Source organism: Brassica rapa, chromosome A04 (genome assembly GCF_000309985.2).
Source record: "Brassica rapa cultivar Chiifu-401-42 chromosome A04, CAAS_Brap_v3.01, whole genome shotgun sequence".
NCBI classification, from domain to species: Eukaryota; Viridiplantae; Streptophyta; class Magnoliopsida; order Brassicales; family Brassicaceae; genus Brassica; species Brassica rapa.
In genome coordinates, this window is record NC_024798.2 from 11521833 (window position 1) to 11664072 (window position 142240).

The following is a 142240-nucleotide window of genomic DNA, read 5'->3' on the forward strand; positions in this document are numbered from 1 at the left end:
TACAAAAATTTTCCCTTGGACGTTGTGGTATCTATGGAAAAATAGAAATTCTTTGCTGTTTGAAGGATTTCTCTTTGAGGGACAACAAATGTATCAAACAGCTTGTGAGGAAGCCAACCTATGGCTTCTAGCGCAAAACATGGAGGTGAGTGATACAACTGAAAATGATATCCATATCCGTCAGTATGAAGATAGGTGGAAACCTCAGGATGAGGGAGAATTTAAATGCAACATTGGAATGAGGTGGAAAACAAAGGAAAGGATTGCAAGGGCCGCTTGGGTTCTTAAAAATGCGAGAGGAGAAGTCCTGCTTCATAGTCGTCGGTCTTTTGGAGCAGTGGGATCAAAGGATGAGGCATACTTCTTAAGCTTAGCTTGGGCGATTGAAAGTATGCTCTCTCACAAGTGTTGGAAAGTCTACTTTGTTCTTGAAGGGGGAAATTTGGTTAATGCTATCAATAGGCCAAAAGCTTGGCCCTCCTTCATGTTCAAAGTGACTGAAATCAGAAGGTTACTTGGGGTTTTTTTGAGCTGGAGAATTGGTCTCGAATCTTATGAAGCAAATAGGGGAGCTAGACTTATAGCTGATAGTGCTGTTCACAAGAGTAGGTTCCAGTCTTATGTTGCCAGGGGTTTTCCTAGATGGCTATTTCATGTTTTTGATAATGGCCCTGTTCCTTAGAGTCTGATCTCTGGACTTCAGGACTATGTATATTTGTAGTTTGTGTATGTCATCCTACTTATCAATGAAATCCTTTCAGATGAAAAAAAAAAAAAACTCATTCCTGGGAATACAATAAGGTTATCATCGTAGTACGACAATTATTTGCCGAACACACGACTATCATGTGAGTGGTCAAGGATTACGAGGTGGTCCAATTTTCAGTTTACTGTTAAAATAGTTTTTTTCCACTAAAAGTTTCCTCTTGTTTACACAAAATTGAATTTCGCTACCTTATCTCTCCTATATATGATAAATGATAGTATCATCACCAATATCTCTCATCACAGAGGATTACATAAGAAATGGCTTCTTCGTTTAACGTCATCGACATGTCACGAATCACCCCTGCTGACTCGTCCGTGTCACTCACTCTCCCGCTCACTTTCTTCGATCTTCTCTGGTACAAATTTCACCCCGTCGAACGAGTCATCTTCTACCGATCCACCGATGCAACTCGTCCTTTCTTTGACTCATCCATAGTCCCCAATCTCAAGTCCTCTCTCTCCTCATCCCTCTCTCACTACCTCCCACTCGCCGGAAAACTAGTCTGGGACTCACTCGGCAAGAAACCAAGCCTCGTCTACTCCCCAAATGACGCCGTTTTATTCACCGTCGCCGAGTCCAGCGCTGATTTCTCACTATTAACCGGACAGAAACGTTTCCCCGCCGCTGAGTTGTACCCGTTGGTGCCCGAGTTACAAAACTCCGACGACTCGGCCTCAGCCGTGTCGTTTCAAGTCACGCTGTTTCCAAACCGAGGGTTCAGCATCGGCGTAAGCGCACACCATGCCGTTCTTGATGGGAAAACGACAACCATGTTTCTCAAATTCTGGGCCGACACATGCAAACGCCGACAAGACCAGACTGTAAACACTTCCTTACCGCAGGATCTAATCCCCCTTTACGATCGTACGGTCATAAAAGATCCAAAGGATATCGAAACAGAGGTGATGAACCTTTGGAGCTCTTTACTCAAAGCTTTCTCCGGCGGCAAAGAACCAGACAACCCCAAGAGCTTAAAGATTCTTCCGTCGCCGAAGCTTAGTCCAGACGTCGTCCGGTTCACTCTCGATCTCACTCGTGAAGATATCCAAACGCTTCGTGAGAGACTCAAGAGGGAGTCCTCTGCTTCCTCATCACCTAAAGAGCTAAGATTGTCGACGTTTGTAGTTACGTATTCGTACGCGTTAACGTGTATAATCAGAGCTCGCGGCGGTGACCCGAGCAGACCGGTCGGGTACGGATTCGCCGTGGATTGTCGGAGCCTTCTTGATCCGCCGGTCCCGCCGAATTATTTTGGAAACTGCGTTTCCGCAATGTTTAAAATACCGTTAAAGGCGGAGAGGTTTATGGGTGAAGAAGGGTTTTTAATCGCTGCGAGATACGTTAGCGATTCGGTTGAGGAGTTGGATGAGACGGTTGCGTTGAAGGTCCCGGAGGTTTTGGCAGCGATTCAGACTATTACACAAGAATTGCAGGTTGTGTCTGTTGCCGGGTCGACCCGGTTTGGAGTCTACGGGTTGGATTTTGGGTGGGGCAAACCGGAGAGAGTTGTGATTGTGTCGATCGATCAAGGGGAAGCGATTTCTATGGCAGAGGGTAGAGATGGGAACGGTGGAGTGGAGATTGGCTTCTCGCTCAAGAAACACGAAATGGAGGCTTTGATTGATTTGCTTCGTGGCGGATTAAGACATTAAAGTGCTTTTCCTTTTTCTTTGAAAAAATTGAATAATAAAATAATCCAATTGAGCTCGTCTTCGATGCACTCTGCATTAGAGCAGTTAACCTTATTTTTATCTAAAAATGATGCAAATTCAAAGTGAATTTGAATTTTTGTTTTGATAGTTCCCAACATTTTTTCCCTCCAGAAAAGAATATTGTAAGTGTGTTCTTTTATTAATATTATAAATATTAATTGATGATCATTTAAAAAGTTGTAATATTAAGTTTGTACTAATTAAAAAGAAACTATGTTTAGGTGTCATTGACAATTTAGCTTACGTGGTAGTTTAAGAATCAATTGAAAAAATATTGGTTCAAATCCAATTACTAGAGAAAATTATAGGGCAATTCTTTCAAATAGCTATTTTAAAGTTTTTGTCACAAAAAAAAAAAAAAAAAAGTTTTTGTCACAAAAATAGCACTCAAGAAATAAAATAACCAAAATAGCCTTTTTTAATTTTGAAATTTTTAATTTTAATTTTTTATTTAAAAAAAAATTGAAACCCTATTCCCAAAACCTCACCCCTTCACTTTAAACCCTAAGTATAGATTAGTTAATCTTAGGGTAAAAATACATTTTCACCTTTTAATAAAACTTATTTTGGTCATTTTCTTTATTGAAAGCTATTTCTGTGGCAAAAACTTAAAAATGACTATACTGGAGAATTTCTCATCATATATTAACCCAAAATATAAAAAACGTGTATTTTTTCCTTAAATAAAAGTTACAAAATTACTTAATATGATTAACATATATATGAAATTAATGATTATGAATATAAAGATTTGATAACAATTTTTGATTCTTTTTTTATTTTTGTTTAATTTTATATTATACTGGAGAGAGTTGTGATTGTCTCGATCGATCAAGGGGAAGCGATTTCTATGGCAGAGGGTAGAGATGGGAACGGTGGAGTGGAGATTGGCTTCTCGCTCAAGAAACACGAAATGGAGGCTTTGATTGATTTGCTTCGTGACGGATTAAGACATTAAAGTGCTTTTCCTTTTTCTTTGAAAAAATTGAATAATAAAATAATCCAATTGAGCTCGTCTTCACTACACTCTCCATCTAAGCATCTTCAATGGTTAACCTCATTTATCTCTAAAAAAATGATGCAAATTGAAAATGAATTTGAATATTTGTTTTGATAGTTCCCAACATTTTTTCCTCCAGAAAAGAATATCGTAAGTGTATTCTTTTATTAACTAGGATAAGACATGCGTCTTACGCAGTGTAAATTTATATGAAAATTATTTAAGAAATATCGTATAGAAAAAGATTTATATTATTGATCGAATTAATATATTTTGTTCTTTAACAATTTTTTTAAATTTTTTTTGTTAATTACATAATTTGTTTACTAATGAACTGATCTCATTTCTAAAAATATTTTAGGTCAAAAAATTATTTATCTCATAAAAACCTAACGTTTAAGCCGAAAAATCTCATGCCTACTATTTGGTTACAATGAAACTATGCCAGCTCGGTTTTATATCATGATTTAGCAATTTAAAAGGTAATGCTCGATATAAATATTGATTTTTGAGCTTATTCTCATTTCTTTCTGTTATTTTGGCCTGAGATTTAGAAAATGTTTAAGATTCAAAATTATTAAAGAGATACATACTTAGGTTAAGATCTGCACCTTGTGCAAAATAAATACTTATTTTATATTTTTCTGCATATTATGAAATAATAAAATAATAATTATATATTAAATAACTAAGAAATCAGTTACTATTATGTAATAAATTGGCTTGCACATATAAATCAAATGACCACTCTTGTTTATTCGTAATTATTTTAGAATAAATAAATCAAAACAATCAATCTTATCTATCGTATATGATGTATAATTAAATTTAAACGATGAAGTATATATATATATATATATTAACATAAACACCTATTAAAATAAAATTATTTATTTATATAATTTTATTATCATTGTATCTTATTATAGAAAAAAAAATTTAACATTGATCACAAAAGTTTATGTGAAACTTTTAACAGTTTTAGTAAGTTATACTAGTTTTGAAAAATTCAAAAATACAACATATACAAAAAAATCTAAATTTTTAATATATGATTAATGTAATTGTGTAATTTATTTTAACATCAAAGAATTCACAAAAATGATAGAAAGCATACAAATTATTAGCAAATCTTTATTATTTAAAATCATTAATTACTATATATATCTCATAATCACATTAGGTAATTCTGTAGGTTTTATTTAACGAAATAATATATACTAAATAGCCATCTTGCTTTAGTTAACATCATATGATATCATATAGTTGATATTAAATGTTTCTAGTGAGATATACAAATCGAATTGGACCAACATGTTTTTTAATTTCAATATGAGGCTGACACGTAGGACTAATTAACTACCTAATTGATTGAGATATAAACAAGGGGTATTTTTTAATTATTACAAAATTGAGGTTACACCTTTTCAAATGTTCCTCAATTAATATATAGGGTAAACCATAAATATTAATTGACGATCTATAACCTTAAGTTTATACTAATTAAAAAGAGACCATGTTTATTTAATTATAATGACAATTTAGCTTACGTGGTAGCTTAAAAATCAATTGAAAAAAATGTTGGTCCAAATCCAATTACTAAGAAACATTATAGGACAATTCTCTCAAATAGTTATTTTTAAGTTTTTGTCACAAAATATCACTCAAGAAAGAAAATGACCAAAATAGCCCCTTTTTATTTTGAAATTTTTAATATTTATTTTTTATTTTTAAAAAATTTGAAACTATATCCCCAAAACCTCACCCCTTAACACTAAACCCTAAGTCTAGATTAGTTAACCATAGGATAAAAATACATTTCTACCCTTTAATAAAACTTATTTTGGTCATTTTCTTTATTAAAAGCTATTTTTGTGACAAAAACATAAAAATGACTATCCTACAAAATTTCTCAACATTATATTAACCCAAAATATAAGAAGTGTGTATTTTTTTCCTTAAATAAAAGCTAAAGAATTACCAAATAAGAGTAACATATATATGGAAATTAATGACTATGAATAATAAATATTTGATAACAATTTTTGCATCCTTCTTCAATTTTTCTAATTTTATATTATGAAAAAATAAGCAATCACATTAACCATATAATAAAAAAATAGATTTATTCTTATATGTTATATTTTGAATTTTTTAAAATGACTTTAGATTACAAAAATGAGGAAACCTTATATGTTATATTTAAAAAAAATTAAATGACTTTAAATTACAAAAATAAAGAAACCTTATATGTTATTGTTTTTCTTATATGTTACATTTTTTCTTATATGTTATATTTTAAATTTTTTAAAACGACTTTAAATTACAAAAATGTAAGTTTTCCTTAAGCATACGACTAAAAACATTAAAATAACATGTATCAATTTGATGGTTGATACATGTTAAAACCATATGAAAGATAAATGTCAAAATAATTCAACTAAGGAAACAGTACTGTTCACTTTTTTTCAAGAATGTGTTTGGTGGAAAAAAAATAATTTTTTTGTGTATAATTTGTTTAATGTCCAATATGATCATCCCATGATATATTTATTATATTTTAGTTCCACAATTTTTAAAAAAAATATAATCTGGTCCATCGGAAAGAAATTATATAATAACAACAAAAAACATTGTATATACATAAATAAAATGATAAAATATATAAATTATTGATAATATATATAAATAAATTCAATTTGCGCAAGACGCATATCTTATCCTAATACTTATTCTTTCTAATAATGTTTTTTATATTCAAAACTGACAAATTTTACCCAACAAATTATTCTATTTTAAATAAAATCTTTAGTATATACATAACTTTAGTCTTTTTTTAATGTCTGATTAATTATGTTATTACAACGTTAATAAATATTACATAGATGATTTTATAGCCGACAATTCTACCACCATATGAGAATACGCATGATTGCGTCACTCCGAGCCACCCAATGAGATCCATGTTCGATAATATATCATGCACCATATATACAGCAAATAAATCTACAGATTAAATTCTACAGCAAAACTATAAGGCTACAACCCTTACCAATCATCGCCGTTGTTATTCATTATTTGTTTTTTAACTTTTGAAAGATGGTGAGACATATAATGGACTGGTTAAGTCGGAAACGGTTCATCCTATTCAGCAATTTTTCATACTACTACGAAGTCTATGATACACAAATCCGCTATATATTAACTGATATCTTGCATATTTGCATTGTTTTACCCATTCATTCATAAACATTTTCATCATATAGATTAGGATTTAGACATGTTTAGGTTGCATTTTGCATACATGAGTCTCTATTAGGTACTGGAGTACCACATGAGGTTATTTAGAGCTCGAAAGAGGTAAAAAGGTGACCATTGGACGAACCGAGCATGGGAGCGACCTCCCGGAGCGACACCACGAAGTCGCTGTGTCCCACTTCTCAGAGCGACCTAGCTAGAGCGACCCCGTGAAGTCGCTCGCCATATTCATCCCGTAGGAAGCCCAGAGCGACTTGCCCAGAGCGACGCACCGAGGTCGCTCGCATCTCACACCCCTCTCGGAGCGACCTCCCAAAGCGACACCCGAGGTCGCTCGCGTCTCTATGGCGAGACGACACGAAGCGAAGCCCGGAGCGACCTCTCAGAGCGACCCACTGAGGTCGCTCCCGAAGGCCGGAGCGACTTGTCGGAGCGACATGCCGAGGTCGCTCCGCGTCTATTGTTGGGTCGATTTCTATTTTACTTAAGGGCCTTTTGGTCATTTCATTATGCACGTTTTACATTTCTAAAACCTATGTTTTAAATATCTTTTGTAGCCACCAGAGGCAGAGGATCTTTTATCTTTTGATCTATTGAGAAATACACAAGAACTCTCTTGAGAAGTTCATCTCTTGGGTTTTGATTTGTTATGTTCTTGTGTTGATTTCTTATCTATTTCTTTACATGATTAATCTGAAATCCAATATGGGTTTAAGAGGAATCATGGAGATTAGTGAGTAATCACCTTTGGAATTCATGGGTTAGGGAGATTAAGGGTGATTAGGTTAGAGCTAGGATGTTTTAGTGTAGATCATTCATATTTCCTTGCTAGTAGAGTAATCATAATGCATCTTCTGAGTTGGCCACTCAGTTGTTGATCCTTAGGCATTTCTCACCCGAAAGGTGTTCGATGAAATGCCCGAGACAACTCTCCTAGGCTTTTAGTATACTTTGCCAAAGACATTTGTTGTTAAAGGTGCTAAGATAGCTAATAGACTTGTTAGTAATGATTGCTTTCATATTATTTAACCAAAGACATTTGATGTTTGAGATGTGTTAGCAAATGAGCATTCATCTAGACATAGAGCTTGCTTAGAATTGTGTCTAGGCTTAAGGTTGATAGTTTGATTGATCATTTGCCATCCTTAGTTCGATACTTGATCACCCAAGGTCTAATCCCTATGCCCATGAATTCTCTTTTCCCTTAGTCAAGAAAGTATCATTCTGTTATTGCTTTTTAGTTTTAGTCATAGCTTAAAACCCATCTAAATCATTGGTTGCACTTAGATTAAGTGAGTACTTGCATTCTCAGTGCTTTGATATCCCTCAGAACTGGTTCGACAATCATTTATACTACAGCATTTGTCTTAGGAGCCTTGAAAACTCCTAACATCATTAACTAAAAACATTGATTTTATTTAGCAATTTTATTGATTTCTGATGACTTGTCGCTCATAGGTGAAGTTTCAAGAAATTTTTATAATTTAATTGGTTGATGACTTTTATTAAATATTTATTTTAATAAAATCTAAAAATAAAAGAAAACTCTATGACCAATTAATACAAGTTACCAAAAAAAGTAATATTACAAATGATAATTTATGGTAACTAGTTACATAATTATAGAAATAGTATATAATGTTTTATCAGTTTTTTTTATAAATTATTTATTTATAATTATTTAAAATATTTTTATATATTTTGTAGAAATAAATATAATGGTTGTATATTAAATATAAAGAATTAGATTTGTATATAAGGCATTATTAGAAATTTAAAGTTTTTTTTAAACCCCCACGAGATTTATAAATCATTTATACAGATTTTGATATTATTTAAAACATTTTTTAATTATGGCATACAAAATCATTAATTAGAGTTTCATAATCATTTATGAGACTTTTATCAAATCTATTTATATAAATCTTGAGGACATCTTCTATAGATGAAAACTGGTATATGCTTCTAAATCTAATTATAATAGTATAACTGTATATTTTTAGTTGACAAAAAAATGTATATTTCTAATGATTTATAAATAATATAGAATCATTTCACACTTTTTATCTTATCTATTAAAATAGAAGTAATTTAAGTGACTTGTGGTTATCATGCTTAAAAATAAATCATTTAAATTATATAAAATTATAACACACTATTTATTTATATATTAAAATATAAATTATTTAAGTAAATTTTTTGTTACATATACCTTCATAGGTGAAATATTACAATTTCAATAGTTGATATTTTAGTTTTTTTATTTATTTTTTCAGTGCTAAAATAAAAATAAATTTTGCAATCAATTATGTACAAATTTTAGATTTAAATACTGTTTAATACCTAAGTCATATATAAAAATAAAATTGAGTTTTTAGTCGTATCCGGAACCCTTTTTTTGCCAATTTTTTTGAAAGAAACACATAAAACAATTAATTTTTTAAAAATTTAAAATAAATTGAATACAATCAGACAAATGAAAATAAAATAAATAAAATAAATCATTAACGAAGATGCTAGAGCTATAGAAGCCTCTAACCATCTTCTTGGAACTACAAAAAAATACATTTTTTATGGCTAAAGTATTTTTCGTTTTTCACCTGTTAAAATAAATTAAAAGGTAATTTATTACCAAATACTTGAAGCAGTTGTAATAATACTTGCATTTAAGAAAAATATTTTTAGTGACTTATATTTATGTTGTTGAACTATCTTAAATTTCACAGCTCTTTTAAAAATAGATACTGAAATTTTTGATTATCAAACTATTAAATGCTAAAATTTTAATATTTCTAATTATTATTCAACAATTATGACATTATAAAACACAATATCTACTTTTCGTATAATATTATCATCCACGAAATTGCGGGCAAACACCTTGTAAAAACATTAAATAACTAGATGTAAAAAAAAAAATCATGGGAGCTTGACAGAAACTATTAATATGCATCAGGCTTTTGGTTTTATAGATCTTGTGTATCAAGTATTTATTGGAAAATTTGCATAGCCATCTATGGGCTTTAAGAAAACACTAAGGTTTGGTAAATAAAATTTAACGATGGTTAATTATGTTACTACAAACTATGAAAATTATATATAGATGATTCTACCAATAATAATTTTATATGTTTATGGAGATTTATGTATGACTGCACCATCTTATGATATATATGCATGACAACATCTCACGTAAACCTTTTTCTATCTAAATAGAATCTCTGCTCCAAATTCACATAAAAGAGAAGCAACAAAAAAAGCTGTAAAAAAGACAGCAGCAATTTTACTAGGACTTTTCAACAATTTTTGCTCGTGCTAGTGCCCCTAGAAATTCTTGGGTTTGAGATAGAGCGCATTGAAGAGAACTGAAAAATCTGCAAATCAGTTCATTACAATAGCTTGAGTATGAGTTCATATTTGCAACGTTTGAATTCGTGTTTGAGAACCCTACTAATAATAACATAGATTGAAACTGATTTTGTGTTTGAGTACCTGTACTTCAGTTGAAAAGTGAGATAGAAAGTGATACTAAAAATGTATGATATTGCTATTCACTATTTGCTTCTAACTTCTGAAAGAGGGTGAGACATATAAAGGAGTGGTTAAGTCAGAAGCAGTTCATCCTATTCAGAAATTTTTCATATACTACAACGAGATCTACAAGAGCTAAAACCGATATGAAACTATACAAGGTTAGAACAACAAAAGAGACCAAAAAAAATAAAAAAAAAAGATGACGGTAGTTGACGACCATGATAGTCCCAGACCACCAAAACACTACAATATTTGGTCAATTTCAGAAAAAGTTAGATCAAAATTTTAGAGAGAAAGAAAACTTTCATTTGTTGAACAAAGTTTCATTTAATAGCTAAAATATATATATATTTAATTTTCAAAATTAGGATATGAGGAAGATAAAATAGTCTTTAGAAAAAATTAGTACTAGTTTCAAAAATGATTGACTACAGTGACCAGCCTGATTTCAATATTTTTTTTTGTTTTTTAGATTTGAAATTTATATACTTCTTATCCATTTTAGTTTTTTTGTTCTCTTTGACCAAAAAAAAGTTATTTGTTTCTTGTCCACACAAAAAATTATATCTCTACCTAAATCTCCCCATATATACGGTAGCAAGTTAGCCACCATATACCTGAGTTCAACTCTCCTTCACCACAAGATTTCATAAAAAAATGAATTCTTCACGTAATGTAATTGACGTGTCACGAGTCACCCCTTCTGCCTCGTCCGAGTCACTCACTCTCCCCCTCACCTATTTCGATATTTTCTGGTACAAATTCCACCCCGTCGAACGAGTCATCTTCTACCAACTCACTGACGCAACCCGCCCTTTCTTTGACTCAGTCATCGTCCCAAACCTCAAATCCTCTCTCTCCTCCTCTCTCTCTCACTATCTCCCACTCGCCGGAAACCTCGTCTGGGACTCACTCGATCAGAAACCGAGCATCGTTTACTCCCCAAACGACGCCGTTTCACTTACAGTCGCCGAGTCGAATTCTGACCTCTCCCGCTTAGCCGGAAACAAACCGTTCCCCACCGCCGAGTTGCACCCTTTGGTGCCCGAGTTACAAGTCACCGACGACTCGGCCTCCGCTGTGTCGTTTCAAGTCACGCTATTTCCAAACCAAGGGTTTTGCATCGGCGTAACTGCACACCATGCCGTTCTGGATGGGAAAACGGCAACCATGTTTCTTAAATTCTGGGCAGACACATGCAAACACCAACAAGACCAAACGGCAAACGCTTCCCCACCACAGGATCTACTTCCTATTTATGATCGTACGGTCATTAAAAATCCGAACAATATCGAAGAAAATATTTTGAACGAGTGGTACTCTCTACTCAAAATGTTCTCCGGTGGTAAAGAACCAGACAACCCCAAGAGCTTGAAACTTATTCCGTCGCCGGAGATTAGTCCCGACGTCGTCCGTTTCACTCTCGACCTCACTCGTGAAGACATCCAAACGCTTCGAGAACGACTCAAGAGAGAATCATCTGCCTCCCCGTCACCAAAAGAGCTTCGACTGTCGACGTTTGTGGTTACGTATTCGTATGCGTTAACATGTTTAATCAGAGCTCGAGGAGGTGACCCGAGTAGACCAATCGGGTACGGCTTCGCGGTGGATTGTCGAGGCCTTCTTGATCCGCCGGTCCCGTCGAGTTATTTCGGGAACTGCGTTTCGGCTACGTTTAAAATGCCGTTAACGGCAGAGACGTTTATGGGTGAAGAAGGGTTCTTGGCTGCTGCTAGCAGTGTTAGCGATTTGGTTGAGGAGTTGGATGAGACTGTTGCGTTGAAGCTTCCGGATATTTTGGCCTCGTTTCCCATTCTTCCACCAGGGTCGCAGCTTGTGTCTGTTGCCGGGTCGACCCGGTTTGGAGTGTACGGGTTAGATTTCGGGTGGGGTAGACCCGAGAGAGTTTTAGTTGTGTCGATAGATCAAGGTGAAGCGATATCGATGGCGGAGGGTAGAGATGGGAATGGTGGAGTGGAGATTGGCTTCTCGCTCAAGAAACACGAAATGGAGGCTTTGATTGATTTGCTTAAAATAGACCACTTTTCGTTTTGAAAAATCAGTTCAGTAATAACACATGTTGAAACTGTGTTCGTGTTCGAGTGCTAATGATAACACATGTTGAATAAGTACTATTTTTTCCTGAATCCTTAAGACTTAAGACTAGTTAGATTCGTATAGAGTTTGTTGATTTTTAAAATTTGATACATATATTAAATTTGAAAAAAGTTATAGAGAATTTTGTATATTGTGAAAATATAAGAAAACAAAATAGTATAATGATTTTAAGAAACTAACGAATATATGTAGTATTCTTCAAATTTTGTTTTATTGGTTAAATTGTTAGGAATATGATTCTAAATAACATTGACCTTAATATATTTATAGATTATTAAAATCTAATTTTTTTGAATATTAAATTTTTTTGCATAAAATTAAAAAATTATTATATCAATAACGATAGATTTTAGTGAGAATGTGAAAATCTATAAACCAATAACATTAAACTCTAGAAATCCTAAGCATCATTAAAATCTAATTCCCACTAACCCTCCTTTATTCTAAAGACTTCAGCAGTCGTCTAGTAACATTGCAAGGCAAAATTGAAAAAAATATAGCAATTTACAGCAGGAGAGGGATACGACAATTTTAAGTATGGTTGGATTAAGTTTAAATTGTTAAATATATAGTTTTATTATTAATTTATTATCATTGATTAGGAATATTTGGATTGAAGCTCAATTAATAAAAGAACTAATCCGATTTCGGATTTTCTAACGATGTCTAAGACTTTTTCATTGGTATAGTAAGTTATGTGATATTGTAGAATTATCTAATACATATTTGTGCCTCATCTACAAAGTAAACTTTCATTGCTGTACTGCATACGTCTTAGCTTTGGTCCCTATACTACATTTTGAAGCAAAAGGTATCGTGTTGACACGTGAAAAATATCAATAGTTTCATTTGAGTCAACTCGTAAAACATTTAAAATTTTCGTTTTTATGCTGAATCGTTTGGATACAAATGCTTATATGTTGTTCCTTTGAACATTATTGCATTTGAATATAAATGCTTCATCTTAATGTATAACTTATAAAAAATCTAAACATTTAAGATACAAAAAAATATAAAATTTTGGATGCAAAATTATCATTTCAAAATTCAAAAGACTTAAGTATTTTTCAATAGAAATATAAAAGTAAATAGTTTTACATTAATTGTTGTTGTTTTTAGCCAAAACCATAAATTCAAGTTTATCTGCCAAACCTGTAAAACTGAGTTTTTCCTCCAAAACTATAACATAACATCTTCTCACCAAAACCGTAAACTCAAGTTTTCCAAAAAAAAACCACAAATTTGAGTTTTTTTTTTCTGATAAAACCATAAAATTAAGTTTCTCATCATAACCTTAAATTAATGTTTCCTGCCAAAACATGAAAATCATGTTTTCGCAAAAATTGAAAATCAGGGTTTACCTCCAAAACTGTAAAATCAAAATGTTCTGCTAAAACCGTAAAATAGAGTTTTTTACAAAAAAATAAAAATTGAGTTTTTCCAACATAACCGCAACCGCAAAACAATGTTTTCCAACCAAAACCAAAAATATTGTTTTATCGTAAAATCCAAAATCATGGTTTCCCCTCAAAAATCAAAATTTGCCATCAAAATCGCAAAATCATGGTTTCCCCTCAAAATCTCAAAACCATATTTCTTGTCAAAATCGTAAAAATTATATTTTATGCCAAACCACAAAATCAGATTTTGCCACTAAACTGAAAAACTAGATTTTTTCTTCAAGACTTCAAAATAATGTTGTTCCGTCAAAACTGTAAAACTAAATTTGTAATTTTAGTGGAAAAATCATGTTTACTCACCAAATTCGGATTTTTCGCCAAAACTACAAAATCTGACTTCCTTTTACAACCAAAATTAGGTTTATAAAGAATTCTAATTAGTTTTTCATATTTAAAAAGTCTATGAAACCATTATACGACATTGATTTCAAGAATCTTGTGGATATATGCAATATTTTGAAAGTTTTGTTTTCGTAAGTCGAAATGTTAAGAATGTAAATCCCAATAGAATTATAGAATATTTAAAACCCAATTTTTTTGAATAACAATGAATTATATATGTCATTAAAAAATCATCAAACCAATAACACTTGATTTAAAAAGAATGTTAAAATCCATCAACCAATATCTATAGAATTTTTAAATTCTTACAATCATTATAAGTATAGTTCCCACTAACACCCCCTTACTTCTGTCCGACACAAATCTGAAAACTTTGCAATCAATTTGACACCAATATCCTCATGTTTCTAACATGACTAGTAGGGGCGTTCGGAAACCCGTTCGGATGAGATATTTCGGGTTTTCAGGTATTTCGATATAGGGATATATAACCTGTTCGGGTATTTTTTCATTTCAGGTCGGGTTCCGGAATTTCACTTCGGGCTCGGATAATTTCAGATATATCCAAAATCCAAACTTAAAAAAAAATTGAAACGCATTTTCTGTTTTGTCTTCAAATCATTCATGGTAATGTTATTAGTCCAAAAACACATGCAATGTGAACAACAACAACAACAACATAATCTGTCCAAAAACAAAGTGAAAACATCAACAGAGTTTATAGATTAAGAAAACAAACTGAAACAAACTAAAAGAGTTTCTACTTCCAAACATAGATGATGATACAAACCATAAACCTCATATTTTATAAAGCTAAATTGATTCTCATATGCACGGCATATGTATTATGATAACAAGACAAGTCGTTCAATAATATAATTCATATTCTTTCTCCATTCATATTTTGTAAAGCTAAACAAGTCGTGCAATAACATTCAGACATAAGCAATTATTCAGTTATGTTTTGTTCTCACTTCCTCAATCAACAAAAAAACAGTCTCTTTAAAGTTTAAACCGTGGACAAACCAAACAAATCGACTAACTTCAAAAGGTTGCAAACAAAATCGACTAACTTCTGAGAATCATACAATCTGAATCAAACTTATAATCATCACACAAACAAAATCAAAATGGAGAATGAGAAATAAATAGAGATTGCATAGTCGGTTAAACTAAATGGAGAATGATAAATATAGATTTGGGTTATTTATATGTATGTTCGGGTATTTTGGATAACCTTTCGGGTATCGGATATAACCGATCAGGTTCGATTATCCGAACATCCTCATATCAAAACTCGTTCGGGTATTTTTTCTATTTCGGTTCGGATTTCGGTTCAGATGTTTCATGTTGGTTCAGATTCGGATTTAAGTATCGAGTAAAATGCGAAGCCCTAGTAACCAGCTTTGAATTCGTCCTTAACATCTACAGAAAGTATTTCGAGTTACAATAAATAAGAGTAATTAAAGTAGAATGATGTAGAGTAATAATAGAATAGTAACTAGCCTAACTGAATTTCTCTTTAAAAACTATGAGGAAAAATAAAGACATTTTACCGTCATTTAAATAGTAATCAGCATAAACAAATAAATTATTTATTATTATTTTTTCACCTAATTGGTGAATTCATGAGCTAAAACGAGAGTAATAGACTTGTAGCAAAAATATTTACGATATTTAGGTATTACAGTCACACCCTCCATTCTTCAACTTGACACCAATCCCACCCAGTCACACACCTGCATGTTTAAATTCTGTTTATCTTTTTTTATTATTGTTGTATGTGAAGGATTATGGTAGCTTGTAGGCCTTCACAAGTTTTAATGGAGAAATTTTTTGTTTACCATTTTCATGTTACCATTTTTTATCTTTACTATCAGTAAATGAACATTTTCAAAAATACATTCTTCATTAAGTAGTAAAAGAGTTTTATACCATTGTTATATATATATATCTAATCATTATTAAAAAAAAATAAAAATAATTTTTATGTTTTCGAATTATACTTTTTTAAATTCGAACTTTTTATTAAAAAAAATTTAGAATTTTTTTTTGAATCTTTTTTTCAAAATGTTTTTTTTAAAATCAAAAATTATTTTTGAAACTATTTTTAATTTTTTTATATATTTTTGAAGTATTTATTTATGTATTTATTAGGATCCTAAATTTCACATTCCAAAAACTCTACCCCACCGCTTAACTATAAAACCCAATGTTTTTAAACCCGATCCGGACACTGAACCGGATGACTTACCGGTTGCTGGGTCACTGGATCGACCGCGGGTGAACCATGGGTGAACCGCAAGTTAATAAATGAATTAATTTTATTATATAATAATATATCAGCTATGTAAATAAAAATATAGAAACTAAATTTTAATATTTTCTAATTTTTTTTTAAAACATAAAATAATAGTTTTGATATGTATATATTTTATGTTTATAAACATTTAGAAAACACTTAACTTTAGTTTTTATATTTTTATTTTCATTTGACATACAAAATATCAAAAAATAGTTTAAACTATTTAAAATTTTCTCTAACAAAGTAAGAGTTATGACATCTAAAAAAAATCAAGTCATAAATTTTTAAATGTCTAATGTGAATAATAAATTAAACTTCAAATACAAAATAAACCAAAAGTAAAAGATCATTGTAATAAATTGTTAATAATGAAAATAAACTAACACCAAATCACATTAACTAATTTTGGTTTTCTCTACTATCGTTCATTTCATTTTCTTCATGTGGCATAGTGAAATCTTCATCAAAATCTAACAATCACAGATATAAAACAGAAAAAGGAAAACCTAACCTTGTTTTTTTTGTCAGCACCTAACTTCATAATTGGAAACTTAGAATATAAAACATAATTAAAAACTAAAAAAAAAAAGTAAAAATTATTTATTGGTTGAACCCGTGGTTCAACCGGTATCGGGTTCCGGGTTTTACTGGGGTTTTGCGGGTTTTTGCAGGTTTCTAAATATTGGGTTTCTCACAAAACCCAAACCGAATTTTTTCTGAGTCACCAGGTTTACCGTTCAACCGCAGGTCCGGATCGGGTTTCAAAACACTGATAAAACCTAAGTCTAAATTAGTTAACCCTAGGGGCAATATTTTTAAACCCGACCCGGACACTGAACCGGATGACTTACTGGGTTGCTGGGTCGACCGCGGATGAACCACATGTTAATAAATGAATTAATTTTATTATATAATAATATATCAGCTATGTAAATAAAAATATAGAAACTAAAGTTTAATATTTTGTAAATGTTTTTAAAACATAAAATAATAGTTTGGATATGTATATATTTTATGTTTAAAAAACATTTACAAAATTCTTAACTTTAGTTTTTATATTTTTATTTTCATTTGAAATAAAAAAATATAAAAAAATAGTTTAGACTATTTAAAATTTTATAATAACAAGGTAAGAGTTATGACATCTAAAAAAAATCAAGACATAAAATTTATAAATATTTAAATATCTCATGTGAATAATAAATTAAACTTCAAATACAAAATAAACCAAAAGTATAATATCATTGTAATAAATTATCAATAATGAAAATAAACTAACACCAAATCACATCAACTAATTTTGGTTCTCTCTACTACCGTTCACTTCATTTTCTTTAGGTGGCATAGTGAAATCTTTATCAAAATATAAAAATCACAAATATAAAACTGAAGAAAAAACCTACCTTTTTCTTTTGTCAGCACGTAACTTTTCAATTGGAAACTTAGAATCTAAAACATAATTAAAAAAGAAGTAAAAACAAAAAATGGACCAAAATGGTTTTATACCATAGGGACAACCATGCTAGTTTTGTGTTCCGTTTTGGTAATTTTTTCTTTAATATTGGTTCGACCTGTGGTTCAACCGGTATCAGATTCCGGGTTTTTGCGGGTTTCTAAATATTGGTTTTTTCACAAAATCCAAACCGGATTTTTTCTGGGTCACCGGGTTTACCGGTTCAACTGCGGGTTCGGGTCGGATTTCAAAACACTGCCTAAGGGTATAAGTTTCTTTTACTCTTCATTAAAAGTGATAGTAAAAGTGGTTATAGTAAACATGAAAAGTGGTATTTGTGGCAATATCTCAGTTTTAATCTCGTTTTTATAGGTTTGGTGTTTGCCTAATTCTAATGATTTCGGTGGTTGTTTAGCTCTTGGCTCCAGTGTCTATTGTCAAGCTGACTTTAGTTTTTCTTTCTAATTTTGATAATATGTTAATATTACATTATATGTTTATTTTTTGATACAAATATAATTCGAAATCTATTTATTAAAATATAATAACCAATTCATTATTAAGAATGTAAATCGTTTATAATTGTCAGCTGGCTTTAGTTAATATTAGATTATGTGTTTATTTTTAAATAATAGCAATAACAATATTTTTGAATTTGAGTTTTTTTATTAATGATAATTTCCAATTTAAATTAGAGAAAATATGTCTTATCACATATAAAATAGTTAGTTTTTAAAAATAAAATTGGAGGTGTATTTGTCCACTTAAAAAACACAAATAGGAAATTTTAAAAATAGTCCCTATGTTGTATGCGATTGATTTTGTATACATATTCATCTAATTCAAACCAATTTCTATAAATTTGTAGAGAAATATTTGTAATATTCATTTCTCAAAATTTTATTTATTATTTATATAATTCTATTGTTTGTTGTTAGCAATCGAGTCCTTAGTTCATTTATATATAATAATTTATTCTTCTATTTTGTAATTTAATTACACATTTATGTTTTTCTATAATCCATATATATGTACATTCTTTTGCATAATATATATATTGATTTTTGTTATATGGATCATAATTTTATTTTTGAACAACGCTTCTGGTTGTATTTATAATATTTTCTTTGTTGGACTAATTGGTTATTGTTTATTTGTGTTAAGAATTTTTTTTTTTTGAACTCCACATCTAACTTTCGTATCATTTATTATTTATAAGACTTTTTATTGTCATTTATTTTTATTTACATATTCATATTTTCATATGATTGTTCTTCTTCGATCCAATATAAAAGTTCATCTATCTTATTAAAGTAGAAATATTTTTAGAAAGTGTTTAGAAACATAGATAGTGGTAAGAAACTAAAATATTGTTTGGAAACATGGATAAGAAGTATATTAAGCAAAAAGAGTAATGGGTTTATGTTATTAAAAAAAAAAGTAAAAATCCATTATACTATGAGAAACTATATATTTGGACCAGCTTTAAAATATACGAAAAATGGCCCAAGCTAATTACTTAAAAATATCTTTTGTCAAAAATAATCATAAAAAACATTAGAATTTTATATACATATTTCAAATCAAACTATTAATTTAAAACTAAGTTATATCAAAATTGATTAAAAAATATACATATATTCAAAAATTGATTTTTACTAAAATATTTTCTAATAACCATTATAAAAAAAGTTTTAATTATATATATATAAGAAAAATACAATACAAAGTACAACTTCAAACACCAACTTAAATTATGGTTTTTATATTTCCCATTAAGTTTTAAAAAATATAATATATATGATTATTTATATGATGGTACGTATAAAATATAATTAATTATATGAGTACTTATATGATGGCACGTTAAAATACATTAATTATATGATGATACATATATGATATATAATAGTGACATGAAAAATAAATAGCAACATATTTTTGAAAAAAAAATGGATTATTATATTATACTTATAAGAAAACAAACTAACATTTAATAAAAAATATATAACACTGTCTACGTATAATAAATATAAATTTATATAAAAGATAAAGTACACATGTGTGGATGCACAAATCAAAATCTAGTATAGTTTTATACTTCATATGGTCCAAGGATTTTGCATCCGCGTAAACGCACACAATGGCGTTTCAGATGGAAAAACGACAAGCATGTTTCTCAATTCATGGGCCCATATATGTAGCCAAGCAAATCATTTTCTACCGGAGGATCTAAGTCCATCTTACGATCGTACAGTCATAAATATCCCACCAGAGATTGAAACATATCTTTATTATTATTTGAAAAGTCAATTTGCTGATTTATCATGTTTTCCATAATTTTAGATAATTTTATTTAATTATCTTATTTTTACTAGATTTTAGCTAAGTCATTGATTGATTATTAGTTTTTAGAGGGGTTACTAATTTATTAACTAAAAAACACTCTTAATGATTTTACATATAATTAAAAAGAATTTATTATAATAATACTAAATTTATATGTTATGTTAAATATTTAGTTATTTTTTCTTATTTGTCATATTTTACTAGGTTTTAATCTTTTAAATAGATCATTGATTTATTATTAGTTTTTAACTGAGACACTAATTTTGGTTATTGCTCGATATAAATATTAATTTTGGATTTTATTCTCATTTCGTTTGTTTGTTTTGGTCTGAGATTCAGAAAATGTTTAAGATTTAAAATTATCAAAGTGATACAAACTTAGGTTAAGATCCGCATCTTTTACAGAATAAATATTTTATATTTATTACTTATTTTATGTTTTCTGCATATTTTGAAATAATAGTATAATAATTATATATACTAAATAACTAAGAAATCAGTTACTATTATTTAATAAATTAGCATGTGCATATAAATCAAAAATCATTTTTGTTTATTCGCAATTATTTTAGGGTAAATAAATCAAAACAATCAATCTTAACTATTGTATATGATATATAATTAAATTTAAATGATATTAATATATATAGTATACTTTTAATATGGATGTTTATTAAATGAGGTTTCTACTTATATGATTTTATGATTATTTGCATATTTGTGTAACAAAATTTTACACCAACAATTTTTTAATGTGGGATATTTAGTAGTTTCAATAATTTATAATCATTTAAAAAAATAATGAAGATTTCAAAACTAAAATATTAACTTTTCAATATATGTTTAATGCAAATATCAAAATATAAGTATGTATTTTCATATGATGTATAGTTTAATTTAAATGATATGAAATATATATATATATATATATATAAACCTATTAAAATAAAATCATTTTATTCATATGGTCTTATAATCATTATATCTTAATATATAAAAAAAATCAAAACTTGATCACAAAAGTTTATGTGAGACTTTTAACATTTTTAGTAATTTATACTCGTTTTGAAAAATTCAAAATACAACATATACAAAAATATCTAGTTTTCTTATTTGATTAATGTAATTGTGTTATTTCTTTTATAATAAAGAAATAAATAAAAATGATAAAAAGTATACAGATTGTTATCAAATCTTTATTATTTAAATTATGATTAATTGTCATATATATTTTAGTCACATTAGGTAATTCCCTAGGCTTTATTTAAAGAAAGAATAGATAATAAATTTCAATTTGATAAATGAATGGTCCATAATGGACATACTATAATATAATATTCTCTAGCAAATTAATTTTGGACCAACAAAATTTTCATTTGATTATAAATTCACCACATAAACAAAATTTCATTCCAATTATGTGACAATTCAACATTACAATTTTTACTTAGCACAAATTACAGATTATAATTTTTTAAATGTTTCTCTATTAATATATATGAGATTGAGATTTCTTGGTACGGTGCTTTGGTATTGTTAGTGTTGAAGTTAATAACTAATCTAAAAATAAAATATAATTTGGAAAAAAGTTAACCATTCAATTGAAACTTATACACATTAATACTATACCTTATTAGGATTTAAGAATCTGCTTTGTTTGAAATCGTGTCTTGTAAATAAATATATTGCTTTCATTTAGTAAATAAGTTACACTTGCTCAAAATACAATTATGTAAATATATAGTGGTTAAACTCCGGCTCGAACTCGATAGAACCCGAACCTGTCTCAAACCAAACTTCTATATAACCCAAATTACGCTAATTTTGATAAACCCGAAAAATCAAAATTCGATTGGACAAAATCGAAACCCGATTGAGACTCGAATACTCAGGTCTAGTTTATATAAGATGATAATTAGGTTTACGTGATATACATTCATTATCATTAACTTTTACGAAAGCACATTATTAGCGTTTTCCTTAACTACCAAAAAAGATTTAGGCAATTCATACCTTAGTTTTGAAGTCATATTTAGTCTTCAATATAAATTTCCATATTTACCTAATGAAGAATTGTGTACCAAGCATAAATATTTCATATATACAATCGTTTGGTGACCTAGTTAGATATATATATATATACTAGGTTAAGATCCGCGCCTTGCGCGGAATGAACATTATATATAAAAATTATTTAATATATTATATGTTTATAACATATTACGAAATAATAAATATATATTTAATAATTAAAAAGTCATTATACTACTTATATAATTAAATTGGTGCGAACATATAAATAAAAATCAAAAAAATATTTTTTCTATTTGATATGATATATAATTAAATTTAAATGATAGTAACATATATATGGTATATTTTAATATTAATATTTATTAGATGATGCTTTTTGTTCATATTTTTTTTTATCATTTGTATCTGTTATAACAAAAAGTCTAAATTAGTAATAACAAAACTTTCACTGTGGAATTAATGGTTTAAGTAATTTATAATATTTTAAAAAATTAAGTTGTCAATATTTTTTAAATTTTTTATCAAAAAAATGTTCAAAGTAAATTTCAAAAGTAAGATATTTATGTATTTTTATATGTCATATAGTTAAATTTAAAATGATACATATATTTATATATCTTTTATTTTTTGATATTTATTAAATGAGACTTTCAACTTATATTATTTTTAATTATTTGTATCATGTCATAACAAAAGTTTTAAATCATAGATAACAAAATTTGAATGTGAAACTTTTAACAGTTTTAGTAATTTATACTCATTTTTAAAAATTTAAAATAGAATATATAAATAATTTTTTAAATTTTTATTATATGGTTACTATGATTGTTTAATTTATTTTAATAGCTTAAAATTAAACAAATATAATTATAATACACACTTATTTTTATCAAATCTTTCTTATTCAAAATCATTAATTGTCATATATACTTTAGCCACATTAGGCAATTCTGTAATCTTTTTTAAGGAAATAATGAAGCACATTAATAATGTATTTATTATGGTTTAATAAAAAGCTTATTATATATTTAGATGAACCAACCTATTTCTCTAAGGATTCTAAGAATCATTCTAGTGATGACACGTGGCTACAAAAAAATGTTGTAATGTTTCTCAAATAATATATAGGGGATATATTCTGTATTTATTTGTTTCTTTTAATAGCGAAAATAGAAATTATACTTACCAAAATTCTATTATTCTATATAGTGCGTATATCACTGACATAAATTTTTTTTGTACATTCTAACCGAAACCACCAAAAGTATTTGATTGATTATGGTTTGGTTTAGTTTGAATTAAAATGGCTTAACAAACATTAATAATAGACAAACCGTATATTAATTATGTTTTATACTGATATGGTTTTGAAATATTTTTTGTATACAATATAAAAGGTTTTTTTGATTAGTTAAATACGTACTTGGTCTTACTATTGGTATACTGTATAGGAGATTGAATGTCCACTCGAGTATATTTTATAGAGTTCCAATTATATTGTTGTTTTCAACATAGAATAACAAAAATTCAACTTATGTAGAGACTCCAGTTTACTCAACTTATATGTGATTAACCTAATAAAAATGAACAGTTTGTACGATTCTTTTTTTGTTTACTACTCGGTTTTTAATGGATTTAGACTGATTGTACATAATGTATATTTTTATCCAAAAAGAGTCACATTCGCAACAGTCTTCTTTGATTTGTTTAATAATCATGTGATTTGTTCTTCATTTATCTTTGGTGTAGGTTCAGCGTTTGGAAGAAACGTTTAACAGGCAAGAACCTTACTCATAATATACAAAGAACTGATATATAAGGCACTCATTGGTCTTAATACCGGTGTGCCAAAAAAAATTAAAAGCGACTTTTGATATGATATATAGTTATGGAAATATGTGACAACGTTATATTAAACTATGGTTTATATTAGGTGCTCTAGAATTTTTAGAAATAGGATTTAGAAGACATTTAGAAGTGCCATATATGATGAAGTTTTTTTTAATTAATACAAAATTAAGGTTCTAATTTTTTAAAAGATCCTCAATTGATATATAGGGGATTTCAGCCTTTTTTAGTAATAACAAAATTCTTACGTACGTTTTCCTTCATAAGACAAAGAAATAATATAGGTATTTTTACATGGAAATAATATAGTATATGAGTTTAGATAAATTAAATACTATCTTATGATGTTAGTTCTGGGACTGAGAGTGCCAAGCTGCGTAGATGTGATTTAGTAGCCATTGGCGCATTATTTGTAATACTCTATTTATATGTGGCTTTATTTTTCACTAACCCTATCGGAATGAGTACATTGTAAATTGTAACAACTCTTAAAGACCTGATTAGGTATCCATGAAAATTTAACTATGCCTATATTACTTATTAGACACTAGGGTCGGCCCGCCCTACGGGCGGGATATACTTTACTTGTGTGTAGATATTCTAAACCTTCATCTTATGAAAATAGTTTTGTATCCCTAAGATTTAGTGTGCCTTAATGTCGCTCGTTAAATATTTTAAAATTAAATTGTAGTATCTGTTGAACAATGTTAAAAAAGATCGTGAAAGGATTTAAGTTGAAACTCATGTACATTGTTGGTTTGGCACTGCCTTATTGATCTTTTTATTATTTATTATCTTTTCACTTTAAAAAGTTTTATCGACATGACTCTAACAGTTTTTGTGTTCCTTAATTTCTTCTACCCGATATCTTTTTAACTATCTCTATTTCTTGTGATTTTGATTCCCCAGTTGATCCATTAAGCTTACCACATCCTCCCCATCCTCCACTTTTAGAAGTTCCACGTTTTGCATGAATGTCTTATTTTCCTATTTCACAAAAGAAATTAACCGACTTATCTTCGTGCAAGTATCTTGAAGCTAAGATTTGGAGTGAGCTGCTGTAAAACAAAGTTAAAATTGAGGCCCATTAATAATATCCACTGGCCCAACTTTAACATTCTCTTATTTTCTCCGTCACCAAGAATCAAACAGAAGTCCCCTTTATCTTCTTCTCCACACCGACAAACTCCATCTTCGTTAACCTCCAAGTTTATCCTTGCACCGAATCTCCTTGCCGCTGCTTTGTCTGAACAGAACCCCAAAGCTTCTCGACTCCAATAAACTCTTGTATGTTTCCATTGCGATGACAATCTCATCGACTCTGCCGAGATTCCGTTGTCGTGTCTTTAGAGCATCAGCATTGGAGGTTCATTAGGGGGATTCACACGTTTTTCAAGAAAAAGAATATTATAATATGTAACAGTGATGATCCTGTCTCTCCAAACTCCTTCTGTATGAACCTGGGTCGTTACTGTTCAGCGGCCCCACGCCACGTGGCGGCCCGCTATTGGTCAATTTTTTTTTTTTTAAAAAAAATAACAAACAAAAAATGAAAAAAAAAATAATAAAAATTTTAAATTATGAACCCCAACCAGGGGTTCATTAATGCTGGTGCTCTTAGAGCCCCGATTTACTGGATGGTCAAAAATAACTCGATTCCATACGCCTCCAGTGGCCATATTGTATTCCTCCGATGAATTTATCTCCGCGGAATGCATCTCCATCTTCGATTCAGTCAGCTTGAGAGATATTCACGACTCGCACTCATACCTCCCTCCTTACCCGAGTAAAGCTTATCCTTTCTAGTTTTGACTCACATGTTAATCCCGACATGTAACTCCCATTGACTTTTCTTGAGGGAAACAGTCTCACGAACCAAACATGGATCGATAACTCAGCTTCCTATTTGTCTCGAGCTTGGACAGCAAGCTCAGTCTCTTCCAAAGAAACTCAGGTACGTCTCTCTTTCTTCGCCCTTCTGAGCTCTATATGTTCTATTATTCTTTTTGATTCTTCTTGATCGTGAGAACTGAATTCCATTTTTGGGTAAGAAATTGTAACCTCTGGTCATTTTCTCCGACCAGACTCATTGCTGCCTCCACCGTGAAGTTTATGGCTTCTCAGCTTCTCCGATGCCTGTATAAGGTTATCACAATCTTAATTACATGGAATTATGTTGATACGAAGAGTTACAATGGTGGTTTGTGGACGTGGTGATTGATATTCAATGTTTGGTTTACGGTGGCGAAGATGAAGGTGGAGAGAGCTAAGATGAGAATAAGAAGATATTATGTTTCCAGTTAGGAACTAATACGTCAATTTTTAATGGACCAAAATAAATGGACCCAAATACGGAAACAATATGATAGCCCACGTGGACCTAAAGTCAAATTTTTATCATTCAACAAATTTTTATAATGTGTTAATATATATTTGGTGTGTTTTGATTGCGAATGGAATGTATATTGGTGATAATGATTGTTGTCACTTTGGTTGTTAGTCTTGAAAAGTATAGTCGTTATGTACATGCATTTTTGTGTCTGGTAAAGCGTGAGTTCTTCCTCTTCCATAACTTTTAAATGTTTGAGTTTTAGCTGAGGAAGTAAAAGAATTTTGGTGAGTTATGGGCAGTGAGAATACTTTCAGAAGAATTAGTAGCTGGCCGGAGCATCCGGGTTTGTCGAGCTAATCAAGCTGCAATTACTGTATGAGATAGGTCATGTCAGATAGGATACAATAGATGGAAGTTTCATATAAACTTGAAAATCGTAAATGTGGATGCGGTAAATAGCAATGTTCTAATTAGACTCTTTCATCATTTGGTGGAGAGTTCTATATATTCTCGATTCTGTTTGTTCATTTTACAGAAAGAAAAAAGCATGACAGACAACAAAATACATGTAGTTGTACTTGTTGGTGAATGAATAGCTGAACTTTTCAAGTGTCTCCCTAGAGAGATATTTAGAATCTAACCATGGGCGCCTCTGTTTGCCTGTCTTCAATAGAGTGATAAATTCGCATAATTTTCCAAGAAACATCAACCCAAACATTTTGATTTAAAAGCAACTTTAGTTACCTGATATGAATTCATCGTCAACGTCAGTATGCCTTAACCTTAGAGAGTACTGAATTGCCACCAGGCATGTCATCTCCATTATCATCATCATTATTTTATGTCAGTCGTGACAACAACTCTTGGATCACCTCCAAAACCTTCCAGTATATAGTGAAACTCCACTGCTTGACATATACATCACTGGCTCACTGCCAACAGAAAAACCATAATATGAAATAGCCAGCGTATATTTAATCAGTTATGAAAGTGGTGATGAATGGCTTATCACTCACTGTACTCTTCACATCAGTGAGTTCTCCAATAATGTCTGAGTGTCAATGGAGCGCTCAATTATTTATAGGTTTCAATAATTAATCTGGGATGAATCAGATATTAAGCGGATGAACCTGGAATATGTGTGTTTGTATTGGCTAGGCCATGAAGCTAATCGTGATTCCGTAACCTAAACCGTTCTTCAGGTATTGGAGAGACCGGTTTGGTTCTCATCAGAAGTGGTTGAATCACTAATAAACTGAATCATTAGAGGAGAGTAGGTTAGCCAGAAGCTATGATTGCACCGTATCACATCGAACCAGCTAACTGTCAACAGAGAACCGGCATTGACACGGCGTCGGAAGGTGGCGAGACAGTGGCCATCAATGGTGGCTGGCATGAGTGTCGACTGAAACTCATGTATAAAATAAATCAAATAAACAAATGGGTTCAAGATTTATTATTTTAAATAGTTTAGAAAAAAGATATGTATACAGAGTTGAAGATTTATGAATATAAAAGCCTGAAAAATTAACAGAAAATATGTTCATGAGTTTCAAGAACGGAGAACCTTAGGATCATGAAAATCATGTACAAGCCATCAACTGGCCACTGTGTTTAACGTTTTTGGCTTCTCAGAATTTGAATCATGCAAGTAGATTAAACTATTAGCCATTATCATGAGGAAGAGTTATCGAATGATTTTGAAATTGTGAGGATGATTTTCAATGCAGGATGTCCAACCTTTTTATAGATGAGATCCACCGCTTGGAAGAGGATAAAGAGACATTGAATGCATAATTGTGGTTGTAGTGGGTCGTGAGGGAAAAGCGAGACTTAATGATGTTGAATCAATGCTGAATCAATGAACTTGTAACGACATTGGGGTGAGTAAAAAAAAACGAAACGCCTACGCACATCTTACAGCGACGAAGTATCTCTCTCAGAGAAACCAAAATCTCTATAAACGCTAGACGTAAGCAGATTTGCAGATTATGAAGAACCCTAACGCCGATACCGTATTGAAATAGAAGGCGACTCAAAGGACAATATTGGGACATATTAAGTAAATATTCAATCCAACATAATATTTTGAAGCCCAGAGAATACACATGCATTTGAAAGCCCATTAGAAACATAAAGGGCAGCGAGACTTACGTGAGAGTAGGACAGATGTCGGCTTCTGCTGCTTCTAATTGATGACGTGTCCTAATAAGGAGAGAGGCACATTTCTTTATAATAATAGATAATTGTGTTTTATTTTAGAAGTAAAATATAAAATTAAAAAAATAATCAGGTAAACAACACTATTTCTTTATTTTTATTTGACATAACATTTTTAGTTGTACACTATTGTTTAAGTGCATATATCAATGATAAGCACTCATAACGACTTAGAAGTTCATGGACCAAACTTGGCCTGAAGTTCTTTGACAATATTTGCATCCAACTGGAACGCCCTGGCTAGAACTTCTGGATATATAGGAGGATTTGACCCGAACACAGCGTTTGCGATTGTGATTACACCAGCGTTTTGACTACTCAATCCTGCAAAAGCAACGGCAGGGACTTTCCCAATATTTACCTGAAAATGAATCATTCCAATGGGGAACACAAATACGTCGCCAGGATGCAATACTTTGGCGAATAAACGGTTATTGTCTTGATTGGAAGAGACAAACCCGACGTATAATGTTCCTTTGATAAGGACAAGGATCTCTGAGCCACGGGGATGCGTGTGAGGTGGGTTTTGTCCATGTGGAGCGTAGTCTATGCGCACCAATGATATGCCCATGGTGTTTAGCCCTGGGATCTGATCAACATTAACCGTGGTCACATTGGAGCCAACTTGATTACTGGTGTTCCCAGGCACGTTGAGGCCAGAGAAGAAAAAATCTTCTGCATTGACTCGCATCGGGTCTTTACAGAACCTATCATTCACAAAAACTGCATGTAGAAATATATTTCAAAGATCATAAATTATTACAACGTTAGGATCAATTTGAATGGAGAAAATAAGAGAAATAGATGAAACATGGGTTTTTTTTTTTCGTACCACCATTTAGGTCATCAATGGCGACACAGAAATCTTGGAGTGGACTTGGATCATAAGCTTCAGCAAAGGAAATTACCAAAGCCAATATGGCAATAGGGATGAGGATGAGAGCCTGAAAAAACCTCATTTTTCAGATAAAAGGCTATATATGAATGCTCTCTCTAGATTCGTTTACGTCTGTGGTTTGCGAAGCATGGTGCTTTATATTTATAGGACAAGCTCATAAGCAGTGGCGGACCCAAGATAAGTTTTAAGGAGTGTCATAATTGGGCTTGGCCCAGATTAAAACTAAAATAAAGGGGAAAACAATTAATTGAGGGAGTTTGAACCCAGGTGACTCAGTTAAAGGGGGGTCAGAAAGGAAATAAACACACCAATTGAGCTATGTATTTTTCAGTTACTTGGTATAGACTTGCTAATATATAATTTTAACCTGTGGCAGGTGCAACCCCTTTATCCAACGTGGGTCCGCCTCTGCTCATAAGTCATATATATTATATTTGACATGGTTTAAAATTATTATTTTATGTTTTCGTGTTTAACATGTTGTAACTGGTAGTTCAGATTGTTTAATAAAATGCATTAAGTAATTAATGAGATTACGTACAGCGAATCAGGTAGACTCTTAGTTACATAAAAAAAAAGCTAAACAAAAGAGACTGGTAGTTGGAATTCCTTTAGGAAGAATGGAAGATACTGGCCAAATGGGTAGATGGCAAAATAACGTAGGCTATAAGCCTATAATGTTAGGAGAGATCCCACAATGGCTTAACTTATCTAACAAATGTAATCGAATTTGCATTTAATTATGTACAAAACACAACAGAAGTGTCACAGGGAAGATTTAGATTGCAAATAGTGTCAGTATAAGATGCATTAACGGGCTGGACAAAGGAATTACGTAAGATTATTAGGGAATGAAAAAAGAATCAAATGAGAAGTCACTTTAAGTGATTTTTGATTTTTTTTTGGGAAAATTACTAAAAGAGAACAAAAAAACAAGGTTGTTGTCCCTTTGGTATAAAACCAATTTTGTCCATTTTTTTCCTTTTTACTCTTTGTATTTCTGAAAGCTAATGAAATAAATAATTTTGTCAATCAAAAAAATTATTAAAAATATAAACAATTAATAAAACATCAATATACACAAGCTGGTAGTTTTCTTTTGTTCAAAAAATTGGTAAATGAGATTCTTAGAATATGTTCTACTAAAAATAGAATGCGTCTTCTATGAAAATTGGTATAGTAGAAAACGATTTCTAAAATAAACACGTTTATCTACTTTTTTTAGAACGTCTATTTTACTATTTACTAAATTTCTAAAAAAGAGGAACGCGCATTCTACTAATCGTAAAGGTATCCACTTTCCTTCTGAATGCATCTTCTACTTTTATAAAGTATTCTAAATTTCAGAGAATGTGTTTTCTACAATGTACTCTTACGTCTACTCAAAGTAGAAAGTGTATTCAGAATTTTTATCATTCTTCTAAACTTTTAGAAGTCGTTTTCTACGGATAAGAATACCTGATTTTTTGCAAAAATTAATGAAATTTAAGTTAAGGAAATATTCTAAAAATCTCCTAAAAATATTCCAACTTCCTAAAACGTGTTATGGTCGATTTTACTTGAAAAAATTAAAAAAAAAATGATTCTCCCTTCTCTTCTTCATCAATCTATGGTTTTTCCATAGTTTTTCTTTTGATTCTTATCACAAACTCTTGTTCTCTATGATGCATATTTATACCTTTTTTTTTTTCGATTGCCTTTCAAATGTTTTTTTTTCCTTTTTTCCATTAACTTTTTAAAAAAAATTCAAATTAACTTTTAAATTGTGTTTAGTTAGATTAAGTATAGGGTTAGTTTTGGGATTATGAAAAAAATTATACTATTGAGACAACTTCATGTTGGTTTTATACCAAGGGGACAATAACCTTGTTTTTTTGTTCTCTTTTGGTAATTTTCCCTTTTTTTTCCATTGTCAAATGATTTTTTATTATGTATCGCTCATATGTGAAGTTTAAGTAAAATATTATAATTTGATTGGGTGATGATTTTTATTTATTATTTATTTTATGTAGATCTAAAAATAAAATTCTAAAACTAGTTAATACAAGTTACCAAACAACACAATTAATATTAAAAATAATTATTTATGGTAACTAAATGCAGAAGTATATAAATAATATATAATGTTTAATCAATTTGATATTTTTATCAATTTTTTTTAAAATGATATAAAATAATTTAATATAATTTTATAGAAATAAATATAATAGTTGTATATTTTAAACAATTATATGCATAAATGTTTTTAAAATTATTATAAACATTTTTAAAACAATTTTTTTTTATAATTGTGGGAATCTCAAAGGCTCACAAAAGAGAGCAAAATCATATTACTAGAGTTTCTAAATTATTTATAAGACTTTTATTAAATAATTTATAAAGGTTTATAATTTTATTTATCCGACTTATAGAAATTTTATAGACCATATATAAATAATTTAAATCTATTTAAAATTATGTAAATGTATATTTATAAGGATTTATAAATCATACAGAATTATTCCACACTTCTTACTATATATTAAAATGTAAGTCATTTAAGTAACTTTTGGTTAAATACTTAAATGTACACTTATAGGTGAAATCCTAAATTTTTTATAATTTTGATGGGATATTAAATTTTATTTATTTTTATCAGTTCTGAAATCAATTATGTTTGATTTTTAGATTTGAGTTAATAATATCTATCCTAAAAAACAAACTTTTAACGGCAGATTGTATTATTAAATCATGTAATCAAAGAGTTGTAGACAAAGTGAATCACAAAAACTTATACAATTTATAAAAAAAAATGTTTGTTCATAAATATATTTATAATTAATTGTATAAATTTATCTTTATAAGTATTTATAAATCAAACAAAATTATATCACATTTTTATTATATATTAAAAGAGAAGTTAGTTAAGTGATTTTGGTTACATATACATTCACAAGTGAAATCTCAAAAATTGTTCAAATATTAATGGTTGATGATTTTATATTTTTCTTTGCTTTTATCAGTGTTAAACTAAAAATTAATTCTGCAATCGACTTTCTTAATTTTTTTTAGATTTGAATACTTTAATCATATGTAAATATAAAAGGTGATTATTTTCATTATATCCAAAACATTTGTTTTCCCAAATTCAATGAAACACATACATAAAAGAGCATCATAAATTTTGTTAGATTTAAAATAAGTTGAAAACGATAAAAAAAAAAAGTCAACGAAGCATAAGTAAAACAAATCAACAAAGCCAATATCTGCACTATAGAAGCCTCCAACCATTTGGATCTACACAAAAATGCTCTTTTGACAGTTAGGTATTTCCGGTTTTCACTTGTTAAAATAAAGTAAAAGGTATTTCTACAATCAATTACTTAAATCAATTATAATATGGTTTCTGAGTAAGAGAAAAAAAATTTAGCGACCTAGATTCATGTTGTTGAACTGTTCTTAAAACTCACAGATCTTAGCACTGAGACTTTTGATTATTAAACTATTTGAAGTTAAAATTTGATTTTAACAGTTCTAGTTGTTATTAGATACTAACATTTGTGTGGGAAAAAAATGGTGCCATTCTTCATTACCGATAGCACGATCCAAACTACATTGAACCTTACCCGAGCTCCTAAAACCCGCCGACAACATCTTCCTCTATATGGGAATTCAATCATACCACAGTTAGCAATCATCGTTCTAAAAGGAACGAGCTCCTTTAACCTCAGGGCTTCCAGAGATCTTCTTTTTTGACAATCGTTTGTCTGCGACCAGATTATCAGATGGAGGCTCCAACATTTGCTGAGCTGAGACGCCTTGCTTCTTAAGAACATCACTGGAGCCCTGATCCATCTCGACAACAACGTAGTCCTGGTTTGCGATTCTCAAATCCTCAGCTGCCTCATCGTGGTTTACGAGTCTATATCTATATGAATATATCCGCTGATGATATAGTTCACCTATTATGGTCCAATCGATCTTCCGTTGGTTTACTGCTTTTGTTTCGAGGGTTCGGTTTCATATATAATGCTGTCTTTAAAGCTAGACTCCGAGAATCGTGACAACCCTTATGAAGAAAATATAGCAATGACTTTGGATCCCACCCATAACATTCAGTTGACGTTCTTGTCTAGACTTTTTTTTGTCTTTCCACTTTCTTCATGCTTGTTTTTTTTGGTTGCTTTAAGTGCTTCATGTTGCGCTCTTTAGAAAACTATATTTAACTGTATGATCCTCATCATCGAACGTGAGTTTAAGCACATGTGTTGATACTATTGTCCTCCTGGTTTGAAACCCGGTGAAAAGAATACTTTACACCCCATATCATCAAAGTCTGGCTCCGGACCATGGACAAGATTAGGACCCAAGGCCCAAACTCATCATAGTTAAAGCCAATGAAACATAAATATGCTAGCTAAAGATTTATAATATTAATGAGAATGCAGAGTAGAAATTTAAATTAATTATATTTTATATAATTGTTTTTACTGAACAAGCTTAAAATGTGACCTGTGAATTTAATTATATTTCTCTTTTGCAACATATATATATATATATATATATATACACATTTAACATAGATAATACAAAAAATTTAAACAACGTGCAATTAGTTACCTTATTACCAGTAGGAATTTTTGTTCTAAAACTTTGCATATTTTTACCATACCTACTAATTGATGTACTTGAGATGTATTTCCCCTAGCCCCTGAAAAAGACAACATATAGACTGGAATATGGAATCCTGTTTACTCACTTTTAAAATAGTATGATCCACGTATCAAAATAATGTAAGCCAGACTAGGATTAGTTTTGGATCCACATGATGTCAAAAAAGAAGAAGTTATTTTTAAATAGAAGGCCCTCAAAAAAATAAAATTAATCTTATGTCTGGTTTTAATTCTGTACTGGTTTATGTGGCTTTAATTCTTTCCTGGTTTACCTCTAGATTATCTGTGTTAAATTAGTACGGATATGAATTATGTGAATAAATAGGTCTGGTTTTAGACTATGATCGACGAGATTTGGTACATGGGAGGAAGAGTCATATACTCAAAAGTAAAGTGATGACAGTTAAGCTCTAGATAGCTCAATTAAATCGAAGTTATAAAAGTCGATATCGGGTAGCGAAAAATTCCTTCAAAACCAGGTTTGAAGAAAAAGTCTTGTCGGAGGGAAGATGCTCCTTTTCTTGGTTCAGTCTGCAACGTTTCACATAAGTATTCGGACGTGCAGCCGTGTTTGAGAGTGTAATCTAAGATTACCAATTTTACTCTAAGGTTCACAACCAATAGAATTTTATTATTTCAAATTCGTTATCTTTTAGAAAATAATACAAAATATTGTCAAGTTATATTATGTATTTAAAATAAAAAAGTAAAATAAAAAATAAAATAAAATAGTAGTTACAGAAAAAATAATTAAAAAAAAATATTTTTAACGTCGTCAGCAAATCCCTAAACCCTAAATCATAAACTCTAACCCTAGGATAAACTCTAAACCATTAGATAAATCAAAAACTCTAAATCAAAAACTCTAAACACTAAAACCCTAAACCCTTAAATGTTTTAGTGTTTAGTGTTTTTGATTTAGAGTTAGGATTTATCCAAGAGTTTAGGTTTACCCAAGGGTGTAAAGTTTAGGATTTAGGGTTTAAGGATTAGGATTTAAGGTTTACTATTTTTCTCGTTTAAAATATTTTTTTTTGTAATTACTACTAGTTTTTATTTATTTCTTTTTACCTTTTTATTTTAAAAACATAATAGAACTTGACAATATTTTATTTCCTTTTATAAAAGAAATTGCATATGAAATAGAGTAATTATTGGGTTCACTCTATAGGGTGAATCTGTAGGTTCATCCCCAATGGTGAATCTGTAGGTTCACCAACCAATAGGAAGTCATTGTTTTATATTCAGTATCTTTTAAAAAAGAAAACAAAATATTGTCCATTTATATTATAATTTTAAAATAAATAAAAAGTAAAAAAATGGTACTAGATGCAAAAAAATATATTTTTAACGCCGTCAGCAAAACACTAAATCTTAAACCATAAACTCTTGGGTAAACCTTAAACTCTTAGGTAAACCATAAACACTTGGATACATTTTAAACCCTAAATCAAAAACACTAAACACTAAATCTTAAAAACACTAAACCCAAGGGTTTAAGGATTAAGATTAAAGTTTTAGTGTTTTTAAAATTTAGTGTTTAGTATTTTTTATTTAAGTTTAGGATTTATCCAAGGGTTTATGGTTTATCCAAGGGTTTATGATTTATCCAAGGGTTTAGGGTTTAGTGTTTTGCTGACGGCGCTAAAAATTTTTTTTTGCATCTAGTACTATTTTTATTTATTATTTATTTTTTATTTAATTTTAAAATTATGATATAAATTGATAATATTTTGTTTCTTTTTTTAAAAGATATATAAAATAACGACTTCATATTGGTAAACCCAAGAATAACTCTATAAAATAACACAATCCTATTGGTTGGTGAACCTAGACGGTGAACCCAAGAATAAGTATTTTCTTAGAGGTAGATGCTAATTTCCTCTTTTGTAAACTAGTATTGACATTAAATAATGTAAGATTTGTTTATTTACAGAAAATATAAGTTTTGTACTAGTGTGACAGTTCTATTACTGCTACATATTGAGACAAATCTCTAGTAAATATGTCGCAAATCTATAACAAATAAAAGGTGCTAGTAAAAATGTCTATAGCAAAACAAACAACACTTTTTTTTTCGCTTCCATCCAGAGTCCAGACATTACGATTACATAGTACATGTCTAAATTGTGTGACATAAGATAAAATCAGTAATTTATCTTGTCTAGTGTCTCGTGTCTCTTCGACAACTACGACCTAAATAAATAGGCTTGACAAAGAGAACTAATCTCAACTTTTCACTGAGAAACATGAAAAACAAGAAAGCCAGCCACCACCGTCCCCTGGTTTGGGATCATCCGAGTAAGAACTGGGCTTTGGTTCTGGTCTTGATATATCCGTTTCACCACTTTCATCCTTCACCTGAAGTGCCGTTTTTGGATCTTGTTGGGACTCAGGTAATCTACAGAAATATAATAAATTTGGAAACAAAATTAAAACAAATATTAGAGCTTATACTAATAACTAATTCAAAACCGGTTTGGTCCAACCAATCTGGTTCCTACTATGTAGCCTGTTCTGAAGATTGGACAACTACTTACATGGGAAATGCAAAAGAAGCTGCGCTGTTATTGCTGGTGTCGGAGCGATAAGACTTGGTGGGACTTAACTGACGTTGCCGAGGTAGATCCGGTTTAGATACATTGGTTAGGCCATCTCGATTAGCGGCTTCTGGTCCGGTTTCCGCTTCCAGGATGTTGACCTCTTTTGTTCCAGCATCCGTCAAATTAGTCTTGTTATCAATGTTGTTGTTGTCGTTAATATACGTAGCAGTATAGTCGAAATTGGAGAGTTCTCCAGATTTATACATTTTGGTGAAACTTTGATCTCCCATGTGAATACTAAACAAATCGTTAGATTGAGTACTCCATTCTTGTTTAGAAGTCATTGTGGTTGCGAAAACAGATGGTGGAATCCGATCTGGTTCATAGTCTGGTTTCGTTCCCTGATCCATAATTGTGTCTGTCTTGCAAGAAAAAGAAATAGAAGTAACGATTAGAGATCAATATATAATATGTAAACTAGGTTATCTTTTTCAGAAACGGAATATTTGTAACCATAATGATCTAATTTACACATAATAACAAATGTAATTTACCTAACGAATTAATCCTCCGTTAAGGAAATTAATTATAAGGCAGAAAGTTTGGGTTTCGGTTATGTTGTAACTATAACTGTGTCGTCCTTAATAATGACTTTGTTGTTTTCGTTGGATAACAAAAGTAATTAAACAAACAAACGTCATTAGAGAGTTAATTGTAAAGATAAAACGTGTGGACTTCAGTTATAAGTTATAACCAAAATTTTGTTTGTTGAAGAATTGGGACAAATCAAAAAGCTAATTAAGAGCCTTGTTCGAAGGTTTTAATATCATGCAACAGAAAGTGCTTCTAACAACCAAAGCTCAAAGGAGCTAGCAAACGGAGTCAGAATTTGACGGGATTTGGGTAAAATATTAATCTTATACGATTTTGTGATTTACGAAAAAAAAAACAAAAAAAAAAACAAAAACTACAAGTAATAGCAAGAACACGTAAACAAAGAAATAGACAAAAACGACAAGCTACATACACGTCTTTGTTATCCAAAAGATGTCTGACAGAGAAAACACCAATTTTGAATATTTAAACTTGGAGACTTTTGTTGTTTCCACAATTTATAAAAATTTGAGTGTTTTAAAAAATTTGAGTTCTCATCGTGGTTGCCATGAACTGAAGGTAATTACAAGGACAGTTTCAACTCGAAAAATACCTGGAACCAGCTAAGATGACATGCCCCAACCGTAGATTGGGCCCGAGCAATCTGGTTTAAACACTCCACACTAAAGTAGTCTTTCCTAGAGTGAGTCACGATCAAAAACAGGCACTCAACCTGTGATAGAATGAGTCAATGGTACCAAAGCACAAACACATTGTGTTTTATGCAATAGAGTCATGTAAACAAGGAGTCATCTATTTTTCGAGTGTACTTTCTCTGCTGAGATTGGGGAAAATTAATGAAGGTACTGCTCAAGGAGCTTTATGTACAGGACTGGAGTGGTCTGCTGCAGGTTCTAACAGCTGCACACCAGCTGCGAATGCATAAGTTTATCACAAGATATGTGTTTCAGTTGGCTATACACATCATATGGAAGGAAAGGAATGGAAGGCGACATGGAGAAATACCAGAGAGCTCTTCAACTATCGCCAAGATGTTAGACAGGGTAGTGGGAAATAGAGTTTCTTCGATCCGCAACTGATGGGGGATAGGAAGTATGGTGACTGTTACCAAGTGTGGCTAGAAACAATATGAGTATCATAAGGCTATGTTTGTGAAAGAAATGTAAAAACAGTATTTTCTTTTTGAATCAATTTAACATTCATTCAGAAGAAAAAAAAGCTGGCAGCCTTCAAACTTCGCAGATAATATTGGTTTAACATTTCGTTTTAGGCCGTGGTTTTAGAATTTTGGTGGGTGAAATTCTAACTATAATTTTTTTATAATGTTAATTTAAGTATTTGTTAAAATTTGATTGATAGTTAAAATGTAGAAGCTATGAAATCTTATGATTGTTTGATTGACAAGCATTGTAAAAGCATCATCCTCTTTATTATCCAATCAAAAGTTATTGGAATAGAATTTGGATAACATTTACAAAATGCTAATACTCTCTTACTGATCTTTGATCAATGCTATCAATGCTCTCAAGCTTTTGGTAGAAAATTTACATTTAAAATATATATAAATTCAAAAATGATTATATATAAGGGAAATTAGCATGTATAACCATAAGAAAAAAAATCACCAAATAACCATATGAACAATTTGGATAGAATATGCAATACATTATTATGTGATATTACTATATCTGTCCATAAACAATCTCAACCTTTGATTCAATTTTTTTGCTTTTTTTCTTATTCTCTTTTCTTCATTTCCCCTGTCATTTAATATGATCTATAATTTATTTACCAATATAGTTTAGCCAAATAATAATATTAGAATAAATCATACATTTTTTTACATATACTGTATTTTAAAAATTTCAAATGTATATGTATTTCTTTCAAAATATATAAATTGTTATTACTACGAATATCTCATTCTAGCACATATTTAAAATATCTATCTTCCTCTCTCCCTCCTCCTCCTCCTCCCCCTCATATGTTTTAAATATGAATCATTAATTCCCTACCAATCATTTTATTAATTACATTAATGAGAGCATACATCTTACATAGTGATGTCAAAAGAGGGATTGGACCGCGGGCCGGGTCTGTGAAGGCCTGCTGCGGGGCGGGTTTGGGCCGCGGTTTAGTAGGCCCGTTTTTTTGCGGGACGAGCGGGCCGGGAGCTGTGCGGTACGGGCTGAAAGAGGGACGGGCCAAGGATGACCTGCGGGTTTCGCGTAGTCCCGCAACCCTAATGCTTCCATTTCCTTTTCTGCCTCCACCTGAAGAAACGAGAGAGAGAGAGAGAGAGAGAGAGAGAGAGAGAGAGAGAGTGCGACAAGAAGGCGATGGGTGTGAGGAGCTCCGGTGACCGTGTTTCAAGGTCGCTGATGCTTCCGGTCTACCGTTCGCCTTTTATCTCCTCCGGTAAAGATTCTTGTTGTTTGTTGTCGATCTATTTTGTCAGCACTAACCAATTATCTCATCTTCTTTTGCAGGCTGGTCTCTTCTGGAGCTCATCTGCTTCGATCCATGACCGGAGCTTCTTATAGCTCCACCGCCGGAGCTTGTATTCTTCTAAGATCCAACACCGGAGCTTCTCCTCTGCATGCATGTTCGTTTCCTTCTCCATTTCGCCTCTTTATTTAATTGTTTTGTCTCTGATATAGCTGTATTGCATGTGATGTTTGTTGTTTAGCTTAGGTTGATGTCTTTCGAGTGTGTTATGTCTCTGTCTCGGTTGGGTTGTTTTTTTTTTTTTTAAATTGTGAATCTGTCCGTTCAACAGTTCATGTGAATGTTATGTCTCGGTCTCTGTCTCTAGTTGACCTCGTTGGAATATTTAGACCAGATTAAATTCATTTGATTGTTTGTTGTCTCTGATTGTCTTACCGAAGTTTAAATTGTGAATGTGTCCATAAAACTCGTTAGAATATCCAAGAAGCGTTTTATTTGATATGGTTACAGAATATCAACTAAGCAACTTGTGGTCAGTTCTGATATGTTTTCTTGTCGTGTTGTCTTTGTTTTGTCTTATGTTTTGAGGCGATGAAGTGATGAAGAACAAGGAGGCGACTGGTTCATCCTCTTCTCCTCTTATAAGATAAGACATTACTTGTTTGCATTGTAAATTTGTAATGCCGATATGTTCCAAGTGATTTATCTGAATTTTTGTTTGTTTTTGTCATGTGTATGAAGAAGAAGGCGTCAGCACGTCAGCTTCCAGCTTTCATTCCCTAATATCTTCAGTACCTCAGGTTATTCACTCTCTTACGCAAAACTAGTAATCATTGATAGGAGAGCTCAATGTCTTATTGTCTTCAACTATAATCTCTGATATGTATTTTCTTTCTGTCTGTGTCACGCTTTTGGATGTGTTGCCTCAAGCTCTTGGAGTGGTCGTGACCAAGGAGGCGTCAGCACGTCAGCCTACCATTGCTATGAGCAGCTTTAGGACCTCAGGTTAGTCGCACTCTTCCGTAGAACTAATAAGCATTGATAGGAGAACTCACTGGTTAGATAGGACTCCCTGTTTAGATAGTTGAACTCACTGGTTAGATAGGACTCCCTGTTTAGATAGTTGAACTCACTGGTTAGATAGGACTCCATGTTTAGATAAGTTAACTCACTGTCTTGCTTAAGAATAATTGTATTGATATGAGAGCTCATTGTCTTGCTTAGAACTAGCTTTATTGATATGAGATATTTCTGTTTTGCATTGATCTGTTTAGTGATGCTTGTATATGCTGCTTGTCCTCAAGCTAATAAATATTTGTGAATGTTTATGTGAATGTTTATGTGAATGTTTACGTAGCTTACTAGCTTGTCCTCAAGCTAGTATAAAATTTATATTATCAATTTTTAACTTAATTAAAAATTTAAAATATTTTAAAAACCCTAAAACCACTAACACACGTAGTTTAGGTTAAGGGAGCCGTAACTTAGCTTAGAATAGAATTTTCTAAACTTCTAACAAACCAACGGAGACCTGAGAGACGATGGGATCAAGAAGCAACTCAGAAGAGCAGTTCACTTTGGATACTAACTACGTGCCACCAGATACAACGGACTTTGAGACTCAACAAGTCATGGCAAGACTTGCGGCTATTGATGAGAACAATGATCAGCGTGATGGTGGTGATGATGGAAACAAGCAAGGTCGCAAAAGAAAGCTGATCAGTCTGGTCGATTCAGAAGAGGATGATGATGTTGAAATAACTCCAACAACCCAACCGAGGAAGCCTCCTAGAAAGACCAGTTTTGGAACAGCCTCGCAGAAACCCATGTACCAATCCACTCTGGATGGAGGTAGTGGCTCTTCCGCACAGGCGTGTAGTCAGAAGAAGACTGTTCCTCTGAAATCTGTGATTCATGGAGGGAGGAGAAAGGCAGAGCCTCGGGGCTCGTCTACTCTGTCGCGGAAAAACAAAGCACCGAGTACTCAGTCCCGGAAAAACAAAGGACCGAGTACTCAGTCGCTGAAGAAGAAGAGCAAGATCCAAGAGGAGATACCAGATTTTGATGATGAACTACTAGAAGATGAGTTGGACGAGGATGAAGCCGGTGTGGATGAAGCCGGTTTGGATGTAGCTGGTTTGGATGATATGGAGAGTAGGCAACGATCAGATGTGTGGAAGGATTTCACGGTGGTTGAAAAACGTAATGGCACTATGAAAGCTGTGTGCAATCATTGCAGGAATGAGTATGCATGGTATTCTCACTCGCATGGAACAAGTGGGCTGAGAAGGCATCGGTGGAGATGTAAAATGTATCCAAGGAATACTGGAAGGCAGCAACAACTCAATACTGAAGGGAAAGTAGTATCTCGCAAGTATGATCATACTGTGTTCAGACAGATGATAGCAAAGACAATAGTCCAGCATGGTCTACCTTACGCGTACGTTGAGTATCAGAAAGTTAGAGACACATGGGCGTATTTAAATGCTGATGTCCAAACCATTTGTCGAAACACAGCGAGAGCAGATGTGTATCGATTATATGAAAGTGAGAGAGACACACTCAAGAGGGAATTAGGGAGTCTTCCTGGACGAGTGTCCTTCACATCTGACTTGTGGACATCAGTGAAACGAGAAGGATACATGTGTGTGACAGCACATTACATTGATCGGAATTGGAAGTTGAACAGCAAGATCCTGACGTTTTGTGCTCTACCACCACCACATACTGGTATGAATGTTGCTGTTCAGCTCCTTGAATCACTGAAAGAATGGGGAATTGAAAAGAAGGTTTTCTCGGTCACACTAGATAATGCTACGAGTAATGACTCGATGCAGGATATTGTGAAATCGCAGCTGAATTTGAATGATGATTTGTTATGTGGAGGAGAGTTTTTTCATGTGAGATGTGCAGCTCACATACTTAACCTCATTGTGCAAGATGGGTTGAAGGTTATTGGAGACTCTTTGCAGAAAGTAAGAGACAGTGTTAAGTATGTTTTAGGATCGGAAACGCGTGAACAGCTGTTCCACAAATGTGTGGATGCTGCCGGTGTAGTAGAAGGTGGATGGCTTATACTGGACGTGCCGACAAGATGGAACTCAACTTACTATATGCTTGAAAGAGCCATCAAGTACCGTAAAGCATTTGTTAAGTTAGAGGCATTTGATAAGAAGGGTTATAAAACGGCGCCCACAGCTGAGGAATGGACTAGAGCAGCCAATATTTGCGATTTTTTGGGTCCTTTTGCTGTGATCACAAGCTTGATGTCTGGTTCGAATTACCCGACAGCAAACTTGTTTTTCTATCAGGTTTGGTTGATCCATGATTGGCTTCGGAGAAATGAGGAAAGCCAAGACAAGATTGTCAGAAACATGGTGCCACCGATGAAAGAGAAGTTCGACAAATATTGGGACGAAGTCAGTGGTGTTTTTGCAATGGCAGCAGTCTTTGATCCACGGTTTAAGCTTTCTATTGTCGAATGTTGTTTAGGGAAGCTTGACATGAGGACTCGTGATGCAAAGGTGAAGAATCTGCGTGACAAGCTGAGTATTCTGTTTGAGTCATACGACAAAAAATCCAAGAATAACTCGCCTTCCACTGAGCCTCGTGAGACTGCTTCGCAAAAAGCATCTGACTCAGGGTCAATGGGGCTGTTTATGAACTACAATGTGAGTGTTTTTCATTTTTTAATCTTCTGATTTTTTTATTCCTCTATAATATTTTTTTCCTATCTAATATTTTTTCAACTTTCTTAGGATTTCTTTGCATTTCGCCAAACCAGTGGCATTGTGAGTGGAAAGACACCTCTACAAGCTTATCTTGAAGAACCACCTTTGGACTTTACTAATTTCCAAAGCTTGGACATCCTCGATTGGTGGAAAGATAATGCGCATCGGTATGGTGACTTGGCTGCAATGGCATGTGATCTGCTAAGTATTCCAATCACAACAGTGGCTTCGGAGTCTTCTTTCAGTATTGGATCGCGAGTTCTGAATAAATATAGAAGCCGTCTACTCCCAAAAAATGTGCAAGCTCTCATAAGCACTAGGAATTGGATCAAGGGATACGAATCTTATGCACATGGTAAATAACACTCATTTTAATTTTATTAAAAGTTCCATAGTACTAGAGTTCCATTATCCTTTATCTAAGTAAATGAAATTTCAAATATTTTCAGATGAAGAAGTCGATGGTGATGGTGAAGAAGAGAATTTACCATCATTTGAGTCCATTGTTGATGGGGAAGGTGAAGATGAGTAGATCGCGAGTTTGAAATGTTATTTTGATTTGGTGTTTTGCTTCAATTACAATTTAAGATTTTTTTATTTAAAGTGCTTGGTTTTGTTTTGAGTACTGATTTGGATCATTTGGTGTTTCTATGAAATTTACCTTGGTTGAAACTTGGCTTTTCATCTTTAACATGCTGTTGAACTTCATGAACTTCAAAAACCAAAAAAAAATCAAGAACAATAACAATATATGTAAAATTTTGTTTTCAGTTCCAATAATAGATTCATGTCTTCACGTATGATGTATCTTCACATAGGGGAGCAGCAAGCAGTGTCGAGACACATCCTTATGCACTCCTTTTACGTTCAGCCCGCGGGACGGCTTGTAAGGGACTGTGAACATGGGCGGTACGGGATTGGGACGGCCTTTTGGAGACCGCAGCCCGCGCGGGACGGGCCCGCCTGAACCCGCGAGATGACGATCCCGCCGCGGTACGGGACGGGACGACCTGTTTGACATCACTAATCTTACATCATATTTCTTTTATAGAATTCCATTACTGTTTTATCATCAGTTCTACCAATCAACCCCTCAGTTGGATAGTGGTTCTAATATTCACATTCCAATATTCTGTCTTAATTAATGGAATACTGCAAAGAAAATATCACGTCAATGTCTACGTCAACGGGATCCTCTGTCTCCGTATTTGTATAATATTGTGCTGATACGAAAGAAAAAAACAATGGCATTAAAGTATTTTGAGTATTTCTTAGCATGGTGGTTGGTGGATGGTGGATGCGAGAAATGTAAGCAAGATTTCTTAAAAAGTATTTTGAGTATTTCTTAGCATGGTGGTTGGTGGATGCGAGAAATGTTTAGGTTTATCTGAACAATTTAAAAAAGGAAGTAAATGTAACCGTACTTGTAAATCGAGTTAAACAACATACCCATTTGATTTCCAGAATTTTGTGTCAAACATGTCAAGAAATTATGTTGAAAACAGTGGCAATTGAAACTCTAGTTTATTCGATTGCCGTGTTTTAATCTACCAGCCAATACCACGATCAACAACATGGTATTCCATGTGTAACCTGGAAAAAAATCAATATACAAAGAAAGAAGAGGACATTGGTTTCAGAGATTTGGCCCAATTTAATGATGCATTACTTGCAAACCAAGAATAGAGGTTACTCAATAAACCGGACTGTTCATTTGCGAAACTATATAAGACCCAATATTTTTGAGATCGTCTTCTGTTTGAAGCAAAAACAAGACGCAATCAATCATATGGTTGGGAGTCAATATTATCAGGTGTAGAATTATAATTAAGCAAGGGACAAGGTTTATAGTTGGAGATGGGAAAGATATTACTGCCTCTCGAGACGATTGGTTTCCAGTATATCCACCATGGCCAGCAAATATGGCCACTTCCAATACCTTTTGTGTAGACCAGTTATTAACACATCACCATATAAACATTAGAATTTGGAGATAATGCAATCAGCTCTTCTTCCTGATGATCAAACTTTGGTAAAATTGATCCATCTTTCTCAAAAACAAGAACATGACCAATCGATATAGAACGGCACACATGATTGTAACTATTATGTCTCCTCGGGGTATGGGTTTCTATGTCAACACCTGCCTTTCAATCCTGTGAACCATCCATGTAGCTAGGGATCCAGTTCTAAAAAAAAAAGGAATCTCAATATAGTGCCAAAACTGAAACGTCTTCTCTCGTAAATTCTAGCTTTAAGCACAACTACAAGGTTAAATTATAGAGGAATGCATCTAGATCTTATTTTTCAGCAATGTGCCCTTGAACCAGAATCTATTGATCATTGTTTACATGTTTAGAATTGTGGGGATATGGAGACTATCAAAACTCCCTTATCATTATTTGTTAAACACAAATTATAGTGTTGACGAAAAATTTATACTTTGGTCAATTTATACGGACAATCATCAATTACTACTCATCAACAACACTTACCGTTTTGGAATGTTATGGCGGGTATGGAAATCACACAAATTCTTGTTATTCAGGAGCAGAAATTTTATTTTCATGAAACAGTGGATTATGCAATGGCTGACGTTGAAGAATGGATGGCGTATATGAGCTCAAATCACCATAACAATACCCATTGACAAACATCACAAAAGACCTGATTGACCGGTCTGCTCAAATGCAATTATGAAGCTGCCTTCGGTCTCAATACGGGTAACCGTTATTGGTGGCTGAATCGTCAGGGATTGTCAAGGCTTAACAAAAATGTGGGGATCAGGTTGTGCAGGTAAGTGGCTGAATCGTCAGGGATTGTCAAGGCTTAACAAAAATGTGGGGATCAGGTTGTGCAGAGGTAATTAACGCTGGACCGAGTTTTGAAGTAGAAGGTTATAGCAATACAAAATGTTTGGAGTGCAAGATTATCTCAAATCGTTGTTGAAGGAGATTCAAAAGTTTTGATTAATACCTTAAATGGTACACATGAAAATGTTGTTGGGCCTAATATTATAGCCTAATGACTAAATTAATAAAAGGCAAAATGTGAATACAAATGGGCCTACGGGTCACATGGCAAAAACCTGGTTGGCTTTAGTGAATGAAACTTAAGAACATCCACATCGGGGAAGTAGAGAGGAAATGAGAAATATATATATGCTCATGAGTTATGAGTGTTTAAACGGCTCGAGGAAAGAGGAAAATTATCTATGCGCGCGCCGACTGCTCGGCTGGTCGTGGGCTTGGGTCTTAGCACTGAATAATTTTTTTTGGAACCAAATTAGATTCAACGTTTTGTCATTCAAGAGAAAAAACATCATACAATTTTATTTAAAACGACAAGTAGTTTGTCTAAAAAATAAAATGTTATGCATTTTATCCTCTCGAAATTTTTAAACGAGATGAGAGAGAGTCTTGGGGAATATGTTTTCGAAACTCAACTTCCCGTGATCTCCGCAAGATTTCCGCCCACGTGCAGCAACTGTTGCGGGAAGTGGCTCTCGTTCTTCTCTTTAAATATCGCCTCTTCTCTTCATTCATTTCTAAGCTTTTTCACATCAAAACCAACAGCAAAATTCCCTTACCGTAAGTCATAAAATCCGAGAGTATTTCGTAGAGTCGTCTGCCATGGTTGTATCCTGGGACTCGATATTCGTACAGTGCTGTCTCACCAACGGAACGAATATTTAGAATTAAGGAAAGATATTATATCTCGACTCCATGTTCGTTCGCGAATACGATCTCTTATCGTTTTTGTATTTGCTTTTACAATCGTCAATTTCCTTAACATATCGCTTTTATTATATCATTTTTGTCTGTCCGGTTACTTCTACAAATGTGACAATCCATAATCTTCTAAATGATATTAGCATATGGAGTGACAAACAGCACACTCCTACTCATATTTTTGTTAAAAAGATCTGGTAACAAAGCATCGTATATGTTAGTTGGAAAGAGGACAGCCAATGGTCTTTTACACTTTAGCTACTAGATGATATAACTCACTTACCAAGTTATTTTAATAGCCAAAATATATAGTATTATCATTATGTGTATCATAATTATTTTCTTGTAAAATGTATCTGAATCTAAAATAGTATTAAGCAAACCTGAATGAATAACCCGAAAACTCCAATCGATTTAGTATCCTAAATAAGTTGTTAAAATTTAATAATTATTTCAAATACTTAATTATGTATTTATTTTGATGATATATAAAATTTGAATAAATACTTCAAATAATCAATTTCAGGTTTATTTGGTATGCTATATTAAAACTAACTAAACCCAAACTGAAATAACCTAATCAAATCCAAGATAAGTACGAGTATAAATGAGTTTTGGTATGAGTTACAAATTATATCAAAACCCAAAATGTTATTTATCCAACCTGTGCTAAAATGATATTCGAATGGGGCTGAAGAGGCTAAACTCAAACTGTCTGGTCCGAATCCGAGCGGATACACAATCGGCATGAGAATTGATAAAAGTAAAACTAAAATGGTCTAAAAATTGGATAAAAGACTAATTATGGCAAAACAATTATTGGGACAACTATATTTGGGCCAATTAAGGTCATTAACGGCCCATTAACATATAGATTTCACTAGAAATTATAAGAAAAAATCGTTGGTGCATGCTACTCGTCATATCATCTTATCTACAAGAAGCTTATATTGCTCCTACTACAATACAAAAGAGTGTTGAAGTATTTTTGCCAGGAAATCAAAATGGAGATTTCTCTGCAGAAACAGATTTTTAACAGTGGAGATAAGCTCTTCAATTGTAAGCTCTTAATACTTTTCTTCTTCAACTAGACTTTTGTCTTCTCACCCTAACGAATTGATTTTTCAACTTCCTTGTTTCTTTATTTACTCTCAGCTCGACAAAACCAGTGGGCTTGGATTGAAAGATTTCAAGCAACAGAATTTCTTCCTGCAAACTCCACAAACCTTTGTCATGATCCCATAAGTTGTCCAATGTTGGGCATTTTGACTCCAAGAAAGAGCAAAAACCATTTAAGTGTAAGTGTTGATATATAAACTGAATTTTGATAGTAAAACATTGTTAAAATTTTCAGAAATTAATATATTTATAAATATATATATGTATGTATCTTCTCTATTTAAAGAGAAGTACCATTTTTATCAACCACAAAAAAGTCATAATAAGTCAATTTACTTGATTACATATATATATTAATTATTTACATTAATCTATTGAATATATAAGATTTCTAAAATTTTAACAATTATAAAGATATTAAATTAAAAATATGTTGAAAAAATCTGACAAAATCTAATTAATTTTTTAAAATATTGTTTTTAATTAATAAATTAAATACTTTTGTAATAAGTAATAAAATATTATTATACTTAATTTTAAATACAAATTTATTATAAAACAAAGAAAAATAAAATTATATGCTAACCTTTTATAAATTTTATAATTATGTCTATATTATATTAAAATAGACGTAATATATGAATTAAATATTAAAATATCTTCTCTATTAAAAGAGAATTACCATATTTATCTACTACAAAATAGTCATACTAGAAGTCTAGCTCCATATATTAAAATAATTTTTTTTATTGTTTACATTAATTTATTTAATGTATAACATTTCTAAATAAATATAAGGATATTAATAACAAATCCATTTTAACTATAAATTTAAATTTTGGTTTTAGGAATAACAAAATCTGTTGAGGAAAAATCTAATAAAATCTTTTTAAAAATTTAAATATTCTTTTAATTAATGCACTTATTAATTTCTCAATTAGTAGTATAATATTATTATAAATTAATTTTAATTAAATTTTTATATAAACAAAATAATGAAATTATATGCTAATTTTATAAATTTTATAAGTATATTCTACATTATATTAAAATAGAAGTAATTAATGAATTACATATTAAAATTATGTTTTTTGTGCAAACATATTAAAATTATGTTGAATTGGTAAACTAATATATTTTGAAAAATATTTTCATTAAGATAAATAAATAAAATATCATTCACCGTTTAAAGTGACTAAAATATCATTCAACTTTTAAAATGATTATTATTCATAAATTAAGTAATAATTTTTACAAAAAATAAAATTGTTAACATATGTTAAATTTTAATATTTAAAACTATATATCATCTATTAAGTTATTTTTAAAATGACAGCAATATATTATCATAAATTATTATATACAAAATAATATAAAATTTTATATCTATAAATGAAGTGTTACCCGCACGGATGTGTGGGTTAGAATCTAGTAAATTTTATTGGAACCCAGAAAATGCATCTGCTATTAAACAGAACTTTACCATTTATTTTAATTTACCGGATCGTTGATTAATTAAATTCAAAGACATTTTGTGGTTTAGAACAAAAAGACAAAGATTTTTTTGGTTTGTCATTTGAATTTTAAAATAAAATCACTTAATAGGTTTTGTTATTTTATTTGGCATATTTTTGATTTTATAATTTCTATGATTTTATTACTTCTTAACCATACCCTATGTTAGCTAAATTCATTAGTTGCATAGAGAATTTTTTTTGAAAAGATCTTGATGAATATTTGAACTTAAATAAACGGATGTGAATATATAACTTAGGTTTGTGCACAGGTTTCTGCAATAAGGAGGAGAAGAGTGCATTCGAACTCGGATACGTACGTACTGCTAGAGGCAGGACAAGATGAACAGTTTGTGTCAGAAGACGAGCTCAAGGCTAAGCTCAAAGGCTGGCTCGAGAACTGGCCCGTAGAATCTTTGCCACCGGACCTGGCAAGGTTCGATAACCTTGATGAAGCCGTTGATTTCTTGGTTAAAGCTGTATGTGAACTAGAGGTTTATGGAGAAGTAGGTTCTGTTCAATGGTATCAAGTTCGTCTTGAGTAATTAAATGTATTGTGTTTCTCTTATTTAATAAGCACATGGTTCTGTAAGAAAAATGGAGAAATTTGCTTCTTCTTTTTTTTTGTAACTAATGGAGAAATTTGCTAAAATAGAACAAAATTGACTACTATTGTTCTAATGAGATAATCTCAATGTTGTTCCATTAGTATAGTGTCTACTGTAATTCTAACTTCCTTTATATCTGTTGTACTAAAAGGACAATAACCTAAGTGTTCAGTCTGTCCACCTAAGAAAATTTAATTAGCCCATCCAGGGGCTACCAAACTTCATTGTTTTTAACAAAATCTTGGTGTATGTATTAAGATGGAGATAAAGAGTGGAAAACGGAGGACACAAATCATTATGTTTAGATCTCTGTTAGTGATTAGTACGTTAAAGTGTCTGTTGAGACTGTTAAAATTCTTCATGATATTCAAATGTACAACCGAATCTTCGGTGGACGATAAAGGAGTTTAAGTTCAGGTACATGTTATACACGTCCATTGATGTGTGCTTGTGATAAGACACGAACTGAAAGTACATTAGTTTGGTTAAACTGATATATCTTGAGCTGTAATGTCATTTGGATTCATTTTCTCTTGGCAGAGGATGCAAGACCTCCCCTTCTTACTACGGGAATGCTGGATTCACAAAGAACACTTTCAATTGTCATCAGAGCTTGGGTTTACAATTCAGTTAATTTAAACATCATTCTTAAGCTTTGATCTCTCTTCTTACACTTATGAGACACAATTGCAGAAGGTAGCCAGCAAGCAAATCCTTGACTTCTGTAATGATACTGATCCAATGGGAGTCAAGAGACATTGAAGCAAATCAGTGTTCTTTGATGCAAGCAGCCTAGCTAAAAACTTGAGGCAGCTAGAAGCAAAGTATGGCAAAGACAAATGAGAGATACTCAACAAAGTGTGGGTGGAACTTCTCTGTTATACAGTGTGTCATTGCGATTCTACAGCTCCTATGGAGTTACCAACTCAGTAGAGGGTGAGCTAATCAACTTCTTTTGGCTTCTATTGGCAAGTGATCAAAACACATTTTGCAGTGTATTATTCAATCTTGCACAGAAATGTTTGTTTGTTTTATGATGGAACCTTGTGAGGTCTATGATGTGATCATGGACCAACTAGCTAATGGAGATGATGAGGATCTGGATAAGCCGACTGATGGAGATGTTCTAGTCTTGCCACAAGGACCTATGACTCGATCAAGATCAAGGAAGCTCACGCAAGTTATTGGAGGATTGGTTAAGATGTCATGGAAGCAAGAGGAATGTCTTGGTAGAAGCTTGATCAACCAAGACACACTTATCACCATTCAAGCTACTTCACCATCAAGCTGATCATCAACTAGGCAAGCAATCTATGTGTGCTCTTTTTCCCTATCTTTGGTTTTGTCCCAATGGGTTTTCCAAAGATAGGTTTTTAACGAGGCCATAGATTTGCTTCTCAAAACCCTTAGTTGATGATCTCGATCCAACCTTATCCCGGATCAACCTTATGTTATATTATGTCTTTCATTTCATGTTTTCAAACTTGTCTTTTGTTTCTATTTCCAAGAGAGCGTGTGCTTTTACTCTCTTGATAGTTTTCGAGAAGCTTGGAGTCTGTTCCAACTTCTCTTATATAAGTGTGCTTTGAACCCCTTTATCAAGAATAAATTATCTTTTTATCAAAACCTTTCTTTGTTCTCTCTACTGCTTGTCCGCGAGTTGTTGAGTGTTCTTGTTGGTGTGTAGTATCCAGCAACCCAAGAGTGTCTATCTCGGTGTGTCATATCCGATCTAGTCACTTAGGAGTATCAAGGAGCCTTTCCGCAGCCTCTTGTATCACCAATCGATCCACAACCTTGTAGAGCTTGAGTCTTTGATTCGTTCTAGCAAGGATCTATCCCATACTATCCAGAGAAGCAATCTAGGGACGTATTATGTGGTATCAGAGCATCTCTGGTTAGGGAAGTACTCGTTTCTCTTTTGTTTCGATTTAACCTGTTCATCTTCTTGATCAGTTTTTAGATCGATCCGTTTTGTTTCAACTGATCTGTTCTTTGTTTCGCAATATCCATTGATTGATCTGTGATCCGTGGTCGTTTGAGTGTGTGATCTAATCATTTTGTGTCGATCTAATTGTTAAGAGTTTGAAATTGATAGATCTAGGTTTCGCTCTTTTAGATCCGATTGTTATCGATTCATATTCTAGATTTGATCTTTTGTTTGAATCTAATTGATCGTGTGATCTGTTTTAAATCACCTATAACAACTAGATCTACTTGTGTGTCGTCGAAATCTGATTAACAAACCTACCCTGATCGCGTTTCTATTGTGATTTACTTGTTGTCGATTTGAATTCTCGTTACTTGATAATCAAGATTTCTTTTACCGCCAGTTTATTTCAGTTTAAGATCTCTTGATCATCTACTGATTACGATCAGTTTATTGGAATTATTTACTGGTTGAGTGTTGTTATTGATTCTAGGTACCAATGGGGAAAGAATCAGAAGAAGAAGCCGAGCTAGTAAGGAAGAACAAGATGCTGAGAGATCAAATGACCGAGCAAATGAATCAGACCATGATCTCTACTATGGCTGATATGCTTAAGGCTAGCATGAAGGAATTACGTGAGGAGATGAGACAAGAGTTGAGGCAAGCTACTGGCCAGGGACATAGCAATGAGTCTAGAAGGAACCGGCCTACTCCAGTACGGCAAGAGCATGCGGGTTCACAAGAGACCGACAACTACTACTCGCGCAATAGAACTGAGCACAACCCAACTGAGCGCAGTAGTTCTTCTTCTGAACTGAGCAGAGGAAGATCAAGGCGTGAACATGATGGAAGGGGGTCACGCAAAGACAAGCTTTCAGGACTTAAGCTTAAGATTCCACCCTTCCATGGCAAGGTGGATCCAGATGCCTACTTGGAATGGGAAAAGAAGATCGAGCTTGTCTTCAATTGCCAACACTACTCCAATGCCCAAAGGATCAAGATTGCAGCAACTGAATTCTATGATTATGTGTTGAGTTGGTGGGATCAACTTGTAACTACTAGACGGCTTAACCAAGAGAATCCGGTTGATTCATGGCACGAGATGAAGTCACTCATGCGCAAACGGTTTGTTCCAAGCCATTATCACCGCGACCTACATCAAAAGCTGCGAAGACTTACCCAAGAAACACGAACTGTTGAAGAATACTATCAAGACATGGAGTTGCTGATGTTAAGAGCTAGTATCTTGGAGAATAGAGAAGCTACTATGGCAAGGTTTCTTGGAGGACTTAACCGCGAGATACAAGACAATGTGGAGATGCAACACTATGTGGAAATAGAAGAGATGTTGCACAAAGCTATTCTAGTGGAGCAGCAGCTCAAGAGGAAGGGTAACTCACGCAGCTATGGATCGTCTAAGTTCCACCACTCTAAAGAGGAGAAAACATCCTATCTGAAGGATAGCAAGCCTCAGCCGAAAGAAGAGACTAAGCCGAGCAGCGTATACAGCAAAGACAAAGGCAAAGCTGAAATTACTAGTTCAAGAACTAGAGATGTTAAGTGCTTCAAATGTCAAGGGCGTGGGCATTATGCTAATGAGTGCACCAACAAAAAGGTTATGATTCTTCTTGAGAATGGAGAGTATGAATCAGAGGAAGAAAAGTTTGAGTCTGATCATGAGGAGTCTGAAGAAGAAAGTGAAGTAGAACCCGTGAAAGGAAGGTTGTTGGTGACAAGAAGGCTCTTGAACTTGCAAGCCAAGAATGGAGAGCTTGAGCAGCGAGAGAATCTATTCTACACAAGGTGTATGGTTCAGGGAAAGGTGTGCAGTCTCATTATTGATGGAGGAAGTTGTGTCAATGTAGCTAGTGAGACTATGGTGAAGAAATTGGGTTTGAAGATTCAGAAACACCCAAGACCCTACAGATTGCAGTGGCTCAATGAAGAGGGCGAGATGAAAGTTTCTACTCAAGTACTGGTTCCTATAGCCATTGGTAGATATGAAGATGAAGTCTTGTGTGATGTGTTGCCAATGGAAGCCAGTCATATACTCCTTGGAAGACCCTGGCAGTATGATAGACGTGTGAATCATGATGGCTTCACCAACAAACATTCTTTTGAATTCAACGGAAAGAAGACTGTGCTGGTGCCTTTGTCTCCTAAAGAGGTTCATGAAGATCAAATCCAACTTCAGAAAAAGAAAGCGAAAGAGATTGATCTCAAACCTGATCATGACAAGCATCACAGCCTCTATGCCAAACAGGGAGATATCAAAAGAATTCTCTACTCTCAAAATTCTATTATCTTGCTTAGGTTTAAAGGGACTCTTCTAACAGTTACTGATCACACACCGGATCATCCGAGTGAACTAGTTTCTCTTTTACAGGAGTATGCAGATGTGTTTCCAGAAGATAGCCCCATTGGATTGCCTCCAGTACGTGGGATTGAGCACCAAATAGACTTTGTACCTGGTTCTACACTGCCCAACCGTCCAGCATACAGGACCAATCCGGTTGAAACTAAAGAACTGCAAAAACAAGTAGAGGAACTGATGGAGAAGGGTCATATCCGAGAGAGTTTGAGTCCTTGTGCAGTTCCAGTGCTCCTTGTGCCAAAGAAAGATGGGAGCTGGCGCATGTGTGTTGATTGTAGAGCAATCAACAACATAACAGTGAAGTATCGCCACCCTATTCCTAGATTAGACGATATGCTTGATGAATTACATGGGTCTTGCATCTTTTCTAAGATAGATTTGAAAAGTGGATATCATCAGATTAGGATGAAAGAAGGAGATGAGTGGAAAACTGCGTTTAAAACTAAACATGGCTTGTATGAATGGTTAGTTATGCCATTTGGATTAACCAATGCGCCTAGTACATTCATGAGATTGATGAATCATATTCTTAGGTCTTTCATAGGCATCTTTGTTGTTGTGTACTTTGATGATATCTTAGTTTACAGCAAATGCTTAGAAGATCATATAGAACATCTTAGGGCTGTTTTGGATGTTTTGAGAAAGGAAAAGCTATATGCCAATCTGAAGAAGTGCACTTTTTGCACAGATAACTTGGTCTTTCTAGGTTTTGTTGTAAGTGCAGATGGTGTAAAGGTGGATCAGGAAAAGATCAAAGCAATACAAGAGTGGCCGAGTCCAACTACAGTGGGAGAAGTAAGAAGTTTTCATGGACTGGCAGGTTTCTATAGGCGCTTTGTGAAGGATTTCAGCACTCTAGCAGCTCCCCTAACTGAGATAATCAAGAAGGATGTAGGATTCAAGTGGGGAGAAGCTCAAGAAGCCGCATTCCAACTCCTTAAAGAGAAGCTTACTCAATCTCCTCTTCTCATACTTCCTGATTTTTCTAAAACATTTGAAATAGAATGTGATGCCTCAGGAATTGGAATTGGTGCTGTGTTGATGCAGGATAAAAGACCTATTGCTTACTTCAGTGAGAAACTCAGTGGAGCTACTCTCAACTATGCCACTTATGACAAAGAACTCTACGCCTTGGTGAGAGCTCTACAGACTTGGCAGCACTATCTCTGGCCAAAGGAGTTTGTCATTCACACCGACCATGAGTCTCTCAAGTATCTTAAAGGACAAAGTAAGCTCAGCAAGAGACATGCTAGATGGGTAGAATTCATTGAAACCTTCCAGTATGTGATCAAATATAAACAAGGTAAGGAGAATATAGTTGCTGATGCACTATCCCGAAGGTATGTCCTCTTAACTACTCTTGATGCTAAGTTGCTAGGCTTTGAGCAGATTAAAGAAATGTATGAATCTGATCCTGACTTTCAAGAAGCTTATAAATCATGTGCTAAGTACGCTTCAGGACATTATTTTAGGCATGATGGATTCTTATTCTATGACAATCGTTTATGTGTGCCTAATTGCTCTTTGAGAGATCTATTTGTCAGAGAATCCCATGGAGGAAGCTTGATGGGTCATTTTGGTATAGCAAAAACTCTTAAAGTTTTGCAGGATCACTTCTATTGGCCGCATATGAAAAGAGATGTGGAGAGAATCTGTGGAAGGTGCACAACTTGCAAGCTTGCAAAGTCTAAAGTTCAACCTCACGGTTTGTATACTCCTTTGCCTATTCCTACTCATCCTTGGAATGATATATCTATGGATTTTGTTATGGGTTTGCCTAGAACTAGGACTGGAAAGGATTCTATCTTTGTGGTTGTTGATAGATTCTCTAAAATGGCACATTTCATAGCTTGCAATAAGACTGATGATGCATTACATGTAGCTAATTTGTTCTTTAAAGAAGTGGTACGTTTGCATGGAATGCCTAGGACTATAGTTTCAGATAGAGATACTAAATTCCTTAGCTACTTTTGGAAAACATTGTGGTCTAAACTAGGAACTAAGCTATTGTTTTCTACTACTTGTCATCCACAAACTGATGGGCAGACTGAAGTAGTTAATAGAACCTTAGGTACTCTCCTGCGTGCATTCATCAAAAAGAACTTGAAATCATGGGAAGATTACTTACCTCATTGTGAATTTGCATACAATCATGCTATGCATTCTGCTTCTAAGTTTTCTCCGTTTGAAATTGTTTATGGGTTCAATCCCATCTCACCGTTGGATCTAATACCTTTACCTGAGTGTGAAAGGGTTAGTATGGATGGGAAAAAGAAAGCTGAGATGGTTCAGCAGATTCATGAGCAAGCTAAGCGCAATCTAGAAGAGAAAACTAAGCAATACGCCAAACAAGCCAACAAGGGAAGGCGTGAGATGATCTTTGAAGTTGGAGATCAAGTATGGGTTCACTTGAGGAAAGAAAGGTTTCCAAAAGAGAGGAAGTCTAAGCTAATGCCGAGGATTGATGGCCCTTTTGAAGTCACCAAGAGGATCAATGACAATGCCTACAAACTTGATCTGCAAGGTAAGTACGACATAAGTGATAGCTTCAATGTTACTGACTTGATCCCTTTTGTTGCAGATGAGCCAGATTTGAGGACAAATCCTTTTCAAGAGGGAGGGGATGATGTGATCATGGACCAACTAGCTAATGGAGATGATGAGGATCTGGATAAGCCGACTGATGGAGATGTTCTAGTCTTGCCACAAGGACCTATGACTCGATCAAGATCAAGGAAGCTCACGCAAGTTATTGGAGGATTGGTTAAGATGTCATGGAAGCAAGAGGAATGTCTTGGTAGAAGCTTGATCAACCAAGACACACTTATCACCATTCAAGCTACTTCACCATCAAGCTGATCATCAACTAGGCAAGCAATCTATGTGTGCTCTTTTTCCCTATCTTTGGTTTTGTCCCAATGGGTTTTCCAAAGATAGGTTTTTAACGAGGCCATAGATTTGCTTCTCAAAACCCTTAGTTGATGATCTCGATCCAACCTTATCCCGGATCAACCTTATGTTATATTATGTCTTTCATTTCATGTTTTCAAACTTGTCTTTTGTTTCTATTTCCAAGAGAGCGTGTGCTTTTACTCTCTTGATAGTTTTCGAGAAGCTTGGAGTTTGTTCCAACTTCTCTTATATAAGTGTGCTTTGAACCCCTTTATCAAGAATAAATTATCTTTTTATCAAAACCTTTCTTTGTTCTCTCTACTGCTTGTCCGCGAGTTGTTGAGTGTTCTTGTTGGTGTGTAGTATCCAGCAACCCAAGAGTGTCTATCTCGGTATGTCATATCCGATCTAGTCACTTAGGAGTATCAAGGAGCCTTTCCGCAGCCTCTTGTGTCACCAATCGATCCACAACCTTGTAGAGCTTGAGTCTTTGATTCGTTCTAGCAAGGATCTATCCCATACTATCCAGAGAAGCAATCTAGGGACGTATTAGTCTATTTGCACCCTTTGCTCAATAATGAATTCTTTCTCCTTGCTTTCTGCTCAGAACCATGAATTATTTTCTGCACAGAGATGTGGACAGTGTATATGCTTTTGTAATGGGGAAGTTTATATGTCTACGGCACCGTTGCTAAGTATCTTTCATGCTCGCATATGTATTTTTTAAGGCCAGCATGGCTGAGTCTAGATTATACATATCAGCTGATGGAACCTGCAAAATGAAGAGTGATGTTCCAATGTAGTGGATGTAAAGTTTGTTAGAATCGGTTTTATTATAGGCTTTCAACTTAAAACTAATTGGTGATAAGTGAATTGACCATAACCCTTTATATATTATGTAAGTTTCTCTTGAATTTTCGATGTGGGATATTTATCCTTAATATCCCTCTTCGAGATGATGGCTCTTATCGGCCAAAAATCTCTGAAATTTAGGACATCTATACTCGGTCGAGCGAGTTTAAACGACCTTTTTACCCGGTCGGAAGGGTTAAGTATGCCATTTATATCCGGCCGGAGGATTATATTAATTAAGAGTTTAGGATATTTAGGATCTGACATCTGATATCATGTTAGAATCGGTTTATTATGAACTTCAAATCTAAAACCAATCGGTGATAAGTGGATTATCCCTAACTTTTTATATATTACCTAAGGTGCCTTAAATTTTCAATATGGGATATTTATCCTTAATAAAGTTGCAAACACAGAAATAAGAGAATCTATGAAAAATGAAAAAGAAGAAGAGTGTCTGTTTATAAGAACAGCAAAATTGAATGATTTTCCCGCTATCGAAACCAACAACACAATCCTTCACAGAAACAAGATGCACAATGAAATCCAATGGTATGTACTAACTTACTATAAACAATGTTATATGAATTTGTGTTCCAAAGATAATATAACTAAATTCAAATTGCCTATATATAATAACTTAACTCAATTTGACTTCATCGGACGTCCGCTTCCCGCTTCGGAACCGGAATCGGAATCGGAACCTTGTGGAAGCTTGCGGAATCTCGCTTCCAAAACGTTTCTAAAATATTCTCTTTAAAAACTTGTTGGAAGCTTACGATTCCGTTTTGGAATCACGCTTCCGTTTTTAAAAAAATGCAATGTATATCAATAAAATATAAAACCATAGTTTTAATCTATATAAAATAAAAAAATCAATAGTAATGAATATTGAGTTATAAATATACAAATATTAAAAATAATACTATAAATTATGTTTATGCATTGAGATTTTTTATTAAAGATATAGCACAAGTTGAAATATATTGTGTCAATTATTTATGAAGTATTAAAAATAATTAATATAACATTTTTTGTAAACTTCATTTATGTGTATTTTTACAGTTTTAATATAAAATAATTTCAAAATTATTATAAATGAATAAATGCATTATTTCAAATTTAAATCATAAATTTTTAGTCCTAATTTTTTTTAAATTAATATATATATATATATTTATTTATTTATATATGGATATACGCTTCCAACACGTACCAACTTCCTAATATTTTAAAAAATCTCGCTTCTGCGCTTCTTTACGCTTCCGCTTCCACGTACCCGCTTCCGTTTCCATGTAACAGAGGTAACAATTTCGTGTTTTTCTTAGCCACGAGTTAGATACGAATAGTCATGTTTTCTATCCTGTGACTTTTTCGTAGCTAATTGGGAAATAGCCATGATGTGTTCGTGACCATTTCATAGCTATAGCCAATTATTCTACTATTGTGGATAACAAACTCGGTTTTTTTTGGTGGTGGTAGGCCCCAGAGTTCGGTGGACCGTTCGGTTTCGGTCTGGGTGATTCAGATTATCGGATTTTCGGTGTTATGTTCAGAAGTACCATTCGGATTTTACTAATTATCAAATCGGATTCGGTTCGGTTCCTTTCAGGTTCGGTTCAGATCGGATGTAACCAAAGTTTAAAATCGTCTAAAAATATATTTTTTAAACCTCAAAAATTGACAATTTTTTTTTAAATATATAAATTGTTTACAAATCTAATTAAAAATTAGTTAAACTATCTACATTAACTAAAAAGTATTCAAAATAATAACTAAAACAAACTAAAAAAATATTTTTAATATTCTAAAATATTTAAATCTTCTTAAAATATATAAAAACATTAACATATTTAACTAATTTCGGATATCTTTGGATCCTAGTTCGGATTTCGGTTCGGTTCGGGTTATAACCAAACATCAAAGTACTAAGTTCCGTTCGGATATTTTTGTATAACAGTTCGGATTCGGTTTCGGTTTTTCCGGTTCAGGTTTAGGTAGGTACTTCGGGTTGAGGTAAAAACTCCCAGGCCTAGGCGGTGGTTTCATCTTTTACTTGGAAATGGGAACGCATATCTATAGCCCCATCGGGAAGGACCAGGTCTTCTCCCCTTTGCATGTGGAGTTTAATAACTTGCTTTGGGAAATGAAAAACGCTTTGCAAATGGGATTCTAATCTACGTCTTTTGCATCGCACTGCCTACAGGTGGTTAAGTTGATCAGTGATGAAATGGAAGGAAGCATGGAGACAACTCCCGTTCAGTAGATGTTCTGTTTTGGTCAATCGACAGACAAGTGAAGAATAGAGTAGTGACCCTAAAGCAAGACAAAAGGATGGTTAATGCTTATCAAAGCTGGATTGGGTTTGTGGGAACATAGGAAATTTTTATAAAGTGTTTCATTGTTAGAAACCAAGTCATAAAACAAAGTAGCTCATGCTGTAAACAAGCATATTTTTCTTTTGAATCTAATTTAACATTCTATTCAAAAAAAAAAAAAAGTTGATCAGTGATGAAGAAGATTGGCCTTACATGGTCTCAAAATGGAAGGATTTTTTTTTGTTAGCTATGAAGTGTCTGCGGCTTCGGCCTAAATAATTTTCCCAATTCAGGGAAATAGCTCTTTTTTTATACCTAGACAAGGTATGAACCCCTCTTCAATTGTGTTTCGAAGCAGTAGCGCAACAATACCAATGTTTGCGCGCTTAAATCAACTGGGCTACCAACTGGATTTTACTCATATAGTTTCGTCTTTTACTGTTTTCCGCTTTCTTTCATCTCACAAAAGCTTAATGTATGCATGGACCTTCTTTCCAAACAAGTTTACACACAAAACTCTGTTTTATCCCATGTAAATCTTCGATTCCGGGTTTCGGTAGCTTTAGAGGCTAACCTGTTTGAATCAAGCTAATAATACATGTAGTTGCTGTTTAAAAAAGAAGACAGAAAACAAGATCTGGGAATAACAGAAAAATCTTTGAGTTTTCAAAATCTTTTATACCACCAAACCGGGACTCAAACTTATCAGGTATATATGGACAGATCTTAGTCAACTTTAAACAACTGTCTACACCAAATCATGTATATATGTCAGACTCAGTCTAATCCTATATGTATAAACCGAACAAAAAACAAGGTACATATACACCGAACTCACAGCATATCCAGATCCGTTTTCCGGCCTTACAGTAAATCTTAGAGAAATATTGTTTGCTGGGAGGTACACTAGATTTTGTGTTTGAGTCGAGGCATTTAACATGCCTTGCCATAAACTAATAACTAGTGTTCTAGAGTCTCTAGACCCCATATTGTTTTCGACTCACATGAAAGTTTCGAACACTCATGGTCACATGTCGGCAGGAGACATGGAGGATATTGACCATTGAGCCATTTCCATTCCCTCCTATTTAAAATCAATTTTCAATTACAGTTTGGAAGATATTATAGACGGAGTATGAATTTTCTTGGTGAATGTTGATTTTTGCTTTTGTCTTCAAGCTTTTAAAACAAGAAAGCTTGTAAAGATGTCAGAAGAAATTGTGTGGTCATTTCTAAAGAAAAGTACAAAAATATGTTAATAATTGTAATTAATGATCCATCAATGAAAAATCAAGAAAACAAAAAGTACAGTAAAATACGAAGTTGGGTAGTTGCATTTCAATTTAAACTCCATGAAAATGGTCCAATTTCTAACATAACTATCTTTTCTATTTCTAGTTACTCTCGTCAATGTCATAAATAGTCCAGTAGTTCCATATTCAGCTAACAAAGCTTAAGAAGAAGACTTCAAAAAGAAGCACTCAATACACTACAATCAGAGCTCAAGAGAGAGAGAGAGAGAGAGAGAGAGATAAAAAGAGAGAAATGATGTGTAGCTTGAAAATGGTCTCTCCACGGCCTCCAACGACTCTATTCCAGTCGAATGGAGATGGGTTCCCAACATTTCTTCCGAAGGAGGTAAAAGACATAAAAGATCCATTCGCAAGAGCTCTGGCTCAAAAGATTGTACGGATTCCAGTTCCTCTTCAGGTTTCTCCATCTTCTCTCTCGATTTTAGTTCCTTAGTTTCTCGACTTTTAGGAAATCAAAATAAAAATGTGTTTGCAGATGGAAAACTTTAGAGGCTGTGTAATGAGTAGCTGTATCAAACCAACTGTTCAATTACCGGACAAAAGTCCTGTCGTTCTTCTTCATTGTTTTGACAGGTTCGTTTGCCAACAAGACAAAGACAATTCCATGAGCTCACTTACTGAGTTTTTTTTTTTTTTGGCTTAGTTCGTGTCTTGAATGGAGGCGTGCGTATCCTCTGCTTGAGGAAGCTTGTCTTGAGACTTGGGCTATTGATGTTCTTGGTTGGGGCTTCTCCGATTTACGTAAGATTGGCACACCACTTACTTTTACGAAAATTAAATTATATTCTTGAGAAATCGTTTTTAGAATACATGATTTGTGATTACTACAAAAAAAAAATTTGATCACTTCTTTTACAATTTAAGGAGCTCACTATTTATTCTGTTTTCAATTTCGAAAACTCACTATTTTATTTTTGTTTTACTGTTCCAAGAACTCAGCATTTATATATCTCAAAAATAACTCAGTACTACTATTTTTATTTTATTTCAAATTCAAGAGCTCACTTATTTAATGAATATTCTAGAGAAACTTCCACCATGTGATGCAGCATCTAAGCGACATCATCTATTCGAGGTCAGCACTCACAATACATTATAAGAAAAAAGAGGAATATCGACTGTTTACTAGTGTACTGCCGACAAATACAATTATGTGGTTAGATATACGATATTGAGTTTTCCTCTTGGTTAATCTGTGTTCTTTGATTTGAATTTCAGCTTTGGAAAACATATATCAAACGACCAATGATTTTAGTTGGACCAAGCTTAGGAGCAACTGTAGCTGTTGATTTCACTGCTACTTACCCTGAAGCTGTAAATTACTATTTCCGTTAAACCAATTTTTATACATTTCTCAGTCACAATATCCTCTTCTTTTCGACCAAAAAACATCCTCTTCTTTATAACTTTCAGGTTGATAAACTGGTTCTCATTAATGCGAATGCGTATTCAGAAGGAACCGGTGCTCTTAAAGATTTACCAAAATCAATTGCTTACGCTGGGGTTTGTCTGAAAAAACTCTTATTATACTCAATAGTTTACTGACAAGGACCACAAGGTTGATCATAAATATAACTTAATGACACATTGATCTTGATTCCCAGATTTATAAGAGTTAAATATATATATATATATATACATTATATACCATCTAAATCGTTCAAATACTAAATCATAATATTATTATATTTGTCTATAATTCCCATAATCTCAAGACTACTACTGTTTGTAAAGTATTTTAATAAATTTCACACGATTAATTGTTTTAGGTTAAGTTGTTGAAGTCATTTCCTCTTCGCCTTTTGGCCAACGTATTAGCCTTTTCATCTCCCTTGTCAGAGAATATAGATTGGACTAATGTAAGATCAAGTGTCCATTTATTTTTTATTATTCCACACGTCAAATTGATCGTTAAAAAAATTGATTGTTTGAAAATAAATGTTTTTTTTTTTTGCTTAGATTGGCCGGTTACATTGTCAAATGCCGTGGTGGGAAGATGCGATGGTCAACTTTATGATTAGCGGAGGCTACAATGTTGCTTCACATATCAAACTCGTAATGAAAATACTTCACTTAGCTATTCAATCCTTTTTTTAAAAATCTTTTGGCTGTAATAACGCAGATCAACCACAAGACGCTCGTTATATGCAGTGAGAATGATCAGATTGTTAGCAACCAGCTTTCAGTTGTAAGTTTCGTTAATCTCAAACATTGAATAGTTTGGTCCGGACCGAATCGCGAAATTTTAAAGTTTTAACCGGCTAGATCGGCGCGGGGTTTGAAATACTGATTTTAACTGTCATGAAACAAAATACAGAAATTGTTGTGTGAGCTACAAAATGCGGTTTTCCGGGAAGTACCAGATTCCGGTCATCTTCCACATGTTGAGAACCCTAAACAGTTTGTGAAGCTGATATCGGATTTCGCCAGTGGAAAACTTAATTGATTCTAATATATTGTAACGATCTGCTTCAAGCTCATGAAGTGGCTACAAAGAGGGAGTTGTCACCTTATATACTATGAAATAAATACAAATAGATTAGTCTAGCTTGGGCTTGGGATGGCTATAGAAACATCTCTGTTATTATTTTCGTAAGCTAACTAAGAGAATATTCAATATTGGTTTTTACAAGATCGTAAGAGGATATAAAAAACCTTAAAGCCTTCATTGTTTTATACTATGAAATACTCCAAGATCGTAAGAGTATCTAAAATCTATACTATTAAAATAAAAATACAAATAATAAATATCTCTTAGAATTACAACTTTTTTACACCTTTATGCCAATGAAGTAATTAATAAACCTAATTTTAAGTTTTTATTGTCTTTTTCTTATATACTAACTAGTAATCCGCACCTTGCGCGGAATGAGATTATTAATTTTGTTATTTTAAGATATTAAAACATTAGTTATGTTTACTTTGGATATCAGTTCAGTTTTGGGTTGTTTTCCGGGTTTTAATATCCTATTATATACCTACATTTTAAAATCATATTTATTTTTGTTTGTTCGGTTAAAATGTTTGAGGTTTTTGATTTTCTTTTTGTTATAGATGAAAGGCTATTAGTATTTGTTTGGTTTCATGTTATATGAATTTTAGACAATTTTAATGTCAACCAATTTTTTATTTTAATTTCTAAACAAATTCATAATAAAATCAAATCTAGATCATTGTCGAAGAAAACAAAAGAAAATTATAAAGACAAATATTTCATTCTAATTTGGTTGATGGTGAAATAAAGATTTAAAAATAAAAATATTATATATAATGTCTGAATTAGAATCCTCACTTGCAATGATATTTCGTTATGCCGCAAGCAGCAGATTACTGCTTCCACACACGTATGATTTTCACCGTAATATTTCACATAGACTTAAATGGTTTCAAATCAGATACAACAGTTATCACAGCCATTTAGAAGAATGAGTTAAGTTTGCTTAGGTCTCGCGTTTATGTTATAACTAAAAAGAATAGGAGAAGTGAGTCTTATATAGGTCTAATAATCTTAATTCAAGTCACATTGTATCTCTGAAAAATATGAATTAAATGTCATATGTTTGTACCTTGCTCATCACACTTTGATATATATATATATATATATATATTGCCATAAACTACAGGTTTGAAATATATGCAAATCTCCTATCGTTAATCAACTTTGCCAATCACTCAATGTAGCAAAATATTGTCCAAACACACATGCAGCAGTTCCTTCGGTATTACAAACACCAATTTTGTATTTCGGTATAATAGTCTTAACCATAATAATATAAATTTCGTGTACGACAATTGATCATTTTCAATCTTTTAAATACAAAATCTTGCATGCATGAATAATCAACCTCACAGAACGAACTCCAAAATGCAAAACATCAATAAAATCTTGCACGTAGGATCATAAGCTCTGACTGAAACAAAAGTTGTGCCCTGTGTTGAGAACATGATTTCTTAGCTGACAAAATCTTGCACGTAGGATCATAAGCTATGACTGAAATAAAAGGTGTGCCCTGTGTCGAGAACCAGATTTCTTAGCTGACAAAATCTTGCACGTAGGATCATAAGCTACAACATCAACAAAATCTCATCCCACATAGTTTTCGAGAACTTGATTTCTTAGCTGCTTTTAGTTACTAATTAGCAGACCTTCTAAGTTTTTTTCTGGGCAGTTGAGTGCTTCGCAACACTCCATATCTAGAAAGTGGTCTTTGAATAGCATTGCACGTGAAGCGATTCTGCCGATATAAGCTTTTCATCAGTTTGAAGCTCTACTCTCTTCCATTCGAAGACAACTTTAAAGCTTCAGACTCTAGAGCATTGCTTTCATTTATAGTGAAGGGATCCGCTGCGTTGATGCTATCTCTCTCAGCGTTACTCGTGACCAACATTATTAGTCTTATATAACGCGTGCTGGCTAGTCGTGCTTGAACCAATTAATCCACAAAGAAGCATCTATAGCCGTTGCACCAGACTGAACTCATAGAAGCCTTTCAAAGTAGCAGGCTCTCTTGAATGGTAGTGGCCTCTGTTTTGTTTTGGAGAAAGCACTCTTGTTGAGCTCTTTATATATGTTGCTGGTTTTTTTCGGCCTTTTTTAAGACTCACTTTCTCTCCTCTCTCGTACCTTTTGTCGAGATTGAGATATCTCATTTACAAAAATGAATTTATAAAGTCTTAAAAAAATTAGTTCAATTTTCTGCAATCGGATATGCGACTTGATATGAGCAAAATGAGCTTCTCATCATGTCCATTGGCATGAGCTAAATGAAAACGTGGTTGTGTTTAATTGTAAGCAAAATAGGAAATATTATTGTGAGAAACTCTATTAAGAAGACACGTCAGCTTCCGTATTTTTAAAGTAATGTGATGTTGTCACGTGTCCAATGTAGTGTGAAAGCATTAAATGACAATGCTTATTTTTAATATATATGAGATATACAGTAAAAATAGAAGTACATATAAAAATTATCCTTTAGAATTACAATTTATTTACACTCTTATGCCACTAAAATAATTAATAAACCTAATTTTAAGTTTTTATTGTCTTTTCATTATTTAATTCAATAAAAAAAATACTTCCTATGATATAGCTTAATAAACCACAATATTATATGGATTAAAGTAAATAGAATATTTGTAAATTTGAAGCAAACTGTTTTGGAAAAACAAGATTTTGGTTTGATTGCCTTATTTGTTGGCAGCCATTTGAATTATAACGTATTAAATTTTCTGATAGAATTTTGGATACTCATAATGTTATTTAGTCCCACAAAATATTTATAAAATCTATAAAATTTCCAAAATATGTAGTCGCCAGTTTGCCTTAATTTTAGATACTACGCAAACTGAAATAATTTCAATATTTCAATTCATGTTCGTTTTATTAACTAATCATATATTACTCTGTTTAATATAGAATATAATTGCAAAAACTCATTTATTATTAAAACAAAAACGTGTATTCATTTATTATCAAAACAAAAACGTGTATTGGATACCCTTAAACCGGTAGAAACCGAATCTACACTTTGGGCTGAGGCACAATATTGAATATCCAAAAGAGGACTCCACAGGTAGAGAATACGATTCTTCCGTCAATCCCCAGAAGATGGTGTTTTACGGATGGTTCCTAGAAAGAGAATGATATTTTTTCAGGTCAAGGTTGATACAATATTTTAGAAAGATTTGAGGGTTTGATGGGGGCAAGGAATGTCCGGACGTCCCTCTCTCCTCTTCATGCGGAGATGGAAGTTTTACTATGGGCAATGGAATGTATGAAAAACTTACGATAATTTCAGGTTATGTTTGCAACGGATTGTTCTCAATTGGTGAAGATGGTTTCAGAACCAGAAGAATGGCCAGCGTTTGCAAGTTATTTGGAGGATATAAACAGCCTGAAAGAGAGTTTTTTCCGAGCAGAGATTATCTATGTACCAAGAACGCAGAACAAGAAGGTGGATAGCTTAGCCCGTAGCGCTAGGAAGGCAACGTCATTTGTAGTTCACATGGATCAAGATCTCCCAGTGTGGTTCACAGAGTCAATATGAGTCTGTAATGTTGATGACAAAGAAAAAAAAAACAAAACAAAAACGTGTATTAAAATCTATACTATTAAAACATAAGTTATCAGCTATCATCTCATGTGTGATTCTTTTCATTTAGACCACCCCTTAGAAATTGCTTTACTAATTTTGGGTTTTTTTTTTTAAATATGACTCAAAGCAAAAAGTTAAACACAAAACTCACCCATGATTTTTTTAGAATTTTCATTTGCCCTATTCACTCATAAGTTTGGCTTATTCACGAAAATGTCATTATTTGTTTTTTTTTAAATCGAGTGTTTTACTCTATTACTATCAATATACCAACCCACATAGAATACATATCAATATAAAAACCTTTACACCAATAACAATGAAAAATTAAAAAATTGGAAAAAATACATATCAATATATCAATAACCCTCTCCTCTTATTTAACTGCAAGTATTCGCTAACAAAATTCGCATCAACTTTTTCTAAAAGTTAATCTTTCCATCAAAAGCCTGTCCGTTAAATCCCCAATTTGTCGGTGTCACATCCATAAAATCTTTCGTAGATCCATCACTGGTAGTGATCCTAAACGACAAGCATTGTCCGGTCATAACAACACCACTATTCCAAATCTGTCCCCAGTTCTTCTGCATCTTAATCCAATCGGTTTTGGTTCCCTTAATACACAATTCCTTAATATCTCCGGCTCCTCCTACATTGTACGGCAAGACCATAACGAAATGAGGGTTTCCCTTGATTTCAAATTTGACACCTCCGGTCTTGGTACAATGAACACGTCTGTATCTAACTGGGACAACCCCGGCTTTGTACTGAGCGATTTTGAGGAACATTGGTTGGGAGAGATCGAAGTGTTTCTGTGGTGGGTTGCACCAGCTGTCTTTCTTATTGCTGGGATCGGGTGGACAGAAGTTTGTAGCTGTGATCTTGATGCTTCCGGGCAAACACCACTGTGGACTATTCGCACACTTGATCTCGTAACATGCCCCACAAGTGTAGCCATTGTTGAATAGTGCGGTGCTTAGTGCTGCCGTGGCTAAACCGAAGCCTTGTTTGTGTAAATCACCATATCCACAGGCTCCCTCTGTTAATGAAATGGGACAAGTGAGTATGTATTTTCATTTTGTAAGATTTACAGCTTCGGTTTGTTTGTTTGTTTGCATGTGTTTACTTTTGCTTTATATGGGGTTTCTAATTATTTTTCTAATTTTGATTTGTCAATTATAGTGAAAAATCAAAATGCATTTACAATTTACAAACGTATTTATAAGAAATTTAAAGTTTTATGCCACACATATTTATAACAGAAATAGGTGTATATACAAAAAGAAAGGCGTTTTATAAAATGTAGCCTAACCAACCATATAATTATAATAATAATTATAAAACTCAATTCCTATTTCTCCCTTTGGCTCGAGGTCAAATATTGAGTCTCATTTACTACGTGTTCATGTTGGTTAATGCATAAAACTACATATAAATAGTACCTGCAAAATTTACATTTTATACAGGTCTTTGAAATTAACAATTCTACTTACGATGAGTTTGGCCACCATTGATGTCACCGTAAAATGTGGCACGGGCATCTAGCCAACCAGCTACGGGTGCGTGATGACCGTGACCATGACCATGACCATGACCATGACCATGACCATAAGTCATGGGCACGATCCATATTACCATTGCCATCATCAAAACTTGAACAAATAATATATTTTGTAAGAGCTTCATGATTTTATCCTTCCTTGATTAAATTATCTTAATTCTTAGTTAGTAATGATTAGTATAGATGGAAATGTATGTATATATAGGCTGATAAATTTGGGGATTCTCGATGTTCTCGGGATTCAATTCGATTTCTGCGATGTTTTTTTTTGATGAAAGATTTCTGTGATGTTGCTGACACTAAGGAAGGTGCTTTTGTGGCCTGTAGACATATTTAGATTCTCTAACCCTAATAAATCGCTTTGTCAGGTCTTTGATTGGTCTGGGACTAAAATATTTTATAACATATATATTTTTGTGTAACGCTAGTTTTATTTTTCATTTTTCTCTTACACAAAGCGTTCTAGATTTATTATTTAGTTTGATGCGAAAATTAAGCTTAAATGGGCATGGGATACTCATGAGTCATGAGATGTGCTATCAATGTGATAATCTCTCATGAGATACTCCACTACTTATTTCTCTTCAAGTGTTAATCACTCTTTAGATGCTCTATTAATTACTTGAAAACATAGGGATCAAAGATAAGATTCGCAATGGCCGCTAAAAGTGATCTGAGAAACGCTTATGATGATACTGAATATTAACTCCAGATCTGGTCAGTTGCTATTCAATCTACTGCTCTTCGTTCCTAATCTGTGTTGCAATTGTAAGTTTTGATTCGATTTTCTTTTTTTGCATAGAGAGTTTCAAAAACAATGGTGAAGATATATTGTATTGGAGGTGGATATGTTGGTGGTCCAACAATAGCAGTGATCGCACTCAAATGTCCACACATGTATATTGTAGGAGTCATTGACATCTCTGTCCTACCTATCAACGCATGGAACAGTGATCAGGTTCCCCATCTACGAGCCTTGGCCTTGAAGAAATCTTCATGCAATGCAGAAGAAAAAAACCTCATCTTCAGTTACTGATGCAGATCTGCTTCTTCTCTCTTTTACCAACTGAGCTATCCCCTTTTGTGACCATTCATATGTTTATTTTTACAGGTACGTTGGTATTAGGAAAGTAAGCAAATCTCCTTCACAGCTCCTATAACTTAAATCTGGAATAGCAGAAGGCTTCAGCTCACTATCACGTAGTGAAGTCTATCGTGAAGAGGTCAGATAAAGGAAAAAAAAAAGGGAGTGAACACAAAATCTATTGACTTGACTTACATTAAAAGGAGAAAAATGTTTTGAAACGTACCAAAGGCCTTTGCATAACCACACAAAAACATCATTACTGCAGATTTAAGAAACTTTGACTTCAGAAGCTCAATAAGCTAACATGCATGACCCACACCAAACTAGTATCATAGGAGGTTGGACTTTCTCAAAGTGGTGTATAGCACAAAAACTAGAGAGATGCTAATTAAGAAATGTGTACACATCATAGAAAGTACCAAACTAGTAAGGAAGGGGATGGCAAATAGAACAACATGGAATCTTTGTGATAATTGAACACTTCGCTAGCCAAGTGCAAACGAGTATTCTTAAGACAAACTGGAAGTTTAAAAAGCTAATGATGTCCAGTTTCATCATTAATAAATTTACTAGGTGGCCACCCAAATGTTCCTCCCCACAAACCAGCATACTCTTGGTCACCTTCACTGATCGGATTTTTGACTGGCAGTTTATAAAGGAAAAACGTGCTAGGTCAATTTTTGGCCACCCTGGATAAAGACTCCTCACTGTAGAAGGCTTTGAGACTAAGAAAAAATGTGTCACCAGAGCTAATAAAGCTCTGGCAAGCTACGCATCCCCCATGGAAGTAAGCACTGCTCTTTTCCCAATTCTTGTTTAGGTCTCCCTGCGCAAGATTGTAACAAAACTCATCATCTTCGAGGTTCATGTTCTCCCACTTAATGGTTCAACTGCATGTAGACATACATGGCCTTAGTTCGAGCAAGTTCAATCCATCGCTAGCATGGAGCTCCTGAAATTTAACCCCACCCTTGTCTTCTCTCTTAGTCTCACTACTGCACAACGTCTTCTGCTCAACCTCGAGTGAGAGCACATTGCAACTCTTTTCGATGCCCGTAACAGGACCAGGATACAACAAGCAACCTCCTTTGCCTCTTCCATGGAGGAAAAACTTAGTGGAGCCATCAAAACCAGAGATTATCTCAAACACAGGTGACCACGTAATCCGACCTTCCTGAATCCCCAAAGGACCACCTTCTTGCGGAATGATACGGCAACCAACAACAGACAAGAAACCAGGCATCACGTAAACAACATTCCCAAGCTCAGGAACTTGGTTCACCCAGACCCCAATAAGAGGCTTCATTACCTCTACAAGAAACCGTCAAAGAGTCTTGTAAGATGAGATCCCTGTTCGCCATTGGACAATCTCGGACAAAGGAAGAACCTGTACTAGCTCACACTGGGCAAGCCAGATATTCTCGGAATGCGCAAGGACAAGGTCGTAGAGGCTTTTGCAGCATAAGCTTAGGTTGTAAACGTCGCTTGGAGAAAGAAAACGAGGGATAGCAACAAGAGAAGCAGACACGTACCAAATGATTCCGACCGTAAATGTCCGATCGTCATGATATGATGATACTGAGGAATCAGATCTCGGTTTGAATCAGAAAGCACACGAATCAACTTTTCATTCACTCATCAAAAGGAGAAACGACTTTAGGTTACTTAAGAATCACAAAGCAGAACTAGCTAGATTGGCTTAAGCATTTTTCCGCTTAGGTGCATAATATTAAATATTAATATAATAAATGTGATCACTGCATATGTTTTGTAATAATTTCTAGATTATACGTATTTTATATATGAAATTAAAGAAATATTTAGTGGTTTCTAATTATAGTTTATATATACTATATAAATAAATATAGAAGTGTTAACCAAGAATATTGAATTATAAGCAATTTCGATAAATTGTAAACCAATATCATGTTATAAAAAATTATATTATATCTTCTATTTTAACTTAAGAAACTTATGCTAATAAGAGAAAAAATATGGAGTAAAACGTATAATCTGAGAATAAACTGAAAATACTATTTTCGATCGGGTTTACTTAGATTAAAGTAAATTTTAATGATATTTTATAAATAATATGCATATTCTTAAAAAAATATATCATATCAAATAAAATGTTTAAATAGCTATAATGTATAGAAAAACTTAAAAATAACAATTAAAATCTAAAATCAATATGAAAAACACATTTAAAATTTATTCGCAGATTTTATCACTCTACATCTTCATCACTTTTAAAAAAATAAATTATATACATATTAGGTAAAAAATTATATTTTAAAATATAAATTTCATAAACATAAATGTTTCAACTATTTAAAGTCTTCAAAATAAATGATCATGAAATAAAATTTAAACAAAGTGAGAAGTAGACAAAAATAATATCTTGACGTGAATATTAAACGTTGTGAATCTTGTAATTTATACGTTGTAGAGACGACAAAAGAAAAAGATGAGAGACGATACTTTATTAACCTTTAATAAATCTTATTTTTATTTAAAAAAAAAGAAAAATTAATTGTTTCATTAACAAAATTTTAGCTTATATACGAACCGGGGTTTTTGACGGTTCGATAGGAATTTTTAACTGGTTCGATTTTAGTTGAGTTTTAACATTAACTCAACCTGAATTATTTTTGGTTCATGGTTCAATCCGGTCCAACTGCCGGTTCGGTCGGGGTTTAAAAACACTGGAAAAGTAGTGATTTTAGTAACATCAACAAGTTTAACTAAATTTTATCTACGTGAAAACAGTCAATAAAATGCCGAAATAACATGCTCTTACCAAAAACACAACTGAAAAATAGTATCACACTCAGAAAGCACAGGCCAGCAGGGCAATAAGACGTTGAAGGAAGAATCCGCAATGATTCCTTTTCAAATGAGTTGTTCCGAACTCAGTTAGTCCACTACTATCACCCAAAACTAAAATTAAAAATCAAAAATTAAAAATCAAAAGTTAGAAACTAGAAAAACGATCATCACCTAAATAAGATAACAAAACAAATATTCAATGTTTAATAACAAAGCATCATGCAATGTATTCAATATGTCATGTTTTGAATATCTTTCTTTACTCTAATAGCAGACAGAGACCATTAAGAATCTTTCCAGCTGGTTTCTTACTTTTTTAATTCATTTTTTAAAAATTAGTTGGGACGTCGTCAACAATTATTAAGTGAGAGTGGTTACTTCTTAGCAAGACACTTAAGATTACTTCTATCATCAATTTGATCAACATTTGTGAGATTACTTACTCCATCGTCAATGGCAACAAACGTGATCAAGATTGTCCAAGTCAGCCCCTCTACGAACTCGGCACTCGGCTCTCTCAATTCTCTCAGTCTCCCGCTAACTCTCTTTGACTTGCCATGGAAAAACTTACCCACTATGCAACGAGTTATCTTCTACAGACTCCATGAGTTATCAGCCGAGTCCTTTTACTCCCAGATCTTCCCCAAGCTCGAGCGTTCTCTCTCCATCACCCTCCACCACTACTCTCCCTTCGCTGGCCGCCTTACGTGGGACGCTCAAGATCCAAAGCCTTGCATCCTCTTCTCCCAGGGCGACTCAGTCACGCTTACCGTGGCAGAGACCGACGCAGAGTTCTCCCGCGTTTCAGGAGACGGACTGCGTCCGGCGGCAGAGTTACGTTCCTTTGTTCCGTCTTTGAAAGCCTCAGATGATTCTGCATCTGTCCTTTCCGTGCAGATCACGTTTTTCCCAAACCAAGGGTTCTGCATCGGCGTCACATCGCACCACGGTGCTGTCGACGGGAAGGTATTTTTGATGTTTATAAAATCATGGGCTTACGTTTGTCGATTACAGGAACATGAAGCTACTAAGAATCTACCCGAGGAACTAACTCCTAGTTTCGATCGTACGGTCATCAACGTTCCGACCAGACTGGAGGAAGAGATCTTGGGAATGTCGGCAAAGTACAGGAACAACAACATGAGGACGCTGAAGCCATCCCCGGCGCCTGAGATAACTGCTGATACCATCCGTGCCACGGTTGAGCTAACTCGAGAGAACATAGAAAAACTCAAGGAGCAAGTCAAGAACGAGTCAGCTCGGCCACTCGAGCTGCGCTTGTCAACTTACGTCATTGCTTTTGCGTACGCTTGGACTTGCGTGGTGAAGGCATGTGAAGACGGTGCAAACAGACCGGTCGGTTTGTTGGTCGCAGCGGATTTCAGGCACCGGTTAAGTCCGCGAGTTCCGGATACTTACTTCGGGAACTGCGTGTTTCCAATAGGTTTGTTCGGATATGAAGCGAGGGAATTTTCTGGAGAAGATGGTTTTGTCAAGGTGGTAGAGATCCTAAGTGATTCGCTAAATGGTTTGGATACGGGAGAGATAGAGTCACACTGCATGAACTATGTGGATGGAGTGAAGAAAATTAAACCGGGTGCACAAATTGGGGCAATCGCAGGGTCACCCCGGTTAGGGATATATGGAGTAGATTTCGGGTGGGGCAGACCTGCTAAGACTGATCTCGTGACCATTGACCGCACCGAGGGATTCTTCTCTTTGTCAGAGAGGAAGAATGGGCAAGATGGTGTGGAGATGGGATTGTGCTTGAAGAAGAGTGAGATGAACATCTTTCTTTCTTTATACAAAAACGGCCTCTAACTATGCACCATTACGTATGGACACTATTCTTGGCTCACTCTTTGAGATTTATAAGAATCAGAACAGAAAACTAGTAGGAATCTATTAAAAATGAATGGGAGTGTATGAGTTAAGAATCAGTTGTCTATTGTTTGTTCTTCCTCTTGTTTTATAATTTGAAATCACTTTAACGCTTTTAGTGACTCCGCTTAAATTAATATTAGTTGCATTTATTTCAAATCAACTTAGTCCTTTTTGAAAAATATTTAGCTCATCCTAGAGTTGCCACTGAGTTTGATCACAGATGATTGACTCTGTCGATCATTTCGGATTAATATTAGTTCGTTTCTTCACATCTGTGTTCACTTGATCATCCTTTTAACTTCATTTTGAGTCCTAGCTTGCTTTATTCTTTAATGGGCATTTTTTCTAGAACACCTAAGAGCATCATTATCGGCGTCCCAAACCGCGTCCTTACCGAATTAAACCGAAAAAATAAATCAAAATGAAATTAAAAAGAAGAAAACGTATGTTAGTTAAGAAGTTTTTGTGTCCGTCCTTAACGGCACGTGTCATCGCGGGAGGGAGTGTGCGTCTAGGGTTGGAACAGGGGAGTCGAGTCATTCTCATCCTCTCCCTTCTCTCTCTCAACGGCGATCTCGGTCTCACCCTGTTCCCTCTCCCAAAATCTGTCTCAGCCGTTCCGTCTCTCGACCTCTTTCTCCGCCGTTCCCTCTCTCGGCCGATCTATCTCTCCGTCTCCATCTCCCGACGTTTCCTCTCTCTCCCGATCCGTCTCTCGACCTCTTTCTCCACCGTTCCCTCTCTCGGCCGATCTATCTCTCCGGCTCCGTCTCCCGACATTTCCTCTCTCTCCCGATCCGTCTCTCGACCTCTTTCTCCGCCGTTCCCTCTCTCGGCCGATCTATCTCTCCGGCTCCGTCTCCCGACGTTTCCTCTCTCTCCCGATCCGTCTCTCGACCTCTATCTCTGCTGATCTATCTGTCTCCGCCGACCTATCTCTCCGGCTCTGTCTCCCGACGTTTCCTCTCTCCGCTGAGTCATCTCTCTGCCGTTTAATCTCTCCGCCGGTTGGAATCAAAATAAGGTAACGCTCAATCCTCTGTCCTCGTCGTTGTTACCGTTTGTGTGTGGTTGTTTGTTATTGTATGTGGTTGTTTGTGATTGTAAGTGGTTGGTTGTGATTGAATCATGGGTGATTGAGGAACTCGTAGTAGATGATTAGTTTGAAACTGATGGCAGTAGATGATGAATTGAACTACATTAACCATGATAAAATTCGTTTTTTTTAAATCTGATAGTACTAGATGGTGTTCGATTTGGAAATGTTGTGTCTGGTTTCTTCTCGTAGTAGATGAGTAGTTTGAAACTATAAGCAGTAGATGATGAATTGAACTACATAAACCTTGATAAATATCGTTTTCTTAAAACTGATAGTAGTAGCTGGTGTTCGATTTCGAAATGTTGTGCCTGCTTTCTTCTCGTAGTAGAAGTGTAGTTTGAAACTGAGATAGCAGTAAATGATGAATTGAACTACATAATCTTGATAAATTTCGATTTTTTAAAACTTATAGTACTAGATGATTAATTGAACTCTATAAACTGATAGTTCTAGCTGGTGTCCTATTTCGAAATGTTGTGTCTGCTTTCTTCTCGTAGTAGAAGAGTAGTTTGAAACTGAGATAGCACTAAATGATGAATTGTACTTCTCTTGTAGTTTGTTTGAAACGAAATTCAGTAATTCATTTTGTCAAGTTGTTAAGTTCCACTTGATAGCTTTTAAGTTGTGTAGTCTGTAACACTAGAACTTATTAATAACTTTTGATTAGACAACGGTAGTTGTTGGTTGAGCATTAACACTAGAACTTATTACACTTAACACTTGCACCTATTAAACCCCAACCATCGAACATCTTCTTTATTCAGCTCTCCGCTTAGCTAAAATCAGTAACCAAATATTTTTTTTCCTCTATAAACCCTTCTCTGTAGTAATTGCCATGGATCCAAGGAATCCATATAGCCAGTCCGCTAGCTATCTAGGCCTTCTTCACAGTCAACAACCTAGTGTTGTCAATGAAAACTTTCCTTTTCAAAGTTTTCATTCTAGTACTGTTAACCTTGGAGCATCTGAACTCCCTCCTTTCAGTTCACAACCAACTGACCCTCCAAGTCAACCTGAAGCCATACCGGTCGAGCGAAGGGAGAGAAAGAAATGGACCCCGGCTGATGACGAGGTTTTAATCAGCGCGTGGCTCAACACATCTAAGGATGCGGTTGTTGCTAATGATCAAAATGCACGCACCTTTTGGAAAAGAGTTGGAGAATATTATGCATCTACTCGTCATGCTACAGAGGGTGAGAAGAGGGAGCATATCCATTGCAAGCAAAGGTGGCACAAAATAAACGAGGTCACCAACAAGTTCTGCGCCGCATACGCTTCTGCAGAAAGACAACAAGCCAGTGGCCAGAACGAAACTGATGTTCTGAAGGTTGCTCACCAGATCTTCTACGCTGATCATAACACCAAGTTTACTCTTGAACATGCATGGTGTGTGTTAAGGTTTGAGCAGAAATGGCTTAGCCTTAACACACCTCAACCCAGTGGCAGTTTAAAGAGAAAAACGGGTGAGCCAGGTTCCCAAGCGTCAGTTGGTGATCATGAGACCCGGCCTGAAGGTTCTAAGGCTGCAAAGGCAAAAAGGAGTAGCTGTAAGGGGAGGGATCTTGATGAGGTTAAGACCATTTGGGAATTCAAAAAGGAGGATTTGGAGATGAAGGAGAAATTGTCAAAGCTGGCAATACTTGACACTCTGCTTACTAGAGAGCAACCATTAAGTGATGCTGAAGAAGTAGTTAAGAATAAGCTGCTTGCCTTGTATTTCTGAGAATGATGAACAACAATTCTCTGTTTTAAATCTGTGTTTGATCTCTGTTGGTTGATGTCTACTATTTCTGTTTAAGTTTCTCCATGTAATGGACTGTCAGTGCTTAAGTTTCTTCATGTAATGGACTCCGTTTGCTATCAATAATATATATTATTTCTGTTTAAACTCTGTGTTGTTGTGTCTTGCATTCTTTCATTATGAACTCAATTAATTTTGGTAATAATAACATTGTCTATTTATGCAGGTTAAGTCTAACATGGGACATGACTACAGCTACAGCCAGCCCTCGGAGTCAGAGGATTTGTTTTGTAACTCAGTAAGTAGTGGTTTTAGCGAAACAGATGATCTAATTCGACGTGACCAAGCTGAGATTAGCTTACAGGCTCATTCATCAGTTCAGTACCCTCCACAACCGGAGGTTGAGTTTGGCTTCCCACAGATATGCTACTGTGGTGCTCAGCCTCTGCTTGCAACATCTACCGGTCGGAATAATCCAGGTTACATGTCGATATGCATAATCATATACTCATTTACTCTTCTATAAGTGATCATTTACTTTTCCGTATTATCACCACAGGGAGAAGATACTACACTTGTGTGAATGCAGACGATGGAGAGTGTCATATATGGAAATGGTGGGATGTTGCGGTGATGGAGGAAATGAGAGCTAGAGATAGACACGTGATTCAGCTGGCTGATAAGGTAGACAATCTGACCCTCTCCATCGACTATGAGACTCAACAGAAGATGGTTAGGCTAGAGAAGCTTGTGACTGATATAACCACGAAGAAATCTTTTTTTACCGGGAGGTTTGAGTACTTTGTAGGTGCTACGGTTCTCGTTTTGGTTTTAATAGGAACCCTGCACGGATTAGTTATATGACTTGATGAGCACGAGTACCCTGCATGGATTTGTAATATCTTATTGTTGTTTAATTTGAAGATGGACTTGTTGATACTTGTTAGTGTCTGATGTTATTGTTTGAAACATGGTATTGTTTGAAACAAGTTTACTTTGAAGTTTATTCTCGTGACCTTTTGCAGAATCTCTTACACATTATTCTCGTGACCTTATGCAAAATCTCTTACACATTATTCTCGTGACCTTGCCACTCACGAGCACACAGGAGACAACTCTAGTGACCTTGATATTTTTCACCAAAATAAGCTGCCAAAATGTCAGAAAACATTACACTCTAAAGTCACATGCTTTGTTTCTTTCTTCACCAAAGTAATAAGTATCACGGGGGGTTGAGAATAGCAACTCCAAAGTCACATGCTTTGTTTTTTTCTTCACTGTCTCCCTATAAGTAACATCCTTCTTCTCCCACTTAAATTTGCACTTCTCCTCACGCTCATAACATTTTCTCTCATTTGCAACATTTAAATGGCTTCTTCTTCACATTATCATTACCACAACGGTGATGATGATGAATTTGATTCTATTTTTGAGGATATCTTTGAAAATCTCGATTTTATTCCTGAACCAAAAGAGCGAAAAAAACGTATTTTTATTGAGAGAAACCGGGAAGAAGGCCACAACAAGCTCTGGAATGATTATTTTAGCGACACTCCGACATACCCGCACAATTTATTCCGGCGACGGTTCCGAATGAACAAGCCCTTGTTCTTGCGTATTGTGCATCGTCTCTCTACAGAAGTAGAGTATTTTCAACCAACAGAAGATGCAGCCGGAAGGTCTGGTCTATCACCGCTCCAAAAATGTACCGCAGCAATTCGTCAATTGGCGTATGGGGGTGGGGCTGATGGCATTGACGAATATGTCCGACTTGGTGAAACAACTGCACGAAAATGTTTACACCAATTTACCGCCGGAATAATCCACTTGTTTGGGAATGAATACCTCAGACGTCCCACACAAGAGGATCTTCAAAGACTACTCTATGTGGGAGAACAACGTGGATTCCCCGGGATGGTGGGCAGCATCGACTGTATGCACTGGGAGTGGAAGAATTGCCCCACCGCTTGGAAAGGAATGTATTCACGAGGAACCGGAAAACCAACAATTGTGTTGGAGGCGGTTGCTTCGTATGATCTTTGGATATGGCATGCTTTTTTTGGAGCTCCAGGTACTATGAACGATCTTAATATTCTTGATCGATCACCTGTTTTTGATGACATTATTAACGGAATAGCTCCGGAAGTTAACTTCTATGTGAACGGAAGGGAGTACCAGTTGGCTTACTATCTGACGGATGGTATTTATCCAAATTGGGCGACTTTTATTCAATCTATCCGACTGCCACAGGGTCCAAAAAATTCGTTATTTGCTAAATACCAAGAAGCCGTCCGAAAAGATGTTGAGCGTGCGTTTGGGGTCCTCCAAGCAAGGTTTGCCGTTGTTAAAAATCCATCTAATTTATGGGATAAAAGTAAAATAGGAAATATTATGAGAGCATGTGTCATTCTCCATAATATGATCGTCGAAGATGAACGAGATTCACATACTCTAGAGGAATTTCAAGATGAGGATTCCACTTTTGCCGTTAAAAATACTACAAAACACGGCAATAGAATTGCTCGTCGCAAAGAAGTTCGGGATCCACACATTCATCAACAATTAAAAGAAGATTTGATAGAAAATATATGGGATAAATTTGGAGATCTTCAATAAAATTGTTTGTTTGCGCAATCTACAAATTTAGTAAAAATGTGATAAAATTCGCTTTTTTAGTATGTTTTCAATTTCAATGTAATGTGTTTTATTTTAATGTAATATGTTTACTATTTTATGTAATAAAATTAAAATACTTAATTAATTTACTAACTTCAAAATACTAATAAAATAATCTAAGGACTCTACAAAAGTCCTACCAATAATCTACATTTTTAAGTTTGTCCTTAACTAAAACTCTTAACATCAAAATACTAATTAAATAATCTAAGGACTCAAGGATTAGTCCTACCAATAATGATGCCCTAAGGACTCCTTGACATTAACTAAGCATGGACATATAAACCAAAAACCAAATTCACAAATATTCGAATGGTTTCTACCTTTGGAAGATCTATAAACTTGGGAATATGGAAAATGAAAGAGATGGTTTTCTTAACACTATGAAGACTAATTCTCTTGTTATTTGCAACCCAAACAAATATCTGAAACAACTAAAGAAAATAAATAAGTAAAGCAAAGAAACCCATGGATGTCGATTACTTGCGTCTTTGTTATGTGCTCCAAAATATAGGTAGAGAGACCAGGCCCGTGTCTCAGTTATAGAAAAAAAAACGTTTGCTTAGGGCAGCAAAATAATTTTAAAAATCAAAGGCATCATTTTATTTAAGATCAAGGGCATAATAAAGCATGAGTTTATACTATAAAAAGGTTCTGTGGTAGTTAAGATAAAGAAAAACATGGATTTATGATAAAACATGGATTTCTTAAATTACAAAATATAGATAATTGTTAATTACTAATGAATTGGAGTAATTGAAGTGGTTGACAACAATAGTTTTGGATGCATTTTGTAAAATATTTTTAAAGCTAATTTTATAAAACTTTACTTTTGTTTAAATATGACATAAGAAACACTTATTAACTTAGCTATTTTATCTAAAAAAATAATTATTAAATTTAACGATAAAAGTTTAATTAATAATTTTGTTCAAAAACATTTTTTATAATTAATGTTGTTTGTAAATTTAATTTTATATGATCCTATTCTATAGTAATTTATAATATTATTGAACAGTATGTATTAATTTTTTATTACATGGTTTTATGATCTTAATTTTTAATAGCATCGGACAGTGGTAATGAGTAATGCACAATCTAGTGAGCCTGAAAATAGAGTCACAAACTATCTACTGAGCCTGAAAAACTAAAATTCATTGCGAACTCTAACAATATACGCGATGTATTAACCACGTGTTAGTGGTCCGTTAGTGGTCCAGTTGTTAAACTCAACCTGGGAAGTCATGGATTCGAATACCGCTAGGAGGTGATTATTTTGAGGGACCTTCGGACCTAATACAGAGAAGCCTGCTAACGTGTGGTCACTGGTGGGATTTAATGGGGGTGATCACCAGCCCTCCTAGATGCTTCAGCAGGCTTCCTAACTAAGCTCCGGTGGACGATCATTGGCGCTTGTCGATCCTCTCGAGGTTCCGGATACCAGAATCATCAAAAAAAAATATACGCGAAGTGCTTTGTGACAACAGTGCGAAGGTGTTATTTTATTTATTTGGTGGTATTTCAGAGAAATTTCCTATGATGGTTTTTTAGTTTTTTTTTTACCAAAAAGGCTCAAAAAGTTTCATTAAACAGTAAATACACTTATACTCATAGTGTTAACTAATATATATACTTATGCTTTAGAGTTAAGATGTGAAGTTTTGGTTGTGAGGTTAAATTTTTTTAAATAAATATTAAAAATAAAAAATAAAATTTTTAAAATACTTTCAAAAACCATTTTCGAATTTTTAAAAAGAAATTTGAAAGAACAGTTTCAAAACAGCTTCAAAAAGAATTATAAAAAGTTCAAAATTGAAAATATATAATCCGATACTATACAATTTTTATTTATATTTATATATCTATAATAAAATTTCTTTTAGTCTTTTTTTTTTCTTTAAAATTCTTTTGGTGATAAAAATTTAAAAATAGCTATTTGAGATCATTGTCATATTTCTTAATCTGCTCCATAAATTTAATGCATGTCATTCAATAAACAACTATACTTTTATTTGCGTAATTCGCAGAATTTATTATCTCATTAAAAATATTATAAATTTAAATGATAAATAGTATATTAAAAATTACATTATTGCACTTTTATTATATATGGAGAATTTCAGTTCGGATCTTAAATTTTGATTATAATATAAAGTTGTATTTTGAGATGTTAAACATATTTTACGTTTATCCACGTAAAAGAAAATTTTAATATAAATTCAAAATAGGTTTATGAGTTCTAATATGTGTTATAAGTTGTAACATAGGATCATATTTTTTTAGTTTTAAAATTTTTATGTATAAATATAATTATGTTAGAACTGGTTATTAAACCATTTTGTATTACTGTAAACTCATTTTTTTTGCCAAATTGTAAATTCATTTTTAATGTTATGTAATAGTCGCATAAATTTAATTAGTTCCAACCTGAACTAAACTGAAAATCTGATGGAGCTTCATTTTTAGTGTTGTCGGAGAAGAGCCATGTCCGCCGTGTCTTTGATAGAACGACAGCAGGTAAAATGGAATAAACTTACGTCTTTATTACCCAAACTAACCGAAGCTCTTCCACGCCTTAACAATCTCTTGAAACTCTGTGCTAACTCAAGTTATCTGAAGACTGGCGAATCCATTCACGCTCATCTGATCGTCAAGGACCTATTATCTCGACCTGAGGACGCGTGGCAGATCAACTCTCTGATTAATTTCTACGCTAAACGCGGGGAAGCTCATCGTGCACGCAAGCTGTTCGACTCAATGCCTGAGAGAAACGTTGTTTCTTGGTGTACTTTGATGAAAGGCTATCAAGATTCCGGGTCCGACTCCGAAGTTTTAAAGCTTTTCAAAAGCATGCTCCTTTCTGGGGAACCGCAACCTAACGAGTTTGTAGCCACTGTAGTTATCAAATCTTGTTCAAGCTCTATGAGAATCAAAGAAGGTAAGCAGTGTCATGGATGTTTTCTCAAACATGGTTTGACGTCGCATGATTATGTACGTAACACTCTTCTCTACATGTATTCTTCATGTTCTGGAACGAGAGAGGCTATCAGATTACTTTTGGATGATCTTCCGTATTGTGATCTTCTTGCTTTCAACTCCGCTCTCAGTGGATACTTAGAGCATGGTGGTGCTTTAGGAGAAGCCCTTGAGGTTTTGAGAAAAATGGCTACTGAAGAAGATTTGGTGTGGGACGAAGTTACGTATATGTCTTCTTTAAAGCTTTGCTCTAGCTTCAGAGACTTAAACATGGCTCGGCAGATTCATAGCCGAATGGTACGGCTTGGATTCCACTGTGGTGATGTTAATGTAAGTGGTGCACTCATAAACATGTATGGCAAATGTGGTAAACCCTTATACGCTCAGAGAGTTTACGACGGCACGCACTCTCGAAACATCGTCTTGAACACGTCCCTCATGGATGCTTACTTCCAGAGCAAGTCTTACGAGGAGGCTCTGAATCTGTTTGCAAAGATGGAAAATAGAGAGGAGGCTCCACCTAACGAGTTCACCTTTGCTGTTTTGTTAAACTCAGTCGCAGAGCTGTGTCTTCTGAAACACGGCGGTCTTCTACACGGCCTTGTCGTGAAATCCGGTTTTAGGAGCCATGTAATGGTTGGCAACGCGTTGGTTAACATGTACGCTAAGAGCGGCAGCATCCAGGACGCGTGGAAAGCATTCTCAGGAATGAATTTTAGAGATATTATTACTTGGAACGTAATGATATGTGGATTCTCACATCATGGACTAGGGAAAGAAGCGCTTGAGGTCTTTGAGGAGATGATGGTAGCGGGAGAGGTCCCTAACCGCATAACTTTCGTCGGCGTTTTGCACGCTTGTAGCCATATGGGTTTCGTGGAGCAAGGTCGTTACTACTTTCACCATTTGATGAAACGGTTTAACGTTGAGCCTAATTTGCAGCATTACACATGCGTCGTTGGGCTTTTGAGCAAGGCTGGATTGTTTGAGGAGGTTGAGAGTTTCATGAGAGAAGCTCCGGTCCAATGGGATGTTGTTGCATGGAGTTCTTTGCTAAACGCTTGTTACGTTCGCCGGAACTACAGTTTAGGGAAAAAGGTTGCGGAGTACGCCATCGAGATGTATCCGAACAACTCAGGGATTTACATATTGTTGTCTAATATCCACGCCAAGTCAAAAGAGTGGGACGGTGTGGCGAGAGTGCGTTCTCTGATGAAGGAGAGGCGAGTTAAGAAGGAGCCTGGAGTGAGCTGGATATGTATTCGGAACCAAACGCATACGTTTCTCTCGGAGGATAACCAACACTCGGAGATTGTGCTGATTTACGCAAAGGTGAAGGAGGTTTTGTCGAAGATTAGGCCGTTGGGGTATTCTCCTGATGTTGCTGGGGGTTACCATGATGTAGACGCAGAGCAGAGTGAGAGCAACCTCTGTTATCACAGCGAGAAGCTAGCTGTGGCGTATGGTCTGATGAAAACTCCGGAGAACTCGCCATTGTACGTGACTAAGAACGTGAGGATATGTGATGATTGTCACTCTGCGATCAAGCTTATCTCGAGGCTCTCGAACCGGTTGATAGTTGTCAGAGATTCCAACCGGTTCCACCATTTCAAAGATGGTCAGTGTTCTTGTTGTGATTACTGGTGAAGACTTAAAAGTTGTCAATCATTATTTTATAGGTGTAAATAGTGTCTACTAGTTCTTTTTTTTTTTAGGTTTCAGGCTTAACCTCTTCATGTATGTGACAATAGTCTATAGTAGCTTTTGATATTAAAGTTTGATAATTATTACAAGAAACTATGATTTCAGGAGAGATTGTTCTCCATGAACTTCACAAATCCATGGAAATCGATTCTTCCATCTTTGTTTCCGTCGAACGAGCTGATCATTCTCCTGCAGTTATCAAGGTTAGATCCTTGCTTTAAGCCAAGGATTGTCAAAACTCTCTGTAAATCTACTGGATCAAGAAACCCATCTTTGTTTTCATCAAAGACATCAAAAGCTTGCTTCACTTCCTCCAAGCTCGGCTCTTTCTCTTCAAACAGATTCGAAAGCTCCTCAGCAGTGTAACGTTTCTGAACTCCTAAGCTTTCTGGGTCGGTGATAAGTCCTAAGCTTTGCATCACCATCTCTGCATCTTCTATGCAAGGACCATCATCGTGTGTGATTGAGCTCTGAACCTCGAGATTTTTGCTCTTCTTCTCGGAAACATATTGTTGGTGTTGAAGAAGTGGGCAACACCTGGAGAAAAGGATCTGAGCGAAAGAAACCCATCTGAAAAACACGCTGAGGAAGGTATCCACCAGACCAAACAAAGGGAAAGCAGAAGAGTGTTGGCTTTGGGACAAGGAACTCTTTTCCATGGTTATAAGACAGTATAAGTGGTTTACAGTCATAAGTTTGGTTATGTTCCGAAACTAAAAACTTAGCAAATGAAAATGAAATGAAATGTGTGTGAAGGAGATGTGGGAGATATGAGTGTTATTTATAAATGCATGAAGTGAGGAAGGTGCAGCTGCAAGAAGAGACTAGGAAAGAGGAAACTCACAAAGAAACTTTGTCTAAGAAATGAATAAGTAAAAGTTGAGTGGGAAATTTCTTGTGCTGCACCATTTCATGGGAGTTGTACTTTTGGACATATTTGAAGGAAAGTTTTATCAGTTTTCTATTTTTATGATTTAAGTGTATTTTATTCTTGACATATGATGTTTCAAAAAAAAAAAAAAAAAAAATTCTTGACATATGAAAGGTATCATCATTGTTAATAGGGATATCACGTCTCGCTTTCATCGTGTCTTACCGTGTGATACATTTAAGTTTTAAAATTACTAGTTTCAGAAATTTACAAATTGTCATGTTTTTCTTTTACGGCAAACTTGGGGACAAGATCATTTTTCTATGCTTAACCTTTTCGTGTAAGAATATGCTTAGATAACTGTTTTGATTGTTATTTCTTAAGCTAGTTAATGTTGTTCGATCGGCTTTTGCCTTGTCTAGTTAAGGTTGTCGTGTAAGTATTTTGCGTGTTTGATTCCGGGATTGTAATAGTTTTTTTCTTTTCTTTTCGGGATTGTAATAGTTAGGCCATCAGCTTTTGTTTTGAGATTGTACTCAATCAACTGCCAGCTTGTGTTATTGAGATGAAAGTAGTGCAATCACCAACTAATTTGTTTCGATCATATGTATCTGGTTTTAGGTTATCAATAAAATTTGACAAAAAAATAACCTTTTTCAACTGAGAAGCCAACTTTAATGACTTTCAAAAATGTTTATAAACCCCAATCCCAACCTTGACATCAAAGAATACTCACCTATCTCCCCCCTATCTTTCTTTCTCTCTTGTTGAGGTTTGTACACTCTAGTAGCCCCTTTTCTAATGAAGAGTCATCAAAACATTTTATTTTCAAACAACGTGATACTTTTCCCTTTGGACCGGAAAGTATATATAAGCCTGAGACGATCGTAGCCTGAAAACATAGAAGCAGTTAAGTCTCTCTAAGATATATATAACTAATTTCCACAATTAACTATAGTGATTTTCTTCTCTTCACAAAAAAGTACTGATTGTTTTCTCACCATGATTCATGACTTGGTTGACTAAGACAAACACGAATTAATGTCACAGTTGCAACTAATTTCCTTCGTAATTTCCAGGAAATTGCTAGTGAACAAGATTGAGACTGAGTGGCTTCCTCTTCTTTTGAACTCTGTTATCTTTCTCAAATCAAAATTTTCTTAGATTGGTTGTTTTGGTCAATATGTGCTAAATCATGAAGAGAGCTTGAGGAAGAAAAAAATTTAAGAGCAACCCAAAAGTAGGGCATTTTCAACGTAATTAGAAAAATAAAATTGCAAATAGTAGAATCTATTTAAAATGGTTTTGTTACACAAAAAATCTAAATCTACTATTTTGATTTTTTGTTATTTTATAAATAAATTAGATCGTTTCAGATTTGTATTAAAAGGTGTTTTCAGTTGTACATTCGAATTTATCACAAAGATATTTTAAATATTCTTTTAATTGGTATTGTAGATAACTATATTCATAAAAGATGACTGCAAGAAAATAAAAATAAAAGATAATCTAAAAATTAACCCATTTTCAAATGTTGTGGGAGATACATCTTTCAAAAGTTCAATTAATTCAACAAATCATAATATAAGAATAAAACTTGAGCATCTCGATTGAACTTCATAACTAACAGATATTCTTCCTCAAGTTTTGTGCCATGTCAAAGTCCCCATGATGAATATCTTGCTAGGCAGTTCAGCAGCGGATGGAGAGAGATACGTAATTCTTTCTTCACCAAGATCAACATCCGTAATATACACAAATCCAGCAACAATGCTGCAAAAATTCATACACAATTACTGATTAATGACTACCTTATCATGCCTTAGGTTTAATCATACAAAGTTTGGAGATAGCTACCTTGAGATAATGTGATGAGGCTGTTTAGCGTATGAGATAGCCAGAACTGTATTCAGAAGATCTTTGTCAATCAACACAGGTGTGATCCTCAAAGGTTCAGTAGACCTTGACTTCTCTATCAAGGCACCGATTCGATAAACTTGCATATCAGTGAACTTGGCGGTTTTGGTGTAGGCCGTGAGATTGTTTGTGGCTCCACTGAAATATCTCTGTGAATAAGAAAAGCAAAAGCCATTTGCTTTAATCAAACATATTACATATATAGAAAGAAAATCAAATAAAGAAATCGCCAGAGCTAAAAATAATTTACCTGAATGCTATTGTTCCTCAACATTTTGCGAAAATCAGAATACCTGGAGAAAACTCCAGATGACCTGTCAAGATTCAAGATTTGTACGTTTTTCTTGAATTTGAAAGCTTTGTTCAGATCATAGACAAGTTCTGTTTCCTGCATATGGCAAAAATCAATGAAGGGCAATCTAGGTTTCTTGAATTACTTTAAAGCCAGAGAAGAGAGCTTTGGTATGTTACTTGACCAAGGACGATGACCAAAGATGCATTAAAAGTCCTTATTGCATGGAGAAGAAGCTGCATTAAGGCTAGCAAATTAGCATGCGGTTCATAGCGAACATAATCTCTTTTTGACATAAGAAACTAAAATTTACCTGATAACCAAGACCACTAGTCCATCCCATTGTGTCAATCACCATACCAGAACGTCGAGATTCAGCGTTAATAGCAAACTCTTCTTCTAATTCTCGAGCAAGCTCTTCAACAAGGTATTTGTACAGCCTAAGGTTGTTTCTGAGAGTACAAAAGAAAAGGAAATAAAGAATATGAGTTCCAAGATTAGGTCATTTGGACCTTAAGATTCAGAATTTGAAGCCAATTACGTCGGTGTGTTGTGACCAAAATAGTGCACAAGGGCCTTATGAAGAGGTAATCCTTCAACAGGATCCATTGGCGTTTCAACAGATGTAGCAGCAATAGTTCCTGGTATGGTTATCGAGCTTTGTCCGATATTAAGGTCAACAAAGGTCGGTTTGCAACCATCATTTGCTGCCCAACTAAGAAGCATTTTGGCTAATGTGCTCTTTCCAGAGTCAGTATCTCCGACAATGATAACCCTTGGTCCCTTCATCATGCGAAACCGTACAAATTAACAAAACCACAACTCAACGTTGCTACATGGATATACTCAATTTTTAGTACGGAATAATAAAAGCACCTGTGAAGAAACATAATCTCTTGTTGAGGACGTAACCCGATGTCTTTGTACTTGTAGAGAGTTGTGTATACTAAGATAGCTTACCATAGGTGTCTACAACGGGCGCATTATTAGTAAACATATATAATACTGCTAAATTATATGAACAAATTGTGGATGAAACCATAACCTTACCTCAACAGATGTATTGTCAGTCTCTGTGACGCCATCTATTTCGAGTGTTGCACCATACCACGTAAAGACCTGAAAGGTGAGCACTCATCTTGATGAGATGTAATCATCAATATTAGAATTTACTTTCTATGCAACCAACTACCTAAAGCTCGAACTTTTCAGAGCTAACCCACACGGACAGAGGATGAATGTGACAGAAACTAATGAAACCACCCACGAAGTAAAAATATTCTGAAAATCTGGTTGTTTCAAATTAAAGTTAGAGTAAGAATTGTATTATGCTTAAAATTACATAACCATATAGCAGATGGAATTTTCTTTGACGCTGCCTAGCTATTTCTATTGATAGTCGAGATCACATCTCATCATGTCAAATAAAAAAAAATTGTGACGCCTAACTACTTGATATGTAACTATATAATCATTATAACACATCAAAAGGAAAGAGGATGAAGGTGATAGAATCTCAAGAACCATAACAAAAAAAAATGAAAATAAAAACTTATACTTGTTATAGAAAGAGTTGAACAGAACATACGGCGAATTGCTGGAGAGGAGGAAACGTGAGCCAGACGTTTCGTGGAAGCTCGGAACCAAAAATCTCAACTTTGCCATGGAGCACTCGGAGTTTGAGAGGCGAAATCTGGGGGACTTGGATCCTTATTTCGCTTTGTTTCTCTAACGTTACTCTTCTTACTTGAGGATTAAACTCAGTAGCACCCGTAGCCGCATCACTGTTCATCGACAGACCACAGTAAGACATGTCTATCTCTAAAGGTGTCATAGACTTTTTTTGAAAGAAAACAGCTTTGATATCCTTTGTTTAATTTAACTATCAATTTCAAGAGTTAAGCAAAAAGAAAAAAAAACTATCAATTTAAAGAGGCTCCGTTTTCTGTAAGGGAAGACGAGAAGTTTGTAACTTTTTTCGATTTTCGACGTGTGAGAGAAATGCGAAGCGTTTTCATTCAATACCATTATGGCAAAGACGATTTCTAGTTTTAAAATGATAAATGATTATTCTTTTCATTTAGAAAATAAAACAAAATATTTTTCGCTTATTTACTCTACAGTCTAATCTTTAATTAAAAGCATCTTTAATCGTCCAACTTTACTTTATTTTTTTTATAATAAGTTAAAATGAATTTATTTTATAAATAGAATAATTTATTTTTATTTTATTTTTTATTTTATTTTATTTTAGTTTTTACTCTAAAATAAAATATTATTTTTTCTAAATAAAATATTGTTTGAATGTAATCCAATTCCATTATAGAGTTATTATATTTTGAAAATAATAGAATAATATATTGAAGATGGTTTTAGAAAGAACGTTGACATGGAAACTGTTATAACCACTAGGGATTTTTCCGGGCTACACCCGGGTTTTCGTATAAATTTTAATTTACTTAAATATGATTAGAAATTTTTTATATACATTATGTTGCAATCAATTTTAAAATATCAATCTGGTCGCAATTTAAAATGGTTTGTATTTATTCATTATCCGGTGACTAACAAATTTAAATTATAAGTTATAATTTGTTGTTTGTTTATTTATTGAAAATCATATATATATATATATGATAAGTAATATGGATAAAAGTTAATTCAACTTAATTATGATTCAAAAATACTTTTAATCTCATTTTTAATGTCTGGTATAAACCAATCGTAAAATTTATAATTGATTCAGACTTTTTTTTGTCAGCAGATGCAGACTTTCTTTTGACCTTAGAATCAATGAGTTCCAATACCAACTAATTTAGATTGAATCAAATTGATCCTACTTCAGATAATATTATTCTCCAAACCAGGTCACGAAAACACATTATAGATTAAAAAAAAAAAGACCAAAGCAAACTAAATAGCAAACTTTGTAAACAAACCATGGCCAAAACATGATATTTAAATCACATAAACCAATAGTGACTCTCCAAATTAAGAATTTTGGCCACGTCTCAAAGACCTTTCTCTTATGTTGGTGATTTGCCGCTTTAATGACTCTATGTAATAATAATTCTAGTGTTTGAATTAATATGTCATTTTAGAGCTGAATGGGATTAATAGATATTAGACCATCTCCAATGGTTCACTCTATTTTTTACTCTAAAATAGAGTAACTCTATAATAGAGTTGTGATATACTCCAATGGTACTCTATTTTAGAGTGGAAAATAGAGTGATGAACAAACAAAAAACAACTTACTCTATATATAGAGTAAACTCATTTTTTACTCTATTATAGAGTGGAAAATAGAGTACCATTGGAGCATTTTTACTCTAAACTCTATTTTAGAGTGAAAAATAGAGTGGGGTTGGAGATGCTCTTAGGATGTTGCAGACCAAAAGATCACATGCTCTTAATTTGGTTTTCAAACCATCGGCTAAAGACCAAGTTGCTTGCAGCCTCATAGTAGGGACTAGGGAGTAGTACTGGGCATTTAATCCATCAAATTTGATTTGATTTGTTATAACATTTCGATTCAATCTAAAATTCAGATACTCAAAAATTCTTAGAGCAAAGCAAATATCAAAAATCAATATCCGTTAAAAATGAAACAAATCATAAATACTAAAAAAATTAGAATCGGGTATCCACTCAGTTTTTTTTTTACAAATGGATGTATACCTACAACTGAATATATAATTTAAAATATAAAATTTTATGTGAATATTATTTAACATATAATTTTATTTATAATATTACATATAATATTATTAAAGTAGGAAATTTATATAAAATCTTTATTAAACTACAATTTTTTAAAAAAATATGCTTTATAAATATATAATTAATTTTTGAAATTTTTGGTACATATGTATTGTATAGTTTTTCTCAAGATTTATTTTTATTGAACAAAGTGAATGGGATATCTCTAAATATTCGCAAATTGTAATTATTCTGGTTATACAAAAAATTGGATATACGTATTTTCCCATAATAAAACAAATTAGAAAATTAGATATCTGTAAAATACGAAACAAATCACGAAAATTATGGTAGTATTCATTCTGATATTACACCTTAGTAGAGAGAACAACGTTTAAACGTTAAAATCCCTGATTCAATTATGATGATTAGACAATGCAAACAAATTTTCTCACACAACATATGAATTTTAAGTAGATTTTATTAAATGCACGTTCAAGAAAGAAAACAAAAAAAACAAAAAAATGTAGATATGGGTAGCTGGGTAGATTAAAGCACCACTTGTATTCGTCCATCAAATCTAATTCACATTCCGATTAGGTTCTTTTGTACTTCAAACCTGACATCGGTCTTTTGCTTTTCTCAGCTTCTCCATAATCTTTTTTCTTTTAACATCAAACAATTGTTTTATTACTCAATAGTTACTATATATAGAATAGAACAACCAGTGAAATATAAATCTATGTGAAAAGTACTTGTAATTTTAACTAATTAATTTGCAATCATATTTTGCGCTCGAGATTTGCAATCAATCATGAAATCTTGGAATTTTTAAAATAGCTAATTTTTCAGTTCCGTCGAAAATCTTTGCCATGATGTTAGTTTTTGAATCATTGAAAATAAGGTCATTACGTTTCATTCCAAATTAAAAATTGATGGGATATTATATTATATTATATATATATATAACTATAATCCTATGAATTAAAAAAAATCTTTTTTTTTGTTTTTTCTATAAATTGACGTCAATTTTAGTTTTGACACTCATGAAAAATAGTTAAAAAAATAATATGTAATTTTAATAGTAAATTTATATTTCGAAATATCTATACGATCTTATCTAATTCTATGTAAAGCTAGAACTATAATTTTAAATTTATCAAATTTTTATTTAAGTATAGTGTTGTTTATCGTTTTCTATACCAATTATTATTGTTTTCACTTATTTTTAAGAAATGATAATGACACAAATGGCGTAAATTAGTTGAGTAATTAGTTTGTTCAAAAAAAAAGAAGATGTTTATACATTAAAGCCTCACAGAACACAATGCCACAGTGCTGCAACAACCTTTCCATTAATAACAAATCGTCAGACGCCACATGAAATTTTTAATATTACTATATTGCTTTACGTTACAGATCATAGCGTGACGTGTTAGTCTATAAATAAATTACCTCTAGGCTTTTGAGTTTTGACGATATTAATAACTTCTAACTATATAAAATAATACCTTAGTATATATGATTCACACTCTAAAGTGGGAGTGGAAATATAGACGTCGGCATGATTAAGGAAACGAGGAAAGAGACGATGTCGACGGGGGAGGAAGACGGAGAACCGCTAAGCCCGATGGCGCGTGTGTTCCAATTGCCAGGCAACGACTGCTGCATTATCACCGTTATCGGTTGCAAAACCAAGATCAATGCTGACGTCATTCGAAGTGGCTTGAACCAGAATGTTTTCAAGCATCCTCGTTTCTCAAGGAAACTGGTATAACAAACACTTATTCCCTGTCTACTATATATACTCATACGTTAGTGTGTATTTGACTTGCGTGTTTTAAACTCCATTTCAGTCACGAGATGGTTTAAGTTGGATTAAGACTCAGGTCAACATAGAAGACCATATATTTGTAGCAGATAAAGACCAGAACGAGATTGCAGAAGATGGAGAACTCTTTGTTGAGGACTACGTTTCACGTCTCACAATGATTCCTCTCGATAAAGCAAGACCTTTATGGGACATTCACATCCTAAACGTCAAAACATCTGACGCAGACGCGGTATGTGTAATAAGATCTCACCATTCGCTAGGAGATGGAACATCCCTCATGTCTCTCTTAGCTGCATGCACTCAGACAACATCACACCGAGACAAAGCTACTATTCCTGCTCTTAAACGGCGTAAAAGGGTGTATAAAGACAAAATCTCATGGTTCGTAAGGTTGATACAAGCCATCTTTTCATCAGTGAGATTGATTTGGAACACTTTTGTGGATCTTGTGCTGTTGTTGGCGATTGCTGTTTTCTTGAAGGATACAAAAACGCCTCTAAAAGGCGATGTGGGCGTCGAGAGTAGTCCGAAGAAATTTTGTCACCGGACTGTCTCACTGGATGACTTCAGAGTTATAAAGGAAGCTATGAGCATGGTAAGATTTCGTATTGATTTTAATTATCAGTAACTTCTTTTTACGGTTTCTCTTTTTGATCTTTTTGTGTATTTTGGCTAGACTATCAACGATGTTCTACTTGGAGTTACACAAGCTGCTCTTTCACGCTACTTGAACAATTTTCCTGGTAAAATACGACTTACCGCAGGTGTTTTTGTAAACCTAAGGCCCGACAACGGATTCCAGGTTCGAAACGTACATACTATAGATAGTAGGCTGAATGAATACTTTATTAGATGTGTACAAGGTATTTATACAAGACATATAAGTAGGGTAAATCGTATAGTTATGTATTTACATAAAAGTCTTTCATGTCTTAGGTATTTCCTTAACACGCCCCCTCAAGATGGAGGAACCTTGGTGACACCAATCTTGTCTCTTAAAATCTGAAATGAAGTTCTCGGAAGCGGTTTGGTTAGTCCATCAGCCAGCTGATCATGAGTCGATACATGAATAACTCGAAGAGCTTGATTTTGGATTTGGCCCCGAACAAAGTGATAGTCCAGCGCAATGTGTTTCATACGAGAATGAAAAACAGGGTTTGCACATAGGTAGGTAGCACCAATGTTATCGCAGTAGATGGTGGGAGAGGATGGAAGCGTAACTCCAAGTTCCGTGAGAAGAGAGCACATCCATCGGAGCTCCGCTGCAGTATTAGCAACATCACGGTACTCAGCTTCTGTGGAAGACCGCGCGACCCCCTGCTGTTTCTTCGAAGACCAAGACAGTGGATGCGTGCCAAGATAGACGATGTAGCCGTTTGTGGAGACGTAGTCGTCGCTGTCTCCTGCCCAGTCAGCATCAGAGTATGCATGGAGAAGAGGAGTCTTTTGCTTCTTAACAAGTAAACAAAGCGCCCAACATGACGAAGGATAAAGAGAGACGTATCAGATAGTGAGTTGCTGAAACCTGCTGCAAGAAGAAACTTCTTCAGTTCCGAGTACCAAGCTCGAGGAGCCTGTTTAAGGCCATAAATGGCTTTGCGCAGGCGACAAACATGGGAAGGACGATCAGGGTCTTGGAAACCAGGTGGCTGAGACATGAATACCTCTTCATTGAGATGACCTTGGAGAAAGGCTGTGTTGACGTCAATCTGTCGTACTGGCCAATCATTATTCACTGCAAGACTAAGAATCAAACGAATTGTCGTAGACTTAATTACTGGACTGAAGGTATCATTATAGTCTACACCAGGATGTTGATGAAACCCCTTGGCTACAATTCTCGCTTTATATCGATCAATACTACCATCAGGGTTGTACTTGATCGTGAATACCCAGCGACATCCCACAACGTTCATCTGGCGAGTTGCTTCGACAAGATCCCAAGTACGATTCTCGTTGGTGGAGTTAAACTCTGCACCCATCGCTTTTCTCCATCTTTCATGTTTGATAGCTTGTTGCCAAGTTGTCGGAATCCAATGAGGGTCGGATTGTAGTTCAACAGTGAGATTGTATCTCGAGGTTGGCTTGACAATGTGATTTCTGGACCGTGTTGTCATTGAATGTCTCACTGGAGGCGCCGCAACTGAAGGCAGAGACGGAGCAGATGGTGCAGGAACATCAGGAGCCGGGAGGTTTTGCTCCGCAGGTTGTGGAGCATTAGTAGGTGCCGTAGGAGGCGATTGCTGAACCTCAGGTGGAGGAGCTGACTGCACGGCAGGTGTAGCAGACGTTTCCGCAGGCTCAGGCACCGCAGGTGAAGAAGCACACACTGGAGTCTGATTGATCACGACCGGCGGAGAAGACTGTATGAGTGATGGCACTGGGACAATGGTATAAGGAGGGTCAGGTATAACAGTGGCTGGTTCAGGGGTCGGAGAAGGCTTAGGTTGGGTTAGGGAGTGATATGGGAAAACGGTTTCATTGAAGCGAACATGTCGAGAGACATAAACGCGGCCAGAGATGGGTTCTAAACACAGATAACCACTTTGAGTCAGAGAGTACCCTATAAAGACACACGGGAGAGACCGGTTTTCGAGTTTATTGGGTGCATATGGGCGCAACCACGGATAACACAGACAGCCAAAGGTTCTAAGCTTATGGTAGTTGGGGACAGCTTGAAAAAGTTTTTGAAATGGTGATTGGTTTTGGAGGATGGGTGTGGGCATGCGGTTGATCAGGAAGACAGAGGTAGCAAAGGCTTGCGGCCAGTAGGTAAGTGGGAGATTTGCGACTGAGAGAAGTGAGAGACCAGTTTCGACAATATGTCGATGTTTCCGTTCTGAGAGACCATTAAGCTCAGGGGTATGAGGTGGAGTGGTGAGATGGCTTATACCGTGGGTTGCAAGGTAAGATCTCAAGGCGATGAACTCGCCCCCATTATCAGAATAGAGGGTTTTGATCTTTGTGTTGAATCTGTTTTCAACTAGAGGTTTGAAAGTGGTGAAAATGTCTTTGACTTGAGACTTTGTGGTTAAGGGATAGAGCCAAGTATAGCGTGTGAAATGGTCTACAAGGACAAGTTAGTATTTGTAGTTTTGGGAGGAGAGAATGGGTGATTGCCAGACATCAGTAAAGACATATTGCAAGGGTTGGGTTGAGCGAATTGTACTCTCATGAAAAGGAAGCTTATGTGTTTTATTAAGTAAACAATCATTGCAAGGAGAAGCTGTTTGAGAATGATGAAAACAAGGTAAAGAAAACTGAGCAACAGCTGTTTTAAGAATAGAAAGAGAGGGGTGGCCAAGTCGCCTATGCCATTGGTTCAGGATAGCTTTAGTGTCTGGGTAAGAGGCTAAGCTTGCAGTTGGGTTCAGGGACGGCCATGGCCACTCATACAAGTCATTCTTCGTGCGGCCTTGAAGCAACCGGACCCCCGTGTTGAGATCCTTCACCTGAAAGTGAGCAGGAAAGAATTCAACAGAAACGCGGTTAGCATTACATAACCGATAAACTGATATCAAACTCTTATTAATGTTTGGAACACAAAGAATATCAGTAAGAGCCAATGGCTTAGCTGGCGTATTAAAGGATGTAGAGCCAGTATGAGTAATTGCAAGACCTGAGCCATCGGCAATAGCAACATCATCGCCACCATTGTAGGGCTGATGCAGCGCCAGGTTACTGAGGTCTGAGGTCATGTGGTGTGTAGCACCACTGTCGAGTATCCACTGATTTGGAGCATAGTTGTAAGCCTGAGCAACATTCGCACGAGGTTGCCATGGGATTTGCGGCGACAATGGTTGTGAGAGAGCAGTACCTTGTGCCGCAAGTTGCGAACATCTGCGAGCACTATGACCAAAAACACCACACAATTGAAACTTTCCTTGATAGCCACCACGCCCTGCAGTCAGAGTAGTCGGAGTGTGAAACTGCTGCTGCTGCCAAGTTTGGTTTCCACGATAACCTCCACGACGCGAGGGCTGATTGCGATTGTTGGTGTTGTTGCGGTTCGTGTAGTTAACTGTGACCGGAACAGAGGATGCGACTTCCTTCGAGAGTTTGAGCTTTGTCTCGTGATTGATAAGCTTCTCGTGAAGCTCTATGAGAGACGGTGGTGTATCACGACCAGCAACCTGATCAACAATGAGCTTGTAATCCTCAGGTAAGCCATCAAGGAGTTGTTCGATTTGATCCTCATGATCAATTGTCTTCCCCAGTAAAGCAAGTTGATCAAATCGTGTCGTGAGACCTTGATAGTACTCATCAATGGACTTGGTTCCCTTGGTCCAGTGTTTGAGTTGTTGGCGAAGTTGATTGATATGGCCCCGACTAGGCTTCGCGTATGTTGAGGTGAGGACGTTCCAGATCTCAGCTGACGTGGTGGTTGTCGAGAGCAGTGGTTGCAGAGGAGTGGTGATGGCACCAAGAAGACCACTGTAAATGAGGCGATCTTGCCTCTTCCAGACAGTGTAGAGCGGATTGGTTGCAACTACATCATCCGTAGTGATCGTTGCAGAGGGAACTTCAATGGAACCCTCAATGTAACCAGCAAGATCATATCCTTCAAGGAGAGCGTGGATCTGACGACTCCACATGAGAAAGTTGGAAGCTGTGAGCTTTGTCACATTCGCCATATTGATGTTCAAGACGGTTGATGTTGTGTTCGAAACCGTGATGGTCTCAGCCATGGATGCTGGTGAGCTAGTAGTTCCAGACATCGTGAAAGAAAAGAAAATTTGAAAGTTTGAGAGATGGCGGTTTAGGTTAGATCTTAAGCTCTGATACCATATAGATAGTAGGCTGAATGAATACTTTATTAGATGTGTACAAGGTATTTATACAAGACATACAAGTAGGATAAATCGTATAGTTATGTATTTACATAGAAGTCCTTCATGTCTTAGGTATTTCCTTAACACATACTTCATCACTGAAATATTCGAAAAAGTCTTTTATGAGATAAAATTTGTTAATCTAATACTAATTTAATCAAATAATTTAATTTAATTTTGAAAATAGTTAGGCCACTCATGATGATTAGTACAGAGATATTTTCATAAGTTATAATTAAATTAAATTTTGTAAAACAGCTAGGCCACTCATGAGGACAAGTACAGAGATATTTTCATTAGTTTCCATAGCTTCTAAAAAACGTTTTCATCTTCCTTCTTTTTTTGCTGAGATACTTTTTGAAACCTTTTAATTGAAAAGGTTTTCAATGCATAATAAGAAACAAAATTTATTGTGACATAAGGTAAACCATGCGTATATACTATGTAGCCACTGGCGGATATGATGGCGAAGAATTCAAAATGTAGATGGGGAAATTACTTCAGCTCTATTAGCTTCCCCATCTCGATCTGTTTAGAGGCTGATCCATTAGTGTACCTATCAAAGGCTAAATCAGCTATGGATCGGAAAAAACACTCTCTTCTACCTGCTTTAGCATTTTCGAGTACAGAATTCATCTTCAATACCTTCGGAGCTAAGGTATATTATATTAACTGATCAGATGAGCTCAAATAATTTTCACCATGTGGAATTCTTATATAAAAAAAACTAGCCTCTTGTCATTGTAGTTAGGTGGGACATTACTCAAACGGCTTGTTTCGAACACAACCACATTCATTTCAAACATGATTGGGCCTACCGATGAAATCAGTTTTCATGGCCATCCTATTGTGTACATCGCCCCAAGTGTCTATGGACATGCTCATGTAAGTTTTTCTCTTGTCATAACCATATGACTTTCTCTTTTTTTTTTGTTCTTTTCTCTTTATCTTCTCATATCGAGCTTCTCTTCTTATTTTTGTATAGGCATTGACTATACATTTCTTAAGTTATGCGGAAAAGATGGTTATCTCCATTGCGGTCGACCCGAATGTCATACCAAGTCCCCACCAGCTTTGTGATGAAATAGAGGACTCTCTGAAAGCTATCAAAGCCGCTCTCCTAGAAAGAGGATTACTCTAGTAGTGTGGTATTGTTTTTATTTTCTAATCTATATTTAAAAGTGGTAACGTACGGGCAATAAGACTTTTTTTTGTAAACCATCTGTATAAAAACAGTCGCTCTTTTACAAACTAAAATTTGGAATTGATAGCTCAAACACGGTACTACCATTTAACTATCAAAGAAAGTGCTGCGAGTATTCTAAGTTCGGAGTGAGAGTCCACTGGCATGGAACAATAGGTATATCCACTGTAGAAACGCAATTTCTACAATAGGAACAAACTGATAATTGTAACATTTTACATAAATAAACAGATAAATATAAATACCAATATACAAATTTGGATAGGATAAGAGTTTTCATAAGAAAAATACTCTCTTTTTTTTCAATTCTGTAAACGCCCCATTGTCTGAAAGTTTGCATAGAATTCTAAAATCTCAGAATACAACTGCAGTTATTTCCATTTCACATCACTAAAGAATAAAACATGTCGAACATATTTTGTGTACTCTTAAACATAAAAAATAAAAGAATATTTGTTATTTCTGTTCGTATGAATGTGCATGATATGAGAAAGATACAAAGAGTTTTTATAGCCTTATGCCCATCATCTATACTATACTAAAAGGGGATATAAGCCATGGAGAGGGTTGTCCACATAGGATAGAAAAATCAACCAATCAGAGAATCCGAAATTGCCATGTCATTTCATTTATTTTTCGTAAAAAAAAACAATGCGAAGGTGAGAATCGAACCCGGGTTAGTATGATATATATATAGGACAGCTACCACTAAGCCATTGAAACTTTCTTGGACACATATACAAGAACCATTAAGTATATAATCACAAACTCTTATATACATTTACAATAATATAAATTCAACTTTCAAGACTCCGATACTTTGTTTTGTAAAAAAAAAATAAGTAAGTGACTAAGCTAATATATTCTTAGAAAGTGTGAGAACGTTGACAAATATGAAAAATCATAGATTTTTGTTTTCGTGACAAAGTTAAGAATTTTGTAAAAGTAAGTTTAACATATAAATTTTCGTGACAAATATGAAAAAGCATAGATTTTTGTAAAATTTTGACAAAACAACTCAAAACATACTTCTCTAATGTCTTAATAAAATATTATTTAAGGGTGTAATAATTAAATATATTAATTCAATAAATTTTGTAATTTATAGATACTAAAAGGGGGATATAAGCCATGGAGAGGGTGTCCACATAGGATAGAAAAATCAACCAATCAGAGAACCCGAAATTGCCATGTCATCTCATATATTTTTCGTAAAAAAAAAACAATGCGAATGTGAGAATCGAACCCGGGTTAGTATGATATATATATAGGACAGTTACCACTAAGCCATTGAAACTTTCTTGGACACATATACAAGAACCACTAAGTATATAATCACAAACTCTTATGTACATTTACAATAATATAAATTCAACTTTCAAGACTCCGATACTTTGTTTTGTAAAAAAAAATAAGTAAGTGACTAAGCTAATATATTCTTAGAAAGTGTGAGAACGTTGACAAATATGAAAAAGCATAGATTTTTGTTTTCGTGACAAAGTTAAGAATTTTGTAAAAGTAAGTTTAACATATAAATTTTCGTGACAAATATGAAAAAGCATAGATTTTTGTAAAATTTTGACAAAACAACTCAAAACATACTTCTCTAATGTCTTAATAAAATATTATTTAAGGGTGTAATAATTAAATATATTAATTCAATAAATTTTGTAATTTATAGACAAAACAATAACACAACAAATTTTGAAACATTTGTTTAACCTATCGATTTTTTTTCATGAGAATCCAACTAAACAAGATAAAAAAAATAATTAGATTTACAAATATTTAATTACCATTTTATTCAATTTTGATTAATTTCAAATTGTCATAATGTATCTTTTTGAAGTTACAAATATGAAAAAGCATAGATTTTTGTACAATTTGACAAAACAACTCAAAACATATTTTTCTAATGTCTTAATAAAATATTATTTAAGGATGCAATAACTAAATATATTGATTCAATAAATTTTATAATTTATAGACAAAACAATACCACAACAAATTTTGAAACATTTGTTTAACCATTCGATTTTTTTTTTTCATGAGAATCCAACTAAATAATTAGATTTACATATATTTAATTACCATTTTATTCAATTTTGATTCATTTCAAATTGTAATAATGTATCTTTTTGAAGTTACAAAAAAATAATGTTCTTTCTTTATTACACTAGCATTATATATAGATTCTATATACACAAAATAAATATAATATAACAACATATGCTTGCTTTCTCCGATTCATATGAAAACTTTTTAAGTTATCCACCAAAGCAAATTAATTAAATCAATGAAATTGTTAAAATACAGCAAATTAATATATAATTTTATTTTAAATTAAATTATTTAAAAAGTGTATTTTCGTTAAAACAAAATAATAAATAAGTAAAACTGATTTGATGGTAATTTTTATGATATATATATCAATTCTGTGAAAGAAATAGAAGCTTAATATGGAAAAAAATCTTAAATACAAAAACCTCTAAAAAGTAACAAAAAAACTAATAAATTAAACTATGATATCACTTAAAAGCTTCTTAGACCATATTAATAAAATATTTAAGCGATAATTAGACAAATTTGATTTTTTTTCAGCAAAAAGTTTATTATTAATTAGCATCAGTTATTTCAAGATGTTTAAGAAATGGTGGACAAAAAAATAGGATGGACATTAATGATATATGAACTATGAATAGTACTTTGTGAAGCAGACTTAGATAACATATCTGCACATCCATTTCGAATCCTTTTTGATGCCTAAATTAAATTTCTTCAGAGTAGTTATTCCACAAATAGATCGTATGAGATATTGTTTTGATATGTAGATTTGTTTTTTCAATGTTAAGAAGATTGATAACTGTAAAAATGTCTCCTTCGAATATGATATGTCTATAACCGAGTCCCCAACATGAGACAAGTTTGTTTAAAAAGTAAATAATTTTATTTTTCTTATATTATATAATCAATATATATTATTTACTGATAATAAAAATATAGTTATTCATGTATCACAAATATCTATGCAAATATGTGAATCAAGTACAACAATCAAACAACATAATGATTTCCACAAAGAAAATTTAAAAAGTATATTTATGTTATGTAGTCATATTTTATATTCTTTAAATAATGTAATAAAATATTATACATTATTTTTTTAAATTGAGAAATACATATATCAGTTAGACAAATTAAGCGATAATTAGACAAATTTGATTTTTATTTTGTGAGCAAAAAGTTTATTATTAATTAGCATTACTTATTTCAAGATGTTTAAGAAATGATGGACAAAAAAATAGGATGGACATAAATGATATATGAACTATAAATAGTTTTTTGTAAAGCTGACTTAGATAACACATATGCACATTCATTTTCAGTCCTTTTTGATACATAAATTCAATTTCTTCAGACCAGTTATTCCACAAAGAGATCGTATGAGATATTGTTTTGATATTCAGATTTGTTTCTTGATTGTTAAGAAGATTGATAAGTGTAAAAATGTTTCATTCAAATATGATATGTCTATAACCGAGTCCCCAACATGAAACAAGTTTGTTAAAAAGTAAATAATTCCATTTTTATTATATTATATAATAAATATATATTATTTACTCATAATAAAAATATAGTTATTCATCTATCACACATATCTATGCAAATATGTGAATTAAGTACAACAATCAAACAACATAATGATTTTCACAAAGAATATATAAAAAATATATTTATGTTATATAGTCTTATTTCATATTCTTTAAATAATATAATACAATATTATACATTATTTTTTAGAATTGAGAAATACATATAATATCTTATCCGCGCGTAGCGCGGTTAAAAAATCTAGTATTCATAAAGTGGAAAAGACCAGATTATAACGGCCATGAGAATTATTTCTCAAGTAATTGTCATAATTGATTTATGTTACAAAAATCAAATTTACATTAGTTTGTTATTAATGAAAATAATAACGAGATGTTATATTTTTTTACTTATCAACAATAATTTACAAATTAGATTACTTTCCGCGATATCGGAGGATAATATTATTTAAATATTACTTAAGCAAGTTTTTTATATATCTGAAATTTATAATTTTTTCTAAATATGTTAATAAAATTGATAGAGAATTTTTGATTGATTAATAATGTAAGGTTAACATTAAATTTTATTATATTAATCATCTTAACTCGTGCATCTCATAATTATGAAAAATTAAAAATCAAAAAGAAAAACTACCATATATGAGTTGTGATATAGTATTTGTGTCAAATTCAAAAATCGTAAGTTTGAAAATCAATAATATTAAAAAAGAATCATTCCGAAGAAAATCATCAAGACAGTGATCACAGCTCTACTTAATCATGTTATGTCATGTTACCGTCTTCCTAAGACAGTAACGAAGAAACTAACAAGTGCGACGGTACAATTCTTGTAGAGCTCGAGAGAAAACACAAGAGGGCTTCATTGGAAATCATGGGATAAGGTATGTCACTCTAAAGAAGAGGGAGGATTGGGTTTCAAGGATCTCACAGATTTTAACACAGCCATGTTGGAAAAACAATTGTGGCGTCTGATTGAGAAGCCTCATACTTTATTTTCATGAGTGTTAAAAGGTCGGTATTTTCGGAATGCATCACCTCTAGAACCGATCCGTTCGTATTCGCGTCTTATGCATGGTGCAGTATCGTATCTGCTAGATCTCTTGTTAGCAAAGGACTAATCAAAAAGGTGGGATCAGGATCATCTATCTCAGTATAGCATGATCCTTGGCTCCCAACCACACGCCCGAGACCAGCAAACAACAATCAACTTACTAGTAACATTAACCCGGACCTTACTGTGGATTATTTTATCAATCCTACTGCACGGACGTGGAATACTCAAGAAATCTGATCCATGATTGGCGCACACGATGCGAAGATTATAGAGAGTATACCATTGAGTCGAACTCATATGGTTGACAGAGATGGATGGCATTTCACTAATAATGGCACTTATACGGTGAAATCTAGTTACCAGGTAGAGCAGGTTTACCCAGATGGGAAGGAATCACTACCGTTATATGGTCCAAATGTCACACCTCTTAAGACTTTTTTCCTGGAAAATCAGATTCCCACCGAAGATAAAACACTTTTTGTGACAGATAGTTTCGGGTTGTATTTCGGTAATGAAAAATTTGAGGACTAGAGGGATACAAGGGGATACACAGTGTGCAAGATGTGGAGCGGCTGAAGAATCAATAAATCATGTGTTTCTTGAATGTGCACCGGCAGTCCAAGTATGGGCTCTATCAAGGATTCCCTCAAATCCACAAAACTTTCAAACTCAGCCGCTCTACACAAACATGGATTATTTGTACTGGAGGGTAGTTCCGCAGATGGAAGACCACCATTTTGCTTGGATTCTATGGTATATTTGGAAGACCACGAATAACAAGGTTTTTAGTAACATAGATATTGATCCAAGAGATTCTTTAAAATTGGCAGAAACTGAATCGTTGATTTGGAGAGAAGGCCAAGCATCGATAACTGAGAGGGCTATACAAACTAGGGAGGTGGAGTTACAAGTCTTACCTAATACACCAGGGAGATGGTGTTTCACGGATGGGTCATGAAAGGAGAATGATATTCTTTCCGGACAAGGATGGTATAGTACTGTTGAAGGTTTTGCAGGACTAATAGGAGCAAGAAACACAAGGGAAAGTTTAACACCACTTCACTCGGAAGTCGAAGTCCTTATCTGGGCATTGGAATGCATGGAACTTAAGGCAGTATCAGGTTACGTTTGCAACAAATTGTTCTCAAATGGTGAAGATGGTTTCGGAACCAGAAGAATGACCGACATTTGCAAGTTATTTGGAAAATATCAAGATACTGAAGGGAAGTTTCAATCATTCAGAGCTCATTCATATACCCCGGACGCTTAATACAAGAGTGGACAGTCTTCCATGGAGTGCTAGATAGAAATCATCGTTTGTCGTTCATATGAATGCCGAGTTACCGGTGTGGTTTGTAGAGTCTTAATTGAGCCTTTATATGTTGTTGACAAAAAAAAAAAGGACATATTAATTATTTTTGGTTCTACAATTAATTACTTTAATATACACCATTATTTATTCTAACTATAGTTTATATATGATATCCAAATTGTTTCATACACCACCATGAACTTATGTTATTGGTCGAATGCTTATGTGAAAGTTTTGGAGATGATATTTTGTAACACTATATTCCTCGTCGTCATATTAGTGCTTTCGTTTCATGTTTTAATAATTCCGACTGTTTGTATGGCTCCGCCACCGTATTCGAGAGATCTCCCTCTCCAGCTTGTGCCTGTGGTGCTATGTGTCAATCATATCCGATCAAGCACACGAAAAGACAGCGAAAGAGAACCGGAAAGGAGATAAGAAGGAAATCCTCACTAGAACTCAAATCGAAGAAGAAGAATTTCCAACATTCAAAATCTTATTCACCAAAAAACCTTCTTTACCAAAAAATTCTTATTCGCTAACAATAAACCTCGCTTCGCGAGGAAAATCATGGAAAGTCAGGTACGATGAATACGATGGATTCAACAGTTACAAAACATATAATTTGAAATGCATAATATAAATACAATGCATTTACTTTATATGTCAAATCAAATATTTTATTATGTTATTTACTATTATAAAGTAAGTTAACTTCAATTTTAAAAATATTATAAGATTTTCTAGGGTTTTTCCGGATCGACGGTGTTGGTTCATAGGTTAATAACGGGTTTTTGGTTTTTATCAGATTTTTAATTAATAATTTTTCATTATATCTGAATTTTTTGGAAACAAATCAGCTGATATAATATCTGATAGAATCCTATATGGAAAACATAAGCCAGTCGTAATTATATACGGCAACTGCGTTTTGCGGTTCGACCGCGAGTCCAGATCGAATATAAAAACACTGCTTATATATTAGTTCATCTATAAACCATATATGTACCACCAGTAAAAAGAATTAAATAATTTGTAAAAATAGAATGCTTTCTTCGCACCACTTAAATGTTTATTCACTATTAGTTCTCAACATTGGGTTTATGTTCGGCGTTTTGGTTTTTGGTGTCTTGGTTCTAAAAATTTAGAAACTGTTCAATTATTTATAAAATTTGATTTGGTTTCAGTTGGATTATTTTAGTTTGGTTCAGTATCAAAGTTGAGAACCAGCAAATATGCAATAAAAATTGGTCAAACTCAGTCCAGTTCGATTCAAGTTTTTCTGGTAATTAGGAATTTATAGATAAAATATCAGATAATTTGGGTCTTTCAGTTTAATATCAGGTAATTCAGATGGTTCGGGTAAAAATATCAGATAATTCAAATACTTTTTAATATTTTGAATAAAAAACTATTCGGGTAATTTTTTTGGGTAATTCTGTTTATAAATATTATTTTTAGGATATTCAGTTATTTATAAATTGAATATATTTAATATTTATAAGTATATAATTTATATTTTAAAATTCAGGGACCCATTAGGGCTCTCGGTTTGGTTTCAATATTTATGCTCTAGAGATATATGTTATGCTCAGTTATTATGAAATTCTTTTCAATTCTGATTTTGATTTTTTTTTCAATTTGGTAAGGTTCAGTTTGTAGTTCCAAATAAATGTGTCTGGACCTAGATCTTATATACAACTTCATTAATAATTATCTAATTACAAAACGAAACCTCCACTTTTCAAGCGCGGGTAAAAATCTAGTATTTTATTATATTACTTGAATATAATTAAAATTATTTTGGGGTTTTAACAAATATATTTTTTGTCATCAACAAATATTAATTATTAGCTACAATTTAGTTGTGAACACAATTAATAAATAATATAATATTAATTTCAAGACATTCTGAAAATATATATAGGAGATCCCGTAGACATTCTCACAGCATTTGTATTTTTAATTATTTTATATTAAATATAATATATTACTCAATAAATTTAATCTCTAATCAAAAAGTATATATATCAATATATATATATATATATAAATTCAGATAGTTTAAAAATTTAAGATATATATAATTTTGTTTGTCTTATAGCTACATATTCATATCGCGATAAAGATAAAAATCATATAAACTGCAATTAAATATAATATTATTTCATTATAACAAATTATAAATTAGTTATTTAAAATAAACTAATACATATTAAAATATTAAGCCAACTATTATATTAAAGGCTGTCTCAAGCAAAATATTTCATATAATATAATACATAATGTTTTTTGAAGATGAAGATGTATATTTAGAATTACTTTTATAACAAATATGATTTTAAAGATTTCATCGAGCAAAATATTCTAATTTACATTTTAATTATTATTTGTACTTATTTAATTAAGTTTAAATAATATGATAAGTTTAAATTGATGAATCCTCAGTCAAAATCATAAGAAGATGATAAATAAACAAAATTATCTAAGATCACTGAGAAGATGACAAGTAAAAAAAATTAACTTGACTTATCAACAGTAATTTACCAATGACTTTTGGTAAGAAAAAATAATCTTTTAGATCCGAAGCTCATTTTTTATATAATTTTTTTACTATCATTAAATAAATCAATTCAATCAATAAGAAAAATTGATATATTATGTAGTTAGTCACAAATGTAAACGATATCAACAATTTCATAAAGAAAATTGAATTTTTTTTGCTTATAACTCTTATTATAAAACTGAAGGAATACACAATTTCAAGATTCTAAAGACAAAACAAAAATTTAAAGACGAAAGTGAACCATGAATGCAAATCGATCTTTCTTTTGGTGAGAACAATAATGACATAGATACATTTTAAGTGAAGAAATGAAAACTTGAGAGACAGGATGCAGTTCAATAGGAGTGAACAGAATCTATTTCAGATTTCCTACCACATTAACCAAGTTAAAACACAATTACCAATATCATTTTGGACTTCTATTTTGCAGGCACAATCTCAATGTTGTTTATGTTGCCTTTATTTTTCTTGTAAAAAAGTGGAAAGTTATATTTTTTCCAACATAAGCTATCCTAATTCAGAGTAAACATCAATTTGGTTAGCAAAACTAACATATAACATACTAGAAAAAGAACACCGAACACCACATGTAAGTTGATTGTGAATTTAGGACAAGATTTCTTACATCTTAGAAATTTTTTCAAATATGTATATAGTGAATGCATGTCATTCTTTCAGTGTAGACACAATCTTCATTAATTGGGAACAGTATGTTGTAAACACCACTTTTGTCATCTATAGAGTATTCATGTACTACCTAACTCATATCAACACTTCACATTCTTCATGTATCAATGATAGTTCATGACGTCTATCAACAAAAATGATGATATTTATCTTGATAATTATATCATTTAAGAATCCGAATATTCATTTCCACATTAAAAAAATAATCTTTTATTAAAATTATTAAAATCTTTAGTATATCAACTTTTTGGGCCTATTAAAAAAACTGTCCTCATAACTTTTACATTTTTACTCTCTTTTGTCATTATATAAACCTCTTTATTTTTATTTAAATTAAAATATAAACCTTTAAATTTATTTTATGTTTTTCTTTTGTTGTTTTAGGACCGGCATTGGACTACTAATATTTAGATTAAATTAATTCATGTAATTAAAATAAGTGCCTCCTTGATTTCAATCAGTACAATTAAAACAGTATCTATTTTTTAGATTTACCCCTACTCTTCAATGTGATATCACTTTTTGCGTGATTATGGATTTGCATAACAATTAAAATCTCAATTAAGGATATAAATCGGAATGAAAAAGACACCAACTAATCAGCAATGATCCTCTCCGTACTTTTATTTATCTTGCCTATTAATATACAGTCAAAACTCTATAAATTAGTAATGCTAAGACTATAAAAATTAATTAATTTACAAAAAAAAATCTGTTTTTAGATTTATCTATTTTAGAATATACTTTTTGTAAAATAAAAAATAGTTCATTTTTCGTATATATATATTAAATCTTAGAAATTTGACTTTTACATTGTTTTTGTTATACTAATTGTTGAGTACGAAATATGCTTCATAGAATTTAAATGTAGTTTTAGATATAACTTTACTAAATATAATCAAATATACTAAAATGGTACACTGTTTTATTTGTAATTATATAAACCTTATATATAAATTAATTTATGATTTTAGTGGGACAATATATTTACAAAGGATTTGAAAAAAAAATATTATCTTGTTATTTTATTGATTTGTGTAATGGTCCAACTCGAGACCGAATTGTTTTATTAATTTAGCTTGTTTATTAAGTTATCGAGTATTAATTATAAAGTTTCTATTGTACTACTAATATCTTGGTATATATTTTTTATTTGAAATACGACGTCGACAACTATAAATTGCTTTCGTTATGGCCATTTTTAACATTTGATTGATATAACTTCTCTTTTGTTATGAACATCTTTAATATTAAGAAAACGTGACACATACTATATATGTTCTAATGTTCATCTACTCCTACTTTTCTTGGGATGGATCAAATCACCTCTTACGGTGTCGGTGGCCAAGAAAAGGCGGTTCAGCGATTGTCCAAGTTAATGCTTGGTTCTAAAGATTGTTAATGTAGGCCATCTCAGGTTTTAGGCCAGGCAACGTCGACGGCATCCTTTTCTGGAAAATGATTTAGTGTCGCCATCTTCGTGGAAGGAGAATATAAATGATTGTTCATAACTTTGAGGAAGTTGGCTGATCAAGCTATCATCACCACCTCTGGAAACAGAGGGAATACAAAGTTCACAACTCTGTCACATTATCACCTATTAGTCTCCACAGGCTAATAGACAAGGAAGTCCGGATCGGAATGCCATCACAGCAAAGCGCCATAAGAAGAGTTTCAGGAACCTAATGCCTTTTGTGGTTGAGCTGATTATTTCATCTGCTCAGTCGTACTTATGCTTCACCTTGTTTTTTCACTTCTTTTTGCCAAGGTTTTGCAAGTTTTAGATTTGCCTTTGTAAATCAAACCTTTCATTTTATGATATTTACAATTTAGAAAAAGAAAAAGGAATAAATGAAATACATCTGATCTAAATAATGTTTTTCTTTTCTTTCTAATGGGTTTTCGTCTGAAACATTGATGTATATGTTGGTCCATTTGATATCAATATTGACATTGATGTACTGATATTGTAACTGTTATGAAATTATATAATAGGTTTTATATCATGCTTAATACCATAAAATAGGGGTGGGCGTTTGGGTATCCGTTCGGGTTCGGGTCGGGTATTTCAGATTTTCGGGTATTTCGGTATAAAGGTGTAGCACCCGTTAGGGTATTTCTGTACTTCGGGTCGTGTTCAGATATTTTTAGTTCGTGTTCAGTTATTTCAGATCGGGTTCAGATATTTAGATTTTGAAAAAACAAAATTAAATTTTCATTTCTCAAATTTCTTGTATTTAAAAATATAACTTTCACTTAACTAACTTTTTATTTCTAATAGATTGAATAGTTAATATATTTGGACATAACATTTTGAAACTAATTAAAAAGACACTAATTTGGTTCTTGTTTTTAAATTTTGGATGTAATATTTTGTTAATTCTTGAAATAAAAAATTTTACATGTATTTTAAGTGAGTGTCAAATCATTTTCTCTGTAATTGTATGTATATCATATGAACTTAAAATATGTGTAGTATCAATATAAATATTTTATATAAAATAAGAGATGTAAACTAGAAATATAAGGTTAATTATATATATGTTCAGTTATTTTCGGATATCCATTCGGGTTCGGATTTACCCGTTCGGGTTCGGATATCAAATATCTCCTAATTCAATACCCGTTCGGATATTCTGCTACTTCGGTTTGGATTTCGGTTCGGGTTTTTTGGATCGGGTTCGGATACCACTTCGGATATCGGGTAAAGTGCCCACCCCTACCATAAAAATATGTACATTCCTAGTATTTTATAGTTTAGTTTATATCTCAATATCCAATATCTAATACTAGAGTTGATTTAAATATGTGGTTCTTTTTAAAAATATACATTATTAAAATTATTATACAAAACTAAAATAAATTTTCAACCATTTTACTTATTTTAAAATATTAAACCCCTCGATATTATAAATATATTATAACATTACGTAAACAAGATTTCAAAATTGATTCTTTTAAAAATAAGATCTTTTAAATATCTAAACAAACAATCTAACAAAAGATCGAAACTGATTCTAAAAAAAACAATATTAATTTAGTTAAAGAAAGTTGAAGTAATCATTTATTCTGATAATTTATTTCAAATAGTTATTTATAATTTTATCTCTATAATTATAAATTTCCATACGATTTTATTAGAATCATCAACTTATTGTACATGTCTTTTTCTTATAAACTGATGCTAGACACATACTATATAATATTTATCTTCTAAAGGAAAACAAATCACAAAAATTTAGCAATATTATTAATTATAGTTTTAACCTCCTTAAAAATTAAATTATTTTTATGTAAAACTATCAAATTCCCTTCATTTCATTTTAGTTGTTGTTTAGGTTTATGCACACAGATTAAGAAAACATTTAATTTTGCATATTTTCAAAATAAAAATATCATTACCTATACATCTAACTATATTTCAATCAACAAAAAAAACGTTAATAAATTTTGCATTGAAAACATAAAACGACACTTAAAATAAAACAAAATTTTAACTGTAAAACGATGACTAATATGAAACGGAGGGAGTGATTTATTTGCAAATATAATATTTTGAAAACTTCAAAGCTTATAATTTAATAAACTATAAATTATTGATAACTCTTCGAAATTAAATTTTGATATATTCCACATTGTCAAATTCCATCTCCATATATATAAACTATAAATTATTGATAACTCTTCGAAATTAACTTTTGATATATTCCACATTGTCAAATTCCATCTCCATATATACATCTATTTAAACATACATAATAAAAAAAAAATTCATAATTAGGTTACACATAATTTGAAACATATAATTTTACATTTAACAAATCTTTATACCTTTCAGTGGAATTATTCAAAAAAGAAAATAAATCCCGCATTTTCAAAGCACGGATCAAAATCTAGTAAATGATTAAAGTTCATGGTTGGTTCAGTAGTTTGATTAAAGATTCATTAATACTTCTACACCAGGAGTATTGTCAATTTTGTATCCGACATGACGGCTTAGGTGATGCAATCATACATGAATCCTCATAAAGCAGGTATAATTTAAAATCTATCAAAATACATGATTGAATAACACCGCATAAATAAAAAAATGGCTAGAGATTTTAAAAGGGATCTAAAGTCCGTATGTTTAGTATCTTAATTTCCATAAAACCAAAATACAATAAAAATGTATATAGATTAATTATTTGACAACAACAAAACATTCATAAATAGGTTTAAATGGATTATCTAATAGGTATAAGTATAACTAAACAAGCTTTAGGTTAACCAATATTTTGAAATTGTTTTTGTTATATAAAGAGAAGAAAGCCGCTGTTAGTAGAAAACAAAAAGATCAGAAATGATGAAGCTGCGTTTGAGACGTTACGAGACTAGGGAAACCCTAGAATTTGAACTGGCTGATACAAGCAACCTCCATGATCTCTGCCATCGGATCAGTTCATCTACGCCTTCCTCCGTTCACTTCTCGCTTAATCGCAATGACAAGCCGTCTCCCAAGGATACACTCCGATCTCGTGGTATGACTCCCAGTGACCTCATTTACTACTACTCTCAACACCCCTCTTCTCCGATTAATATTGAGATCGTTGCATCTGCTGGAAGCAAAAGGTTAAGCGTACCATTCCTCTTGAAAAAGGTATTACTCGAGAAATCTGGTGATGAAAGTGGCTTGACTATCTTGGCTACTTCAGTTCACGCCGTCATGTTAGAATCTGGATTCATGTTGTTAAACAATCGTGGCTGCTTTGATAAGTTTAGCTTTTCTAAAGATCTGCTTACTGTATCCCTAAGGTATACTCTCCCTGAGCTAATCACCAAGACGAGGGTTGAGTATGTGACTGTTACGTTTCAGAACTTGAGCAATACGATTGTGGTCTACGGATCGCTAGGAGGCCGTGGGTGTATGGTGAAAAGGGTTAGTCTCAATAAGAATAGGTTTGTGTCCGTTATCGATTTGGTTGTGGACACTTTGAGGTTCGAGAAACAAGCCTCTTGCAGCAGCTACCGCGACATGTTCACGTTCTGGAAGATGGTGAAAGATGGTCTTTCTATCCCGTTGCTGACGTGTCTTTGCGAGAAGTATGGTTTGGAACTTCCAGCTTGCTTGATGCAACTACCAACGGAGCTGAAGATGAAGATACTTGAGTTGGTTCCTGGCGACAGTGTTGCCAAAATGGCTTGCATATGTGCGGAGATGCGGTGTCTGGCTTCAGACAATGGCTTGTGGAAACAGAAGTGCTTGGAGGAAGCCAAGCATCTCGTTGTGAATCGGTCCAGTGTTTCTTGGAAGGCAGAGTTTGCTGCTTTTTGGAAGCAACGCCAAAAAGTTAGAAGTGACATGGAGATAAGTCGTCGCAGCGTGACTAGTCATGGGATCATTGCACAGTCTCGCGCTGACCGTATCAGTAGTCTTCGTGCGTACCGTAGACAACGCCGTCAACGCTAATGCCCCTTTCCCTTTCCGAATGTTTGGTGTTTTCCATATTAGCTAATAAATCCCTTGGATATTTTTTATTCTTTAGATAGGTCTTTTGTTTTAGGATTAGTTTTCTCTTCTCCTTTGCCCTGCTTATGCTATTTGGTTGTTATTTTATATCTTTAAAATAAAGCTTTTGACCAACTTATGATTAACATATTGCATAGTGGTTCCTATATCTATAATGTTCCTTGGATTATTTACAAGCGAGATTCAAACTCTCATTTTCATTTTGCCACTTTAGATCCTGCTTATATGGATGAATCTAAAGAAGGTCATCATTAACTATTTTTTTCTTTCAAATAGTGGTTTTTTATGTTAGCCTAATTACAGAATATATAGTTGATTTACTTTATGTAAGAAACACTTGTATACGTGATATTTGATATTAACTAGTTATATATGAGTTAAAGATCTATATAATCTACTCCACTGTTTGTGTGAATTTCTATTTACATAACAATTTAATTAAAAGTTCTTTGTTTTATGTGAATTAGCTGAAAAAATGATTAAAAAAGAACATGAAAATTTCATGATGAAATGCAAAGTTCTTGCTTCATAGATTCTTTCTGTATATTAAAATCATAGTACAAAGTAATAATCATGTGAGCTTCTCAATGCAAAGTAGCTCTCAGTTCTGTAACTCTTCTTATGTTTGCATTATTAAAAAAAATCAGTATATCATCCTACTGATGATTCATAAGATTATGTCGTCTTGAACACTGGCATTGAGAGTCTTATTCTGAAGAACAATGCTTCCTATGACTGCAACTTCATCTTCTACTGTCACAGCCTCACCTACATAACATACAAATGCATCAGAAGTTTTTTAAAAAAAACATTAATTGAAAACACAGGATTTTAAAGAGAGTGAAAGTTACCAAGAATGGTAATCCCAAGCCTCTCATTGTCATCTCCATTAGCTTGAACTCTTGACCATCTTCCTATCGAAGATTTCCAACCAATGATCGAGTTTATTACAACAGCATTGTCCTGCATTACAACATCATTATTGGTCGATTCGTTAACCATAAGGAGCATTACAAACTCATATACATTACCTTGATTTCAACATCGTCCAAGATTATGCAGTTAATAAGCCTTACACCAGGTCCAACACGAACGTTTGCTGAGATTGACACGTTTGGACCAATCTTGTTCCAAGGACAATTCAAGATTTAGTTTACACGAGAGATGCTTAATAAGATTTCATGAGATTTGAAAAAGAGTTACCTTAGCGGTTGGATGTAGTTTTACGGATGGGTGAATGTAAACATCACCAACAATCATCGGTTTCTTATTAGTACCATCTCCTGAAGCCAAAAGATGAGGAGAAGTTTCGCGGAGCTGAGAGAGATACAAGTCCGAGCATTTCAAAGACTTCCTGTTTACAAAACAGCACTTGTGAGCAGGAGGAGAAGAGTTTGGTCCAAAACCAAACAAATCAAAGATAATTAATTACCCTGGAGTCTTGATCTGTTCCCAGAAATCCTTATTCTCATATGTGTATAGCTGCTTCTTTCCAGCAAGCGGTGACAATATATCTTGATCTAGCCTCACAAAATCAGCAGGAACAGACCTTGTAGCATACTGGAAGTGGTTGTAGTTGCTAGCTGCCAAGTTTAGTATAAAGTCAAAAAAAAACAAAGCAAGTCTCTTGAGATAGGCCAATAGTGAAGAAAACTCACACGTCTCTCTCATTTGGTTGTATACTCCTTCAATGGCTTTGAAGATATCTGAGGTAAACACATAGACACCACAGTTGATCAAGTCACTGACCTGCATCAGTAGTGAAACATCTATAAGCTTAAAAAAGTCCATAACCAGTGAGGGAAATAAGAAAACTTGTAGGAGAGAGTTACGAAAGTCTCTGGTTTCTCTGTGTAATGCAAGAGTTCTTTAGTATCAGGATCAGCTATCAACTCTCCAAATTGGCTTGCTGCTTCTGCAGAAACCTGAAAGCAAGAAGAGTGAGATCTTTATATCTGTTTTATTTTTCTGAACAAAGTAAAAGAAACCGTACCTTGATTACTAGCATAGTTCCAATGCCACCATATCGACGATGTGCATCTACCAAATATTGTTTTAAAGTTAAGAAAATGAAAATGGTAGAAGAAGAATCAAGAATTGAAAAGAGAGATTACCGAGAATGTGTTGGAGAGGGAAAGAACAGCAAACATCACAGTTTAGGAGGAAAACATGCGACTATTCAAAAAAGACAAGAAAAAGCTGAATCAAGAATAGATACGAGGGAAGCAAAGAAGAAAGATTCATTTAGAGACCAAACCGGTTTCTCTTCCATGATTCTATCGCGAAAGTAATAAAGAGCACCAGCAGAACCATGAGGCTTATCTTCTTTCAAGTATCTAACAATAACATGAGAAGGTTTATAAACAGACCAACAAAAAGGCAACAAGTGCAATGAACTTACCGCACTGGGATTCTGAGCTCGTTAGAAATGGAAGAAACATACAAAGCGAACTCTCTTTCCTCGTAAAACCCAATCAGAAAAATCTGAGCCAGGTTTGGTATCTGCACCTCCAACACACATAAACACAAATAAGCATTCCCAAAACTAAGTAAAACAAGAAGAGTTCACAATTTGGAGATGACACATTCACAATTCTCAAAAGCAAAGACCTTTTTGCAAGCAGAGATAGGATGATGAATCATGGGCTGGCCAGCCAAAGGAATCAGCGGCTTGGGCGTATTGAACGATAATGGGCGAAAACGAGTTCCTAAAATCGATCCCCATTCAGCAAAAAAAAAAAAAAAATCAATTTCGTTGGGGAAACTAGAAGTTGAGATCCAGAAAGGAATAGATGTTGTTCACCTTTGGTCGGTCCTCCGACCATGATCACGGCGACGACTTTGTCTTCCGACATCTCGACGATCTGGTTTTGTGAAAGTAGAAACAGACAAATTGACTTTGAGGGTCAACTTAAGAGCACGTTTGTTTGTTCTTTTATGACGACTTACGAGTTACGAAAATGAGACCACACTGAGCGTGACTTGAACAAAAAAAATAAAGGTGGTGATTTTGCTAAATGTATATAATGTCTTGGTATAAAATGAAATATAATTTTTGTGATTATGCAGAAACATAAAATAAAACAGTAAAATCAAAAGAATAAATCAAAGATATTATTTTATTGACTAATCGAGCAAGATTATCCTCTATATATTATTTGAAAAGCATTGCAACATTTTTTTGTAGCCACATGTCATCACTAGAATGATTCTTAGAATCTTTAGATAAATAAGTTGGTCCATCAAATATATAATAAACTTTTTATTAAACTAACCATAAATACATTATTAATGTGCTTCATTATTTCTATAAATAAAATTACGGAATTACCTAATATGGCTAAAGTATATATGACAATTAATGACTTTGGATAATAAAGATTTGATAAAAATAAGTGTATGTTATATTATATTTTTTTAATTTTAAACTATTAAAATAAATTAAACAATCATAGTAACCATTTAATAAAAATTAAAAAAATTCTTTATATGTTGTATTTTGAATTTTTAAAAACGAGTATAAATTACTAAAATCATTAAAAGTTTCTCATTCAAATTTTGTGATCTATGGTTTAAACTTTTTGTTAAGACATGATACAAATAATTAAAAAATCATATAAGTTGAAAGTGTCATTTAATAAGTATTAAAAATAAAATATATATAAAAATATATATGTATATGTTTATTAAATTATATGTCATATAAGAAAATAAATAAATATCTTAATTTTGAAATTTACTTTTAACATTTTTTTTTGAAAAAAATATTGCAAATTAATTTTTAAATATATTATAAATTACATAAACTATTAATCTCAAAGTGAAAATTTTGTTATCAGTAATTTAAATTTTTTTTGCTATAACAGATACAAATGATAAAAAAAAATATGAGCAAAAAACATCATTTAGTAAATATTAATATTAAAATATACTATATATATATATATGTTACTATCATTTAAATTTTATTATATACCATATCAATTTCCTAAAGTCGATCCACATTCCAACAAAATATCAATTTCGTTTGGGAAACTAGAAATTGAGATCCAGACAGGAATAGATGTTGTTCACCTTTGGTCGGTCCTCAGACCATGATCACGGCGACGACTTTCTCTTCCGACATCTCGACGATCTGGTTTGTGAAAGTAGAAACAGACAAATTGACTTTGAGGGTCAAACTTGAGAGCACTTTTGTTTGTTACGAGTTACGAAAATGATAGCACCTACAAAACTGACTGGAAAACGGCCAATTCCTATGTTTACATCAACTGATAAAAATCGGTTTTTTCATACATTGACTAATTTTGACTCGAAATCTGTCAAATGATCGTTTAATAGTGGCGACGTGTTATATGGATCAGGTTAAAGTACTAAACGGCGTCGTTTATATAAAATTTTTGAAACTCTCTCCATCTCGAAACTCTCTCGACCTTTAGTTACAGAAACGCGTGCATCTTACCCTCCGGCGAACGGCCGGCGCGTCCGCGCGAGTGCCGGGGCCGGAGGGTTTTCTTCTTCCCTTTACTGGCTTTTCTCCTTGCTCTCCTTCGTCTCAGTTCTCCTTTGCCCGATATGCGCGGTTTTCTAGGTTGGGGTTTGCGTCTCCTGTTGAAGCTCCAGTCGCGAGGAGTCGACGCAAGGCAGAGGTAACTCCTCCTCCGGACTATCGGCGAGGGTAAGGCGAGGCTAGGCGGTTCTGAGTCGAATTTTAGGGTTTATGGAGTGGTTCATTTTCCCCCTTCCGAGCGCTCCGGTGTTCCGTCGTCGTGAGGAGGCAGCGAGGGTTCTTGTCACGGGTGGGTTCTGCGGTGGTCTGTCGCTGCAGATCTAATTGCTCCGTGCTCGTTCGGTTATGGTGGCGGATTTTTAGGGTCTCTTCGGGTCGGAGCGATTCCGGTCTCCGCTCACCATAACCAGGAGTACTCCGGTCTTCGATGGCTTGGAGGCGAGATTCGAAGTCGGATGTGATCGTGGTGAAAGTATCCGATTTTTTTTCTTCGCGTGTGTGCTTCTGGTCTCATCTCGAGTGGTCGTCTATGGCCATTAGAAGGTTTCTAGTTTGCCCCGCAACTCCTTCGACGCTCTCTCTTCCGGCGTCCTGTTCAGTTTCTTCGGGGGAAGGCGACGGCCTGACTTTGGAGCTAAGTCTTGCGTTTGAAATTGTTGTATCTCTCTCCGGTGGCTCAGGAGTTTGATTGATTGTGGACAAGATATTGGTCCTTTGGTTCTCAAAGGCCTTAGATGCTTTGACGGTTCTCGGGAGTCATTAGCCGTCTGAGAGTCAGCTTCTAGTCGTAGCTCACATCCCGGCGCCGTGGTATTGGCTTTGTTCCTTCTGCGGTGGTGATGCTGACTTATCTTGTGTAGGTTTAGAGACTTCTTTGCAGGATGTGGCGTTGGACGCAGCCCGACTTTGTGCAAGATAACTGTTGACGGCAGAAGTGAGCGCTTGCTCGATTTGGGATGTGATTCAAAGCGTCGTGTGGCGCTACATACAAGCTGGCTTTGGTGGCTTCGCAAGGCATTGGTACGTATCTGAATCCTCTCCTTCGGTCGTTTGAGCTTCATAGATAGAGAAAGTTATAAGCTTGGTGGAGATCATCGGGAACTAGCTACTCCGGAGACGTCAAGGGAACTCCCGGCATCCGAGGCGACGAGGAGAACCTCACTTTCCCAAGAGTCACGTTGATGGTTGAGAACGGCTACCGATATCGAAGGATTCCGAAAAACAAACTAGCGGAATGTGCCGGGTTTAGTGGGCGGGCGAAGCTAGGCTTGTAATATTTTGATTTCGATATTTTGTTCAAAACAAGCTTGTAACCGTATCTAATTCCCGATTCATCGGGTAGACTTTATTTAAAAAAAAAAAAAAAAAAAAAAAATTTGAAAAGGAAAAAATTATGTTGATTACTAGAGTCGAAGCCGGGTAGGCTAAGGATTGGATTTGTTCCAGGCGCCACTGTGCTATATCATATTTTGTTAAGCAAAACTCACTACGATATTATATTTTGTATCAGACGCCACACTGCTATACAGATCAGTGTTCTTCCAATGGATGAATCAAAAGTCACCATGACATCTAGGCTCTCCCTACACCCTCGTCGTCTTCATCAGATTATCTTAAAAGCCATTTGACCCATCAAACCGCCTCGACTCGTATGGCTGAGAATTTCGTCATCTTACATCGAGAATATGACCAGGAAGATGGAGACTCATGTATTTAATAAACCATTAGGCAATATATTGCTGTAGGGCCGATTATTTACGAAAAGATGTTGTAGTGCAGAGGCGCTTGAAATAAATTTGTTCTATTCCCCGCCACGTTTCGATTCCATTAGTCGACATTTATTTTTTTTTTCTTTTTAATTTTTATACTTAATGAAGCGACGTCAACGTTAGTCAATGTATGAAACAAACTGATTTTTATGAGTTGATGCATGTAATTTAAATAAGTTTTGAATTAATGTATGTTTTAACACAGATGATTAGTATATGTCCGGATCAGGATCGCATAGTAGTGTTGATGCAGGAATTGGCCGTTTTCCCCAAAACTGACCGTGACTTGGGAAAAAAAAAAAGAAAGTGGTGATTTTGCTAAATGTATATAATAATGTCTTAGAATAAAAAAATATGATTCTTCATGATAATAGGTAAACATGAAGTAAAACAATAAAACCAAAAGAATAACTCAAAGATAATTTTTATTAACTAACTAGTTTAAGATCTGCCACTACAAGAAAACGTAAGTTTAACGAGGATAATTAACGAGGAAAAATAATCCTCGTAAAAGTACGTTGATTTTACGAGGAAAGTACGTGGAAAAAGAGAAGCATCGTTATTTCGTCGTAAGGTAACGACAAAACAATTTCGTCGTAAAGACGATGTAAATTGACGTGGCTTTTACGAGGAAACACTATTTCCTTGTAAATACCACGTAAACTTCGCGAGTTCTTTACGACGAAATACTTTACGTGTACTTAACGAGGAAATTTTGAATCCACCAACTTGGTAGGTAGCTCACGTTTTTTTTGGCCATCCAATTAATTTTCGTCGTAATTTCACACGAGGCTATACTTTTCACACATATGAGTATGGTAGACAGCGGACGACTAGTAACTATGGAATATGTGTGAAAGGGGAAATAGATTTCTACGGGATCTTGACGGAGATTATTGAAGTCGAATTTCCAGGGATATTGAAGCTGAAATGCGTCCTCTTCAAATGTGAATGGTTCGATTCCGTCGTCAACAGAGGTGTTCGGTCTAACAAATTCGGTGTAGTTGATGTCAACGGTGGACGAAGGTACAACAAATTCGAGCCTTTCATCTTAGCTTCACAAGCAGACCAAGTTAGCTTCCTTCCATACCCTCGAATGAGAGATTCGGGTATAAATTGGTTAGCTGTGATCAAAGTTACACCTCGAAGACGAATTATCAGTGGAGAAGAACCACCATTGCAAGAAGAACAGATAAATGAAGTCGAGGAACCTGAACAAGAAATTGATGACATCCTTCTCATTGATCCGCGTAATCACGAGTACGAAGATCTTACCGACGATGCCACAGACGAAGCTGTTGAAGACGAGTTTAATGAAAATAATGATGTTTCTAGTGATGACGAGAATGTTGATGTATCCGATTGATGTATTTGATTTTATGTAGTTTGTTTTGTGAATAAGATAATGTGGGAGTTTGATTTATGAATAAGGTAATGTGAAAGTTTATTTTAATTATGAATAAGGACTTGTGGTTTGGGGTTTGGAATATTTTATAAATAGGGTTTGAGGTGAAAGAATAGATTGAGGTTCAAGGGTAGATGGGTTTGGGGTTTGGAATATATGAAGTAGAAGATAAGGAAGATGGGGTTTGGAGTTTCGGATTTTAGGGATTTATACGTAATACTCGTTAATTCCTCGTAAGCCAAAATCGTCGTAAGGTTGTCGTAAGGCCACGAGGAGTTTACGACGAAATTAAAAAAATAAAGAAAGCAGGGCACGCTAATTCCACGCAAGCCAAAATCGTCGTAAGGTTGTCGTAAGGCCACGAGGAGTTTACGACGAAATTAAAAAAATAAAGAAAGCGGGGCACGCTAATTCCACGTAAGACTCTCTGAGTGAATGAAAATAAGGAATTGTGGTTTGGAATGAAAATAAAGATATGGTTTGGAATATATAAAGTAGAAGATAAGGAATATGGGGCTTGGGGTTTTGGGTTTCGGGTTTTAGGGATTTAAATGGAATACTCGTTAATTCCTCGTATGTTAACGTCGAACTTACGACGAATTCCTCGTAAATACCACGTAGGACAGATTCGTCGTAAATACCACGTAGGACAGATTCGTCGTAAATTACACGTAGGACAGATTCGTCGTAAATACCACGTAGGACAGATTCGTCGTAAATACCACGTAGGAGAGATTCGTCGTAAATACCACGTAAAGTAAATGATGAACGCGGCCCACTTTAATTCCACGTAGGACGGAATCGTCATAAACACCTCGTAACCAAAATCGTCGTAAACACCTCGTACCGTAAAAACTAGAAAAAAAAAAAAGAAGAAATATACTGGATTTACATGTGGCAAGACTTCCAGCAATTATATTACTTAAGTCTCACCAACATAAATTCCAATATCTTCTTCTCTTCCTTTTTTTTCAAATTTTTATAATTTGAATAGGATTGGATTTGAGAGTATGAAGTGAGATAGGGTGTGATTTGGGAGTTTGGGTGTGGGTTGAGAAGGAGAGTTACGGGTATATTTATAGGGAAGCTTTCCTCGGTAATTCCACGTAAGCAAAATCGTCGTAACGTCCTCGTACCTAAAAAACACGGGCCTTTGTAATTCCTCGTAACTTCCTCGTATAATAAAACGCGGGCCTTTGTAATCTCTCGCTGTTTCGTCGTAAAAAAAACACGGGCCTCTGTAATTCGTCGTAAAATTACGAGGAATTTGCGACAGAATGTAATCTTATATATACACCCCGAGCGCTCACTCTTTCTTTCCTCTCTACTTCCTCTCCACTTCCTCTCCACTTCCTCCCTGTTTCGTTGCAATGGTAAGCCTCTCTAATTCCTCTCTAATTTGGTTAGTTTAGGTAGATTAGGTGGTTAGTATAGGGAATTTAGATAATTTTACGGATCTTATGTTATTTAGTGTTGATTAGGTGGATAATGTTGGAAAATATACTGTTGACGGAAATTTAAAAAATTAAATTTTTTTCTCAGGTTCGAAAAGGTAGACTTACTGCCCATTACAGAGAGATGTTCGGTGAGCCAGGTAGTCACCAACCGACGACTCACATGCCGAGGCGGATGTAACGGCGAGGAGTGATGAATTCTACCGGGCGATTAACGACCCTTAGTTCTTTTTAATTTCGGTTCTTGTATTATGAATTCAAAACTTATTTATATATAAAATATTTTGGTTTTGATTTTTTTAGAATTTTAATTTTATTAATAATTTAAATAATTTTTTTAATTATAATTTTTTTTATTTCTGTAAAATAACGAAACGAAGTAATTTCGTAGCTATTTTGCGACTTCTTTACGTGGAAGCTTAACGAGGTTTTTACGAGAAATGTTTACAAGGAAATGACGTGGAAAATTCACGTGGTCTTTACGAGAAAAGCTATCAAGATATTTACGTTTACTTTACGAGTATTTACTTTCGAGTTATTTACGTGGCTTTAACGAGGAATGGCTTTCGAGGTATTTACGAGGAAATTTAGCGACGTCCTTACGTGGAAGCTTTACGTGGTCTTTACGACGAAATATTCTTCTTCGCTTTTACGACGAAATTATTTCCTCGCTACGTTACGACGAATTAGCGAGGATATATGCGTTACGACAAACGTATAACGACGAAACGGGTTTCCTCGCTAATTCCTCGTAACACTGCTTTTACGACGAAATCACGAGGAAAACTGCCCTCGTAAAACTTGTGTTTTCTTGTAGTGTGCGTCTTGCGCATAATTATTGTATATAAAAATTATAAGAATTATTTTACGAATTATTATTTATTTTATGTTTTTACATATTATAAAACTAATATATATATTAAATAATTGAAATAATTAACTTAAATAATTAAAAAAACTTAACTATAACGTATATAACTAAATTGCCGTAAACATATCAAAGTCAATAACTTTTATATATTTTGTATGGATTTAGCTAAATTTAAATGATATAAACATAGAAATAAAAACCAACAATACACTTATCCGAACCTTACAGCAGATTTTTTCATGAACTCAGTCTCGCGAACTTGGAACTTGCAGACTATTCGGGCTTTGGTGGACCCAAAGACGTAAACATTATCGAAAGCATACCATTGAATAAGACTCAGTTGGTGAACAGGAATGGATAACATTTTACTAATAATGTGGAGTACACGGTCAAGTCGGGATACCAATTAGAATGGATCTACCCAAATAAGGAAAAACCACTAGAAATTTTCGGACCCAATGTGGATATACTGAAAGCGTTTAGCTGGAAGGTGTGGATATACATTTCTTATGGCAGATAGTTTCAGGGTGCATAGTTGTTTAGAAAAACCTGAAAGCGCGAGGGATACAAGGGAACATATCTTGTGATAGATGCAGAGATTCATAGGAGTCAATAAATCATGTGTTTTTTTATTTTTGAATGTCCTCCAGCGCTTCAAGTTTGGGCGCTCTCAAAAATACCATCAAACCGAATTAATTTTTCCACCAGTTTTCTCTTCACAAACACGGATCATCTTTTTTGGAGAGTTCTCCTAAACATGGACGATCATCAATTTGCATGGATATTATGGTAGATTTGGAAAGGGAGGAACACCAAAGTGTTTAGTAATATTGACATTGATCCCAGAGAAACACTCAAATTAGCAGAAACAAAGTCAATACTTTGGGCTGAAGCACAAATGCTGAATATAAATCAGGCAAAATAACCGGTAGAGGTTAGGAATCTACAATCCATCCCAGGCCGGTGGTGCTTTACAGATGGATCGTCGAAAGACAATAAGCCTTACTCACGACGAGGTTGGTATATCATCTTCGAGGGTTTTTATGGATTGATGGGGGCAAAAAATGTTAGGGCAACTCTCTCACCTCTTCATGCAAAGGTGGAGGCACTAATATGGGCAATGCAGTGTATGAGAAATTTGCGTCAATTTCAGGCCATGTTTGCAACGAATTGTTTTCAATTCGTGAAGATGGTTTCAGAACCAGAAGAATGGTCATCGGTTGAAATGTACCTTGAAGACATTAAGATTTGAAAGCAAGTTTTCTAAACTCAGTGATAGACTGTGGATTTGCCTCATTTTCATCCATAGTTTATAGGTGTTTTTACTAATAACTATTATATTATAGAGTCTATTTATTATATTTATATGATCAGAAGTGATTTGGAGATAAGTGATGATTTTGGAGCATTCTGGAGACATTTGGAGCAAGCATCCGAGATGACCATCGAGCTCGACCATCGGTCGATATTGGAGAGGAATAATCGATTGATGTTCATATATTGGTCACAGCCGACTTGAAGCCCAAGTCTTCACCAATTTACAAGATTACCTCTGACGGGTTTTAACCTAATTATATAAGCTTTGCCACCATGTTAGAGGCAAAGTGTGCTTTCTTGTTTTATTATTTTCACAGCAAAGTTTTTTAGGATTTTGATAGACTGGAAAGAAGATCCAAAGTTATAATTTGTGATTGGAACTCTATTAATATCTATTTACTATTCTAATAAAGTTTTCTTACCTAACTGTTGTTATGAATTGCTTAGCCATGTCTGAGTAGTTCCATTGTTAGATTTTAGGGTAAAATATGTTAGGGGAGATTAGCCCCAACTATAGATTTTTGAGTTGTGGTAATTGTCATTAGGATTGTTCATTAATGCATGTCTCTAGATTAGCTACCTAGAACTTTTCCTAGGATTGTTAGATAAAAGCGAGAGCTTCATTCTCATCCTGAAAACATTCTATCTGAGCTAAGTTTCTTGCTATGAATAAGGCGAGAGCTGATCTAGTGAGCTTAGTAAGCTATTATTCAACATGCGCATAAAGCTTAACTAGAAAAGCGTCGATCGATATCATTATTGAATGATCGATATCATTATTGAATAATCGATCGACGGAGCGAAAGGTGAATCGATCGATATCCCTATAGGATCATCGATCAGACACTTTCTATTGGTCGACATACGATAGTTGAGATCATTAGATCTAGTTAATAGACATGTCTAAACATGCGAAAGCAGATAGACTTGTTGACTAAGTAGTTGAGCTTTACATTAAGCTGATAGACAACTCAATAGGCATCTGTAGGATTAAAATCCCAAGTTTCTTGAATAAAAATCCTAAGTCTAGCTATTTTCTTTTTAAGCACCAAAACCTCAACCAATCAATTGAACAAACACTTGTTCAGTATAAAACTGTAATTTACATTTAAATCTCTAAAAACTATCTTGCTTAACAAATCATATAGATTTATTAGGTTCTCTAGCTCCTTGTGAATTTGATCCTTAAGTACTACAACTCGACCTTTTATTTGAGAGAATACAAATCACTCCTAGGTAATTTGAGTGGTATCGCTGAGAGATTATTCATGTACATCGGACGGAGAATTCAAGGGCAGATAGTCTAGCACGCAGTGTTAGAAAACAACTGTTTTTCATCGTTCACATGGATATAGAGTTACCAGCTTGGTTCACAGAGTCAGTATGAGTCTGTATATATTGATGACAAAAAAAATTAAGTTTATGATTAGTTTAATAAGAAACTATAAGATATATTTAATGGACAAACATATTTTTCTAGGAAGTTTGAGAATCATTCTAATGATGACACGTATCATAGCTAATATGTTATAATTTTTCTCTTTTAATATATAATGGAGAGAGAGTAAAATTACAACTTATTGGTATAAGAAACCAAATTTTAATTGCATGCTTCTATACTCGAAAGGGAATAATAGTCGACCAACCTCTTTTACGATTTATGTCTTTTTATAAATATTTATAGTATAAATCTAAATTAAATCATTCCATATTTTTAAATAAGGAAAGATCCCCCGTTAATATAAACTTTCCATTTTATCCATAGACAAAAAGAAAATTAATATGAATTGTAGGCCAAAAATCATTTGAGCATGAAAAGAATGATGGCTTATTGCTTTGAGCAAAGTTTGATATATGCCCCTCCAGACACATAAACACAAACCACATCAAAATAAAAAACACTTCATATGAGTAATCAAACAAAAAAAGTTCAGAGCTGTGAATAGATCGTCATCAAAATGGTGTGAACAAGTCATCACCGAAAGGGTGCAAATGGATTGTCACTGAAGAGGTGCAAACGAGTTTTCACCAAAATGGTGCGGATGGATCATCACATAAGGATTGTGAATATGTCATGACCGAAAAGGTGTCAATGGATCGTCACTCGAGAGGTGCCAATGGATCGTCAGCCAAGAGGTGCAAAACATGTCTTGGCCAAAGAGGTGCGAACATGTCATGGCCGAAGAGGTGAGAACATTTTGTATCTGAAGGGGTGCAAATGAGTCGTGCCTGAAGGGTTGCAAACGTGTCTTGTCGAAGACGTGTGAATATATCGTGAATGAAGAGGTGCAAACATATTTTCACCAACAGGTTCAAATGTTTTATTACCGAAGGGTTGCAAATGTGTCGTCACCGAAGTAGTGTAAAATGTTGTCACTGATGGTGTGAGAATGTATCATCACCGAAGAGGTGTAAACATAGCATCATGGAAACAGTGCTGTTGTAACATTACCCAAAATATGTAAATATAAAGTTACCGAAAGGATGTGAACGTAATGTTACAGAAATGATGCAAGTGTAATGTCACTGGAAGGTATAAGTTAATAAATTCACTGGGTGGGCTAAAGCAAGAACCAAAGCAGTGGTATCAAAGATTTGATGAGGTTGATTTATCAAGTCTTTCAAGTTTGACCAGTGTAATATGTGTTTATATAGTAAAACTGACGAGTCTTGTAATGAAATATCATTTTCTTGTATACTGATGACATATTGATCTTTGGTATTGGCCTCAGAAAAATAGAGTTTACAAAAGCATACTATTATCAATTTATCATCAAGTTTTTCAATGAAAGACATGAGGGCGTTAGATATAGCGATCATGTCAATTAATCACTCACTGGATGTTTATCATAAAGTTTTTTTTTTGTATGAGTGAGATATAGCAGATCATTTAACGAAATAATTAGCTAGACTTTGTAACTAAGTCTGTTAAAAGAATGAGTTTGAAGTCTATTTGAAAGTTTTAATTGTGTTCTTATACAATGTTAGAGGCAGGATTCATTGTGCAAAGTCTATCTTTAAAGATTGAAACACATGTTTATATCATCCCAAGTTATGTGCTTGGACATGCAAGGAAAAAATAGGTTGAAAAGTTAATCTTAATAGATATTTTGAAAAGTTGCATTTATAGATGCATGATTGAAAGTATTTACCTATATAAGTACGAAGTGATGGCGCTTCAATGAGCTAGGACTTTACTTTCTATAGATTCATGAATGGATAGCACACATGACTTATAATAGTGTCGAATAAACACTTAGCGTAGTGTGGAAACACATTTGTGTATTATCTTCATGTGTCCAAAATGGATTGAGAGATTTAATTTGTAGAACATTTTGATTTTCAGGCATTTGAAATGTCTAATCACTAAGAAAAAAAATTCAATTCTTAGAACTTTTAGTTTATTTATGAGTTCGATATATGTGTTAATTATTTATTGAATATGCGATAACACCTAAATGACGGAAGATAGTTGGAAATTTAAGTAAATCCTTGCAACCATTTAAATTAAGCAGTGCAAGTTTTTAGATGAACAATTGCAATTATTTATGTTTGTAATTATATGTGGTAAATCATTGCAACTTTGGTAATAAACCGTTGCAACTTTTGATGATTAGAGCCATTGATAATTAACCATTGTGACTTTTGGCTAACCATTACAACTGTTGATCTTAAAAATTGTAACTCTTAGTGATAAAAGATGTACCTCTTTACTAACCATTGTAATTGTTGATACTAACCGTTGTAACCTTTAATACTCCATATAAAAAGTCATAGACTTTGGTAATCATAGCTTGAATAACAACAAAAAATCATAAACTAATTGTTAAAAAAAAGTGATTTGTTGTTCAAAGATCATCATATATCTTTGAAAAACACATATAAACACTAAAATTTTATCTGTTATTCTTGTATTTTATTCCAGAATAAAAATGGTATTTTGATTATCTTATCATACAAAAGGATGCATCTAACTCGAGGTTTGGAATAGAGTTAAAATATTCTAGAAAAAAGTGAATTCGCTGCGATTCAAATTTTATCCAAGTTTATAATTTACACATGTTCAGATTACCAACCCAAATATATAATTAATATTTTAAATTACATTTAAAATTAGTATCTTTTCCTTTGTGAACGTGGAGGTTCCAAATCTTTAGTACACTTAATATTAATTATCAAAAGTGAGAGAGACGAAGGAATCTGAGTTAGATTCAGACGAAGGAATCTGAGTTAGATTCGGTAGATGAACTAGGTTGGTTCTAAGAGTGGAAAAAGTTAATCAGCGCCAGTATTGGAAAGTAAAGAGGACATGCACTGAGATTTGTCGGAGAAGGAGACAGAATCACGATGTTTTCAGAGTAGGGTTTCAGTCGGCAAAAGAAAAAGTTAGGGCATAACTGGTTCAAACGTAGCGGTTGCCGGAGTTTGCGGATGTGAATGGCTGCAGTTTCTAATGGTTTTAAAGGATTTGTACGAATGGTTCTGCGATTAGAAATTAGTGCGTTTGCGGGATAGTTATGACTGGTTAACTACTAAATGCAACAACAGTTAAATAATAAATTAACAATATTTATATTTTATATAATTATAAAAATACAAAAAATTTTAATATTATAATAAATATAAAAAATTTAGAATGTTATAGTTTTAAATTTTTAAAAATTATAGAAAATATGTTTATTTTAAAATTGTATAATATTGATTAAAATATAATAGATATGTTTTAGTATTTTTATAATTCCAATTTAAATTATTTATTGAATTTTTTTGTTTTTGTATTTATATTGTTTAAAAAAAAAAATAATCCTCCCGCAACCACAAACTCTAACTGGAATCATGTTTTGAATTTATGAGGTTTAGAACGGTTTGAAACGGTTTGAATGATTGTTGCAAAATACCAACAACCGGTACCAACCGGAAAAGTTGCGTATTTCCCAGTCATACCCTTGATCGACACCAGCGTGGAGACTGTGAGCTGCGGTGATCGGTTCCGGATTGAGTATAATCAGCTGGGCCTGGGCCAGTCTGAAGCATGAAACCTGAAACGGAAGCAATTGGGCCTCGTTGATGAAATAAATGAGAAAGCCAAGAAAGCTCAAAATGCAACTTCATAATGGAGAAGGGCGCATAGCCGCGAAGTGTAACCTCTGTAACGAACTTTGTCTTCTCTAAGCTGTAGAGAGAGAAAGGCCATGTTCGTTTGTACATCTAGATTCCAGATTTTGGAAGATGCATCGAGATGGTCTATCTAGATGTCTTACCCAGATGCTCCATCTGAGTGTTGTTCGTTTCTTCATTTCGTCCATGCATCCAGATGAATCATCTGAATGCAACTATGTTCGTTTGCTTTTCATTTTTTAACTTCCATTTGCATCCAGGTGGACTTGTTAATAAAATGACTAAAATATATTTTTTATGTTTCAGCGGAAAAATAGCATTTTTACGGTTTTGGCCGAAAATACTTTTGCGGTTTTTGAGGAAATATGTGTTTTTCGCGAAAAGTGCATTTTTATGGTTTTGGCGGAAAAATACGTTTTATGGGTTTGGCGGAAAAATAAGTTTTTACGGTTTGGACGGAAAAAGTGTGTTTTGATGTTTTGGCGGGAAAAGTTTTTTTTCACGATTTTGGCAGGAAAAGCATTTTTGCGGTTTTGGCGGAAAATACATTTTTTCCGGTTTTGGCGAAAAATACGTTTTTCTGGTTTTGGCGGGAAAATACAGTTTTACGGTTTTGGCGGGAAAATACGCTTTTCTGGTTTTGGCGGGAAAATACGCTTTTCCGGTTTTGGCGGGAAAATCCATTTTTTTCCGGTTTTGCCGGGAAAATACAGTTTTCTGGTTTTGACGGAAAAATACATTTTTCTGGTTTTGGCGGGTAAATGCATTTTTCCGGTTTTAGCGGGAAAATACGTTTTCCGATTTTAGAGGGAAAATACGTTTTTCTGGTTTTGGCGGTAAAATTTCCATTTCCGGTGTTGGCGGTAAAATTGTGTTTTTTCAGTTTTGGCGGGAAAATGCGTTTTCCGATTTTGGCGAGAAAAGGAAAATTCTGTTTTCCGGTTTTGGCGGGAAATTTCTGTTTTCCGGTTTTGGCGGGAAAATTGTGTTTTCGATTTTGGCGAGAAAATGCGTTTTTCCGATTTTGACGGGAAAATATTTTTTGCGGTTTTGGCCGGAAAATGCTTTTTGGAGTTTTGGCAGGAATATGCGTTTTTTGGGTTTTGGCGGGAAAATGCATTTTTTCGGTTTTGGTCGAAAAGTGCGGTTTTACTGGTTTAGCCGAAAAATGTGTTTTTATAAAAAATGTGTGTTTTATGTTTTTTTGCGGAAAAACGCATTTTACGGTTTTAGTGGGAAAGTGTGTTTTTCAGTTTTTACGAAAAAATGCATTTTTTGGTTATAGCGGAAAAATGTATATGCAAAAAAAATAGAATTTACGGTTTGAAAATAATATTTTGATTTTAAAAGGTCATTTTTGTCATTTATCATTTTGGAATGAACTAGATGCATCTGCATCCAGATGCACCATCAAGACTCACCTTCATTTGGGTGAGAATTTGAGATGAGTTTTAAAAAATTCAGATGGGTAATCCATTTGGATGTAGCATTATAATGCACAAAATGAACATCAATTTGCATCTTCACCCAGATGGATCACCTGGGTGAGCAAACGAATAGGACCAAAGCCATTGTTTCTGTACAGAGAGAAAGCTTATGTACACGACTACTAATGCATTATCAGGTTCAAGCTTCCGATCCTGAAAGAGATGTATCCAGGTAGAAGGGGAACTCTAAAAGCTTGCGTGGGTCTTTCTTCTTTTGCATTCATTATATTCGCTCTTCTTTGCTTGAGAGAGATTCAGAGTCGCGATCTAAACACACACGAGTGAACAAACAAACATTATACAGACGATAGATAAAGAGTGATAAACACAACAAATTCATAGAGTTTGATTCTTCTACAGTGTGACGTAAAAGAAGATTAGAAAAAGACCAACCCAACGTAGATGTCATTTTTGGTTGTTCATGACATCGCCTACAGTTTCAAGTTTGTGTATCAAAATACTATAAGTAGTGGATAACTATATGAATATGTATAGATTTAAGCATAATTAATAATAATATAAATTTGCGCGGGATAAGATGTCTATATTAATGTTGAAGTTATATATTATGATTATGTATAACATAAGGTATACTTTAAACGATAGTTAGATATAACTAAAGGTATGAGTATTATCGGAGGTGAAGCCAGAGATTTTTTATAATGGGTTCACTAATATTAAAATTTAATATATGGTGTTTGCAAGTTTGAGAAGAAGTTTGGAAAATATTTTTTTATATTTCGCCTATCACGTTGTAGTAGTTATCGACTTAGGAGTTTAATACATAAAATCGGTAAAAATGGATAAGTAACATATTATAAGCAAAACAAACTGTGTGAAATAAAAAAAGTATAGTTTCTTTAAATTCAGAAAAGATAGTTGCATAATAAAAGAAATTGAAAGTTATTTGACCCTTTAAATTGTAAAAGTTGTTCCGGATGCGACCAGCACATGAGACTTGTTGGTGGTTCGTTCCTGGAAGTTTCATCTTATCTTCAAGGTCGTCTAATGCAGAGCTCTCATGGCGGCGAAGGTGGTGACACTCGCATGCTTATATTGCTTGCTCGAGAAGACTAATACACTAAGCCGAGACGATTTACTGTGATTCAGTCTCTTCGAAATAGAGATCACCTCATCGAGCAGTAACAAAACTGAATACGACACATTTATCTAGAAATAAATTTTCAACGTCCTCTTTCAGCAATGAGAGGTGATTTTCACCGTCCTATCACAAAGTTTCATCACTTTGTCGTCTCTACGGATCTGTCTACTTAATAGCGATAGATCAGATGGGTTAGCGTTTTTAACAGAAACGCATAGAGAAATAAGGAATCATAATTGATGCTATGATTATATTGAGAGGATTGATAAATCAACTAATCGAACTTGAAGTTGAAGGTTTATCACTTAAAAGTTTTCGTCGAGAAAAATATAGATGGTATGAAGTTCTTTTAACGGAATGTTAGTGTTAATGCATTAAATCCACAATTTTGGTGAGAAATGTTCTTTGCGTGACATCTAAGCTGAAGTAAAGATATCTATGAAGTGGTTCGCCCGTTTTACTAAATAAAAATTTTTCGTGAAGTCACGTCACCACGTTATATTCCTTGCCAATAAATTTTTAAGGTAAGTTTTAGAAGTGTTTCTCTTTTAATATATAGGAGATTATCGATAGTATAAAACACAACATGAAAACATTCTTTTGACCGCTTTTCAGACCAGTTAACCCCTTCCGACTCCCAGAAACACAAAACCAACCGTCAAGATACACATCAGGTTTAATAGACTATCTACTCTATTAAAATAGAGGCACTTTTTTTATCTACTTAAAAGAAGTTTACTATGACCATTTATTTAGTAGCCTAACATATTATAATCTAACTAAATTGATTTACATACATATTAATAATTCCAACCATCCCACGATTAAAATCTAGACTATTTGACTTCATATTATTTCTACGTAACCAACCTTTTATAATTCTCCAACCATTCCACCATTACTTCAACATATACACATGTTATCATCGTATGTTTGAACTCTTATTTTAAGAGACACTACATACTTCCCAAGCATTTATACAATTTACATTTATATACAAGTTCATCATCAACAAAACTAATAAACCTACACTCCATAATCCAAAACTTCATCATCAACAAGATTCTTGAAGGAGACGATTACCTTATTAAATAATCAGACTAACATTTCAGTCCCAGTTTCATCTTCTGGCTTATCACCACGTGAAGGAGACGATTACCTAATTTCTTTTGGTCCATTAATATCGGTTAACCGGATTTGTTATACTCTCGATCAAACCAGTGATCCTAATAAACAATCAACCACGGTTAGCTTCAAAATAAAACAATATCGGATGTGAAAACAGCAAGATAATATCAAATTTTAAACCAATAAAGATAAAAACTTAAATATTATGATATATCTTCAAAATCTTAACGAAACAATATATATAAAACGTGAGTTTTGTTTGACACAAAATCTTAACAAATAAATAAATATATTTTTTGAATTTAGATACAAAATCACAGAAAATATTCCACAACTTCTTAAACAACATTATGGAATATCCTAATCCGTTTGAAATACAACCCTAGAACACAATGTTTTAAACCCGACCCGGACATCGAACCGGACGACTTACCGGGTCGATGGGTCACTGGGTCAACCGCGGGTCAACTGCGGGTTTATAAATGAATTAATTTTATTATATAATAATATATTAGCTATAAAATAAATATAAAAAATAAAGTTCAATATTTTTTAAATGTTTTTAAAAACATAAAATAATAGTTTGGATATGTATATATTTTATGTTTAAAAAGTATTTAGAAAATACTTAACTTTAATTTTTTATATTTTTATTTTCATTTGACATACAAAATATCAAAAAAATATTTTAGACTATTTAAAAATCAAGATATAAAATTCAGAAATATTTAAATGTCTAATGTGAATAATAATTTAAACTTCAAATTAAAAATAAACCAAAAGTAAAAGATCATTGTAATAAATTGTCAATAGGAGAAATAAACTAACACCAAATCACATCAACTAAATTTGGTTCTCTCTACCATTGTTCACTTCATTTTCTTCAAGTGGCACAGTGAAGTTTTTATCAAAATCTAAAAATCACAAATATAAAACTGAAAACGGAAAACCTAACTTTTTTTGTCAGTAACTAACTTCTTAATTGGAAACTTAGAATATAAAACATAATCTAAAAACTAAAAAATGACGTAAAAATTATTTATTGGGTTAACCGGTGGTTCAACCGGTATCGGATTCCGGGTTTTAGTGGATTTTTCTGGGTTTTTAAATATTGGGTTTTTAACAAAACCCAAACCGGATTTCTCTGGGTCACCGGATTTACCGGTTCAACCGCGGGTCTGGGTCGGGTTTCAAAACACTGCTAGAACGTCTCAAGGTTACACGCTATATATATACACGTAGTTATAACACCACATTATTATTCAAACCTTTACTTTTCATTGTTTACACTATGCCTCCAAAAGCTAAGAACTTCATTAATGATATCAAACCCTGGAAAACATAATGGCGAGTTCATGTCAAAGTAGTGGAAGCAACAATCTAAGTTTGGTGGGATATCCTTAGAAATGATACTTACTGATGAAACTTTGAGTATACAATCATTTTTAACTATTATGTTTAATAAGTGTTTATCGAGATTATTAATTCGTTTCAGTTTTCATTAATGAGTTCTTGCTAAAGTTCAACGAGATCTTCCTATTAATGAGTGGAAGATCTAACTTAATTTATATCTGAAAGTAAGTTATTATTATATAAAATAGCGAAATACCCAAAGATAGCACTAAAAAAGTTTTGGTCACAAATATAGAATCTAAGAATCAAAATGACTAAAATGTTTCATTAAAGAGGTAAATATACATTTATATCCAAACTTAGAGCTTAGAGTTAACGGGTGGAGATTTGAGATTGAGGATTAAAATGTTATAAAATAAAAAATAAATATTAACAATTTGAAAATAAAAATTTTAAAAATAGTTTTAAAAAGTATTTTCGAATTAAAAAAAAAAAAATTTGAAAATAAAATTAAAATGAAAATCGAAAAAAAATATTTCAAAAAAAAAAATAGGAAAAGTTCGAATTTGAAAACATATAATCTAAAACATTATATGTTTTATTATTAGAGTCTTTTTACCTATTAAATGAAACATTTTGATCACTTTCCTCTTTATGGTCTATTTTTTGTGGCCAAAACTTAAAATAGTCTATTTATGAGAATTGTCCTATAAAATATGTATAATTATAAATCATATTAAAATTTTGAGGTTTAAAAAAATAACAATATATTCGCGCAGACGCGCGGATCAAAGTCTAGTTACATTATTAAACCTAAATACTTATAAGACAAGTAGTAAGTTAAAACCCGCCAACATGATCTCCAACTCCACCACAAGAAGAATCCTCCACATTGATCACAAGATTTTGTTCCCTGCACTGATGCATCCCAAATTTAGAACAAGTGAAGGCCCGGTCTTTATCCAGGTTAACTGCTTACCATTTGGAGGCACCGCAGCTACAAACCGGAATACCGGATGGATAATTTATGTTGCATGTACCTTGTTTCCTCCATGTGAGATTTAATTTACAATTATGTAAGAAATAAAATTTAACGGTTAATATACATAATTACGTATCTTAACTGATATTGCCTCTAATTGGATAAACCAAACGATGTACCTAATTAAGTAAAGTACAAACTCCACACCTTCAGCAGAATCAGTTATCAAAGTTTCGAAATAGGTATTAAACATTCTTTCCTGAAATAACCAAATATGAAATTAACCGAATATATGAAATAACCAATTCTGTTCTGTAGGATTCTGATTTCCCCCTTTTGGGGTTGTACAATGAATATTATTATTTTAAAAACAGAAGAATATACGAATACCAAACCCTATGCATTACTTTACACTTCTCCACCATAAGCACCTAAAAATGTATTATGTTCATTTGATTCGAATGCTTGAATTCCAAATTGATCATACGATTGGTCTTCAAAATCCTGATAACTAATTAAAAATGATAACGTAAAAAAAGTCCTGTTCATTTCCACGTCACAACATAAATATGTCAAGCACTTTTATTTTTGTTATGATTTTGCATTAGCTAAATAACTTCTTTAAAAAATATATTATAGCTTCGATTAATAAAAATGTGCAATAACCTACGGTTCTGCTTTTTCTAGATATCTTCTTTTTGTTATTTGTTTTCTTCAAGTTTATATTAGCAATTCGCAAAGAATAAGGATCATTGATAAATGTTTGCAAAAACTGCGTTAGAAATCGTCTTCCCCTCATTTACCAATTAAAACCAGAAACAATGGAACATTTTGTATCCGTATAAGCTATCTGACTTTTCTTGTGGAATAGTCTTCAAAGAAAGAACTATATAAATTACCTTTAGTGATGTGACATTGTATACCGTTCTTCCCAAAATCTCATGTATTCACATTTACATTTGAGGAAATTGCCACGAACCTTCCTATAAATTTTCCCTTTCCCGTAGCATATTAAGAAAGGTCGGTGGAAGCCTGGAAGGGATGAAACCTTTTGTTTACTAAAAAGAAGAGGGGGGAGGGATGAAACTTGAAAATGAGATAGGCACTATTGTATTGAGTTTATATTAATAAAAATATATATGATAATCTCTGTTTGTATATATATAAATAAAAAAACAACTCTGTCAATACCTTTTTGAATAAAAAGAGCTATTCAATTCATGAAGATATCATACATATTACAAAAACAAAAAGATATCATACATATTTCTAGGAAGGTTTTCACAATTTTTTTTTTAAATCGTTCTTTTAAAAAAAATCAAAGAAATAATTTTCAGAAACAAAAATTCAAAAAGTTCAATTTTCATTCAGAAAAAAAAATTCGATTTTTTTAAAAAAAAATACTTATTTAAATATTTCTAATATATCTATAAAGTATGTCGTAATTTTCATTTACTTCTTTAATAAAATCTATTTTGGTTATTCCGATACATGTACTATTTTATGATAAAACGGTTTTAGGACTACTATAAGGTTTGTTTTTTGTCAGCGGACTATCATAAGGTATTTCGCATTTATATTTGATTGTATATTTGTATTTATTTGATATGTTTCATTAAGAAACATATATTCGTTTCTCAAGTAATCTTTGTTAAAAAACCTTGGTAAAAAATAATCTGTGTTAAAAGCAACATGTGAAAACAATATTGTAGGAGATAGATTTTGCTTTCTTTTCGAAGTGCATTAGACAATGAATATTTATAGTTTATACTATAAAAATGACATTTCATATTCATGTAAACATATCTTAATTTTTGAAAATGACAAATTTCATTTGATATTCACTTCTAAATTATGACAATGCTAAATGAAATTTCATATATATATATATATATATATAAATTCAGATTTTAAATATTAAATGATACGATATACATGTAGATGCTGTGTCATTACCCATAGTGAAAAATGTAATAAAAAGGTATCTAGAAGATACTCAATAAATGATACGATATACATATAGATGATGTGTCCCTTATTAATATATATATTTTATTGAATTAGGGTAGAAGGAACATGAAAATTTTATTTTTGATAAATTCTCTGAACCTGAACCATTCATATGTCTGATTTCCTGAAACACTTCTGAGCCTGAACAATTTATATGTCTAATATCCGAGAAGAATCTTCTTTCCATTATAATCTTTCATTTTTATTGTAACAATGTTTTGTTTCTTTTTTGATAAGTAACAATGTTTTGTTTCCTTTCTAAGGATAATATTAGTTAAATAAAAATAAATGAAAGTGTGAAGAACCATTTTAGCTAACTTTTTCTGGTTCTTTTTTTTTCTTGGCAACACTTTTTCTGGTTCTAAACATGTAGTTATTGCATGAAAAGAAAACCCTAGGCTTATAATAATTAATAACGCCCTTAACGTTGACGCTAGTACAATGCTAATTAAGATGGATACTTTTTGTATATATATATATAAACACTAGCACGTGTGGTAAACCAAACATTATCATCCAGCGAAATAAGTAAAGGAAACCATTACGATAATATTTTTTTCAAATATATAATGGGGGCAACGTCAAGTGTTTGTTTGTTTTTAACGTCAAGTGTTACTCCTGAAACGAGCAAAGATGTAAACAATAGCTACAACTAGGAACATAATGATAGCAAAGTAGGGAGGAAACATGGGCATATTAGCTAAGTAAGCGGAGATAACGATTAGAAAGAATGAGAGACAATCATTATTTAAATTTATAGTTAAAATAGATTTGTTATTAATATCTTTATTATTATTTAGAAATGTTATACATTAAGTAAACTAATATAAACAATAAAAAAATTATTTGAATATATGGATCTAGAAGTCTAGTATGACTATTTTGTAGTAGATAAAAATGATACTTCTCTTTTAATAGAGAACTAGATTTTGACCCGCACGCCCGTGCGGGTGTATTTTAAAAGAAAATATGATGCTATTTGCTTTTTATGTCACTATTTAGGGTTGGGCAAAAAACTCGAATTCGAAGAATCGAACCGATCCCAATCCAAATAAGTAGTACTAAATTCGAACCAGAATTGATTAAATATCCAAATTATTCAAAATTTTGGTATTTGAAGAATTGAAACCTAATCCGATCAGAATCGAATTATTTTTAATATATATAAAAACATCCAGGATATATATGATACTTTTAAGTTCGCATAAATGCTTGAAAATATATACAAATAATTAAACGTAAATATCTTAAATAGTTAAAAATACTCAAAACTCCAAAAATACTTAAGTAATTATTAATTCTCTATCCAAATATTTAAACCAAACCTATTTAAATTGGTTATTCAAATCAAAACCAAATCCTCAAAGATATGAACTGAACACGAAATCCCAAAAAACCCGAAAACGAACCCGAACGCCCACCCATAATCACTATTATATATATATCCATATATGTGTTATCAAAGGTTACAAAATATGTGTTATCCTATAATTAATCGTATTTTATACGTACCATCAAATAAATTTTCTTATAATTAATAATATTTTATACGTACAATCATATAAATAATCACATATATTATATTTTAAAAATTTAATGTGAAATATAAAAACCATAATTTAAGTTGGTGTTTGAAATTGGGCTTTGTATTGTATTTTTATTATATATATTGGAAACATTTTTATAATAGTTACTGGAAAATATGTTGGTAAAAATCAAATTTTGAATATATGTATATTTTTGAATGAATTTTTGATATAAATCAATTTTAAATTATTATTTTGATTTGAATATATATATTAAGTAACATAGACCCATTACTTTTTAATATAATGTAATGGACTTTCAATTTTTTTATTAGCATAAACCCATTATTTTTTTTCTAACTTACTACTATTCATGTTTCCAAACAGTACTATTTTTTAAACTACTATCCATATTGCCAAACAATCTCATTTTGTACTTGAGTTTTAATAAGATAGATAAGTCTCAGTGTTTATGACTCATGCTCGATTCATTTATGGCTTAATTTTTTATTTAGTTTTTTTTAAAAATATATACTAGATTTTGACCCGTGCAACCGCACGGGTGTTTGTTTTCAATTTTCTATACATAAATTATTGTTTTAAAACATAAGTGATATATATTTTTAATGTTAATCATATACTTAAATATTTATAAACTATTTCAAATATAACAATTTTATAATTTACATGTTATAATTAATTAATTTTTTAAACCTTATGTATTTGCTTCTTCTTATTATATATTTATCTTATTGTATTTGCATTTAGTTATTAAGCAAATTAATATATTCATGAGAAAATATATTTAAAAAATATTTTGTATTTAATTTATGCTAAATTCTGATCCGCATTTCAAAACTGAATTTTTTTTACCAATATTTTTATGCTTA

At 33.4% G+C, this 142240-nt stretch overlaps 17 protein-coding genes and 1 pseudogene across 24 annotated transcripts; 11 read left to right on the forward strand and 7 right to left on the reverse strand.

Moving 5' to 3' along the window:
* The first annotated feature begins 935 nt into the window (after positions 1-935).
* On the forward strand, positions 936-3494 carry LOC103864206 (phenolic glucoside malonyltransferase 1-like). The gene has a single exon (XM_009141959.3). The coding sequence runs from the start codon at positions 1027-1029 to the stop codon at positions 2419-2421; it is 1395 nt and encodes a 464-aa protein (XP_009140207.1). The 5' UTR covers positions 936-1026; the 3' UTR covers positions 2422-3494.
* Positions 3495-8011: 4517 nt separating this feature from the next.
* On the forward strand, positions 8012-13417 carry LOC103864207 (phenolic glucoside malonyltransferase 1-like). Its single transcript, XM_033290058.1, has one exon. The coding sequence runs from the start codon at positions 10931-10933 to the stop codon at positions 12326-12328; it is 1398 nt and encodes a 465-aa protein (XP_033145949.1). The 5' UTR covers positions 8012-10930; the 3' UTR covers positions 12329-13417.
* A 15383-nt stretch (positions 13418-28800) lies between these two features.
* Positions 28801-29772, reverse strand: LOC103864208 (germin-like protein subfamily 1 member 16). The gene is made up of 2 exons (XM_009141961.2): positions 29567-29772; positions 28801-29457 (listed from the first exon to the last, which is right to left on the reverse strand). The coding sequence occupies exons 1-2, from the start codon at positions 29691-29693 to the stop codon at positions 28913-28915; spliced, it is 672 nt and encodes a 223-aa protein (XP_009140209.1). The 5' UTR covers positions 29694-29772; the 3' UTR covers positions 28801-28912.
* Positions 29773-31311: 1539 nt separating this feature from the next.
* LOC103864209 lies at positions 31312-38100 on the reverse strand. 2 transcript variants are annotated; one of them, XM_009141962.3, is made up of 3 exons: positions 38035-38100; positions 36825-37245; positions 31312-36685 (listed from the first exon to the last, which is right to left on the reverse strand). In XM_009141962.3, the coding sequence occupies exons 2-3, from the start codon at positions 37235-37237 to the stop codon at positions 36514-36516; spliced, it is 585 nt and encodes a 194-aa protein (XP_009140210.1). In that variant the 5' UTR covers positions 37238-37245; positions 38035-38100; the 3' UTR covers positions 31312-36513. The 2 variants fall into 2 exon arrangements, with proteins under 2 accessions (XP_009140210.1, XP_033145962.1); XM_033290071.1 differs by lacking the exon at positions 38035-38100 and having other exon boundaries at positions 36825-37286.
* Positions 38101-41386: 3286 nt separating this feature from the next.
* LOC117133561 (zinc finger BED domain-containing protein RICESLEEPER 2-like) lies at positions 41387-45386 on the forward strand. Its single transcript, XM_033290051.1, has 3 exons — positions 41387-43561; positions 43649-43976; positions 44071-45386. The coding sequence occupies exons 1-3, from the start codon at positions 41432-41434 to the stop codon at positions 44151-44153; spliced, it is 2541 nt and encodes an 846-aa protein (XP_033145942.1). The 5' UTR covers positions 41387-41431; the 3' UTR covers positions 44154-45386.
* A 2772-nt stretch (positions 45387-48158) lies between these two features.
* On the forward strand, positions 48159-50693 carry LOC103864210 (protein CHLORORESPIRATORY REDUCTION 7, chloroplastic). Of its 2 annotated transcripts, none has more exons than XM_033290072.1 (3): positions 48159-48411; positions 48508-48650; positions 50246-50693. In XM_033290072.1, exons 1-3 carry the CDS (start codon positions 48357-48359, stop codon positions 50528-50530), a joined length of 483 nt encoding a protein of 160 aa, XP_033145963.1. In that variant the 5' UTR covers positions 48159-48356; the 3' UTR covers positions 50531-50693. The 2 variants fall into 2 exon arrangements, with proteins under 2 accessions (XP_033145963.1, XP_009140213.1); XM_009141965.3 differs by having other exon boundaries at positions 48160-48411; positions 50258-50693.
* A 9261-nt stretch (positions 50694-59954) lies between these two features.
* LOC103864211 (putative 2-succinyl-6-hydroxy-2,4-cyclohexadiene-1-carboxylate synthase) lies at positions 59955-64953 on the forward strand. 3 transcript variants are annotated; one of them, XM_009141967.3, is made up of 11 exons: positions 59955-60742; positions 60848-62669; positions 62748-62845; positions 62916-63013; positions 63298-63347; positions 63491-63586; positions 63686-63775; positions 64042-64131; positions 64232-64306; positions 64395-64460; positions 64590-64953. In XM_009141967.3, exons 2-11 carry the CDS (start codon positions 62505-62507, stop codon positions 64716-64718), a joined length of 957 nt encoding a protein of 318 aa, XP_009140215.1. In that variant the 5' UTR covers positions 59955-60742; positions 60848-62504; the 3' UTR covers positions 64719-64953. The 3 variants fall into 3 exon arrangements, with proteins under 3 accessions (XP_009140215.1, XP_018513776.1, XP_009140214.1); XM_009141966.3 differs by having other exon boundaries at positions 59956-60742; positions 64232-64327; XM_018658260.2 differs by lacking the exons at positions 63491-63586; positions 63686-63775 and having other exon boundaries at positions 64232-64327.
* A 257-nt stretch (positions 64954-65210) lies between these two features.
* LOC103864212 (expansin-A24) lies at positions 65211-70101 on the reverse strand. Its single transcript, XM_009141969.3, has 2 exons — positions 69861-70101; positions 65211-69406 (listed from the first exon to the last, which is right to left on the reverse strand). The coding sequence occupies exons 1-2, from the start codon at positions 70051-70053 to the stop codon at positions 68790-68792; spliced, it is 810 nt and encodes a 269-aa protein (XP_009140217.2). The 5' UTR covers positions 70054-70101; the 3' UTR covers positions 65211-68789.
* An 88-nt stretch (positions 70102-70189) lies between these two features.
* Positions 70190-72618, reverse strand: LOC103864407 (annotated as a pseudogene).
* Positions 72619-74297: 1679 nt separating this feature from the next.
* On the forward strand, positions 74298-75665 carry LOC103864409 (BAHD acyltransferase At3g29680-like). The gene is made up of 2 exons (XM_033289354.1): positions 74298-74810; positions 74859-75665. Exons 1-2 carry the CDS (start codon positions 74298-74300, stop codon positions 75663-75665), a joined length of 1320 nt encoding a protein of 439 aa, XP_033145245.1.
* Positions 75666-77662: 1997 nt separating this feature from the next.
* LOC103864410 (glutathione S-transferase T3-like) lies at positions 77663-78550 on the forward strand. The gene has a single exon (XM_009142160.1). The coding sequence runs from the start codon at positions 77663-77665 to the stop codon at positions 78548-78550; it is 888 nt and encodes a 295-aa protein (XP_009140408.1).
* A 3608-nt stretch (positions 78551-82158) lies between these two features.
* On the forward strand, positions 82159-86049 carry LOC103864216 (pentatricopeptide repeat-containing protein At5g39680-like). 2 transcript variants are annotated; one of them, XM_009141974.3, is made up of 2 exons: positions 82159-83761; positions 83854-86049. In XM_009141974.3, the coding sequence occupies exon 2, from the start codon at positions 84002-84004 to the stop codon at positions 85865-85867; it is 1866 nt and encodes a 621-aa protein (XP_009140222.1). In that variant the 5' UTR covers positions 82159-83761; positions 83854-84001; the 3' UTR covers positions 85868-86049. The 2 variants fall into 2 exon arrangements, with proteins under 2 accessions (XP_009140222.1, XP_009140220.1); XM_009141972.3 differs by having other exon boundaries at positions 82159-86049.
* LOC103864217 (probable calcium-binding protein CML46) lies at positions 85914-86883 on the reverse strand. Its single transcript, XM_009141975.3, has one exon. The coding sequence runs from the start codon at positions 86614-86616 to the stop codon at positions 86026-86028; it is 591 nt and encodes a 196-aa protein (XP_009140223.2). The 5' UTR covers positions 86617-86883; the 3' UTR covers positions 85914-86025.
* Positions 86884-88409: 1526 nt separating this feature from the next.
* Positions 88410-90937, reverse strand: LOC103864218 (protein CLP1 homolog 5-like). The gene is made up of 9 exons (XM_009141976.3): positions 90593-90937; positions 90055-90123; positions 89881-89973; positions 89546-89787; positions 89318-89456; positions 89184-89240; positions 88963-89100; positions 88653-88861; positions 88410-88568 (listed from the first exon to the last, which is right to left on the reverse strand). The coding sequence occupies exons 1-9, from the start codon at positions 90836-90838 to the stop codon at positions 88436-88438; spliced, it is 1326 nt and encodes a 441-aa protein (XP_009140224.2). The 5' UTR covers positions 90839-90937; the 3' UTR covers positions 88410-88435.
* Positions 90938-94297: 3360 nt separating this feature from the next.
* Positions 94298-95488, forward strand: LOC103864412 (O-acyltransferase WSD1-like). The gene is made up of 4 exons (XM_033289355.1): positions 94298-94477; positions 94563-95135; positions 95217-95342; positions 95477-95488. The coding sequence occupies exons 1-4, from the start codon at positions 94298-94300 to the stop codon at positions 95486-95488; spliced, it is 891 nt and encodes a 296-aa protein (XP_033145246.1).
* A 4347-nt stretch (positions 95489-99835) lies between these two features.
* On the forward strand, positions 99836-100513 carry LOC117133350 (O-acyltransferase WSD1-like). Its single transcript, XM_033289356.1, has 3 exons — positions 99836-100030; positions 100120-100257; positions 100358-100513. Exons 1-3 carry the CDS (start codon positions 99836-99838, stop codon positions 100511-100513), a joined length of 489 nt encoding a protein of 162 aa, XP_033145247.1.
* Positions 100514-112418: 11905 nt separating this feature from the next.
* On the forward strand, positions 112419-115798 carry LOC103864219 (F-box protein SKIP22-like). Its single transcript, XM_033290065.1, has one exon. The coding sequence runs from the start codon at positions 114152-114154 to the stop codon at positions 115256-115258; it is 1107 nt and encodes a 368-aa protein (XP_033145956.1). The 5' UTR covers positions 112419-114151; the 3' UTR covers positions 115259-115798.
* On the reverse strand, positions 115782-119535 carry LOC103864220 (mannose-1-phosphate guanyltransferase alpha). Of its 3 annotated transcripts, none has more exons than XM_009141980.3 (13): positions 119393-119535; positions 117929-118026; positions 117720-117820; positions 117576-117654; positions 117433-117493; positions 117312-117358; positions 117151-117243; positions 116977-117067; positions 116751-116901; positions 116522-116672; positions 116350-116442; positions 116170-116281; positions 115782-116086 (listed from the first exon to the last, which is right to left on the reverse strand). In XM_009141980.3, the coding sequence occupies exons 2-13, from the start codon at positions 117959-117961 to the stop codon at positions 115986-115988; spliced, it is 1113 nt and encodes a 370-aa protein (XP_009140228.1). In that variant the 5' UTR covers positions 117962-118026; positions 119393-119535; the 3' UTR covers positions 115782-115985. The 3 variants fall into 3 exon arrangements, with proteins under 3 accessions (XP_009140228.1, XP_009140227.1, XP_009140226.1); XM_009141979.3 differs by lacking the exon at positions 119393-119535 and adding an exon at positions 118122-118309; XM_009141978.3 differs by lacking the exon at positions 119393-119535 and adding an exon at positions 118122-118309 and having other exon boundaries at positions 116751-117067.
* Positions 119536-142240: the final 22705 nt, after the last annotated feature.

What these genes read in the sequence shown, in the direction of transcription:
- LOC103864206 (XM_009141959.3), top strand. Translation starts at nt 1,027, where the DNA reads ATGGCTTCTTCGTTTAACGTCATCGACATGTCACGAATCACCCCTGCT.
- LOC103864207 (XM_033290058.1), top strand. Translation starts at nt 10,931, where the DNA reads ATGAATTCTTCACGTAATGTAATTGACGTGTCACGAGTCACCCCTTCT.
- LOC103864208 (XM_009141961.2), bottom strand. Translation starts at nt 29,693, where the DNA reads ATGAGGTTTTTTCAGGCTCTCATCCTCATCCCTATTGCCATATTGGCT. An exon ending in CATTGATGACCTAAATGGTG is followed by an intron (nt 29,458 to 29,566) that starts GTACGAAAAAAA and finishes TTCTACATGCAG; the next exon opens with TTTTTGTGAATGATAGGTTC.
- LOC103864209 (XM_009141962.3), bottom strand. Translation starts at nt 37,237, where the DNA reads ATGGATCAGGGAACGAAACCAGACTATGAACCAGATCGGATTCCACCA. An exon ending in GCTTCTTTTGCATTTCCCAT is followed by an intron (nt 36,686 to 36,824) that starts GTAAGTAGTTGT and finishes ATATTTCTGTAG; the next exon opens with ATTACCTGAGTCCCAACAAG.
- LOC117133561 (XM_033290051.1), top strand. Translation starts at nt 41,432, where the DNA reads ATGGGATCAAGAAGCAACTCAGAAGAGCAGTTCACTTTGGATACTAAC. An exon ending in GGCTGTTTATGAACTACAAT is followed by an intron (nt 43,562 to 43,648) that starts GTGAGTGTTTTT and finishes CAACTTTCTTAG; the next exon opens with GATTTCTTTGCATTTCGCCA. An exon ending in ATACGAATCTTATGCACATG is followed by an intron (nt 43,977 to 44,070) that starts GTAAATAACACT and finishes AAATATTTTCAG; the next exon opens with ATGAAGAAGTCGATGGTGAT.
- LOC103864210 (XM_033290072.1), top strand. Translation starts at nt 48,357, where the DNA reads ATGGAGATTTCTCTGCAGAAACAGATTTTTAACAGTGGAGATAAGCTC. An exon ending in TGGAGATAAGCTCTTCAATT is followed by an intron (nt 48,412 to 48,507) that starts GTAAGCTCTTAA and finishes ATTTACTCTCAG; the next exon opens with CTCGACAAAACCAGTGGGCT. An exon ending in AGAGCAAAAACCATTTAAGT is followed by an intron (nt 48,651 to 50,245) that starts GTAAGTGTTGAT and finishes TATATAACTTAG; the next exon opens with GTTTGTGCACAGGTTTCTGC.
- LOC103864211 (XM_009141966.3), top strand. Translation starts at nt 62,505, where the DNA reads ATGATGTGTAGCTTGAAAATGGTCTCTCCACGGCCTCCAACGACTCTA. An exon ending in CTTCTTCATTGTTTTGACAG is followed by an intron (nt 62,846 to 62,915) that starts GTTCGTTTGCCA and finishes TTTTTGGCTTAG; the next exon opens with TTCGTGTCTTGAATGGAGGC. An exon ending in AATCAATTGCTTACGCTGGG is followed by an intron (nt 63,776 to 64,041) that starts GTTTGTCTGAAA and finishes TAATTGTTTTAG; the next exon opens with GTTAAGTTGTTGAAGTCATT.
- LOC103864212 (XM_009141969.3), bottom strand. Translation starts at nt 70,053, where the DNA reads ATGAAGCTCTTACAAAATATATTATTTGTTCAAGTTTTGATGATGGCA. An exon ending in CAATGGTGGCCAAACTCATC is followed by an intron (nt 69,407 to 69,860) that starts GTAAGTAGAATT and finishes TTTCATTAACAG; the next exon opens with AGGGAGCCTGTGGATATGGT.
- LOC103864409 (XM_033289354.1), top strand. Translation starts at nt 74,298, where the DNA reads ATGGCAACAAACGTGATCAAGATTGTCCAAGTCAGCCCCTCTACGAAC. An exon ending in ACGGTGCTGTCGACGGGAAG is followed by an intron (nt 74,811 to 74,858) that starts GTATTTTTGATG and finishes TGTCGATTACAG; the next exon opens with GAACATGAAGCTACTAAGAA.
- LOC103864410 (XM_009142160.1), top strand. Translation starts at nt 77,663, where the DNA reads ATGGATCCAAGGAATCCATATAGCCAGTCCGCTAGCTATCTAGGCCTT.
- LOC103864216 (XM_009141972.3), top strand. Translation starts at nt 83,729, where the DNA reads ATGTCCGCCGTGTCTTTGATAGAACGACAGCAGGTAAAATGGAATAAA.
- LOC103864217 (XM_009141975.3), bottom strand. Translation starts at nt 86,616, where the DNA reads ATGACTGTAAACCACTTATACTGTCTTATAACCATGGAAAAGAGTTCC.
- LOC103864218 (XM_009141976.3), bottom strand. Translation starts at nt 90,838, where the DNA reads ATGACACCTTTAGAGATAGACATGTCTTACTGTGGTCTGTCGATGAAC. An exon ending in CTCCTCTCCAGCAATTCGCC is followed by an intron (nt 90,124 to 90,592) that starts GTATGTTCTGTT and finishes CTCACCTTTCAG; the next exon opens with GTCTTTACGTGGTATGGTGC. An exon ending in CTGACAATACATCTGTTGAG is followed by an intron (nt 89,974 to 90,054) that starts GTAAGGTTATGG and finishes CGCCCGTTGTAG; the next exon opens with ACACCTATGGTAAGCTATCT.
- LOC103864412 (XM_033289355.1), top strand. Translation starts at nt 94,298, where the DNA reads ATGTCGACGGGGGAGGAAGACGGAGAACCGCTAAGCCCGATGGCGCGT. An exon ending in CTCGTTTCTCAAGGAAACTG is followed by an intron (nt 94,478 to 94,562) that starts GTATAACAAACA and finishes ACTCCATTTCAG; the next exon opens with TCACGAGATGGTTTAAGTTG. An exon ending in TAAAGGAAGCTATGAGCATG is followed by an intron (nt 95,136 to 95,216) that starts GTAAGATTTCGT and finishes TATTTTGGCTAG; the next exon opens with ACTATCAACGATGTTCTACT.
- LOC117133350 (XM_033289356.1), top strand. Translation starts at nt 99,836, where the DNA reads ATGGCGAAGAATTCAAAATGTAGATGGGGAAATTACTTCAGCTCTATT. An exon ending in TCAATACCTTCGGAGCTAAG is followed by an intron (nt 100,031 to 100,119) that starts GTATATTATATT and finishes TTGTCATTGTAG; the next exon opens with TTAGGTGGGACATTACTCAA. An exon ending in GTGTCTATGGACATGCTCAT is followed by an intron (nt 100,258 to 100,357) that starts GTAAGTTTTTCT and finishes ATTTTTGTATAG; the next exon opens with GCATTGACTATACATTTCTT.
- LOC103864219 (XM_033290065.1), top strand. Translation starts at nt 114,152, where the DNA reads ATGATGAAGCTGCGTTTGAGACGTTACGAGACTAGGGAAACCCTAGAA.
- LOC103864220 (XM_009141978.3), bottom strand. Translation starts at nt 118,173, where the DNA reads ATGTCGGAAGACAAAGTCGTCGCCGTGATCATGGTCGGAGGACCGACC. An exon ending in CTATCTCTGCTTGCAAAAAG is followed by an intron (nt 117,821 to 117,928) that starts GTCTTTGCTTTT and finishes TTGGAGGTGCAG; the next exon opens with ATACCAAACCTGGCTCAGAT. An exon ending in GCTTGGGATTACCATTCTTG is followed by an intron (nt 116,087 to 116,169) that starts GTAACTTTCACT and finishes TATGTTATGTAG; the next exon opens with GTGAGGCTGTGACAGTAGAA.